General features: G+C 35.9%; 3 protein-coding genes and 1 non-coding gene across 5 annotated transcripts in view; 3 read left to right on the forward strand and 1 right to left on the reverse strand.

Moving 5' to 3' along the window:
* The first annotated feature begins 339 nt into the window (after window positions 1-339).
* Window positions 340-102,301, forward strand: LOC123552947 (protein unc-80 homolog). Its single transcript, XM_053541548.1, is given in 61 exon segments — window positions 340-562; window positions 2,723-2,771; window positions 4,917-5,012; window positions 8,605-10,500; window positions 11,806-12,026; window positions 12,314-12,555; window positions 13,893-13,949; window positions 17,623-17,804; window positions 18,600-18,763; window positions 20,410-20,545; window positions 20,868-21,024; window positions 21,348-21,572; window positions 22,905-23,089; window positions 25,226-25,441; window positions 26,273-26,408; window positions 26,821-27,066; window positions 27,425-27,565; window positions 28,054-28,173; window positions 28,942-29,144; window positions 29,872-30,084; window positions 30,466-30,639; window positions 31,052-31,190; window positions 31,839-31,947; window positions 32,453-32,525; window positions 32,916-33,050; window positions 34,372-34,555; window positions 38,980-39,111; window positions 41,571-41,705; window positions 48,212-48,312; window positions 49,150-49,236; window positions 49,691-49,774; window positions 50,559-50,627; window positions 51,048-51,146; window positions 51,522-51,618; window positions 52,056-52,255; window positions 54,708-54,815; window positions 55,972-56,016; window positions 57,891-58,075; window positions 58,567-58,696; window positions 60,438-60,506; window positions 63,507-63,614; window positions 64,920-65,030; window positions 65,888-66,045; window positions 66,565-66,687; window positions 67,337-67,556; window positions 73,280-73,359; window positions 74,097-74,223; window positions 74,492-74,531; window positions 75,570-75,625; window positions 76,738-76,832; window positions 76,834-76,905; window positions 84,653-84,777; window positions 84,987-85,211; window positions 85,978-86,070; window positions 86,286-86,374; window positions 87,919-88,084; window positions 88,581-88,742; window positions 89,630-89,818; window positions 90,111-90,236; window positions 91,350-91,702; window positions 98,222-102,301. Coding segments are annotated over 61 exon segments (11,139 nt in total). The 5' UTR covers window positions 340-470; the 3' UTR covers window positions 99,311-102,301.
* LOC128556789 (U1 spliceosomal RNA) lies at window positions 19,927-20,089 on the forward strand. Its single transcript, XR_008370839.1, has one exon. It is a non-coding gene; the product is annotated as a U1 spliceosomal RNA (small nuclear RNA).
* Window positions 44,536-47,833, forward strand: LOC123558578 (uncharacterized). Its single transcript, XM_053541547.1, has 2 exons — window positions 44,536-44,814; window positions 46,802-47,833. Exons 1-2 carry the CDS (start codon window positions 44,657-44,659, stop codon window positions 47,259-47,261), a joined length of 618 nt encoding a protein of 205 aa, XP_053397522.1. The 5' UTR covers window positions 44,536-44,656; the 3' UTR covers window positions 47,262-47,833.
* Window positions 102,302-129,829: 27,528 nt separating the features above from the next.
* The window catches only part of LOC123552036 (sialate O-acetylesterase-like), a 16,814-nt gene continuing 2,464 nt past the window's right edge, over window positions 129,830-144,179 (reverse strand). Inside the window, exons 1-9 of one of the 2 annotated variants that reach the window (XM_045341419.2) lie at window positions 137,554-137,686; window positions 135,954-136,285; window positions 134,632-134,770; window positions 134,017-134,185; window positions 133,666-133,751; window positions 132,719-132,849; window positions 131,824-131,978; window positions 131,232-131,427; window positions 129,830-130,151 (exon numbers count right to left, since the gene is read on the reverse strand). In XM_045341419.2, the coding sequence (XP_045197354.2) occupies window positions 129,900-130,151; window positions 131,232-131,427; window positions 131,824-131,978; window positions 132,719-132,849; window positions 133,666-133,751; window positions 134,017-134,185; window positions 134,632-134,770; window positions 135,954-136,285; window positions 137,554-137,611 (1,518 nt within the window). In that variant the 5' untranslated portion in view covers window positions 137,612-137,686 and the 3' untranslated portion in view covers window positions 129,830-129,899. Of the gene's footprint in view, window positions 130,152-131,231; window positions 131,428-131,823; window positions 131,979-132,718; window positions 132,850-133,665; window positions 133,752-134,016; window positions 134,186-134,631; window positions 134,771-135,953; window positions 136,286-137,553; window positions 137,687-144,179 lie in introns of those variants that run through there. The other variant, XM_053541549.1, reaches the window with a different exon arrangement.

Below are 144,179 nucleotides of genomic sequence, written 5' to 3' on the forward strand. Positions count from 1 at the left end.
TTAACTATTACCTATTGTAAACATGGGCTGCATACACACAAACAGTGTACTTGCAAAAACAGCACGTGAAAAAGTCGCACGAAAGTGCTAACACTTCATGATAAACACGAGTGCGATATCCCATCACACTATGTATTCGATCAAGCAATTTTATTTGGTTCTTTTAACCAAATGTGTATACATGTAATATGTTAATATTGTTTTCTTTGTTTTAATCATTATCCGTCAATATTTTTTTCTTTCGCCCGTGTACTGTGTATAAATAAAACGCCAATTATCGGAAATGAACTATAGAATTTGTATGAATGAATGTCACGTGGTTTTGCAGTGTCCAATCAGAACTGCTGTTGCAGATACAGATGCTGAGAAAAAATGGCCGCCGCTGAATGTACAAACATATCATTAACCGTATTTTGATGAGATTCAGGAGTTGGTTTAACCTGTGTGATGTGAATTATTAATTGAAAATCATGCCAAAGAGGAAGTCGCAATCCAGCGACGACTTGGACAATGATTTGTCTGTACCACTGCCTATGCAGACATTTTTCTGGAGACAGACCAGGTGGGTTCAGGTTGAAAAATTATCCTGGATGTACCAATTACCGGTGTATTAATGATTGATATTCCACAATACATGACATTTGATAAGATACAAGTTCATTATACAAGTTCTAAATTGATAGAATTATATAGGGATATTTATAATTTTAACAGTGTATGGCACAGCCAGCCTCCAGATTCAGCCTTTGATGCTTTGATATTCAGGCCTTTTTTTCATCAATTTGGGAATGCCACCGACACCGGTGGAATTGGGAAATGCTCTCGGAAATTGTCTTAATTGGGACAATCTGCAAATTACCAAAATCTACATAAATGTGTTTTGTTTTTGTGTGAAATATTAATGAATTGCATTTCAGTACAGAAAATGAATTGCATTTCAGATAACTCGCCAATAGCGGGTCATTATCTAAACTTTTAGCATATAGTGAAGAATGTTTAGACTTTCATGATATCTAAACCTACTTACACTTGAAACAATTGCTCACATTTATATCAATGTTTGATTTATTTGAATCATTCTTTTACGTCTGAAGTTATGATGAAATATTTATGCCTGTCTGATTCACCAATAGGGGGTCACTTTTGCCAATAGGGGGTCACCTAGTTAATCATATTTTTTATCCATCTAAAATAGCCTTTTTCTGACAAAACATGACTGTGGTATTAGAAATGAACATTTCAAGACAGAATATAATGAGAGACAGTATGTTTACATTTCAAACAGGAGATATTAAGTCAAAGAATATAGCACTAGTTTTCACAGTTGTATTTCTATGCATAATTAGCACCACCTATATCTAAAACTAAAATCAAAATATTGATTCAGAGAACCTTATTCATTTATTTAGATTTGCCAGTTCAAACCAGTACAACATCAAATCAACCTTTTATTTGTATTTTTAAGCAAAATAAACAACCTTTTGATTATCCCTGAAATGGGTGATTCTCTATTGGCTGAATGGCCGCCTCTGTTTGATGGCACTTTTTTTTCGAAGTCAATCTAAAATTAAAAATCATATTATTCCCATGAAAGTGTGAGTTTCACTCTTCAAAATGGTACCAAATTTGTGTGGTTTTATCTAAGAAATTGTGAGGTATGCTCAAAAATATTCTACTTTGAAGAATTCAAGAGTGCTAAAATCCAAGTCAGGAAGCATGGTTGCAAGAGTTATCTACTCATGGAACTCAAACTCATTAGATTAGATCCATCATCTTTTGTCTATTAATTGCAAAATGATAAGTTTATATTACTGGAAACTTAAACAGTGTATACTCTAATATGTTTAAGAGAGATTCACATTTTATTTTCAAGTGACCCGCTATTGGCAGTGATTCTCTATTGGCGAGTTGACTGTAATTGTTCAACAGTATTATAATTTACCTGAATATACATACAAATTAGCAAAACAATCTAAAAACAGCAAAAACCCTAGAAGGTATAATCGTTTGGGAATTTTAAATTCAACTTTGGGAAAAAACATACTTTTCTGCATTTTTTCCTTTCACCGGAGGTAGATTTATAGGGGAAAAAAGCCCTGGATATTAATGATAAACTTATAACAAACAAAGTAAAAATTACAGATACTTTGCTATCAGGATTTGCCTATCCTATTGCTACTTTACGCAGTCCACATCTCTTACAGTGGAAATCAGGCAGATTGATGTCACCAAGGTTTATTTTGATTGACTTCCGGTGCAGAAATTTTGATAGCAGTAATGATGCTTGACGGAAGATTTATGGATATATATCAACTTTTAAACAATGTTAAAAGTTACAATAAGATTTTCTAGCTTATTTACTTAATTTGAAATCAGACTAAAACTGTCCTGCTTTGATTCGAGGTAAATTGTTTATTTTTTACATTTTTAAAACAGCAGACACAATGTTTACACTCGTGTGTATTTATACTTGTTAGGATTATGTTGCATGCAAAAATTTACAGGTCATTTCCAAAAAATAGCACGAGAATACAATGTATGTCGAGAACACATGACGTCGGGATATGTAATCATTTTCAATGTGTTTCGCATTAAAGTAAATGAAATGGTAAGTAAGCAGTATGCTGTTTTTTTTTGCCCATCAGTATCACATTTTTATGTAAAGATTTATGCACTTCATTATGAAAAGTTTTAATTATAATGAAATGTATATATTTTTCAGTCCATTCATTCGTCCTAAACTGGGAAAGCTATGTGATGCTTCATGTATAGTAAGTATGTTTGAAAATTCCACTGGTGTGGTACAAGTGTTTTAATTTGTCTGAATTTGGCCCCATTTTCCAACCAAAACTGTTTGTACATATTTATACCACACCATTAAAGCTTTTATGTCATTTTTCCTCTGGAAGGTAACTTATGACAAAAATTATTTCCATAACAGCATGATTTGACTAGTTATTGACTAACTTGCCGACTTTTGGGACTATTTGTACCGAAAATATAATGTGATATAATAATAATTAATATTTCTTTTAATAGAGACTAAATGAGGTAATAAAAAAGGTTCGTCATAAGATGCAAATTTTAGTAGATAGATTGAATGTATCTGTGTGTATACATATATTCAGCAATTGTAATTTATATTATATAAATATTAAGAAAATATTATTACTGAAAATTTGCTTCCAAAAAAGCAACAAAATTAGTTTTTAATCAGGTAGTCTTTTGATGGCTGACGTTATACCTAGTAGATTTACTTTACACTTTTTTTACAGCTAGTCAAAAGTTTGCTATGTTATGCCCATACCTTGTAGCGGGTTATTTCTGTGTAAAAAAAAATCTGCATTTTGGTGCCAAAAATTGTGGAATAAACAGTCAGGGGTGTAACTGTTTTAAGTTAAGTAACCTATTTCAGTTACATTTTCAACATAATTCAAGCATTTTATAACCTGTATTAGTTATAAAATATAGTTAACTCTGGAAAGTTATTCAAAAAAAGTCTTTTTGCTGTTCTCACAAAGTAACCTTTAAAGTGAAATTAGTAGCAAACTGTGGTTAATGCAGTTCTCTTTTAGTCTGATCATGACCTGATAAGCATAATGAGATGTTAAGAGTTTTATAGCTTTAAAACATTTCTGTAAAACTTTATCAGCCTTGCGTAAAAAAATTTACTGCATAGCTGGAAACATAAAAGTTCAGTGATTCAGGAAATAATTGCATTAGTCTCATTCAAAATGAGGAATTGGCGCAGGAGGGCTTTGTAATATTTTAAAATAACTGAAACAAGTTACGAAAGTATAAGCAATAACTCAAATGGGTTATAAACTGTGATAACTTGAAACAGTTACACCCCTGACTGATAAATTTCTGCGTGTTTTATTTCTGTGTTTTAACATAAAAGGAAGATAAATTTCTGCGTTTTCACATGAAACGAAGAGAGATTTCAGCATTTTCGATGCCAAGGAGGGGGTAATTCCCCGCATGATGCACGGCCGTGAGAATGACTAGCGCGTGAAAAACAATAAACTAAATTACCGTTTACTACTGTAAAGTAAATCTGCATTTAAAGCAGCATGCCTCCAGATTTGGCTAAAAAATAATCTTTCTTTCAAATTGAAGTTTGGTCATATTATGAACATTAGAATATGAATTTTTGTTTGTAAGATATTTTAAAAGTTCCAAATCAAGAAAAAAATATGACCGCGTCAGGAATCGAACCCCGGACCGCCGAGGCAATAAAGTCATTTTCCCATCGTAATCAGTAGTGCTATAGCTGAAGTAGTGAAAAATGACTTCAAAATATAGATATTTATAATGGAGACAGTTTACCTGGAGTAAAAGCGTGACAAACGCTTTTCGATTTTCATCGCAAAAAGTAGTAAAAACAGCAAATTCTCATGTGTTTCCGTAACATAAAGTTTGTCAGTATAATTGAGTTTTAAAGCCTTCTTAAGAAATATAGCATTTATTTCAAGATATCTAAAAAAAATAATTTTTTTTTTGTTATCGAACGATCTGGAGGCATGCTGCTTTAATCAATTAATACAGTGTTAGCTATTATAACATGTGAATTGAAAACAATATATGTGTAAACAAACTGCTATAACATGAAAAAAAAAAACATTTTCTGTTGGATTAACAGTTAGGACTTTGATTGACCATCACACTCAGTTATACCATTATCGGTAATTGATAGATGACGGCGGTATTGTCAAATAATTAGACCACCCCATTGTGAGCTTCGGATTGCCTCAGATAACAAAGCGTGAAACACGTTGGTGAAGAAATGCAGTTTTTTTCGGTTTAAATTTTTGGTAGTAAATATTCTGCTGGAAATATTTTTGCAGAAACGCAGAATTTTCCCACCCACAGAAATAACCCGCTATACGGTATCTAAATTTGAGCATTTGTTTCAGTCATTTGAAAGAGTTGTGGTTCAGAATATTCTTCATGGACAACCACCAAACTTGTGTGAAGCTATACAGAGTGTGTCACGCTGGAAAGTTATACAGGTAATCTGCAAAATAATAAGAGATTGAGATCTAAATATGTTTATGTAATATATATACATGCCAATGTGCAGCTGTACAATTGTTGACGTGCATATGTCCATGCCAACATGTATATGTACATGTCAAAGTGTATTTATATATGCAGTGGTGTTGAACACCTAGTAATAAGCATAGATCTGCTCAAGGTGTCTGAAACATTTGATACTTTGCTGGCTGCACTTACATCTACATGATGGTATAAAACTTCAAAATTGAACATGTTATTTAAAGCGCTTACAAGAGTTAGACTTTGTACATTTTGATTGTTTACGTCGAGATTGTGTTGCAGTTATACTGTTCTAAAATGAAACACAAAATCCTACACATACTCATAAAAGTATGACATTTTAATCTATATTTTTGTATTTGCATATATATATTGCAATGTTGTACAAATAGGTGGAAAGAAATAGGTTTGGTTAAATTTAAACAATAGATATTCCAGCATAAAACTGTTGTTTTTGCCATGTTAAGGGGATGTTTTCATTGGAGAGTAATGTGTGTTAACAGAGTGGTTTTTGTCTCATGCTCTGTTAACACACCTTTTTACATTATGCGCATTCAGCAATGGGTAAACATATAACAGCCTCATAATGGATAATTCAAAAGGAAATTACGTCATCTTGATCAAACAATGCTCTCATTTCTGCGCATTTCATGGACATCTAATGACACTGATAAACAGTTACAATATTATCATTTTTTAGCTTTTTACACATTTCATGCCAGAAGAGCTTTAGAGTATGTTCATTTCATTGTATAAATCTGCAGAATCCATCGAGATATGTTAGTACTCTCGGCCTACCGGAATCTGGCACCAACCAATCCCACAGCATTATGCAAATGTTATAAAATAAAAATAACATGCATTTTCCCTGCATTAAGACTTACTAAAACATTTTTGAAGCATATTGTAATGAAACAGTTATCCAGCAGTTATACAGTATTTTCATTTTCTCATTTTTGTCAAGTCCGGTTACGGTGAGCTCGATTTGGTTGTCACTTTTCCCTTACAGAAGCAAGCCTCTGTGGCGTACATGCTGCGTATTTGCTGTGTATATGCCGCGAACACAGTAGTACGCCAGAGGAGTACATTTTACATACACTGCATGCCGCATACATGCCGCATACTATTTCGACGAGTACACAGCATGTACGCAGGAGGTCACTAGTACACTTCAAGTACGCAGCACAGACTCTGAAAATTTAAGGAGTACACTGCATGTACGCAGGAGGGACTTGTACAAGAAAACAGTACACTGCATGTACACCGCAGATACTTTGAAATTTGTGCAGTACACTTCATATACGCGGGAAAGACTTGTATAATTTCTTTTGGCATTTATACTTAGTTTTTTTTTTTATAAGTTAAAGTCTGAAGTAAACTTCATATATGCGGGAGGGACTTGTTCATTTTCTTTTGGTGTTTATACTTTGAATTTTTTTAGGTAAAAGTCTGAAGTACACTTCATGCAGGAAGGATTTGTACATTTTTTTTTTTTTTTTGGAAGCAAGAACTTGATTTCCGAGTAACTTTTATCTTAATAGCATAGAATAGTTCAGATTACCGATATTCTGAACAATGAAAATTTGCCAAACTATTTGCAATGTTCATTTGTGAAGCTTACATCTTAGTGATTTCTGAGCTGCACCTTGCATGCAGTGTAAAAATATATTCTTTTTCATTTTGAATTAATCCTGAAGCTTTCTAACTTGGATAATTGAAAAGCCTTATTTGAACTTCGTTGCATTACATTTTGTAATACATGAAATAATTACCAAGATAATGCCTCAACAGCGCCCGAATGAGAAGAATTAATAGCTCTCACTGTTATTTGAATACTCTTAAGCAAAGCACCATTCTATCATGTTTTATAAAGGCTTTAATGCTCATTATGTTAACTCATTAAGGCCTCACCAAATTAAAAAGTTGTTCATCGGATTTGCTGCTCGTATATTTTCAGAACGTTTTTGGCTAATTGCGTTCACCCCATTGGAAAAAATCAATCCAACATTTTTTGGTGCGCTACTTTTTACGGACGTAAAAGTGTATAAATGCTTATATAATTCCAGTCCTAGATTGTTCTCAAATGGATTTTAATCAAAATAAATACATACTACGCACACATCGTCTATAATAAATCATAACACTTATATTTAGTTGCATTAAAGTTGTTTCCCCTTGATGCAGTTACGCCATTTTCTTCAAATGTTTACCAAATTACATGCTACAAAATTTGATTTATTTCATTGAAAAGTGGATGAAGAAAGGCATACTAATTTATTTGATAACATCAATCTACATTATTTTGGTAAGGGTAAATATTTATTGAAGCATGTCACTTATCTTTTTTCTGTTTTTTTCTGTCCAAATGATCAGCATTTGCATACGAAAGTTGGTGGGGTAAGGAATTTACATTATCGCAGCAGTTTCGCCACAAGAGTACACAGCATGTATGCAGCAGGAGTACACAGCATGTACGCCGCAGGACTTGGGCCAGGAGTACACAGCATGTACGTTGCAGGAGTACACAGCATGTACGCCGCAGGAGTACACAGCATGTACGCCGCAGGGGTAGTACACTGCAGGCTCATTTGCATGTGAAAAGTGTATGTGCCGCGTACATGCTGCGTACTATTTCCCGCATACTAAATTCCTCCAGCGTACATCCTGTGTACTATGTAGTCCACAGCATGTACGCAGCAAGTAGTACGCGGCAGAGCTCATTTGCATGTCAAAAGTGTACTACAAACGTTCTATCGGTGTATGTGCGGTATATCCTGCGTACTATTTAAAGCCCTTGATTTCAGTACACATCATGTACGCATCATATACGCTGTATGTACACAGCAAGAGTACGCAGCAGGCCTTTTTCTTCTGTAAGGGTTGGTGAGTTGGTGTATGAGCGTGTGTGCGTCCAAGCATCTAAAAAGAAAGAAAGGGCCATCTAACTGTAAAGAGAACAAAAGAGAACAATAGCTTTAATCCGTTAACAGTAAGTTATAGGGCCACGGCCCCCTATACAACAAAAGGAAATAACAAAAGAAATGGCCCCCTCCATTTCGGTGGCATGTCCGATTTTGTCCGGACCATAACTTTGACATGCATGGATCAATCTTGATCATATTTGGCATGAATGTTTACCTCAATGAGAAGGAGTGTCTTTCGCAAACCTCATGTTCCTATCTCAAAGGTCAAGGTCACAGTTGAAGGTCAAATGTCAGATTAAAGTTTGGAGCATTTCTTCTTCATGCATGGTGGGATTTTGATGTAACTTTGCATGAATGTTCACCATTATGAGACGTATTGTCATGCACAAGAACCAGGTCCCTAGGTCTGAGGTCAAGGTCACACTTAGATAGCTGACCTACTCAACATTCTGCCCGTGGGCATACTTGTGTTATCTTTCAGGTGTATGCAGATTCAAATAGTAAGTATTTAAAAAAAATTTTTTTTGCAAAAAGTGTGAAACTGCTTATGACAACTTGTATGATAAACTATTCATCTGGTGCTTTTTAACATAATATATTCAGGATTGTCCATAATTTTCAGGTTGCTTTCCCACATGTGATGCATGCTTGTGCAGCCTTACTCGAGAATCGTAAACAGATGCATCCTGGGGCCAAATTCTCCAACAGTGAAACCAAATTACTATACACGCTTCACTGGATTATACTAGATGCTGCATCGGAATGTGAAGACAATGCGACTATGTCTGACACTAAAGCTATCATCCCACCAGTGTTACTTCACCCTTTAAAGACAGTCCAGCTGTTTGTGTATCTGTTTGCGCCATTGGTAAACACACTAGAAGATTCAGATTTTCAGTCACTGAAGTTGGAAAATGGATTACGGCTGTGGCAGCCTTTATGGGATTACCAGCAGCCAGATGTTCCGTGTTTCTCAACACTGGTGAAACCACAGAGAAACGTACTAAAGGCACAGAGAAATTTGTTGAAAGTCAACACCAACGCTGCAAACATTTACGTAGGAAAGGGCACATCAACAGAGAATCTACGATTTGTTTCACCATTCGATACAGACAGTGTACAGTCTACAGAAAGTGAAGCATCGCCAACTAGACTGGCACCACTTGCGAGAATGAGTGATAGTGATTTCTGCTTTATGTCTCAGTCTCAGTCTGAGTGCCAGTCTGTTTTCTCAGTCTGTGAGTTCTGTAATAACATAAAGACGAGTCGAGCCAACGAGGGCCCAGTAGTTTGCAGATGTGGTAGAAAGAATAGCTATGTTGATGTCGGACCAGAAAATCGTCACACTGTTTTGGAAAAACTAGGATCTTTAGACAGAGACTTTCAAAAGCACAGGTTGGCTAGTGCAGCTATGAGTGGCGTTAAGGGTGGTACTTACGTGGACATCCTTAGTGCTAGCTATTTTGATGTCTCTGTTTTACAGTGTTTGTTTTGTCTGCAGTGGTCTGTTGATGGTGTTCACTGGGCCTTGAAGTACATGCATCAGCGTTTGTTAGAAATCTCAGATGAGCTTTTACACAGAGATATTCAGGATCGGGAAAGAAGTAGGTCACTGCCTTTTGCTGAGCCAGTATTGCTTCGCTGTAATAGCATCCCATTACAACCTTCTAAGTCAAAAGAACCAGTTGTAATGGGAATACCTAAGTCTGCAAGCAGTACTTCACAGAAATTTGCTTCAATGTCACCTGACTTATCTACTATACCTTCTGACTCCGAACCAGCCTCACCAGCAACAAAACCATTCTTGACTGAACTTCGGCGGGAACCACCGTTCAAGAAAGTGTGTATGGTAGAACTGAGACAGTACTCAGACAGCACCAAAGCTTATGTAACCCGTAAACAGTCTCCATCTAGATCAGAAACCTCACCAACTAGAATCACATTCAGAACCAAACTTGATCAGTACCCTCTCCCTAGAACTCACAGAGAGTATTCGAGCATCTATAACTGGAATACAAACAGGGGTAGGGCTTCAGTTGATATTTCATCAAAACCATCAACTAGTAAGGAAAAATCTGTGAAAACCAGTCAAAGTTGGGATACTGACTTAGGGGCCTCTGGCAACAAGTTTGCTACAACACCTTCGCCTGATCAGGACTCAGAAGCCAGTAGCCAGCATAGTAGCAATGATTCATCAAGTCTGTCACACACTGGAGAGGCCTTTGTGGGCGGAGCATCAAGTTTGAGGTTAGGTGCAGCAGGAAAACCAATCATTACTATAACTGCTGACACGCCACAGAGAACAAAACCAACCTGGCCTCAGGTGTTTGATTTCTCAAAACCAGAGGTAGCCGAGGTGGAGGGAGCTGAAGGCGGAGAGGAACAGGGGGCGGGACTGTCACGTAGTATGACAGACTCCAACATTTGTTACCAACAAGAGGAGGAGGTCCATGAGGTACCAGGATCAGTTCACTATATACAGAAAAATGGCCATCTCAACTACAAAGTTATTCTACAGGTAAGTAAATGATCTAGCCAAACTTAACAGATACTGTATGCATGAATATGTCCTCGTTGTGGTAATCTTTTATATTTTAGCTTATAGCCACAACTCAGAATACCCTGTTTTAAACTACGGAAATATCTCGTGACCTGGTGAATAACATTTGGCAATCTAGTAATATTTGGCATTCCTCCTATTACTGCTATGTTGAAGTGGCTCAGACATCAATTATTTGGCTTATACAGTAAAGCAAGTTTCTGACTGTTAATTTTATATAGCTTGCATGGTTAAATTTATTTATAGTATTTCATTAAATCAGTGCTAGTGTATTGTAAGGGTGCGTACCGGTTCTTGATATGTATCGATTACCGGTATTCAGGGTTCGATCGATACATCGGATCAAACGTTCCTGTATCGATCAAAATATCATCAAAAACAAACTAACTACATGGTAAATGGCCTCAGTAATAATTCTTCTCTAGTTAGCATAATTCGTTTACTCTAGACATGCTTTTTTACGTCACACCTGACAGCTAATCAGGGTTCAACAGCATCAGAAAAATGTAAGAATACGGTACCCGGAACAGAACGGTAATTTTTGCGGTGATAATTTTAAGGTCAGCAAATTCTAAGCATACTAAACAAATTAAGAATAAATCTCTATCATAAGCATGCTGCCACCAGAAAGTAAAGTCTGGTCGTACTTTGAAAAAAATATTGGAAGTGCAGACTGCAGAGCGAGTTTTCTCCACCTCTGGAGATATACTGTCTGCAGAAAGGTCGATGTTGGATGCAAATGCATTAAAAATTAGACTGCATGATTTTCCTAAAAAAATGCATCCAAGTCATGTGATTTTGTCACAGAATAAACCCACCTTAAAAGTTATTAATCAATGCTAGTAATTATTTAAAAGTTCATATATTGCACTACTATATGGTCTTCTACTCTGTTATTATTCCGTTAGAAAATATCATATGATATATCGAATATCGATCATTTTGTATCGATACAAATATTGTATCAATCATTTTGACCGATACGCATCCCTTGTGTATTGCAGTGTACTTAAAGTTGAGCAATTTTGAAAATATGAAGTATTCAAAGGAGATGGCATCTGTTGCAGATTCTAGAATTCTTAAACATTGAATGATCTCTTTGTCTCTAGATTTTGTTTATCAAGTGCCATAATTGTTAGATGAATTTAGGTTACTTACTGATTGTTTTCTTTGATGTGCAGTTAAGGGATCAATTTTGGCATATGCTATGAAATGCTGCAAACACTTCCATCAAATATACATTTGTTCAATTCTGTGTTTCAGGCAGTTCATTTTGTCTCCAAAAACCAGACTGGAGAAAGAATATGTGAAGTTTCCTTGAACATACTGAGTTGCCTACTTGACCTAGATATAATAGAAAGGAAACGTGACATGGACAAACTGTCAGAACTAGAGAAGAAATCAGAGGATGAACAGTCAATGACAACAGATAGTGGGAAACCAGAGATCACAGCTTTTGATCTAGCTATGGACAGTGTCATCAGGTTGGTGTATATACCCTACCACTAATGATCTAGAGAAAGTGACAACATAGTCAAAACTTGTGTCAAAGAAAAAACTGTCATATGACTGGATTATTACCATTTAGTAAATTAAAGAAAAACAACATTTAATTTCATTTTCAATTAATATAGTTTTAGTGTATTACAACCAGCTAAAGTGCAAAAAAGAAATTGATGAAATATCTATGTTTTGCTTTTTGGAGGTGGCGCTTACATGCGGAAAACATAGCAGGGGGAATTGAATATTTATGTTAGCTATTCTGTTTTAGTATATATAAATCCCTGGGATGTCCACATGGCTGTGGTGATGGATTAAGGGGTCGTCATGGAGATCTTCTCAGACAGAAAGGGCACAACTGCCTACAGCGGCTCCAGAAGCTGAACGGTCCATTGTTCAGTAGTTACATGAAGGACACAGTGAAGGCCCGCCCACTACAGGAAGTGGTCGACTTCTTTCATGCTTTTCTTGGATTTTGTGTAGATCCAGCATATCTTTTACAACCTCAGCAATGTAAGTATAAGTATAAGGTCCTTTATTGTTAAGTTTATATGAGCCACATAACAATTACGGCCTTATGTTATTAGGAAATAATGTCCTGGTCTATGTTATTTAAAAGGCAGAAATTTTTTTCCAAAGTTACGATTAATTAGAGCAATATTCATACTGGTAGAAAGACAACTTGCCTTAATTTAGTGTTCATTATAAAACAACAAAAAATGTGATGCTAAAGAAATCATTCTACAATTTATCCATCAATGGTAATTTCTTTGGTAGCTACACATTCGTAATCTCTTTTAGGTTACATATTGCCTGGTTGCAAAATGAATGCCTGTGAAAGCAGGCCATGTTTAAATTTTGAGGTATTGTAATTGGAAAAAAGTTTTTTTTTTTGATAGTTCTGAGAAAAATCTTTTACTGTAACAGTCTTGTATCTTTCTCGGTTAGTCGTTTTCTTGCATATTCTAAAGAGGTGTGGTTTTACTTTAAGAAAAGTCAGCTTGCATTTTGCAGGTACTAACTGTAATTGTCATAAAGTTCTCACAGGAAATGTAATTTTTCCAAATGATTTTATGAACAGAGGTTGCAAAATAAGACTTTCGAGTGACTGTGTATACAAATATTTAACTTAATGATTAGCAAGCTGCTGGAAGGCTTTTACAGCTGTCTGCAGTCTGTATATATAGCTTTGCTGTGATTTCTTGAAAATGTAAATTGGAGAAACTCTAGTTAATGAAATTCCTGTCACAGGCTGTCAAGGCAGGAAAGATATATAAATCAATATAAAGATTTTCCAATATTTAGTGACTTTATACACAAGATGTCTCAGCATTTAGGTCAGCAGCTGTGTGTTATACATATATTGAAACAGGCAATTTTCTCAGTAGAAAAAAATATGGTTTGTAAATAAGATTTCTAGTGTTGATGGTAAAGTACACTGAACATTACCTGATCAAATAGTGAACAGTGCAGACCATGATCAGCCTACACATCCTTGTAGGCTGATCTTGGTCTGCACTGGTCGCAAAGGCAAAATCTCTTGCTACAAGCAGGCTAAACTTTAAATGATACATGTATTTAAGAGTTAGAATGTTAAGCAGATAATGCCTAATGTTTTGGCCATTAAAAAATCTCAGGCAAGTTATAGACAGATTACCTATTACATGTATTTACATCACTGAAATGCAAGTTTATTAGGTTATTGTCAAGTACTGGCCTGATATTTGCTGATGTTTTATTTTGCTAAAAGGAAAACTAACAAAGAAGAGGTGTTGAAATGAAACTTTAAGGATGTTGTTACTTGTACTTGCATTTTAAAAAATATTAAGATATGAAGATGCTTCTTTCAGCTTCAAAGAAAACTAGCACTGTGTCGGCAACAGCTAGTCCAACTTCACAAGCTTCAGGTTACACAGATTATCAGCTTTTCTATAACATTTAGCCATTTTCATTTTATTCTTGTTTTAGCATGAATGCTGTTTTATCATTGGCTTTTATGTGATGGATTTGGTTTCATTTTAAATAAATGTTACCCAGTTTATTAACCCTAAAAAGGAAACTGAAAAATGTTACCCAATTTACTGACCCAGAAAAGAGATTGAAAATGTTACCCAATTTATTTTCCAGGGAAAGATAACCCCAGTTTATGGATATTTGTAGACTGAGAAGAAATTGAAAAATGATACAAGGTTTATTAACCCTGAGAAGAAGCTGAAAAATGTTACCCACATTATTGGCACTTTGAAAAAACTGAAAAAAATGTTACCCAGTTTATTGGCCCTTGGGAGAAACTGAAAATATGTTACCCACTTTATTGGCTATATGAAAAATCTGAAAAATGTTACTCAGTTTTTTAACCTTTAGAAGAAACCCATTTTATTAATCCACCCATTTTATTTACCCAGGAAAGAAGTGTTGTGAAATGTTAACCAGTTTTAATATGGTTGACCATGTGAAGAAACTGAAAGATGTTACCCACTTTTTATATGCCCTTCTGAAAGATGGGATGTATTATGGGAACACCCTTGTCAGGCAGGTGGATCGGCGTGCTGCACAAACTTTGTCCGCAGCATTTCTTCTTCATGCATGGATTTTGATGTAACTTTTCACAAATATTCACCAACGTGAGACGTTAGTGTCATTTACAATATGACTTCTTCTCGGCGATATATGATCATTTTGTGTCGAATCGCCGTAAAACCCAACTCACTCACTCATGCGCAAGAACCAGGTCCTTAGGTCTAAGATCAAGGTCACACTTAAGAAGTCAAAGGTCAAGTTCAAGAATGACTTTGTCTGGAGAATTTCTTCTTCATACCTGGAGGGATTTTGATGTAACTTGGCACAAATGTTCACCCTCATGAAAGGGAGTGTTATGCGCAAGAACTAGGTCCCTAGGTCTAAGGTCAAGGTCACATATGTCAAAGTTCAAATTCGAGAATGACAACTTTGTCCGGAGCATTTCTTCTTCATGCATGTTGGAATTTTGATTTAACTTGGCACAAAGGTTCACCAGCTCTCGACAGCCCGCCCGCTTAGCTCAGTAGGTAAGAGCGTTGGTCTACAGATCTCGGGGTTGCGAGTTCGATCCTCGGGTGGGGCGTATGTTCTCCGTGACTATTTGATTAACGACATTGTGTCTGAAATCATTAGTCCTCCACCTCTGATTCATGTGTGGAAGTTGGCAGTTACTTGCGGAGAACAGGTTTGTACTGGTACAGAATCCAGGAATACTGGTTAGGTTAACTGCCCGCCGTTACATGACTGAAATACTGTTGAAAAACGGCATTAAACCCAGAACAAACAAACAAACACCACTTCTTGACAGCGTATTTTAAGACTATGGCACTCTTGTTTCTGAGTTTATTAATCCTGAGAAGAAACTAAAAATGTTACCCAGTTTTTGACCCTGAGAAGAAACCCAAAAATGTTTAAACCCAGTTTATTGACTCTGGAAAGAAGTTTTGTAAAATGTAGGGATGGGAACGAATATTCGGATATTCGAATATTCGGAAATCGACCGAATATTCGAATATGAAAATCAAATAAGAATATTCGTAAATTAGTGTATGTTAAGCATAGTTTATTTGGAATATTTCAGAATAAAACCGTTTGTTCTGTCCTGTTTGTTTATCTTATATCAAAAGATGTCCAATTAACAAGAAAAAGGCTATGCATAATTGGCCGGGGCTACCGTTACGGATTAACAGTTTGCAACAGGTGTAAATGTGATACATGTCAAAAAATGGTTCAATTAACAAAAAAATTGTAATGCATAATTGACAGCGAGGGGTCATCGTTACAGATTAACAGTTTGCACCAGGTGTAAATATGATATCTTTTTATCTTTTGTTCCTTTTATATTGGCGCCTGTTTTATGTAACAAATTTTAGAATTTTTTTTCAAAAACAATACCAAACTTGTAGATATTGCCGATCTTTTTGCAAAATTTTGTTTAACATTTCTTACCGTCCACTGAAACGGTTTTCATCCACAGCACCTGGGCAATTGGCCGTATTTGAAATAAATTTTGAAGTAGTTTATAATAAAATCAGGAAATAATATATGATCATGTTGAAGGAGGTTTAGTCTGCCTTCGTTAAGTTTGTTGGCTTTTTACTTGCCGATTGAAAATTTTCAGAATGGCGGCAGTAATACAACAGTGCGACGCGTGCTTGAATTGGACGACTTGCTATTTTTAGATAACATTGCGGCGGTATAAATTTTAATCGATTTGAATGTTTCTTCTAAAAATCTGAATTAGTTAAATATGTTCATGATTATACTCACAGAGTCATGAAATAAAACACTAGGATCGGCGGGTCTAACTAGGTATGGTTGGGCTACCCGAAACAAACATTTTTAGGCCTTAATTATTACATACGACGATTCACGTTTTAAACAGCGGAATATATTGTGTATATGCCAATCAATTAATAAAGATTTAAAAAGTCCATTAAAACATGCCGAATATTCGAATATATTTGATTATGGCAAACCGAATATTAGAATATTGATTTCAGTATTCGTTCCCATCTCTAGTAAAATGTTAACTGATTTATTGACTATTTGAAGAAGCTGTTTATGTACGTACTTGATCAACTCTGCAAAGAAATGAAAATTGTTAATACCTAGTTTATTGAAAGAAAAGTTTTTTTTAAAAGTTACCTAATTTATCAGCTTTTCAAAGAAACTAAGAAATATATTCCTTTTTTTTTACCTTGTGAAGGAAGAAAGAAATGTTACCCAGTTCTTTAAGAAACTGAAAAATATTATCCAAGTTATTGCCCTAGGAAGAAACTGAAAACTGATGCAGTTTATTACCCTGGAAAAAACACTTTAAAATGATACAGAATTTATTGACCCTGGATAGGAACTGAAAAATGTAGCACTATTTTATTAAATCCAGAGTGTGTAAAACCTAAAAAAGAAGAAACATAAAACGACATTTTGAACAAATATGAAAACAAAATAGGGTTTCATTTGTATAATAAAGAAATTATCAAATACTTCTTTAAAAAAATGTAAATGAAGTACAGTTTATTATCTTTATTACTTTCTTACATAAATCAACTGTTTGTTTTCTTGTTTTCGTACTACAATTAGCATGAAGATAATCGATTCATTCATAAAATGTAGCATTTCAGTTTTTCACAGTTGGAATGGCTATTATTGTATACATGTGAAACTAACTAAATGTTAGTGGTACTGCATGTTACAAGCTATCTCTGTGTTCTTCAGAATATATTTAATATATTTTTAATATTTAAACTGTTGTCATTTTTCTTCGAAATCTTTTTGAAAACTTTTGGAAATGTTGGTATACTACAAGGGTATTTCCTTTGTTTCTATGAAGTTGTGTTTTAACGTGTGAGTTGATTCTGATAACACAATTATTTTTGTTAAGCTGATAATGGGGAATGTTACTTTATATTGAAGCATAATGTCTTTGAGCGCATAGTTTTATTTCTTTTTCTCCATTTAGATAAACAGCTTATACTACAGAAACATTTTATAGAGATTTTAATACTTTTAAAAATCTTGTATTTAATCATACAAATGTATTGGCATGTATTTTAGGCCACAGAAAGTCAGCATCACAGGAGGCTCTTGTGAACAATGGTTTTGCCAACAATTTTGGCCACAGTATTGGAGGGGTGGGGTACAGGGGCGTAGAGGGCGTGCTCATGTCCAACAGTATGAAGACATTTATATCTAGATGTGTGGAGAGTACCAAAGAGTTGTACAATAGTGATAACATTGTAAGTGTCGAATATCTGAAAGGAATGGGTTTGGTTTATGTCCACTGAACAGATGTTCTAATATGGAAAGTTTTTCTGTTTATACTGTGTTATCTTTGTTTATACTGTGTTATCTCTGTTGATACTGCAATTTTCAGCAGCATTATTGTTTTATTAAGTTAAGGACCTCGTACCTAAGTCAGAAATTTGAATGCAATTACAGTGGTTTAGTATGAGAGATAGGTGTTTGGTCCTTGGCTCAGTCAGATTTTAGGTATAAAAATGGATGTTTTCTTGATTAGGGTTAAGCATTAAGACTGGTCAGCCCACTGTCAGTATAATGTGACGGTTCTGAACCATGTCATGTGTATGTTGCGTGATATTCAAGTGAGACAGGACTATACATTTAGACATTTTGCTCACAGCAAATATATAGACAGTCTCAACATGTGACTGAAAAATATGCTTACTTCAAACACACAAGATTAAGTACTGATTAATTTGACTTTTTCTTAAAGATTTGCTGAAGACTGGACTTGTTTAAATATGAAAGTTAAAAAATATATAGACCTCAGTTCAGGTTTTAGCATGATAAAATGTTGAAATCTTGAAACGATATATCTTAAGCAGAATTCACTTTAATGAGCAATTTTACCTGAATTATAAGTAAATTACAGCTCAAGGTTACTCCTTGTTAAACTTGTCTTTAATGTTGGAAAGCAAAAAGGAATTATTTATAACTTGCAAAGAATTGGTTATGTAAACTTATTCCTTTGAAGTTTTTTTTTTTTTTTACTGATATTTAATGTTTTGCAGAGTTTGTTTTGTGACATTCGACAGCTGATCACGTATTTTAAGGAAATACACGGCGGAACTTTCCGTAGAGTTGCTCTCAGTGGCCTGTTGGACTCGTACTTCGATGTGAAAAACAAGGCTGAACAGGTCAAAGAGGTGGCCACACCAGTATCTCACCCTATAAGGTAGGTTAACATAATGATACCCTCACAGTTACAGTGAAATATTTAATATTCGTGGGTGGCAAATTTTTGTGGATTTTGTTTGTTAAAATATCCTAATGATTACAGTAAAATATTTATTTTTCGGTGACTTATTTCATGGATTTTGTCTTTTAAATCCACGAAAATATATCTAAACAAAGAAATAAAATATTCTGTTCCTTTTAACTTTCAACAACTTTACAAGTATACATACAGAAAAGAATATTTTGGGCGAAAAAACCCTCAAAATTTCATATCCACTAAATTAAATATTCACAGTAATTTAGATTACTGTTTTAAAATTCAGAAATCTTTGTTGATACTTTTATAGATTTGAATAGGTGTTAAATTAATGGCCTGATTGACTGAATTTGTGATGAAAGTTACTTTGAATTATATATTTTTTTGGTCAAAACGGTTATTGTAAAATTTAGCTGTTAACCTGGTTATTAAGTTGAATGAACTAAGTTAAGACTTTTTTATTTTGCATTTTTCTTTTTCAGTAATTTATTCATACATTATACATACTTTATTTGTTTATAAAATAAAATATATGTCAGAAGCGTTATTTGTCAGTTTAACTAATATATTCGAGTAGTAACTTTTTATTTCTTGTTTACTTTTAAGCATTCATTTATAGCATAACACCAAGAATTTAAGATGTTAGTTTAAACTATTGATAATTTTTGAATGAATGCATTCTTGTAGAAAAAAATATCTGTTTTATAAACAGCTTCTAAGATTTAAGATTTAGTAAAGAAAATTACTATTTGTTAAATATACTGCTGTTATCGCGGTACAGTGCCCTTGTGGTTTGTACAGATGTTTAAGTTAGAGTAGCTGGCCTTTGTGGATCTATTTTTAGACCTTTATCAATGAATACCACTATATTTTCTCTGCATAATTGGTTTAATGATAGCTTTCTGTGCAGATTTTAAGAGAAAGGTTATAATTTCGCTTTCCTATTATTTCATTTTAAGCCTGCATAAAATTTGTTTTATATGTTAAATTGAAAATTAAGAAAACTGTTCTTAATAGTTAATTACTGTTCATGAAAAAAGAAATAATTTTGAATATTGTAATATTTGAGCTGATGGTGGTTTATTATGAGACAGTATAAAAGCTTGAAATTTTTGTGGTGTAGCATACTTACCTGGTACAGGGAACACCGTGATCAGCAAGGCGGTTTCCCCAGAAAGAGGCCCTTCCATTGCACTTCGGTTGGGCTGACGTCTGCGATAGCCCCAAATGTGGGTTACTCGGGTACGCAATTTATTGGTGTGGGGACTGCGTTCGCGCTATCCCTAAATAATTAAGTGTGATAAATGATTGCATAAAATGCATTTAGTCTGAAAAATCAAAATTGTTGGTTACTATTCTGAAGTGCGGTTTTTATAAAACTACCTTGATCTGCAATGTTGTACATGGCTGAAGTGGATTTTGACAGACCTTGGTCCTACGAGGGGCTTGGGTACAGTGTGATCAGAAAATTGAATACAGGGTTTTATATCAATTAGTGAAATGCAGGCCCTTTTTTAGACAGATAATGAGATAGTTTGTAGGGATATGATGAAAGAAGATATTTGTTTAGCAGTGTCTAAAATGTTGATTGTTTTTACATGTTACAGTCGGACAACCTCAGTTACATCAGAAAGTGGGGATGAGAGAGATCCACAGAAGGCCTCAACTTTCAGCAGTATTGCAACAGAACTGAAGGATCATGGGAAATCTAGAAAATCTATATTCAGAAAGAAACTGAAAAAGGTATGGTGGATTTAAAGAAGTATAGATAAATGAAACATGCACTGTCACTAAAATATTTAAATTTAAGTCCTGTATTAAGTGTTTTTTGATTGAAATTCATTTCTGTTTTAAATGTAATGGTTTTTGATTTGGTTTTCAGAAACGATCCATTTAAAAAGTCACATGTTAATAAAATGATAATTAATTTAGGTCATGTGATCTTTCATTTTTATTTTGAATCCGTTATATATGGCTTTACCTTACAAATATTTATGCAATGGTTTGGAATATTGTATGCTTCTGAAGTGCCTTCACTAAATGCAGTTTTAACAATTTTTTTCAGCAACTTTTACAGCAGCAACAGTATGCAGCCAGTGATTCTGAAATTATTGATGACCTTGTATTCAAAGGTAGTCCCAGGGCCAGTCTGTCTGCCACGGAGGATGAAACACCCTCGGGAACTGTCACACCACGCAGGAAGTTCAGCAAATTTCATATTGGTTTGTAGTCCACTATTTGTTGATGTATGCCAGCATTTGACTGTATGTGCTTCCCTTATATTCTTTTGAAACCTGTTTAGCACAATATGAATTTTTATAATGAATAGTAAATTCTTCAGAAAGTTTCTTTTTCTCCTTTTTTTCACATATTCTTACATTAAAAATCATAGGTACCTTACTGCATGACTAGTTGTTAATTATGCATTTTGTCACCTTCAACAAAAATGTATTGGAATTTCCTAGAGCATATAAGTCATCAATATTACAAAACTATTTTGAAAAGGGTTTAGAAATACATAAACAGTAAATATTCTCACTAACAGGTTGGAGGAAACCCAAGTCAGACCACGAAGAAGACAGTCCTAGTGACCAGAGCCCTTTAGACATGAGTAAAAGTGACAGCAGTTTCCAGCGGCATGCTCGACGTGGTAAGATGTCGTTTAAAACAGCCAGCCAGGCCACACTGACATTTCTCAGTGCTAGGAGAAGGATTGAGGGTGGACTCAAAAGTCTAGGAAAGAAAGCGCACAAAGCTGACCAAAGTAAAGGTAATGGCTTTACGTACAGTAATCATTAAAATTTCTGCATTTATACATGTAGGTCACAGTTTTGTAATGTGTGTGATTTTTTTATTGTAATTTTACCAGAGGTAAGAAGTTAATTTCTTGACTTTTAAAAGGAACAGTTGTTATCTAACTGACTTCTGCTCATAAGGACCCATAATGACACTTGACAGTTTCCTTGAGAGTACATTTGTAGCTTATATAAGTACATGACGTTCTGTACTGGCCTGAAAAATGTTGACATTGCATACAGAGTGTATGTAATCAAACAGTTTATTGTCAGTTGCCATTACTAGTCCACTACCTTTAACACACAGCCATGATTGACCTTAAATAGCTGATTGGCTGTATAAAGTTAAACTTTAGGTATATTATGATTTATGAAGTATTTCTCTTGTGTGCTGGTTTTCCAAAAAGGTAAATGCTGTTTTGGCTTTGCAGTAAAACTCATAACTAACAACCTATTTACCAACCTGTTTACCAGTATTTAATGGTCTTAGCATATACTTGTTTGATTAGAAAGATACATTCTGGAGAAAGGTGTTGAAGATAGGGGTCAAATACAAGAAAGGGGTCAAAATTTGACCAACAATAAGCAGCAGAAAGGGGCCAACATTTGAGCTACAACTAAGTAGTAGAAATGGGCCAAAATTTGACCTGAAAGGGGCTAAATTTGAACTGAAGAGGCTGAATTTTCTCAACAACTTGAGTAGCCGAAAGGGCTGAAATTGGACCAAAAAAGGCTAAATTTGTCTATCAACTAGTATCGCAAACAGAGGTTGAAATTTGACCAGAAAGAGGCTAAGTTTATATTAAAACTTGAGTAGCAGAAAGAGATTGAAGTTTGAGCAGAAAGGAGAAATCTGACAAGAATGAGGCAAAATTTGCCCAATAACTTTAGTAGTAGAAAGAGGTTAAAACTTGAACAGAAAGAGAGTAAATTCATCCTACAACTTTAGTATTAGAAGGGGGTGATAAGTTGACCAGAAAGATGCTAAACTTGTCCTACAACTTGAGTAGCAAAAACAGGCCAGAATTTGACAGAAGGGGGCTTAATTTACTGTACTATGTGACTAAGAGAACTTGGTTGATACTTGATAAGCAAAGAGCTATGTAGTAGAAAGAGGTCAAAATTTAACCTGACATTGCTTTGCAAGGTTAAGACAGAAAGGGGTTGATGTTTGACTAGAAAGAAGCAAAATTTGCCCTACAAGTGAGGGGCAGATTTTGACTGAAATTTACCCTTGACATGTGTAAAGGAACGTCTTGTATTGTTACTCTAACTCACTGTGAAATGAATTTGAATTGTTATTTCAGATATAAGACAGAGCCATGCTGATCTTACTGAGGATGCAGACGATGTTGGTCTGGTGATGAGAGAGAAGCGATTGGTAGATAAGTTTATCATTAAATCTGGAATGTTACGCTTCAGTTTTCTGCTGGAATGTTGTCATCCAGGCACCGTGCCAGATCCGCAGCTGGTAGCTGCTATGATACAACTGGTAAGTGAATGATATTTATACATGCAACGATATACATAATTTGTTGAGTCTTAAATTTAGGAATTTTCTGACTAAGTTTGGGAGTGTTTGTTAACTTTTTCTTGTTAAGACCTTAAAAAACGTGTTTAGTCTAGGAAGAAATATTTAATATTTTAAAATTCTGTTTTCTTTTTTTGTGCTAAGCTGTTAGTGCATTGTCTGAAAATTAAGAAAATGATCATAATGAAAATATTTCTACTGGCTGCTGAAATTCAGCAACATTGAAGTTGTAGTTTTTAGCTCACCTGAGCACAAAGTGCTCAGGGTGAGGTATTGTGATCGCTCACCGTCCGGCGTCCGTCCGTCCGTCCGTCCGTCCGTCCGTCCGTCGTCCGTCCACACTTTCCTTTAAACAACATCTCCTCCTAAACCAACAGGCCAATTTTGATGAAACTTCACAGGGATGTTCCTTGGATGGTCTTCTTTAAAAATTGTTCAAAGAATTGAATTCCATACAGAATTCTGGTTGCCATGGCAACCAAAAGGAAAAACTTTAAAAATCTTCTTCTCAAAAACCAGAAGCCCTAGAGCTTAGATATTTGGTGTGAAGCATTGCCTAGTGGACCTCTACCAGTTTTGTTCAAATCATGACCCTGGGTCAAAATTGACCCCGCCCCAGGGGTCACTTGATTTTATATAGGAAAATCTTAAAAAATCTTCTTCTCATAAACAAGAAGTCCTAGAGCTTAGATATTTGACATGTAGCATTGCATAGTGGACCTCTACTAAAGTTGTTCAAATCATGACCCCGGGGTCAAAATTGACCCCACCCCAGGGGTCACTTGATTTTACATATGAAAATCTTCAAAAAATTTCTAAAAATAAACTAGAAGGCCTAGAGCTTAGATATTTGACATGTAGCATTGCCTATTGGACCTCTACAAAATTTGTTTAAATCATGTCCCCCAGGTCAAATTTGACCCCGCCCCAGGGGTCACTTGATTTTACATAGGAAAATCTTAAAAAATCTTCTTCTCAAAAACCAAAAGCCCTAGAGCTTAGATATATGGTGTGAAGTATTGCCTAATGGACTTCTACCAAGTTTGTTCAAATCATGACCCCGGGGTCAAAATTGACCCCGCCCCAGGGTTTACTTGATTCTACATAGGAAAATCTTAAAAAATCTTCTTCTCAAAAAGCATAAGCCCTGGAGCTTTGATATTTGACAAGTGGCATTGCCTAGTGGACATCTACTACAGTTATTTCAAATCATGACCCAGGGGTCAAAATTGACCCCGCCCCAGGGATCACTTGATTTTACATAGGAAAATCTTCAAAAAAAAAAAATCTAAAATAAACCAGAAGGCCTAGAGCTTAGATATTTGACGTGTAGCATTGCCTAGTGGACCTCTACTAAATTTGTTCAAATCATGACCCCGGGGTCAAAATTGACCCCGCCCTAGGGGTCACTTGATTTTACATATGAAAATTTCTAAAAATAAACCAGAAGGCCTAGAGCTTAGATATTTGACATGACATTGTAGCATGGCCTAGTAGACTTCTACAAAAAAATTTCAAATCATGACCCCTGGGGTTAAATTGGCTCCACCCTATGGGGTTACTTGATTGTACATAGAAAAATCTTTAAAATTTTCTAAAAAAAACAACAGAAGGCCTAGAGCTTAGATATTTGACATGTAGCATTGCCTAGTGGACCTCTACAAAAATTGTTCAAATCTTGACTCCCCCTCCCCCAACGCAGGGTCAAATTTACCCAGCCCCAGGGTTACTTGATTGTACATAGGGAAATCTTCATAAATTTGCTAAAAATAAACCAGAAGGCCTAGATCTTGTTCAAGTAAGCAACTCTACTCAGGTGAGCGATATAGGGCCATCATGGCCCTCTTGTATTTTTATTCCTCCCTTGAAACATAAGGAGTATGGGGTATGTTGTTATATTCATGTTTGTTGGTCAGTTGGTCAATAAGTTAATATTAAATTTGGTTTCCAATCAGTAACTAGAGAAATCACTAGCCTACAGAAGCCAGACTTCATAGGATGATAGATGACATCTATTACTTTGGGGTCAGTAAGTCAAAGGTATAGGTCATGGTAAAGTAGTTTGGTATTACTTAAATATTTTCTTTTTCTCTGTAGGATGCTCCTGTGTCTGCTAGAGCTACGCTGTTGTTGGAATGTGCCCACTTTGTTCACCGATGTAACCATGGTGACTGGCCTAACTGGATGCGTCTCAACTTACCAAGTTTTCGGCATTCTTCATCTGCCCTTCATTCACGAGGTCAACCATCTGGTTATAGGAGGACACTGAATCTACAGAAAGCTGCTGGGAGACTCTTTTATGGTTGGGCGGAGGTACATTGTATTTAAGATCTTTGCTACATTCATATACAGTATAACACTTGATTACTTGATGTTGAAAAGGGATTAGTGAAATGCTCAAGCTATCCAGGATTCCGAGAGAGGAAATTTAAACAGAAAATATAAGGAAAATGGTTGGGAACCAAACAAAGTGCGCAGGGAGCCTGGATGCTCCAGCTGTTGATACTTCAGGGAGCAGTGTTTAGATTAAAATCCTATTACCCATCTTTTCATAAAATGAGCCGTGCCATGAGAAAACCAACATAGTGGGTATGCGACCAGCATGGATCCAGACCAGCCTGCGCATCCACGCAGTCTGGTCAGGCTCCATGCTGTTCGCTAACAGTTTCTCCAATTCCAATAGGCTTTAAAAGCGAATAGCATGGAGCCTGACCAGACTGCGCGGATGCGCAGGCTGGTCTGGATTCATGCTGGTCGCAAACCCACTATGTTGATTTTCTCATGGCACGGCTCAAATGATTATTATCCTTTTGAAAAGCTGATTGTATTATTATTATTACAATGTAATTCATAACAACTTTAGGACAAATCATTCCCAGATGAATTTCCATTAGTGTATCATGCAAAACAAAACAAAACCAAACCTGTTTTCTCCTTTAAAGCCTGATATATTTGCATTTTAGCAAGCATTATTAGAGGATTCAGATTTCAAATTTAGCTCCTTTCTGGCTATTTTTTTTTTCAGAAAATTTTTGAAGTTTACAAAGATATTTATGTTGTATCCCATATATTGAAAACGACATTACTGCTGACTTGGGTTAAAAAACAAAGGGTATTTTGAAATCTTTACCTTGACTATTTCAGAACTTGGGATACCAGTTGGAATATATGATGGCAAAGGAACAGCAGTCACAGCTCAGTCATGTAGAGGTGATCTATGATGAGAAAAAGAGAAGACAACTCCGTATAGAAGATGATTTTGAAGACTTTCTGGATGAAAGTAAGTTTGTTGTTGTACTTGGTTAATTTCGTCTGTTCTGTCCGAAACAATTCATTTCTATTAAGAGATTTTTCAGAATTGACTATTTAGAAATTATTTAAAGAATTCGATATGGAAAGGCTGTGATTAGTGTGAAAATGTGTCTCCTTTGACAGTGGTTTTGACAATGAAATACATGTAACAGTCTTAAAATGATTTATATTTATGGATATGTGAGCTCTTTATGACAGGTAACTAGCATGCAACAGGTGTTTCCTTTACATATCTATTTTTTGAAGGCTAAGGGAAACAGTTGTCATGATTTGATCAGATTTCAGGCTTCTTGGTAGGTCTTCCGAGCTTTTACAGTTAAATGAGCTCTGGTGTGAGTTTGAGTAGAACATATTTGATATTTGATAATTTTTGATTACAGATACAGTGAATCCCAATGGTAACAACTGTCCCTATGCTTTGAAGATGTTAGCTTGTCTAGTGCTGGAAGAGATCACCACATTCTTGCGAGAGACGTTCCAGTATCTGCCACGCAAGAAGCACAAGCTTGAGCCAGGCTGGGACAAACATTTGACCTCCCGTAGATACAGCAGTATTATATCCAGTCCAGGCCACTCAGATAAAAGTTCCGAGTCTAATGTTGGAGAACCTCCACAAAGTTCACCAGGTTTGTGCATTTTAGTTTACATTTGATGATTTTATAAGCAAAGTATTGTCAAGCAAAATAAAACTTGATAGGAACCTCTATTTTTATACAGTGTCAATATTAATTTGGCTCATCTAAATAATTAGTTATCGAAAATGAACATGACATTAATTTGGGACAGTTTTTTGGGATAGCCATTGAATTTGTATTCTTTGATAGATTTGCTGATCCTTTCAGTTAATTCCAAGAAGTCAATTCTAATGTGACCAATCTTTGGTAGTTGTTTATTCTGAGAACAAACTGTCCTGTTTCACATCCTCATTGACTTTATGTAGATGGAAGTTAACATGTACTAAGTATGAAATAACTTCATTTTTAGGTGGAGCAATGGGTAGTCCAGGGGACAGAAAGATAAGTTTTGCTGTACAGATGGAGAGGTCCGATTCTCTTAACAGCAGTCAGACTTCACTGTCCATAGACCCAATGGCTTCTCCACATACACCAGTGGAGGAGAGGAAAGGTATGTAACATTTTTTGTCAAACTTATAACCCAATACTACTTTAAGATGTATATTGTAGAGTTTGTACAACAGAGAAAGAATTTCCATGTTATAAGATGTAATTGGGTTTCAAAATGTGCCAGGTAAACCGTGGCATAATGAAATGTGAAAGAAATCATGTGTATTCCTACAAATAAATTCTATTATACCCATCTTGAGACAACTTCTGTAACAGTCTTTTGAGTGAGTAAAAGAGGAAAGTTGCAGAAAGTTGCATATCACTAATTTCTTGGCTAGTTACCAAAAAGATGTAATTTCAGTCTACGCCAAGTCTATACATGAAGATGATAAAATAGCGTTCTCTTTAAAAAAAGTACCATGTTCACTAAGTCTTGCTTTAGTTTACCTAAAGTTGTTTCTTCATATTATTACCTTCTGCTTTAGATAAGCATTTTTCTGGTGTTGAAATTCATTTGAATTTAACTTACTTGGCGTTGCTGTATTATAGGACGTAGACTTGCCCAAGGTCGCCAAAAGTTGTTGAAGCATTTACGTCGTGGGTCAACACACAATACCAGTTTCAGTAACAAAAACCGAAGCTTCCGACTTAGGAGACAGGAAGGAGGGAGTAAGTTTTTGCAACTAAGAAAGTTTTCTACTGACAACTCAACGATCAGTTTCTAAACTCAGATGCATTGATATTGTTAACAGTAGTAAAGCGTTTGAATTAAGTGGTTCATTTTCAGGGTCGTGTTTTGCATTTAAGTAACAGTAAAGTTTATTGCTATAAGATTCTGTATGTATGTACAGTCAATCCTCTATTACACAGTCTGGCTCGTAAAGTTGAAATTAACATAACATTAGTTTGATAAGTTAGCTGAATGGCTGCTGGAAACAATTGGTTGCTTAATGTAGGTGACTGATCAGGTAGGTTTAACTGATTAGTTAATTATGAAAAAGGCAGGGGAAATTTTGCTTTCTTTGGAGTACCTTATTTTGTTACAGCAAATGATAAATGCTCCATTAAAACAAAATACTTTAGAAACTTTGTGGGGGAAACAATCATGACAGTTGATGAACTGATAAAAAGTTAATGTGATCTCATGATGGTTAATTTGTTTGAACTTAAAAGAATTGGCTAGAGATATGATCAGATATCTTGACTTATAAAACTTTGAATACAACCAAGCCTGTATTACAGTCAGTCATACCTGTGTTAAGCAGTCAGTCCAAATCAAATTAGAAAGTGGGCTGATTGGCTGCTTAATGCAAGTTCCTGCTTTACAAATGTGGTCCCTGAGGCAATTCACCTGGATGTACTCTTGATTTATGTTACAGGCATATAAAAACTGACTTAGTGAATATGTTGTAAAAACTGTCTAATTCAATATTACAGGTATTAAATTGTATGGTAGTATAAAATCACGCAAAGTAAGCAGTCAGTCGATACACTCTGACAGTAAGTTTATGGATGGGGAGCCAAGTTCAGAGGATATAGAGTCAATGACAATCTTCACTGAGGAGGCCCAGGAGGTGGCCACTGAGGACCAGCAAGAGATAGAGGATGAACGCATGTATCAAAATATGCCATGGATCAAGGTGAGAATCTAATTTGTTTAGTTTCTGTCTCATTGATGGTTCTTTTAGGTGTAAAATTTGATTGTTGTTGTATTAAAATGGATATTGTGGATTTGAATCTTAAAAGCTGATAAATTTATTGCCATTTCCTTTTGAGGAACAAGCATTATCAAAAACACAAGATAAAGAATGTGATGAGGTACATCCAGTTGATTACTACTGAAAAAACTTGTGTATGTTGCACATATTTTTGACCTCGGGACCACCTGTAAGTCAGCATTGCATTTTGTGCACTGGTTTAGATGGTTTTCCAATTTAGATAAAGTTTGTTTATGATTGTTTGCCATTTAAGTAAACTAAAGGGAAACTACTCTTGCAAAAACTGTCTGGGCTGTGTTGCATTCAGTAATATATGAGAGGTTTATTTTTTAAACAAAATTAATTTTTTGTAAATTAAGTTGCATTTTGAAGAAAAGAAAAGCATTAAAAATCATTTGGACTAAGATTATAACAACTTGGATTGGAGAAAATAGCTTGAAAAAGTAAAAACAATTTTAGTATTTAGAAAGTACTTGAATTTTGTGGCAGATGTTTTGTATGCATCATGCAATATATTAAGCTATATTTCACTCAGCTTCTCTTTTTTATATGAAAAACCAAAATTTCTTAATTTGAAGTTTATTTTGAATGCTGTCATTTGGATGATCTTTAAATATAAGGTGATATGAAGTGTGTATTTTTACTATAGGTTGTGATTCAGCTATCAAACATGTCCAACTTTATCTGTCCCCACCAAGGATACTGTCATCCAGACTGCTATGAGAGGCAGAGGAGAAGTTGTTCCCGGCTTGTTACTGCTGTGAAGAAAATCTACGAGGCTACAGAAGAGGAACCAGTGAAGGAATCAGAGAAAAGACTGGATCAGAGAAGAGATGTGCTAAAGGAAAAATACAAAAGAAGGGTAAGGAATGTGATTAATGTCATAGTAAAACCACATGTTTTTTGTGAACAGCAACTTGATACGATGTAAAATGCATTCACTTGTCAAAATTTAGGTTTCTTGACATTTTGTCAGGATAATGTCTATTTCAGTCAGTTTTTATAGATGTTATTAAGGTAATTTATGATTGACAGTCCCAGGTTCTTATAGGGAAGTAGAATGGCTGGCATAAGAATGATCCTACTTTTTTTCCACATTGATTTACTATAATTATTCATTTTCTTAAAAAATGTTTGATTAAAGAAAAAAACAGTAGAATCCATTCATTCAGCATGCTAGGTTAGTGTAAAAGGTAGAGAACAATACTGTGAATCATTATGTTGAATTGCTTTGGTTTTTCAGGAATCTATTTTTCAGCAAGCATCTCCTATCAAGAGAAGGGAGAGCACTCCTCTATTGGAGAAGATAAAAACAGATGTGTCAATTGTAAAACAGAAACTGACAAACTGGAAGAAACCAGAGAAACCCAAAGAGAAGAAAGAAGACTCGCCCATGGTCAAATACATTATATCACAGGTAGGGGACTTTCTAGGTGTAAAAGTCAGGATGTATTACTTTCACAATGATTTGAGCTTTCAAATTGATAATGTTTTAAAGTGACAAAGGATTGTTTTAGTCTTGACATCTTTTTTTTTAATGATAACTGATAAAGGATTGAAGTCTTCAAAAGATAAATTCTGTTGGACTTTTGATTGTTGCTTTACAAGGATATACTCTCTTCCTTTAACTCTTAGGAATATCAAACTTTATAGCTTCTGTAATCTGGCTAATTTCATTACTTCAGTTTTCTAAACATGTGCCTGTTGTGTTTCTGTATGCAGGATACTGACTTTATTCTATGTTATCCTGATAAATTACCTTACACCATGACATCAGGCTTATCAGACACAATATATTTTACAACATTGATACATTAACATCTATTTAGGCCCAGAAACTCACCCAGTGTCCATTGAGTATTCTGACAAAGGCTGCCCCTGTGTTGGCTGAGGATAATTTCTCGGATATCATGCCTGTTGCCTGGGAACTGATGATGGAGACGGACCAGGAAGTGTCAGCAGCTGCAGGTTTAATACATTTTCATTATAAACTTACTGTTCTGCCGTTACTAAAACAGTATAAAGGATCGGATTGTAAGATGCTAGATGATGGATTATAGTTTGGCCTTCTTTTGCCATATTTGATGGTTTGACATCATTGTCAATCTGTACTAAAAGGTCATGTGAATTACTATTGGAGATAGATTGTCACAACTTTTAGAATATGATCAGCAATACTGAAATTTACTACTATGTTACTGAAGTGCAAATAAGTCATGAACAGTACCAGTAATTCTAAATACAGTCAATTTTGAACGATAATGAAAATGTAAAAGTACTATCTTATGGATGTTTATATATAACTTGGCTCCTTCAAGTATCTAGCATTTCTAGGGGTTAAGGGAAGTCACAATATCAGGTTTATAAATGTTCCAATTTGAATTAAATATAATGGCAGCTGTGTCACTGGCATATAATTTAATACCATCAAAATCAAACCATTTCACAGTATATTCCAACTATGTTCACCAACAGACCATATGACAAATATAAAGCTGAGTTCTAATAAATATTTTTTAAGACAAACCTGTAATATCTTGTTTTTATATTATCATAACGGGTAAAGCTTGAACATGCTGAACATACAATTATATTTTAATAATTTTTCATTTTTAGCGACCATGTTTCTGATAGCATCAGTAAAGGCATCAGAGAAAGCACAGACCATGGTGTTTAAAGAACTTCAACATGAAGATCCGGTAGTAAGAACTAATGCAGTGCTGAGGTAAGTTAGTCTGTCCTAAGTTCTGTACAAACTTCATTGTTGTTAATAGAGTGAACAAGAGCACCTAGTTTCCTTCTAGATGGAAGGTGGCCTTATTCCGAGGGGTCAGGATCACACACCTGTAATCACTCGCCTCTCCTCTGTTGGTTCAAGCTGGCTTTTTAGATGGTTGGTGGTTCTACCCAGGTGCCTATCTTTCCATACCTTGAATTAAATATTAGGAGGGGCAGCTGGGATCTTTCTCCACCATTTTAGCTGGAAAGTCACAATGTGACCAGAACTGTTTCCGTGGGACTTAAAATATCCAAGAAAAGAAACACATACATGAAGTGGAAAAAAATTGTCATCTCTTTTCCAAACATGCTTAGCTTTACAATTCTCAAGTATGAAATCTGTTACAGAATCAGATGTTTTAAATACAATCCCAATGCAGTGTAATACTGAAATTTCAACAACTTGTGAAGAAGTTTATATCATAAATAATTTTATGATAATCTATATGTAGATTTGGTATCCTGTGGAAGTTCAGGCATCAAGTATGGCCCAGAATGGAAGAGGGAGCACAGCTTCATTTCAAGGTAAATACTTAAATACTTGTCAATACAGTAAAACCTTGTTAGAGGATGAGGAAAAAGTTTGAGGCAGTCATGAGTTTCAAGAGATCAAAATATGGAAAATATAAGAAAAACAACTTTGGATCACTTGGAGCAAGCTCGAATGCTTGAGCCATCAGTGCTCAGCAAGCAGTGTTTAACTGTAATCCTTACCATTGCTTGATTTATTGTCTGATATGCCAAAGTTCAGAGCTCATTTGCATAAGAATTTAGTTGAGTGTCTGACAAACATTGGAATTCCTCTTGAACTGTTTCATTGTGATGACATAATGAAAAAGACTGAAAAGCGCAGTGATGGCATGAATGATGTGTTCTAATCAAGTATTCGGAAGATTATTTTTCACATTGTTTCAGGTTCTTCCTCCTGGCATAGATTTTACCCTGCCATCACCTACCATAGGACTGCCCGTTCAGCAACCAGTAGACCCACCATGGATACCCCACTTCAAGGCAAAGATTGAGGAAGTCACAGTTAATCAAGACCAGACTGTAAGTACAAATATTGATGCATTACATTGTGTAACACTGTAAGATCACTAGGGTGACTACATCTTATGGTTGCCTTCATCTTGATGTTTTCTGAGTAGACAGTTTTACTGTTAGTTTTATATCATGAAGATATATTGTAGTTTTACCAGCAAACTCTAACGGTATTCTTGTTTTATAATTATATACAATGTGGGATAAAATCATTATGAGTACGTCAGAAAGTCTCCCCTTTCATTTTGTGAAACATCAATTGGAATACCATTATTTAAAGTGCCAATTACCAATACAATGTATTTAATTTGAATAAATTGAATACTGATAGAAGGATATGTTTAAAAAATAATAGGGATACTTTGGCTGTTGAACAGAGAAATTTTGTCTGCTTTGATCAAGTAGAGTATAGGGGTTGTAGGGTAAGGGATGTTGACAGAGGATATTTGATCTGTATGCCAAAGCGGTAGACTGTCTAAAGCCATCCCTAAGCAACTGTCTGTTTCTTGTTATGATATGATGCTGTAACTATAGAGTTTCAAATATGTCTGTTCAAGATTTAAAAATTATTGGTAGGTTAACAGTCTTCTTGAAAAGTTGCTTACATTTAGCAAGCATAAAAGTTACTTACATTTGGTAAGGTTAACATTCTTCATGAAAAGTTGCTTACATTTGGCAAGCATGGAAAGTTGGTTTCATTTGGTAAGGTTAACATTCTTCATGAAACGTTGCTTACATTTGGCAAGCATGGAAAGTTGGTTACATTTGGTAAGGTTAACATTCTTCATGAAACGTTGCTTACATTTGGCAAGCATGGAAAGTTGCTTACATTGAGCAAGGTTAACATTCTTCATGAAAAGTTGCTTACATTTGGCAAGCATGGAAAGTTGCTTACATTTGGCAAGCATGGAAAGTTACTTACATTTGGTAAGGTTAACATTCTTCATGAAAGGTTGCTTACATTTGGCAAGCATGGAAAGTTGGTTACATTTGGTAAGGTTAACATTCTTCATGAAACGTTGCTTACATTTGGCAAGCATGGAAAGTTGCTTACATTGAGCAAGGTTAACATTCTTCATGAAAAGTTGCTTACATTGAGCAAGGTTAACATTCTTCATGAAAAGTTGCTTTCATTTGGCAATGTTAACATTCCTCATGAAAGGTTGCTTTCATTTGGCAATGTTAACATTTTTCGTGAAAAATTGATTACATTTGGCTTGGTTAACATTCTTCATTAAAAATTGATTACATAATTATTGCAAGGTTATAATTCTTCATGAAAAGTTGCTGAATATTTGGCATAGTTTAAGTGCTTTATAAATGATTATAGAAATCTGTGGTTACTGCCACAACCACAAGGCGTAAACAGCAACAGGAAATGATCAGAAGAGCTCTTCAGCGTGAGGAGGAGAGAAAGAGGATTGGACGAGAGACCTTTCCCATGACAACAGTGTCTGTCACACAGCTGGCGTCAGAACCATCCTTGCAACATGCTGGAGAGGATCATGAGGAAGGTAGGAATTTATTTAGGAAACACAAAATATCTTGTATAAGACAATACAAAGGATAGGTATTTGAAAATTATTATAAGAAAAAAATGTCCTAGAATTTGAAATGATATATGTTGTAATTAAAGAGTGAATAGTTTTTATAGATACAATTTTGGCCTTTTTGATGTGCTAAAGTACTAAATTCAAAGAAGTATCAAAATTTTTTGTACATTAATTAAATTTTGAGTATTATTGTAACTATAAGTATTCAAGTAAATGCATGTGAATAGGGCTGTCCTCAATGTGAAATTTACCTAAGTACTGGAAGAAAAACAACCAAGATTTATTCACAGTGTAGCATTCAATTTCTGAAACTGTATGTTTCTGTTTATAAAAGTCAATCTGATAGTTTATGGACAGCTCCAAATTGTATTTTTGTTCAAATCTGTTAATTTGGCGTTGGTAATATGTTATTCTTTCTACATGTAGCATTGTGGTGACCTGTTGCCTATATATAGCATTTTGATGACCTTGACATTGTCATGACCTTTGACCTGTATTTTAGCTGCATGACTAGAAGCCGAGTGCTTGCATGGAACCCTGTGATCAAATGGTATTGCTTAGTTTATAGTATTATAATAGTATTTTAAAATATCACAACCTATTAGCTTGCCTTAGAATTTAATAGATTTTCCAGTTTGAGCTATTGCAATTTATTAGCATAGAAAAAATGTTTGTTACAGTCCAGACTGGAAAATTTTTAAACCAGAGAACTGTTGATTTCAGAAAATTACAATGTAGTTGATGTGCTCTAAAAGTTTATTCTTGATATTTACTTTTAATCAAAGAACTTTAGGTAATTCATTAACATACCAGCATTTTAATGTCAAATCTGTGATGTTGAAGTAAGTTTTTCCTGTTACACTGGACCAAGCTTGATTTAAGCATATTTCCTGTGCTCATTGAAACATTTTTGGGGGGTATAAAAGTAATGATGGACTGAAAGAATTTTGATTTAATGAAAATATTAATCATTGGAAAAGATTGAATAATCAGTTGAAAATTGAACAACAGTGAATGTACAAATATACATGAATATGTTAAGTTACAGCACACATAATTATGTTTCTCTTGCTCCTTTACTTTGTTAATGCATTTTTATAGTTTTGTTTTTATGCTTCTAAATGCAAATATTTAGATTTTTGCCACTTGCAGGTTTTATATTATTAAGTTGCACTTAATATATATGGCATTTGGTATTTTTGTTTTTCGGTTATTTTTTTTTTTTTTCTAAATGCAGAATTTAGAATTTTATGTGCTTTCTGTGTGTTTTTTGTCTTGTGTGAAAAATTTGTTATACATGTTTTTGGTGATATATTTTATAAGATGTAAGGCCTTATTTCATATCATTATAGATTTCTAGAATTAAAGCAGTATATGATTTTTATACGCCCGTTTGAAAAACGGGACGTATTATGGGAAAGCCCCTGGCAGCGGGCGGGCGGGAGGCGTCCACAGACTTTGTCCGGAGCATATCTTCTTCTTGTATGGAGGGATTTTGATGAAACTTGGCACAGTTGTTCACCATCATGAGGCGGATTGTCCTGCGCAAGAACCAGTCCCTAGGTCTAAGGTCAAGGTCACACTTAGAGGTCAAAGGTCAAATTCAAGAATGACTTTGTCCGGAGCATATCTTCTTCATGCATCGAGGGATTTTGATGAAACTTGGCACAATTGTTCACCATCATGAGACCGAGTGTCATGCGCAAGAACCATGTCCCTAGGTCTAAGGTCAAGGTCACACTTAAGAGGCCAAAGGTCAGATACAAGAATGACTTTGTCCGAAGCATTTCTTCTTCATACATGGAGGGATTTTGATGTAACTTGGCACAATTGTACACCATCATGAGACGAAGTGTCAGTGCAGGTCCCTTCTTTAGAATTACTTCCCTTTGTTGTTACTATAAACAGCTTATATTGTAACTTTTTCATTACTAGTCATAGGGAAAAACCGAGACCACTTTTCTGTAGTACAACATGCATGTTATATCTAATTTTGAGGTGTTTTTTGACCTATCTCTACCTGGTAAAGATTTTTGTGTGGACTTACAATTTTTTTTTTTTTTTTTATGGAAGATTAACTTCCCTTAGTTGTTACTATAAATAACTTATATTGTAACTTTTTTATAATTGACCGTAGGGAAAAACCAAGACCACTTTTCTGTGGTACAACATTGATGTTACTTTCAAATTTTAGGTGTATTTTAAGGTATCTCTACCTGGTAAGGAGTTTTTATGTGAATTTAGAAAAACAAAAGAATTACAATAATTAATAAACAACCACAAAATTAAATTCCATTTGCAAATACAGGTGCTAGTGTAAAGAAATTCGCTGTGACGGGTGTATATTGTGACATTCTGGCACTTTTGTTTAGTACAGTAATAGCTTGGAGAGACCTCGCAGATTATCTAAGAATTTATCTTGTAATAATACCTTTGAGTTACTTTGACTGTGTGGGTTATATGAAGGGTTGAATGATTTGGTTGGTTGATTTTGTAGTTTTTATGTGGCATTAAATCTGACAAGATGCTGACTTGACTATTCATTACTTGTGAGATTTAAGTAACCCAGCAGTTTTCCTAAATGCATGTAAGTGACTTTTAAGCTTTTAAAAGTTATCAGTAAAGACGATTAGGCGTACACTAGGCATGTTAGTGTCATCATCTGGTACTCTGACATATTGGTAGGGGGAGCCGGCAATGTTACCTATATGCAAGATCTATTATTGTTTGTCTTAGATATGGAATGGTGTGAGTTTTGTATCTGCAGAAAAGTATGTTACATTTCATACTATGACTTCTTTGTATCAGAGGGATTGGAGACATAGGTTTGCTGAAATTCTGTCCAGTGCATTTATGTATATGGTGGTGGAACTATATAGTTGCTCCAAAAACATACGTACTTACTGATTGATAATGAAAATTGTCTGTGTAAAGCTATATATGCTGCACACACTACAGTTGCTGCCAGCATATTTGTAGTTTTTGCTTGATAATGAATGCAGCTGCTGATAAACATTGTACACAGAAACTGCAGCTCGCTGGTCACTGGTATAACTTGGGACAGTCGAAGCAACTTATGTTATGGTGTCGTGGATAAACCAAGTTTATGCAGATTTTTTCACTCCTCAATTTTCTGGTGAAATATTAAGCCTTTTGGAATACCCTGGTTGTACTGAAAGCTCTCTGCATCTATATACTTTCACAGATAATCTTTATAGGCTGAATTAATCAGGCAAGTACTATTGGAATTATGAATAGAAATGTTACTTTGATCAATTGAAATTATAGTTCTGTAATTACTAATTTATATTTCAAAAATTTGGACCGGTTGTTTACATTGCTGAATTCATTGAGAATGTTATAATGAACAAAAAAGCCCACTCTTCACAATTTCAATGTAAGCACTTTCAAATCGGTTTTGCACTCATAACTTGTTTAGTTCAGTTTTTTATCAGTCTGTTTTAGTTTCATAATATTTTTTATACAAATAACATTTATTGACTTGACACAGTTTATTTTAGCTTTACTTAGCCATAGAATGCTTTAACAGAATTATTTTTTAGAGCACTACTAATGATTTGATTACTGGTACATTTAAGGATATTGAGAAAAAATACTAGTTTGTATAATTGATGCTAGACACTGGAATACATAAAAGCAGTGGTTCCATCACTCTGAGATTTGAATCATTCTGAAATTAATTTACTGTAATTTTATATGGAAATCTTGGTGGATAGGGATGAATGTAAGAAAAGCTTTGTTATATTTTATCATAATTTATGTATCAGAAAGGTCACTTCCATTTAACCCTTAGCATGCTACATAAATTGTCGTCTGCTGGCAATGTCATTTACTAAAATTGTAAAGTTCATTCAATTTGCTCCAAAATTGGAAGAAATATTGTCAGAGTAGCAAACAGCTTGGAACCTGATCAGACGCCGATTTAATCGGCGTCTGATCTGGTTCCAAGCTGTTTGCAAAGGCTGTTAAATTCGCCTGCAGCAGGCTAAGGGTTAAATCTTGCTGAAAATGAAAGAGTAAGGCATGTTGAAGCCAGTTATAGATGTAACAGTTTCATCCAATTTTTACTTTAACATGACTTGACGTCAGCCTTACATTATCACTCTGTATACTAGAAGCTAGAGTTTTTCAAATAGCCGAGCATTAAAACTTCTGTCATTGCCCATGTTTTGTAATTTACCTAAAGTTTGCTAGATGTTTTTAGCTGTAGAGATTGGACTTTTTCATTAAACTTTTAGATGTGGCATAAGAAAAGTGCTTAGTTGATGATAAATAACATTGTAGAAAAAAGTGATCTGCATGATATTGTCATTTAATTGATATATCTGTATAGAAAAACAAGTATGCATGTACTTCTACTCTAGCTTTGCAAGAGGAGATAAATTTGGCAGCACGTCGCGTGTCTTTTGCTCCAATGAATCGTAACAATGTGACTAGCCGAAGCATGTCGTGGAGGACCAGCAGTATGCATTGGGCACGACTAACAACCTTCGAAGGTACACCAGTGTATCAATAAATTCATCACATTTCAGATAATGTTTTTTAATGCCACAGTTCCAGCAAAGAATTTCAGTATATTGTTGAATGGGTTCAACAAAGAATGGATTTTCGTTTGATATTTGAGCTGACCATGAGAAAACCAACATAGTGCATTTGCAAACAGCATGGAACCTGACCAGACAAGCCACTATGCTGGTTTTCTCATGGCGTGGCTCATTTATACTTGTGTATTATGAATTTGACTTTGAAGGATATAGCAGGGTGCTAACCTTGCAATGATGTTGTGAAGGTAGAGATTAACTCTTAGCCTGCTAATTTTATAAAATGGACTGGTCCATCATTCAATTTGGGCAATATCATTTATTATTCAAAGGGGTGTTCACTGAAAATTTACTAACTGAATAGCGAACTGTGCAGACCATGATCAGCCTGCACGGATGTGCAGGCTGATCTTGGTATGCACTGGTTCGCAAAAGCAGAATCACTTGCTGCCAGCAGGCTAAAGTTTAATTAGAAATGCTAGTTTCCTGCATCTGGCTAGAAAATGGTCATAATTTTCACCAATTATAACTTACACGTTGTGTTTGAAAAATAGCAATAAATATATAAAGCTAGCATTTCTGATTTCTATTAAAGTCTTTACAAAACTGAAACATTCAGGCTTCATTTGATGTTGATTTGAGAAATTTAAGCATGTAGAATGTGCATTTTCTCTCCTATATACTTGACGAACAATAGTGACAGTGGTATACCAGGAAATTTCAATGTGATTTGTTCATCGTGTTTGTCCATGTTTTATTACTTGTCTGATTGAATGTCCTGTCCAGTTATTCATTGAACTTTTGTCATTGCAGTGTATATTTTAGGTGGTATTGTGAACTTATCAATATTTTTTTGCAGCTCGTACAAGTACTGCTTGAGATTTTCGTGCAATTTACCTCCTTCCTACCTCCATCCTGTTCTGACCTTTAACCTTTACCATGTGTACTTGCATTATTTAGCACCCTGCTATATTGAGCTAACCTCTACATTGTATCAGCGTCTGTAAAAATCCATTTTTAACCGTATCCATTTCTCTATATCTAAATTGTCATTATATATTTGATAGATGTATATGTATTTCCAAACCTTGTGTTCATGTTAATCTTGTTTAACAAACTTTCTTCATTTAAAAAAATATTGTATAAGGATTTGTATTCACATTGCTTTAACTCGTACACTGAAATGTGCTAAAATTCATTGTTTCTAGCAGAAAAAAATGAAATTCATTGATAGTTTCCAATGATTTATTTCACAAAAAACAGACACTTTCTTAAAAACTTTTACAGCAGTAAAAAAAGTGGAAAATGACCCGAGGATGTGGAATTCCAGTTATGTGCTTTTCAGCCGCAGAACATTGTGAATACATTTCCTTACATTTTTCTGTGGCTATATAATCAAGTGTGTGACCACTATGATTTCAAGGTATAGAATGCATAAATTCCATTAGTAGTGAAGTATGACTATGTAACTCAGTGACTATATAACAAGTGTGTTTCACTGTATGTAATTAACTCACTCACTCTGAAGTCTGGATATTGTCATAGTGGGACAACCAGTCAAATATTGTTTTTAAGTTTCAGTGCATCTAATGCTGTTGGGTTTGAGATTTATTGTGTTTAATGTGCAACACATGCAGTATCTCTCCCCACCCTTTTAAATTACTTTATCTTATCCAAAGGCCAGACTACTGGTGTAATTACACATGATAATGCATTGTGAACAGTAGTCCAACCCAGGGTTCAAGCTAGCCCAGAAAAATTCAGAGAAGTAACTTCTCCCTCCAATCCAGCGAAAATAGGGAGAAGATTTCTCATAAAAGGGAGAAGTGAGGTTTTGGGTCAAAATAGTCATTAATTACACCATATATTACCATTTTGATGGTACAACACAAAGAACCTGTGTAACAAGTCCGTTTCTTTTTCACAAATGACTTTGTAAGACTTACTTTTCTAATTGTACAAATTTACAGTGACCTGTTTCTGTCATCGTTTGTTTCTTAAGATTTTGATGAAAGATCGCTGGCATGGCTTCTCTTCAAAGCTGGTGTCTGTCTGCTGCATTATTTGTAATTTTTTTCGTTTTCTTCCATGTTCTTCAGAAGTACTGGATCTTTAGTGTAACAAGAAAATAATGTCAGATATCAAATTAATTGAGCTGCGCCATGAGAAAACCAACATAGTGCATTTGCGATGCGCCTGCTGGTCTGGATCCATGCTGTTCGCTTTCAAAGCCTATTGCAATTAGAGAAACTGTTAGAGAACAGGGTGGATCCTGACCAGATTACGGGGATGTGCAGGCTGGTCTGGATCCATGCTGGATGCAAATGCACTATGGTGGTTTTCTCATTGTGCGGCTCAAATATACTATCCTCCGGTTAATATGAAATGTTTAAGTTTTATGGTACTGCGTATAGGTGACGAGGAGCGCCAGGAACACGGACATCATGTGCAGCTAGCTCAGACTTTCTTCCCATCATCCATCTGTGCTATTGTATTACCCATAATACATCTGCTCGAGGATGGAGAGGTTAGCGACGATGGTGTAGCAGGTATGTGTTTGTCTCACGAACACACTTTTTAAGTGCTGTGTTGTGGCTTTAAAAAACACCCCGTACAAGTTATGAAAAAAAACAAAAAAGGTACACAATATGTTGTAATGATGCCTGAACAGAATATATATAAATCAAAAGAGCTATATTGGAGAAAGATGTTTATTATTTATACACTGTCAGTTTTTATTTCATGCTTTTCAGTGGTTTACTGAAATATAATGGTAGATTATATCCTGGTAAACCCACAGTGAAATTTATCAAAATATAATTTTCACTGTGCCGGACTACTTTCTTCCCCCAATTGGACACCTCTCTATGTACATGTATATACATGAGGTGACAGGTTGGTTGTAGTAGCTTCCCTTTGTTTACATGTTTGTAACAACAACAACAACACCTGTCAAATCTGACGTCTGCTTTAGTATACAATCAAGATGTCTGTAGAAGAACTGGATCCAGAGGTCTTGAATGACATTTTCACAAATTTCTTTGACCAGGAGGAATATGGAGACTTTCAGGTTGCAGACAGGAACTTTAGACAAGTAGATGCTGACCAGTTTCTTAAAGAAAATGAAAATAAAAATACCCAAAAGAAGACAGAGAGTGACATGAAGTTATTCTTCTCTTTTCTGATGTCAAAAAATGAAATGAGAAAACCAGAATACATTCCCCCATATCAGCTTAATTCATTACTGTGTGAATTTATCTTGGGTGTTACCAAGAAAGATGGCAGGGAATATGAGCCTACAACTTTGCGGGGCTTTATAAGCTCTGTTGACAGATATCTAAAAGCAAGTGACAGCAATGTTGCCATATTCAAGGACAGAGAATTTTCCAAAACACGAGCTGTCCTTTCAAGAAAACAGCAACAGCTGAAAGGCCAGGGACTTGGCAATAAGCCGAGAGCTGCAGAAACCATGACAGAGTCTATCATTGACCAGATGCATGAAGCCAGGACACTAGGTGACTACACTCCAAGGTCTTTGTTACACTCCATGTGGTTTGTATGCACAAACCATTTTGGAATGCGGACAGGCAAAGAATGCCGTGATCTCTGCTGGGGAGATATTCATCTTAGAATGGACGAAACTTCTGGTGAGGAGTATCTTATATATGACCAAGAGAGACAAACCAAAACCAGATCTGGTTCAAATCCTCCGGACATTAGGTACGTTTCAATTGCATTTTTATTTAATGGCTTTATTACACTCCCGCAACGTCGAACATGTGATAAATAGCGGATATTACATGAGTGTCTTTTCATATTGAATTTATTAAACTCGTTGAATAAAATGATAAAATGCGAGGCTCTGCCGAGCATTTTATCAATTTTATTCAACGAGTTTAATAAATTAAATGTCGAAAGACACAAATGTAATATTCTTTTCATCACATGTTAGCTATTCATGTCGAAACATCAAAAATTCAACTTTCTTTTACTATACAAATAAGTCAATTTGTCCAGCGTCTCCTATACTGTAAACGACGTCGACGTCAAAGCGTTATTACACTAGTGTATTATCATTTTTATTTAATGGCTTTATTACACTCCCGCAAAGTCGAACATGTGATAAAGTAATTTAATTCATATACAGTAGATCTACCATAATTTTTGTGTTGTTTTTTTTCAGTGTCACTGAATGAGCACTAAAATTAGTAATTTCAAAATTTGTGTCACAAATTGAAATATCTCATTCTTCCACTGATATTTCTTTTCGGTTTATTTCATGCACAAAATGCTTTAAATATTTTGTATTTTTGATACCATCTTAAAATATCTTTAAAATTGCACAAGCTTTCCTTGTGAAAATGTGAAATCTGTGAAATAAAAAAAAAAATATATGTGAAATCTGATATTACAGGAGTGTCTTTTCATATTGAATTTATTAAACAAGTTGAATAAAATAATAAAATGCGAGGCTCTGCAGAGCATTTTATCAATTTTACTCATCGAGTTTAAAGGCACTGACCTCCAGATTTGGATAAATAATATTTTTTCTTTCAAATTGAACTTTGGTCATATTACGAACATTAGAATATGAGTTTTTGTTTCTAAAATAATTTAAAAATCCTATTCAAGAAAAAAAGATGACCGTCTCGGCAATCGAACCCCGGACAACCACGGCAATAAAGACATTTTCCCGTCTTCGTAACCATAAAGCTATTGAGGAATTAGTGAGTTATGATTTCAAAATACAGATTTTTATAATTGAGACAGTTTACCTGGAGTAATGCGTTACAAACGCATTTCGATTTTCATCGTAAAAAGTAGAAAAAACAGCAAATTCTAATGTGTTTCCGTAACATGATATAGTTTGTCAGTAATTAAGTTTTAACCCTTCTTAAGAAATATAGCATTTATTTCCAGATATCTAAAAAATCTTTTAGTAGACTAGTAGAATGATCTGGAGGCCAGTCCCTTTAATAAACTCAATGTGGAAAGTCACAAATGTCATATTCTTTTTTCCCCACATGATAACCTTCCTGGCGAAACATCAAAAATTCTACTTTCTTTTACTAGATTATATGAATAAGTCAATTTGACTAACGTCTCCTATACTATAAACAACGTCCACGCGTTTACTGAAATATAATGGTAGATTATTTGTAATGATAACGATAAAACACAAAACAGCTATCCAAACTGGGATTCGAACCCAGGCCTACTGCTACTTAGTAACAGCCGTCCTTCCGCTAGATATTTGGATGCACAACTGTTGTATGTTGCTACAATCACCATTACGATTTAGAGTTTTAGACTTGCATTTTTTCTGTAAAATGTCTGTCAAAAGGTTAAAGACTGTAATAAAGATAAATGTTTTAATGATGTATAACAGTGTAAATTTCATTACTTCAGAGGTACAAAACCCAAAGCCTATGCCACTGCTGACGCCCAGAGAGATCCTGTACATCTGTACAAGCTGTACAGCCAGAAACGACCGGACGAAATGTGCAAACCTGACAGCCCATTCTTCCTTACACCAAATGATAAACCACAGAGATGCTGGTTCAAAAAAACCCCACTTGGAATAAATAAACTTTACAACATTATGAGAGACATGAAGGCTGAAGCAGGAATTGAAAATCCCAGAATAACGCCTTACAGGTGTGCATATTATACATCTATATTCTTATTTTATGCTTTTCCATGGTTTATCTAGATATAATAAATGAACAGCTGAAAATATCCTGATATAGCAACGTTTTATAAGCCTGATTTTATAGCCGATATTGTTCTGAGTTCCAAACTGAAAAATTTGCCCCCCATTTTTCTGCAAACATTTTCAATTCAGAGCTTTAAAACGACAGTTTTACTGGAATGTCAAGTACGTAAATTATAAGCCGTCATATGGATACTAAAACTTTTTCCGACAATCAAAAAAATTCAAATCTGACATCTATTGATCTTTTCTTTCCTTTTCAAATTCATTTCTGAAAAAAAGAAACACCCTAAAACTGTAAAATATCTACTTTTGAAATACCCTTACCAAAGTCATACCTGCATAAATTCAGTATATTTAAAGTAGTTTGATAACAAGAATCTTCAAGTACTTATCAGACTGTAAGCCCAGGCCTCCAGATAATTTTTCATGCAATTAGTGTTTCAATTCTTTGTTTTTTCACAACCAAATTCAATCAGTATTAGTTTTGCATCGCAAACATTTAATCTTTCTTAGTTAGTTTTTTTTTTTTTTTTGCTGGAGGGAGTGCATCTATCATTTTTTGTCCGTTTTCAATGACTTTAGTAATTTTTCTGTTACGTTTTAGTATTTCGCTATTCATCATGGGCTATTTCCAACCAGAATCAATGACATTTGTTATGATGTCCGGTACAATTCCACCTGCGATTTCTTCATTAAGATTTTTTCCGTTCTTGTCATAAAATTAACCATAGAAGGACATGCACTGTCAGTTTGATGCTTTGCTCATCCTCGCTTTCTTACTGCCGACGTCATATTCGCAATTTCTTAGAAGGTGATATCATTCTAGCAAGCTAATAAATGGCACGATTAAGATTTTATCGCTGACTTGAATTAGCCGTGAAATTAAGAAAATTTTAGTAATAAGTTCCCAAACATGGTTTATCGTAGAATAACCCGTGTTTTCTGTGTTCTTATGCGTACATGTAAGAATGTATCAAGAAGGCCGTATTATTTTAAATACTGTTTCGCATAAGAACGAAAAACTCGTGTTATTCTACGATAAATCACACTTGGGAACTTGTTATTTCGATTCTAACACTACATACTAGTATCAACAGTGTAAGAAAAAAACTACTTTTTACAACCGTGCTATGCACCTGGATCGGTAACGTCACTGCACGCGAGTGGTTTATTTAAGAAATAATATATCTCATCGGTGATTTGTCGCTGAATAAATCACTGTTTGGAGTTCAGATGCGAAGGAATTATATCACGAGGGCGGAGCCCGAGTTGTATAATACTACGCAGCTGAACGACAAACACTGATTTATTCAAGAGCAAATCACTAAATGAGATGTATTATTTTGATTCTAACACGTTACCAAGGACGGGACACCTGCACTTTACCAGTACGCACATTAAATAAACACTCCCCATTTATTCTTATGGGGGCTACTGCCCCCACACCCCCGTTTTTCTGTTTTCTTTAATGAATAGATTATTGTTACAATTTATTTAAATGATTGTAACGAGCACATCCTACCTTTTACAATCCTAGCAAAAAGTGCGTACCAGTAAAGCGCATTCTAGCCCCAAGGACTTTAAAGTACATCTTTGCCGGCATTCATTAATTATTTGCCCGTTTTCAATCGGTTTCTTTCTAGCGCGCTGCTACGCCGTTTGACGCGATAATTGTGACGTCAGAACAGTGAATTGTTGTTTGATAATTCACTGATTCCAGCCTTCTTTGTTTAATAGTAAAATGAATCGGATCGTGTTAGAATGCAGAATGAGAATAACCCGAGAGCCCTCCCATGTCAGCCAACTTAGAAAAACGAACTTATGCCTGCATACTTATTCTAAAGAAAATGCACTTGTACAAAATAATTTATGCCTTCAAATAATTTCATAGGTCAATGATATGAAAATTCCATTCATTTTTTTTTTCAGCTCCAGAAAACATCTGGTTCAAACTCTAAACGATGCTGGGGTCCCTGCCAACCAAATCATGCAAATTTCTGGTCACAAGAATGTGAATTCTATAAACAACTACAGTAAAATCAACAACGACCAGTCGAGAAATATTTCTAAAATACTGTCGAATCAGAGAAATGAAACCAACCTTCAAACTCAAGGAAGTGGTGCTGCCAGTGCTCCGGAGCCATGGACTGGGCCTTTCGGATCCAATCGCTCTCGCAGTCTTTTTGCAAGCAGCACTTTCCACGGACCTGTGACTTTCAATTTCCACAGTACATCTGTATCGGAAACACTGTCACAAATGTCCACAGTTAACGTAGGCCGAAGTAATGCAACTGCTGAAGAGTCCGTTTCCAACATGCTCGATTCGCCAGTTGCCACTGCCAGACCATTCAAACGAATAAGAATGATTCCAGAAAGTGACAGTGACTAACTGTAACACTCACGACACGAGAGTTTACATATAAGTCCATTTAAAATCCCACTGTTACACTGTTCGTATTGTTTCTCCAGTTATTTGTTCTAACTGTTTACCGATTGACTGAAGTAAAACAAAATGGCGGACTCGAATTTTGACAAGCGCAAGTGCGCGTATCTGCGCGTATGAATTTCACACATTGTTTGTTTAAATATATCTGAAGTTACATGAATAAAATTTTTGAAGTACCAAATATATTATTTATATCCCTTACAAATAAATTAATCTCCTTTCTTCTGTTAGACAAAACACAACCTGGACCAAATTTGTAGAACTATTTGGGACGCATAACACAGCGCTGACAGTCGTAAACAGTGGGGCTCCCTGCGGGGGAATTTTTAAAAAGTAAAACGATTTTATAAAAGAAACCACTGAATAAGCATGAAATAAACAGAAAATTTGTTTGTTTCGGTGAAAGATCGAAATTTATTTCATCTCGTGAACATCACATGTTAATATTTTCACTCGTGGCTTCGCCACTCGTGAAAATATTCATGTGATGTTCACTCGATGAAATAAATTTTCGATCTTACACCGAAACAAACAAATATCCTCTATGTAATTAACTGCAGACATATAGGTGCTGATATGCAAGGTTTTCCACTTGAAAAAAGGTTGTAAAATGTTGCTAGTAAAGGCAGAACAGCAAATTCTTTCTACATTGATATAAACTTTGTGTGATAGGGATGTGGTATTAATAAGAGTAATTCCACCAATCCCAATCCCCACCCTTCAACTCACAGGTTAATGGAATACATTAAATATTAAGCACAGTTTTTTTCTGCAATACTCATAGGTGCTGCACAAAGTCCTCTAAGAAATATGCTATCAAGAAATCAGTAGATCATATTGCATTAAGAATTTTTTAACAGATGAATAACAATGTGGAATCTCTTTTCATTTAGTATGTGAAGTAGCAGAGAAGATTATCTGGAACTGTCTAGTAGAAGATCCAGTGCTGTTTATGAGACATTTCTTGGAGAAACTCACACACAAGGATAAACATGTAAGATTTCCAATGTTACATTTCTTCAAACACAAAACAAACCCCAAATACAATATTTTTTTTTAACTCGAAACTAGCAGTACAGAATTAATTAAACCATGTAGGTACCTGAATGACACAGATTATTTAGTGCTTTTAAAAAGTAAATCCAAATTTTTGTTTAACTCAAAAACTAGCAGTACAGAATTAATTAAACCATGTAGGTACCTGAATGACACAGATTATTTAGTGCTTTTAAAAAGTAAATCCAAATTTTTGTTTAACTCAAAAACTAGCAGTACAGAATTAATTAAACCATGTAGGTACCTGAATGACACAGATTATTTAGTGCTTTTAAAAAGTAAATCCAAATTTTTGTTTAATTCAAAAACTAGCAGTACAGAATTAATTAAACCATGTAGGTACCTGAATGACACAGATTATTTAGTGCTTTTAAAAAGTAAATCCAAATTTCTGTTTAATTCAAAAACTAGCAGTACAGAATTAATTAAACCATGTAGGTACCTGAATGACACAGATTATTTAGTGCTTTTAAAAAGTAAATCCAAAATTATTTTTTTTACTCAAAAACTAGCAGTACAGAATTAAACCATATAGGTACCTGAATGACACAGATTATTTAGTGCTTTTAAAAAGTAAATCCAAAATTTTTTTTTTTACTCAAAAACTAGCAGTACAGAATTAATTAAACCATGCAGGTACCTCAATGACACAGATTATTTAGTGCTTTTAAAAAGTAAATCCAAAATTTTTTTCAAGTACGTTTTTAAAAAAACATATTGACATTAAGTGGAACTACACTTTTTGTAATTGTTTCATGTTCAACATGTATTACAGGAAGAGTTACTGTTCCTGTTGCGAAAACTTGTCATGTACTACAGAGAGTTACCTTCCCAAATGGCTCACTCCCTGTTCAACTATCTGGTAAGTATAAGTGTAATACCAACTATAAATGTACTAGGCTAGTTATATAGCAGTTTCAGGTAGTACAATCAAACTGGATGAAACCTGCAGAATTTCTTAGAGTTAATGATATCAGTACTTCAAGCCATTGAACTGTACATTATACAGGGACTTTGCCGGGGTCTGACTGATAATACCAGTTACAGTCAACAAAGTTTGACTGTAGTAGAGAAATATGCAAATAAAAATGCTGTATCCATATTTTAAACATTTAAAAACTTATTGCTACTTACCTATGATACAACTGGAACAAATGGAATCAAAATGGATAAATATTTGGGTAAACTAGTATTACGCAGTTTCAAAATAACTTGTTCAAACTTTTCTAAGAAATTTATTGAACTTTCTTGAAAATTTTACTGTTCTGTAATTAAGATTATGTATACACAACAGTCAGATTGATATGTTCTTACAGATTGGGTACGTGATGTTTTATGTTAGAACACCGCAGACATATGGACAGGAAGCCATAGCTGGTGCCCTTGCATTACTTTGGCAGGTAATACACACTTGATTTTAGGCTTATCACTGTCAGCAATCTTCTGCAGTTCAAATGATGGCGCATGACCTTTTAAGGGGCTGCCAGAGATTGAAATAGAAAAAATTTAATATCTTCTCATAAACCACTTAATGGATTTTCACCGAACTTAGTCTGATATGTCCTTACAAGGGAAACCCTTAAATTCAATTAGACTGTTCTACTTGGCCTCTTATGTGAGCTAAAAATAGATAAATCTTTTAAACGACTTATTCTCATGAACTTCTGGGATCGCTAGAGCTAAGAATACAGAAACATCTTTACACATCTTTTTCTGATGAACCTCTGGTTAGAACATCTCCAAACTTTGTCTGTAGCATCTTGGTATGGTCCTCTTTCAAAGAGTGTTTTCTTGTTCACTAATATAAGAAGCATGATTAATGCAAAGCACTGAACTGAAGAATAGAGATCTAAAGTAACACAATATCTGTATCTTCACTTCTAATGGATGCTGTAGCATCTGCATTGATGTACAGCAAATGACAACGTTCTGCCAGTTTGGAAATGTTGACTTATGAGGGCCTGTCTTTTTCTTTGATATTAGTTATGTCAAATGATTTATAAGGAGATGAAGATCATACTGAAGTAGGAAATAAGTGTACACAGTTACCCATTGGTAATACAGCAGAAGATAAACGAAACATTCCTTTCAACTCTACTGCTTTCTTTTAATGCAAGACTTGGGGAAAATTATTAAAAATGAGTTGGTCACAGATATTTGAATGTGATTTATTTGTTGATACAGATAGTGCCTAGTGTTGAGGGAATTTACTTCAAAGATCTGAAACAGACTCTGAAAAAGGAACAATGTGATGTAAGTCCGTTTGATACTTTCTTTTATTTCCTCTTGAGGGCTGTGATAGTTTCAGATTTTGAGAATTCATATGATTGTAACTGAAAGTTCAAGATATAAGATAGCTTTGCCATGAAAAAAGTTTTTTTTGTATTCATTTAGCTGATAACTGTCACACACAAAATCAGAATTGCATTTTGAGTTTATACAGTGAAATTTTCACATATTTAAAAGCTGTTGCTTTTAATTATTCATTTAAGCGCCGGTACAGATTTCATGGGAGACTTTGGTATAAGAATGATAAATGATTTAATAAGACTTATTGGCAATGGTTTGAGAATAAATAAGAAAAAAATTCCTCCAGCTCTGCTCTGATGAAATAGTTTACCTGGTAATTTTAATATTTTTACTGGAATGTAATGTACATTTATTGATTTACAGCCAAACATTATGATATCTGCCAATGTTCCTAGTGCTAAGAAGATAATTGTACATGGACCAGACCTGACAAGTATACCATCACAGTTTCCTGTGCATGAGGTAAGCTATACTTTATATACAGTCAATATATTACATACAATCTCTCCAATCTTGTACACGATCTTCATTCACTTGAACACGACAGGACCAACAAAATTTGAGTGTTATTGGTAATATATAAGTTTTTTTTTGTCCTCAATCTTTAATAATTGTGTGGGAAAGTTACCTGTTACAAACAGAATACCGGTTAAGGCTGGAAAACAAACTAGGAACATTGATTAGTTTAACACTGACATTAACTGACCACCATACTGAAAAAATGTTTTAAAAAAACAGCTTCAGACCCAGTGAAACAAACTAATAAACAAAAAAAATCTGTTTTTTATTTACCATGTGTCTTTATACAGCTTAATCTCTATATAAACTTCAATTCAGGACACCCAGTTCAATGTGATCCACCAAGATAGTTTGGATTTTTTCAACATACCTGAGGATGAACAGAATTCTTACTTCCTGGTTGATACCAAATCGAGTAAGAACAATATTATATAGTTTAACATCTCTTATTGACACCTCCAGGGAGTTACAATCAGACAGAATTCATTGTAAAGACTAAACTCACTAGATACCTTTCATACCAAGATCTTTATGATTATTGTTTTGAACTTCCGAAACATTTATGAAATCTACTTCAAGAGAAAAACATTTTTCACCAGTAATAATGTACTTCATTTCATAGCAGCGACTCAGTTTAAGCTGAGAATTCTGAAAGTCAGCCTTTTTAATTGCATAGCTGTGAATGATTGTTTACATTCCTATTTAATTCTTATTTAAAAGTAATAAATTTTTTCTTGCTGAAATTTTTAACTTGGTGTTTGGAAATTTATGTTCTTAATATTTCTTGTTGTGAAAGTGAAATTTGTAGTTTATCACAAAGAACTCAGTAAGCATCAAATCATTACATTTCAGACCAGATCCACAACATGAACTCGTATGTGAGAGACTTCTACTTCTTCCGACGTAACTTTTACCCTCAGTTGAGTCTCGTACACATGGATCCTGAAGAGGCACAGGAAAACCTACAGAAACAAGCATTCTTACTGAAGTTTGGAGAGATAGGGAAAGTTCTGTTTACAGTGTCAGTGCTACAGAGTACAAGTTCTCATCAGGTAAGTTTATCAATTTTACAAATGGAAAAATTCAGTATTCAGTTCATAAAAAGTTTAGGAATCTGATGTAATGGATAAGAAACTGAATTAACTTGGAGGTAGTGAGTTTAAAACCTGCCAGGATCATTATCTTGCCTCTCTGTGTAATCATGATCTAGGTTTATCACAAGAACAGGATTTAATAAACAAGCTTTCTTCAGTATTAAGCTAAAATAGTTTAATAAAGAAAAAATTGAGATTTTTCGAAGTGCCAAATGATAATACTGCTTTAGACACAAGTAGACTTTGTTTCGAGCATAGAATTCTTTCGTGTCAAAAAGCCATCCAGCTGGCTACAGGTCACTGGTTTACTCATGTACCTTCCCATGGCTGAAATAATGACTGAAGTGGGATCTTGGGTTTTCCTCTACTTCCAAACAGCTGGAAAACCACCATATGAGAAATTGTGATGGTTAGCTTAAAACCAACAGTATTTCTATGTCTGATTGATTTGTGTATTTTGTATCATGCTGACTGCTAAATAGTTATAATCTTCTGTCTAAAAACAGAAGAATTCATGCAACTTATCTGTTATTGAAGAGGGAAGGTTTGGAGAACATATAGGATTCTGTAGCAGGTAGAGTTAGTGTGACAATTGCTTATTAAAGAGTACACTTTCACCCCTTATTTCTTGCTTTCACCGTATTTCAGTTGGCTGAAACACAGACAGGATTGTGCCCTTGATGTTTAATGCATACTTCTGTATGTGAACATACTTGAACTGACAGATGCATACATTTTTTGTAGTGTGTTACCCATTTGATGCTAACAGGATTTACCTCTTGCTGATAAGATAGATCAAATAGTTCAGATCAGTGAAGCATTATATTTCACTAACAGCCAATGATGTGCAATTTATTGTACCCCCCGACAACAAAGTTGTAAGGGGGCGTATACTAGTTTCAGGTTGTCTGTCTGTCCGTCCGTCTGTCTGTCCGTAGACACAATCTTGTGCGCACCATCTCTTCGCATTCCCTTGACACAATTTAATGAAACTTCACACAAGTGATCAGTAACAACAGTAGTTGTGCATGGGGCATGTTAGGTTCTTTCAGAAAAAACTTGCAGAGTAATGGGACTTTGTTTTTTGTTACTATACTATATCATAGACACAATCTTGTGCGCACCATCTCTCCTCATCCACTTGACACAATTTAATGAAACTTCACACAAGTGATCAGTAACAACAGTAGTTGCGCATGGGGCATGTTAGGTTCTTTCAGAAAAAAAAATTGCAGAGTTATGGGACTTTGTTTTTTGTCACTAAACTATATACATAGACACAATCTTGTGCGCACCATCTCTCCTCATCCCCTTGACACAATTTAATGAAACTTCACACAAGTGATCAGTAACAACAGTAGTTGTGCATGGGGCATGTTAGGTTTTTTCAGAAAAATTTTCTGCAGAGTTACTGGACTTTGTTTTTTGTCACTAAACTATATACATAGACACAATCTTGTGCGCACCATCTCTCCTCATCCCCTTGACACAATTTAATGAAACTTCACACAAGTGATCAGTAACAACAGTAGTTGTGCATGGGGCATGTTAGGTTCTTTCAACGACAAAAATTGCAGAGTTATGGGACTTTGTTTCTCGTTATCATACTATGTACATACAGTCTTCATATGCAGTCTTGTGCGCGCTTATCTTCCGAACCCTTGCACACAATTTAATGAAACTTTACACAAGTGATCAGTACCAACCCTTGTTGTGCATGGTGCATGTTACGTTCTTTTAGATAAATATTCTGCATAGTTATGGGACTTTGTTTTTTGTTACTATACTGTATACATACAGTCTATATACATACAGTCCACATAATTATGCAATCTTGTGTTCGTCAAATTGCAATGTACTGTGTCAGTGCATGCGGGGGTACATTCATCACCTTTAGTGATAGCTCTAGTTGTCTATGTGTAATGAAGAATTGTTCTGTTAAGAAAGTCAAAGCTTTAGACCTCTCCAATCTTGCACTTTCATCACCCAAGTCATCAGCCAGGTTACTGTTACTCCTTAGTCCTTCCTCACTTTACAAACACCTTATACATCCCTGTTCACACTCCAGTATCCATCATTGTCTACCATGTCATCATTATCATCTTCATCATCACTTGAATCATTGTCATCATTAGGATTTAGCATTATCATTTTCAAAGTATCGAAGGGTTGTTTTGCAGCTGAAAATCTTAATGAGAAAACACTTTTTATCAGAAAATACTTTGAGTTATTGGTCTTTTTTAACTGAACATTGTGAGTCTTTAAAGTTCAAAGAAATTTTAAATTTGATATAGAACTTCATTTAAATTTTTCCCGGATTCTTCTGAAGGTTTTCTTTTGTCAAACAAAATTGCATATTGCTAAACATGTGTATTAATATATTTATCATGTTTCTTGTTTGTTTATACAGCTACAGAATCACATCAGTTTCCTACATGAAGAATTGGTAAAGCTCCCCTCATTCCCGAGGAAAGCTCTAGATGCTGAGTTTAGTTTGTATGATGGAAGTCTTGGAAAGGTTAGGTTCTTTGTAATTATTATGTACCAGTGTGCAAACTGTTTTAAGATTTATACATTAACAAATTCTGTCAGACATAATGAAGATCACATTTGACCAGAGGGGCCTTTGTGGTCGAGTGATTATGGTTGCTGACTTCAAATCATTTACCCCTCAATGATGTTGGTTCAAGCCTCACTCGGAGTGTTGAATTCTTCATGTGAGGAAGCCATAATGCTGGCTTACGGAAAGTTGGTGGTTCTACCTAGGTGCCCACTCGTGGTGAAATACTGCACAGAGTAGTTCCTACAGTCTTCCTCCACCATCAAAGCTGGAAAGTTGCCATATGACTAATAAAAAAAAGAAACAACAAAAAAACAACCTTTGACCAAACATAATCTGACTGTAAGGTCATCATTTTCATTTAGAACTTGAGTAATTGTGATATATTTTTACCTTTGAATAAAGAACCCCGGCAAATAATGACAGCTTTTTGTCTCTTCATTGATTTTGCAGAGTTTTTACTGCAAATGTATTTGAAATATTTCTGGACTGAAATTCACTTTGCAGTTGTTTACAGGGTTTTTTCTAGCTCATTTGGGAGCATAGCCTATACCCCCAGAATTGGGAATTTTGACGCATAAATGTTCCAAATTGGGAAATATTTAGTCCCATAGGATATAGTAAGGATGTGTGTAAGCACTTTCTCATACACTTATTTCACATTGTAGAACATCTTTAACATACTTCATTACGAAATTGGTCAATTTTTGTGCAGTTTTGATGACATTTTTTCAGAATGTAGATTGGGAATTTTTGCATTAATTTTGGGAAAAATACATACTTTTTGGCATTGGGAATATAGCCCAATAACGGCTATAAAAACAGCCAAAAAAAAACCCTGGTTTAGATTCAAACATTTTATTTAAACAGACTGTTATAGTCCATGTAGAAAAATTAGTTTCAAGTAATGAACATTTTAGCATACAACTCTTACATTTGAATGAGGGTTGAGCACAGATTTCCTGACATGGCTAACATACCATATCATTTTGACAGTACTCAGCTTACTTATTGTTTCTACTCAAGTAACATTTAGTTCTGTATGCTTGTGTTATGGTTTTAGGCCAAGCAGATAGTTTAGCTTTAAAAAGTTACACTCTATATTTTGTTGCAGGAATTGTTTGGTCTGGACACATTACATAAATTCTCCTGGGTAAAGGTAAGTAATTTTTACATTGTTTTTCTATCATACCAACATGTCTATACAGATAGCTACACAGTGTATACCCAGCCTGGACCAAGACACTCAATTTTTCTCTGAAGACTTTATTTATTTTACTTATGAAAAGGCGTAAGTTGAAAAAAATACTGAATGTTTATTCTGTTTTATTTGCTCACCTGTCACATAGTGACTCACCTGTCACATAGTGACAAGGTGAGCTTTTGTGATCACCCTTCATCCGTCGTCAGTCCGTGCGTGCGTCCGTCAACAATTTCTTGTCTGCACGATAGTGGTTTCATTTATGATTTTATTTTAACCAAACTTGCATACAACTTGTATCTCCATAAGATCACGGTTCCTTTCTTGAACTGGCCAGATCCCACTATGGGTCCCAGAGTTATGGCCCCTGAAAGGGCCAAAATTAGCTATTTTGACCTTGTCTGCACAATAGCAGCTTTATTTATGATTTGATTTTTACCAAACTGGCACACAACTTGTATCTCCATAAGATCTTGGTTCCTTTCTTGAACTAGCCAGATTTCATCATGGGTTCCAGAGTTATGGCCCCTGAAAGGGCCAGAATTAGCTATTTTGACCTTGTCTGCACAAGAGCAGCTTCATTTATGATTTTATTTTAACCAAACTTGCACACAACTTGTATCACCATAAGATCTCGGTTCCTTTCTTGAACTGGCGAGATTCCTTTATGGGTTTCAGAGTGATGGCCCCTGAAAGGGCCAGAATTAGCTATTTTGACCTTGTCTGCACAATAGCAGCTTCATTTATGATTTCAATTTAATCAAACTTGCACAAAACTTGTGTCACCATAAGATCTCGGTTCCTTTCTTGAACCGGCCAGATCCCTTAATGGGTTCCAGAGTTATGGTCCCTGAAAGGGCCAAAATTAGCTATTTTGACCTTGTCTGCACAATAGCAGCTTCATTTATGGTTTGATTTTAACCAAACTTGCACATAACTTGTATCACCACAAGATCTTGCTTCCTTTCTTCAACTGGCCAGATTCCTTCATGGGTTCCAGAGGTATGGCCCCTTAAAGGTCCAAAATTGGCTATTTTGACTTTTGCAGCCATATAGAGACTTCATTTATGGTTTTATCTAATACAAACTTCCAAAATATCTTCAACAACAATAAATCTTGGATTCCATGACAAATCAGATCCAATCATAGGTTCCAGAGTTATTTTATATCTGATTACCTCCCCCAGTAAGTACTTACAGGACTTATTTGAAATTTATTATTGTTATTAGTTGAACTGAGACAATCAGGGTAGATAACTATGGACTGATTTTATTTCAAATTACCTCCCTTTATTTCAAATTAAAATTGTTATATCTCCATAACTACTGAAGATACTGAACTGAAATTTCATTTATGTCAACAGATTTATTTGGCAGATCCTTCTTTTGTCCACTTACAATATTTTTTTTTTAATTGCTTCCTTTTTACGTTACTATAAATAGCTTATTTTTGGTAACTTTTTTATTATTGGCCGTAGGGAAAACAAGAGACCAGTTTTCTGTGGTACAACATGGATGGTACCTCCAATTTTTAGGTGTACTTTAACATATCTATACCTTGTAAGATTTTTTTTTCTTTTTGGTTAAATTTCTTCCCGTAGTTGTTCCTGTCTTTTGGACTTAGATATTTTTTCTGAGGACCTTCTTGTCCTCAAGTGCAATGATAACAGGTGAGCGATAAAGGGCCATCATGGCCCTCTTGTTGTCCTTTGTTTTCAATGTTAACAGCAGTATCAGAAGTCTGGATAGAGAATTTATATTTGTGTGCTTTCCTTATAAGTTAACATATATATTAATGATAAAAAGTGAAGGTGTACAATTGTGTTTTACAGTTAATGGATAAAATGTTCTCCCTGATGACGAGCTCGTTCAACTGGACCCAGGATCTATGTTTGTTCCTGAATGTGATCAATGGTTGTATCATACTACATTGTGAAGATTCTGCTCTGCTTAGATACAGTCTAGCTACAATCCTCAACACCTGTATACACTTCAAACAAATATTCTCTATGAATGGGTATGTATTTTTTAATCAATGTATGAAGAACTGTGTTCACCAGTCAAAAGATGGAAAATTTCAAAAATTTATCAGTGACAGTGCTTGATTGCCCTCCAGAAAACTTTGATTTTTATGTCCCTGAATGAAGGTGTATAGAAATAGCATTGTCATGTTTGTGAGAACACATACTGAAAATTTTATTACATCACTTTAAAATGTTTTGAATTAAATACATGTCAGTAAATATCATTTAGATTGGAATAGTACATGGCGTTTACATTTCGGCTGACATTTGTGGTATTGTGGCTCTGTAGAAATTACATATTGTGAGATGTAAAAAGCTATACTTGAACAGACATTATGAGTAAAGTGCTAGGGATTTCTGTAAAGCCCTGTCAGTACAGTGCTATGAAATTATGCTGGTATAATAATGCATGTGCTGGAATGTCCATTTTAAAAGCCTAGTCATTATTATGTAATAAGACTTGATAATTGTTTTTAATTTTCAGATTCCTGAATGTGATACCAACATTACTTAGAACTTACAGCAACCATCAGCCTAACCCTGTTATATGTAAGGCTATACAGTTTGTGTGTAAACAGCTCTACATACTTCACAGGAAACCATTCATGTTACAGGTTCGTATGATAAACTTCCATTGAAAGAATACTACCGGGTTATTATGTCCCACCACTGTTTGGGAGACATACTGATTTACTCCTGTCTGTGTGTCTGTGTGTGTGTGTGTGTGTGTGTGTGTGTGTGTGTGTGTGTGTGTGTGTCTGTCTGTCTGTCTGTCTGTCTGTCTGTCTGTCACAAATCTTGTCTGCAGTCTTAGTTGAACATTTCTCTTCCGATCTTTACCAAAATTGAACAAAATGTGTTTGGCAATAAGTCCTTGGCCAAGTTCGATAACTAGCCAAATCGGCCTTGGCACCTCCGAATTATGACCCTTGAAACTTGTTTTTTTTTTGATAATCAAAGCACTGAAAGTCTGATAAGGCAGTTGAGGTATTTGTGCATGGTTGACTCGTATACTATTATTCAGGTGATTAGGCAGTTGTGGGAGGCATGTGCTTTTCTCAGAAGCAGCTCTAGTTATTAAAGGACAAATTTTCATGGATTTCATGGTTGAATCAAAAATGAAACTCCAATTAATAAATAAGAATCCCATTACTGGGAAATCCACAAATTCATGTCTTTGAAATAGCTTCTTTTTTTTTTACAAAACCATGAACTTCCATGCCCATGAAATTAACCTTTACCCTGCTAAATTTCTAAAATGGACTGTCCTATCATTCTATTTGGGCAGTAAAATTTATTATTGGAAGGGGTGCTCACTGAAAAGTTACTGACTGAACAGCAAACAGTGCAGACTATATCTGTGCAGGCTGATCTTGGTCTGCTCTGGTTGCAAAGGCAAAATCACTTGCCTCCAGCAGACTAAAGGTTAAATGATTTAACAGTTGCTGTTCAATTTCATAAATATTTCCAGGAATTATGTACTTTTACCTCTGTGTAAGGCTTAAACTCTCTTGAATAATTATATTACATACTGTAATATTAGATTTTTTGTCTGCTTAGCTCAGTAGGGAGAGCGTTGGTCTACGGATCGCGGGGTTGCGAGTTCGATCCCTGGGCAGGGCATATGTTCTCCGTGACGATATGATAGAAGACATTGTGTCTCAAATCATTCATACTCCACCTCTGATAATTCATGTGGGGAAGTTGGCAGTTACTTGCGGAGAACATGTTTGTACTGGTAAAGAATCCAGGAACACTGGTTAGGTTAACTGCCCGCCGTTACATGACTGAAATACTGTTGAAAAACAGCGTTAAACCCAAAACAAGCAAACAACAAACAAATCATCATAAAGCGAGAATATTTTAAGATCCCCATGTTAAGAATATGTTAAGAAACTTATCCCAGAAATTATATATTAATTTATGTGTACTTACCTTTTCTGACAACAAGAAGCCCTCTTAGCTAGATAGGGGAGAGTGCAGATCTATGGGTCGTGAGTTCGATCCCCAGGTGAGGCATATGTTCTCTGTGACGATTTGATAAAAGACATTGTGGCTGAAATCATTTGTCCTCCACCTCTGATTCATACGGGGAAGTTGGCAGTTACTTGCAGAGAACAGGTTTTTACTGGTACAGAATCCAGGAACACTGAGTATGTTAACTGCTCACCGTTACATAACTGAAATACAATTGAAAAGTGGCACTATACCAAAAACAAACAAACAAATGTGCTGACATCAGCCGTGCACCAGGTATTTTTACAATGTACTATTATTTCCTTGGCTCATTTTAGAATGATATGTTAAAGATTTATTTCAGATTACTAGCCTTACTTAAAAAATGTTTTTTTGCAGTTGTTTGGAAGCACATCACCTATATTGGATTTTAAGTCTGCCACCACTGGCCTTAAAGATACGAGTAAGGTAGGTTAGCTTTGGTTTGTGTTACTGTCATTGATGTATGTGACATAAATTTTGACAATAATTATCACAGACTGAGATGTTACATCATCCTGCTACAGCTTCAAACCTGGTTTGTTTGCTGTTGATACAAGTCTGTTGCTGCTACCTTTTTGTCAGATTTTTGTATGTTTGAAATAGGAAGAGCTACTGCATGGGTATTATATTGGAAACATTTGAGCCGTGCCATGGGAAAACCAACATAGTGGGTTTGCGACCAGCATGGATCCAGACCAGCCTGCGCATCCGCGCAGTCTGGTCAGGATCCATGCTGTTCGCTTGTAAAGCCGATTGGAATTGGAGAAACTGTTAGCGAACAGCATGGATCCTGACCAGACTGCGCAGATGCGCAGGCTGGTCTGGATCCATGCTGGTTGCAAACCCACTATGTTGGTTTTCACATGGCACGGCTCATTTAATGTTTTTAGCTCACCTGTCACAAAGTGACAAGGTGAGCTTTTGTGATCGTGCGGTGTCCGTCGTCCGTCCGTGCGTGTGTGCGTCCGTCCGTAAACTTTTGCTTGTGACCACTCTAGAGGTCACATTTTTCATGGGATATTTATGAAAGTTGATCAGAATGTTCATCTTGATGATATCTAGGTCAAGTTCGAAATTGGGTCACGTGCCTTCAAAAATAAGGTCAGTAGATCTAAAAATAGAAAAACCTTGTGACCTCTCTAGAGGCCATATATTTCAGAAGATCTTCATGAAAATTGGTCAGAATGTTCACCTTGATGATATCTAGGTCAAGTTCGAAACTGGGTCACATGCCGTCAAAAACTAGGTCAGCGGGTCTTAAAATAGAAAAACCTTGTGACCTCTCTAGAGGCCATATATTTCACAAGATCTTCATGAAAATTGGTCAGAACGTTCATCTTGATGATATCTAGGTCAAGTTCGAAACTGGGTCATGTGCCATCAAAAACTAGGTCAGTAGGTCAAATAATAGAAAAACCTTGTGACCTCTCTAAAGGCCACATTTTTCATGGGATCTGTATGAAAGTTGGTCTGAATGTTTATCTTGATGATATCTAGGTCAAGTTCAAAACTGGGTCACGTGCCTTCAAAAACTAGGTCAGTAGGTCTAAAAATATAAAAACCTTGTGACCTCTCTAGAGGCCATACATTTCATGAGATCTTCATGAAAATTGGTCAGAATGTTCACCTTGATGATATCTAGGTCAAGTTCGAAAGTGGGTCACATGCCATCAAAAACTAGGTCAGTAGGTCAAATAATAGAAAAACCTTGTGACCTCTCTAGAGGCCACATTTTTCATGGGATCTGTATGAAAGTTGGTCTGAATGTTTATCTTGATGATATCTAGGTCAAGTTCGAAACTGGGTCACGTGCGGTCAAAAACTAGGTCAGTAGGTCTAAAAATATAAAAACCTTGTGACCTCTCTAGAGGCCATACATTTCATGAGATCTTCATGAAAATTGGTCAGAATGTTCACCTTGATGATATCTAGGTCAAGTTCGAAAGTGGGTCACGTGCCTTCAAAAACTAGGTCAGTAGGTTAAATAATAGAAAAACCTTGTGACCTCTCTAGAGGCCATATTTTTCATGGGATCTGTATGAAAGTTGGTCTGAATGTTCATCTTGATGATATCTAGGTCAGTTTCGAAAGTGGGTCACGTGCCTTCAAAAACTAGGTCAGTAGGTCAAATAATAGAAAAACCTTTTGACCTCTCTAAAGGCCATATTTTTCATGGGATCTGTATGAAAGTTGGTCTGAATGTTCATCTTGATGATATCTAGGTCAAGTTCGAAACAGGGTCAAGTGCCATCAAAAACTAGGTCAGTAGGTCTAAAAATAGGAAAACCTTGTGACCTCTCTAGAGGCCATACTTGTGAATGGATCTCCATAAAAATTGGTCAGAATGTTCACCTTGATAATATCTAGGTCAAATTTGAAACTGGGTCACGTACCTTTAACAACTAGGTCAGTAGGTCAAATAATAAAAAAACCTTGTGACCTCTCTAGAGGCCCTACTTTTCATGGGATCTGTATGAAAGTTGGTCTGAATGTTCATCTTGATGATATCTAGGTCAAGTTTGAAACTGGGTCAACTGCGGTCAAAAACAAGGTCAGTACGTCTAAAATTATTAAAATTTTTGATCTCTCTAGAGGCCATATTTTTCAGTGGATCTTCATGAAAATTGATATGAATGTTCACCTTGATGATATCTAGGTCAGTTTCGAAACTGGGTCACATGCGGTCAAAAACTAGGCCAGTAGGTATAAAAATAGAAAAACCTTGTGACCTCTCTAGAGGCCATATTTTTCATGACATCTTCATGAAAATAAGTGAGAATGTTCACCTTGATGATATCTAGGTTAAATTCAAAACAGGGTCACGTACCTTCGAAAACTAGGTCAATAGATCAAATAATAGAAAAACCTTGTGACCTCTCTAGAGACCATATTTTCAATGGATCTTCTTGCAAATTGGTCAGAGTTTTTATCTTGATAATATCTAGGTCAAGTTCAAAACTGGGTCACATGAGCTCAAAAACTAGGTCACTATGTCAAATAATAGAAAAAACGACGTCATACTCAAAACTTGGTCATGTGGGAGAGGTGAGCGATTCAGGACCATCATTGTCCTCTTGTTTAATGCATCTTCTGGAAAGCACAGCAGTCAGGTAATAGTCCTTGAATTATAACGGGATTATGATAATACTTGACTTCCATGCCTGGCAGGATTGGGTAAATATCTGTCTTACACAGGCAGACATCAAACTTAAAGATCATTTTTATTTCAGAGTTAATACCATTGCAACATTTTCAAAGATATATGTATGAATACTGTATATCATTTATTATATCAAACATCCCATTGCACATGTGTAGCTTGCCTTTTTCCTATGGAAAAGACAAGATGATCTACTGTCTGGATAACCTTGTCCTCCCCTATTGAGACAAGCAAGTAGCTGTTATCTATATGAAATTCTATTATAGGTACAGCCAGATTGCCTGTTTGACTTGCTACTGTCTCTGGAGAAAGATGTCCCTGATACATTGTGTATACTCGACATTGTGAATGGAGAAAAACCTTTCAAAGCTTTGGTAAGATTGTCTAAGTTGAGAACTCCCTACCCCCAGCCTTCTTGAATATCTATGATGGACAGGTTATAGTGAAACTTTTGTTAATGACATCTGAGGAGTAAATATCTTCCGAAGGACAAATCTTTATATAAATTAGTCTCACAAGAGGAACAACCTCTAAACAACAAATATATTTCAGTCTTTCCTGTGGTGTTACCTCAAGACTTCACTGTAGATTCAGTAACTACTGAAAACTATATTCATAATTGTACCCCCCGACAACAAAGTTGTAAGAGGGGGTATACTGGTTTCAGGTTGTCTGTCTGTCCGTAGACGCAATCTTGTGCGCACCATCTCTCCTTATCCCCGTGACAGAATTTAATGAAACTTCACACAAGTGATCAGTACCAACAGTAGTTGTGCATGGGGCATGTTAGGTTCTTTTAGAAAAAAAATTTGCAGAGTTATGGGACTTTGTTTTTTTGTTAATATACTATATACATAGACACAATCTTGTGCGCACCATCTCTTCTCGTCCCCTTGACACAATTTAATGAAACTTCACACAAGTGATCAGTACCAACAGTAGTTATGCATGGGGCATGTTGGGTTCTTTTAGAAAAAAAATTTGCAGAGTTATGGGACTTTGTTTTTTTGTTACTATACTATATACATAGACACAATCTTGTGCGCACCATCTCTCCTCATCCCCTTGACACAATTTAATGAAACTTCACACAAGTGATCAGTAACAACAGTAGTTGTGTATGGGGCATGTTAGGTTCTTTCAACGACAAAAATTGCAGAGTTATGGGACTTTGTTTCTTGTTAACATACTATGTACATACAGTCTGCATATGCAATCTTGTGCGTGCCTAATCTACCAAACCCTTACACAATTTAATGAAACTTCACACAAGTGATCAGTCCCAAAACCCTAGTTGTGCATGGTGCATGTTACATTCTTTTAGATAAATATTCTGCATAGTTATGGGACTTTGTTTTTTGTTACTATACTGTATACATACAGTCTATATACATACAGTCCACATAATTATGCAATCTTGTGTGCGTCAGATTGCAATGTACTGTGTCAGTGCATGCGGGGGTACATTCATCACCTTTAGTGATAGCTCTAGTTTTATAAGATTAAATCTCATTGAAGAAAATAACAAATATATGGTGTTTTTAGACTGTTTTTAGGATAAAGATATGTTAGACCTGAATTTTTTAGATTGAGGATATTTTTAATAAAATTCTTAGAATGAAGCTAAAGTAAAGTTACAAATTTTTTACCTTGACCAATTTTCTGTTTGAATATTTCAGGATTTTTGTTATGAGAATGAGCCTGACACATTTAACCTGATAGATGTAATAGACATGTGTGTAACAGTGGTTGTGTACTCACCCGACTCATTTAGAAGTGTACAGATGCTTGTATGTATACATACTGTTCAGATTGTGAACTAAAATTAGAAGACTTCTAATCATTTTTCCTTTTACTTTTAGGCAAAAAATTGTCAGTCAGGACTTTTATAGAATGTCTAAGGTTGAACAATTCCACTGCCTCTTATGATCTTCATTGACCTGACTGGCGTTATGTGCTGGTGTGATGTAGTCTGGTCATGTGACAACAGGGAAGCTCCATACTAGCAGTAGCTGCAGGCTTTTGTCCTTAATGGCTGATGTTTATTAGTATCAGTGGCCTCGACCCTCCTATTGATATATAATGTGTTGACGCTCTACTTCTTTGATGAGACAAGATTATATCACAGGATCACCAGCAATAAAACAACTTGGCTGATGAAAACCATGAGATATGGTAGAAATATTTGATTATCAAAGTTCATTGTTTGGAAGCCTTGTCTGGAATAAATTGAAAGGCTTTTATGTTAATAAATGAACAAGTGAAAAATTGTCACTTTTCTGCTGTATGGATGGCATTAGTTTACTGAAATATTTTGGTAAGGCATAGGTTTTACGTAACTGATGAGAATATGCTACAGAAATCGGTGTGAAGCTTTCTGGTCTCTTTTGATACACATGCACTTTGAAATCTTGTTAAATTTTATATACAATGGACATAAAATGCTGAAGTTTGGGCCAAAATGACCTTTGATGGGACTTAAATGCATGAATTGTGAGTTTTTAAAATGAAACAAGTGGAAAATATCTTCCTTTTTTTTTCATGATTTATTTTTGTGGACTGACATGATCATGAAATTCACTAAAAACTACTCCCACCCATAAATAACATTGATTTCATAGTATTTATAAAGTGTTATGTTTTATAGACAACCCTTGAAATTGTACTACCCCGCTATCTGGAACATATGAAAACTGAGACAAACAAGAAGGATAACCCTCCAGCAGCAAGGGCAGAAATCAACATGATCAGTAACATTGGTTGTTCTATAAGGGCTCTCATCACTTCATGTGATTTCTTCTCAAGGTAATTGATATACAAGCTGAAATGATGGAACAAATGTATTATCTATTCCTTCTGTGTTTGTTTAAAGGCAGCATGTTAGCAGTTTCAGTATATATATTGCTTCTTTTAGTACCACAAGACATGTTTTATTGATGCTCTGTATATAAGTTACTTCATTAGTATCTCTATTGGAATCAGTTTGTGTCTTAGCTATTACTTTTATACAATAAAGGAATTTCAGTGAAACTACACAACAGTGAGGTATGTCAGGCACAATTGTCAGTTCTGTTCTATCAAGGTCACTAACTCTTACCCAGAGTCAGGTGTGCCATTTAAGGGGCATATGTGTGCAAACAAATTTTATGTTTATAATCTTGTGCGTAAATTTGATAGAGGCAAGTTATGCGTGTTGTTAATTTTGTTAAGGCCCTTAATGCATGGTAATAAAACAGCAGTTTAAATCTTGCATATTTCTCTCTTCAAATAATAAAGGATTTTTTGCAAGAAATTAGAAATAGCATGATTACTGTTCTACTGTAGGAGTATGAGTTTACCCCTCCGTCAACTAGAAGCAGAGAAAAGCAGTATGAAGGACAAGGGTCGAGGTGGCTCTCCTGTAGAGACAAGTGTCTTCTATGATGAGAGGGAGGATTCTACTTGCGGGTAAGTAACACAAATATCTGTTGTTGCAGTGAGTCATTTGTTTACAGAATGTGTTCCTTTATCACAGTAATGTTGTATACTGTCAAAAGTTGAAAAATGGCTGGAGGAAATTTAAACAACACTTTCTTCTTGTATCTTCTTGTACAATATTTCTTATGAAGTGTATTAAGAAGTGACATTCTGTGGAATCATAAATATTCACGTGGAACTAAACATTTTCATTGAAATCTACATTGTTGAACTTTTTTATAGCAAAAATGTCCTCAGAAGTGTAAATTTCCCAAAAGAAACTCATTGCAAAATTTACCAGTGGACCAAATTTTTTCAGATCAGTTTAAGAAAAAAATCAAGCACACGACCCTGTCTTTCTTACTGGCTGAATTTCCTGTGTATGGAATTGTGCTATGAAAAATAATATGGTTTCACAAAACTCTGCATTGCAGAATCAGTATTTGTTTCAAACCTTCAGACCTTCACTAACAGAGATTGTGACATAATTAGTAACTCTTCATATGGTGATTTACCTGATTACTTATTTACACACAGTTATATGTAAAGGTGACTGATGAGGCAAGTTTGAGATACTGCAATACTATAATATAGTATATGTAGCACTGGAAGGACTATTGTGTTATCATCACTATTACAGCAGACATATGGAGGAAGGAAGAAGTAGAAAAGGTACACACTACGACCAGGATGACGAAGATCTGCAGATGAGGAATGATTTCCGAAAACCTCGTGACTGTCTGTTGAATGTGATTGCTGAATTTTACTCTACCTGTCAGCCAAGACTTCGAGAACTGAGAAAAATACTAGCAGATCCTTCATTCCGACCACCAGAGCTTCTCGACCATAAGTCACATAATGTAAGTAATGTAAATGACTTCTGCAGAATGAATTAATGTTTAAAGGTATTGCAAATTTTAAGAATTGAGTTGTTAAAGGTAGATTAGTATTGTTTGAATTAACTTGATCCTTAATTACTTCAGGTCTCTTTAAAGATAAGTCTTCAGTTGTAGTATGCTCATATATTGTTTTACCCAGTTAAATGCCATGTTGCAAGATTTACTTCCACCACAGTGTTGATAACTTATTAGTCCCCTACTGGTTGAAAACCAGTTTCGGGGACTATAGGAATGCGCTTTTCCGTCATTCCGTCCGTCCGTCTGTCCGTCCGTCCGCCTGTCCGTCCATCCGTCTGTCCGTCCGCCTGTCCGTCCATCCGTCTGTCCGTCCGTCCGTCCGTCCGTCCGTCCGTCCGTCCGCAATTTCGTGTCCGGTCCATAACTCTGTCATCCATGAAGGGATTTTAATATTACTTGGCACAAATGTTCCCCATGATGAGACGACGTGTCATGCGCAAAACCCGGACCCCTAGCTCAAAGGTCAAGGTCACAATTGGAGGTCAAAGGTCAACAGGGCTTTTTTCCTGTCCGGTCCATAACTCTCCCATCCATGAAGGGATTTTAATATTACTTGGCATAAATGTTCCCCATGATGAGACGACGTGTCATGCGCAAAACCCGGACCCCTAGCTCAAAGGTCAAGGTCACAGTTGGAGGTCAAAGGTCAACAGGGCTTTTTTCCTGTCCGGTCCATAACTCTCCCCTCCATGAAGGGATTTTAATATTACTTGGCACAAATGTTCCCCATGATGAGACGACGTGTCATGCGCAAAACCTAGACACCTAGCTTAAAGGTCAAGGTCACAATTTGAGGTCAAAGGTCAACAAGGCTTTTTTCCTGTCCCGGTCCATAACTCTCCCATCTATGAAGGGATTTTAATATTACTTGGCACAAATGTACCCCATAATAAGACGATGTGTCGTGCACAACTTTCAAACCCCTAGCTCAAAGGTCAAGGTCACACTTAGCAGTCAAATGTTAACATAGCATGAACAGGGTCTGTTTCGTGTCGGTCCATAACTCTGACATTCATTAAGGAATTTTAATATCACTTAGCACAAGTGTTCCCATGATGAGACGACGTGTCGTGCGCAAATCCCAGACCCCCAGCTCAAAGGTCAAGGTCACAATTGGGGGTCAAAGGTCAATAAGGTTTTTTCCCTGTCCGATCCAGAACTCTGTCATCCATCAAGGGATTACAATATTACTTGGCATAAATGTTTCCCATGATGAGACGACGTGTCATGCGCAACACCCAGTACCCTAGCTTAAAGGTCAAGGTCACACTTTGAGATCAAAGGTCAAGAGGATTTTTTTTCCTGTCCGGTCTATAACTTTGTCATGCAAAGCAGGATTTAGATATCAGTTGGCACAAATATTCCCTGGATGAGACAACATGTCATGCGCAAGAACCAGGTCCCTAGGTCTAAGGTCAAGGTCATATTTAGAGGTCAAAGGTCAAATTCAAGAATGACTTTGTACGGAACATTTCTTCTTCATGCATGGAGGGATTTTGATGTAACTTGGACCAAATGTTCACCACCATGAGGCACCCTTGTGTTTAGAATTACGTCCCTTTGTTGTTACTATAAATAGATTTTATTGTAACTTTTTTATTACTGGCGGTAGAGAAAAATCGTGACCACTTTTCTGTGGTACAACATGCATGTTACATCCAATTTTTAGGTGTATTTTGACCTATCTCTACCTGGTAAAGAGTTTCTTGTGGACTTATATTATATAGATTTTTTTTTTTTTTTTTTTTTTTTTTTAAAAGATTAATTTCCCTTTGTCACGGTGGGGAAACCACGTGACTAACTTGGGTAACGTGCACGCAAAAGTGCTAAAAATAGGCCCGCTTCAGGTATGTTTTTTCACTTTAACTTTTTTGATCCGCAATTGTTTTAAACGAGATAACGTGCATAAACCCCGCAATAAAAAGCTCTTTCATCGGATATATGTAACTTGATGAAACTCTCTCCCATTTTTACGTAATCCTTGCCCAACCGATTCGAAAGATGCAAAATATTTTGGTAACGAACACGTCTGTTCACAAGTTACGCACCTAGCACAGATTCTGCAGAGAATTTCCGCTGGAATTTAAGTTTAAAATAAAGCTTGTCATTGTCCAAAGTCCTGTACCATATAATTGACATGACTATTCAGGAATATTAAAGATATCGTAAGACAAAGGGTGCGGTAACGTACACGTTGCGGTTTTTCAGGAGGTAACGTACACGTCATTTTCCCCCAGAGGGTAACGTACACGTCAAAGACTATTTATCATGCATGTAGACCATCTTTGTCTTTAAATGACTGAATTGTTAACATTTTGACATTGTTAAAAAAGATGCAAATGCTGGGAACAGGCTGTTTTTCTTTCGGTATGTTAGTATATACAGAAATGCTACAGTGAAAATGTGTAGCGTCGGTCCTCATCCTAGCTTGGAAATAATTACACGTTTACAGCTCTTGTATATCTATACATAAATAGGTAAGATGATAAAATTTTGAAATTATTTTGCTCTAAATCCATCATATGCGCAACTGACCATGTATCTTTGAGTGAAAAAGTTGACAGTTGCTTACGGGTGATGGAAGCCTAGTACTTGTTCTTTCCAGTAACGATAGTTAGTTTAGTTGTCCACACCATATGATTCTGACTTTTGAAAGAGACAAACAAAAAGAAGTATTAAATACGCATATAGGTATAATTGTTGCACCGAGAGTAACAGCAGTAAAACTATATTCTATTTATAGCACGGAGAATGAATATATTTGCCAGGAGTGCGAAATGTCTTTTCGGAGAAAAAGTAATTTAAAGGCGCACGAGAAGAGACATAGTGGAGCGTGAACCTACCACTGTTGTGGGAAAAACTTTTTTTGGACGACCCATTTTCTTAAAATAACAACAGAAAAAAACTTGTTACTTTTCTTTTTGACATGTTTATATTAATAAATTGTATATCATTGATTTTACTTGGATTCCATACAAGTTTCTTATACATACAGAGAGGTAATTAAAAATGGAGTCAGTAAGAGTTATGATTCCTTATCACTGCACTATCTTTCACTGACCTGTATTAATGTACAAAGTATCAAATCAACCCTTCATAGTTTTTGGCTTGGGCTTCAGTCAAGCTCCTTGCTTTTCCTTTTCATACATAAAGGGAGGTGATTCAAAAATGGGGTCAGCTAAAGTAATGGTCCTTTGACATTCACTTTGCTTCACTGACCTCTATCAATGTATCAAGTATCAAGACAATCCTTTATATGGTTTTGACATTGGCCCCAGACAAGTTTTTTCCATAGATAAAGGGAGGTTATTCAAAAATAAGATCAGTTAGAGTTATGGTTCTTTGACACTGTACTTCCTTTCATTGGACCTCTATTTATGTGCAAAGTTTCAAGTCAATCCTTTATATAATTTCGACTTGGGCTTCAGACAAGCTTTCTATATAATGATAAGGGGAGGTAATTTAAAAATGTGACCATTACACTGCGCTTCCTCTGTCAATGTGTAAAGTATCTTCAAATTCTTCAAATAGTTTTTGACTTGGGCTCTGGACAAGTCTTTTTTATAAGGATAAGGGGAGATAATTGAAAAATGGGACCATCTAGAGTTATGGTTCTTTGATACAGCACATCCTCTCACTGTGTTCGATCATTGTATGAAGTAACAAATTAGCACCTTTATTATTTCTTGAGTTATGCTCCGGACAAGAAGCGTGACGGACGCCAGCCGGTCCCCAACGGACAGAAAGACGGACGCCGGAAAAGTGATCCCTATATGTCGCAGCTACTTTGTAGTAGGCGACACAAAATCTGTCTAAGTCAACTGTACTTGGTTAAAAAAAATCAACTTTTTTGCGACATTTTCTAACTTTTTTTGCGATCAAATATAGCTTAGTTTAGTAAAATAGTTAATTGTAATCTCGTTAATGCTTATATAAGGTATTTGATTTTGTGAATGAACAGCCTAAACATAACCGAGGCTGTTACTTTAAAGCTTTGGATGTAACTGATGCATTTATAGATCTATATTATCAGAATATGTCAGCATTTATAATTTAATCAACCATGGAATGACTATGTCCTTAGATATGCAAAATTTAGGTCAATACTGATATGTTGTTTCAGTAAGGAGGTCTAAATGAATAACTAGCTGACCAACAAACTGTCACTAACCCACAGAAAGAATAACATTACTCCCGCACGATAATTTAAACGACAACGTGTTTATATTATTGGCTGATTGTTATGGTCCCATGCATGATAGAACTCAAACAGTTTGTCAATGATTCAAATAAGGTGCATGCTGTCATATTAAACAAAAAGATTTTCTGTATTGTAACGTTTTAATAAAGAAAAATCATGGTTATCAAGCATGCTATCGTTCCAGTTATCGTTCAGAATTTATACTAATTTCAGCATCTTTTTAACAATATAAAAAATGTTTACAGTTCAACGGGTCATCAAGAAGATTCGAACATATGGATTTGATTAAACCCTGCGGACAGACGGACATGGTTTATTCCCAGAAACCTAATTAACTTTTGATAGTTGGAAAAAAAAAAGTTGACATTTAAAATGGCAACTGCTAACAATGTTTACTTGTCAAAATAACATACACGATTAGACCATAAAATTCCAAATGCTATTCATTTTCACTTTAGCATTTCTGTATATACTAACATACCGAAAGAAAAACAGCCTGTTCCCAGCATCTGCATCTTTTTTTTAACAATATCAAAATGTTTACAGTTCAGTCATTTAAAGACAAAGATGTTCTACATGCATGATAAATAGTTTTTGACGTGTACGTTACCCTCTGGGGAAAAATGACGTGTACGTTACCTCCTGAAAAACCGCAACGTGTACGTTACCGCACCCTTTGTCTTACGATATCTTTTAATATTCCTGAATAATCATGTTAAATATTTGGTACAGGACTTTGGACAATGACAAGCTTTATTTTAAACCTAATTCCAGCAAAAATTCTCTGCAGAATCTGTGCTAGGTGCGTAACTTGTGAACAGACGTGTTCGTTACCAAAATATTTTGCATCTTTCGAATCGGTTGGGCAAGGATTACGTAAAAACGGGAGAGAGTTTCATCAAGTTACATATATCCGATGAAAGAGCTTTTTATTGCGGGGTTTATGCACGTTATCTCGTTTAAAACAATGGCGGATCAAAAAAGTTATAGTGAAAAAACATACCTGAAGCGGGCCTATTTTTAGCACTTTTGCGTGCACGTTATCCGATTTAGTCACGTGGTTTCCCCACCGTGTTTGTTGTTACTATAAATAACTTACATGATAACATTTTTATAATCAGCCAAAAAAATTCAATATGAAAACAACTATAGGTTTTTATATATATAAATTTTAATCCAAGTGTTTTGTTATTACATATTGTATATATAGTACAACATTGTTTATACATCATTGACAGATATCAGTTCATTATGTTATACTGCAGTAGAGAAAATTAGGTGCCTTCCAGTAGGGGACTTTGTATTGCATGGCAATACTTCATTCACTTGTTTGTATTTGTCTTTTGTCTATCTTATCAAGATTGAAAATACTTGTGTAATATATGTTTTGATACTGGGCCATGATTTTTAAATGTATGAAAAGTCTGTTTTCTTGTGAATAATTATTATAGTGCTATTTTTACAGAGACTGGCAGAGATTGCTCACACCCTGTTGAAGTTGGCACCCTATGATTCAGAAACAATGAGCTGTGCTGGCATGCAGAGGTAGGCATATATGATGAAGTTTTATGGTTTATAATAACTTCTTAATTTGCCAAAGGTTTCTTTCTGCAGGACATTTTTCACCACATGACAATGGAATTTTTAAGGAAGACTTGCCTTGTTTTTTAAAAGCAGCAGTCATATTAATGCATGTAGGTTAGTTGGCTCCTGTAAATTAATTATGCCCCCCATGAAGAAGGAGGGGTATATTGTTTTGCATATGTCTGTCAGTCGGTCGGTATGTAGACCAATCAGTTTCCGGATAATAACTCAAGAACGTTTGGACCTAGGATCATGACAGTTGATAGGGATGTTGTTCATGACCAGCAGATGACCCTTATCGATTTTGAGATGAGTAGGTCAAAGGTCAAGGTCAGAGTGACCCAGAGCAGTTAAACCGTTTCCAGACAGTAACTCGTGAATGCCTGGGCCTAGGATCTCGTCATGTCATTACTCATGTCTGTATTTAGATCGGTGGCAAGGACTGTAATTACAGATTTAGTATTAAAGTTAAAGATGGACATGTTGCTGTTATAAACTGAGAACATCATACAACGAAATTTCATGATATATTTGAATTAGATATATGTAGTTTGACATTGACTGATTGCAGAAATACATCTGAGAATCACAGACAGTCAGATTTCATGATATATTTGAACAAAATATAATTAGAAATGGACTGGTTTCAGCATTATATCCAAGAACAGGAACCAGTGAGATTATATGATATTTTTCAGGTATATGACAGAGATTCTGCCAATCACAGACTGGTCCCAGGAAGCTGTGAGGCCAGCACTAAACCTGATACTGAGACGTCTAGACAGACTCTTTAGTAAACTGTCCAAAAACAAGAACAATCTGAAGGTTTGTAGTACAGTCAATTACAGAATATAGTTCACAAAGTTAAGAGATTTTTAAGTAGATGGCTGTTATATTTTGCTGTTCCATGGAATTAAAGTTGAAAAATTTGAACTGTGTACAAGTGCTCTCTGTTCTTACAGAGTTTTTCAGGAGAAATGCTATTTGTTATATTTTTGAGAATGGTATTGAATGCTTCCTAATATTTCAGTAAACTAATTGTATGTGTGAACAAATTCAGAGCTTTGGGTTTTTGATTGTTCTAATATTTCAGAGAAAGTGTGACTGGGAGGCTGCTGCTAATTTGCTGAAAGGTGAGTTCCTTAAATTATAACTTAGTTTGTAAGTTGCACAGAATACTTAATTTTAACTGGATACAAAGACTACTTTTCGTAGAAATTAGTTTGCCTAAAATTTTAACTGTGTCATTGGTCCTTGAAATGGGATGTATTGGGTCAATGGTAAACTTGAGAGGGGACATATTGGGTCAGTAGTAGTACTGTCTGACTTGAAAATCAAGCGTTGTGACTTCGAGCTTTGGCTCCTTGAAACAAAATTACAGACATTGGGATATGAGTCCCATGTATGGATGCATTACATCTAGCATGCCTTAGAACTAGAGAAGCTTCTGGAATTGTTGCATTATCTGAATCTTGCACTGCCCACCAAACCTCCTTGGTAGCCTAGTGATAGAGCGCCCCCTTCCAGTGCGGGAAGTTGTGGGTTCACTCCTTAGCCATGTTTTACCAGAAATGTTAAAAATGGTACTGCTAGCTTCCTCGATTGGCGCTCATCTTTAACAGGACAGTTCTAGGACTTGTCAGCCCAATGTCGGTATAATGTGACTGATCGGGAAATCATGTCATGTGTCTACAATATGATATTTTAGTAAGGCAACACTACGAAGTTGAGCACTGTGCTCACAGCTACAAGTAGACTTCATCATTTATATGATTTAAAAGATGCTAAGCCGGAACACATATACTGCACTAAGTTACTTATAGTCTTCAGGAGAAAGAGGAAATATGTGTTACTGATGGTGACTAAAAATAACCTTATGCGTACTCGCATGAAATGTTCGCCCAGAAATTAGCTTTTCACAAGACTGTCAGTATGCTGAAACATTTGAGATATCTTTAAGCAATGTTTTCCTTCCATCTGAAACTGTCCTGTTTGCTAATAGAGAGAAAATACTGCAAGATTTTAAGTTAGTGATGCTAGAAATAGAAATTGTATTTTTTTTTTTTTAGGCAGCTTTATTTACAAATTCTTTGTATACTTGTAGTTATATCTGTATGTGATTGTTTTAAACATTTGTTGTTCAATATTTATGTAATTGTATCTTATTTTAGGTGTGTTCATGACGTTGAAAAAGTTCCCGTACATTGCACATTTGCCACATTTAAAGGTGAGTTAAATTTTTAAACTTCCTTGACAATAACTCAGAAAGATGTTTCTTTGCACATACTTCCATGCTGTAGACATTGTAACCTGTGCAAGCTGGCTGTCAAATAAAAGTTTTATAGAAAGTGTTTAAATTGATTGCTATTAGGTAATTGAAATCATATGAAAAAAATAGAAAATTTTGTTTATTGTGAATCTTGATAGCCCTGGTAATTGCCTTTGAGAATTGTTAGCTTGCTTGTCAATGAAAGGTTTTGTAGCTCAAGTAAATTGTTGAATAAAATATTATATGACATGAAATAAAGCTTACCTTTACGTTTGACCTTTTATCTGTTATGAAAGAAAATGAGGCAAGGGCAAAAAATTGCAAGTTGTCACTTGTTCTGCTTGTGCATTGCGCACAAGATGTAAAAATTCCATATGTTTAATATACAGCCACAGTAGGTCAGTGGTAGAGTTCCCACTTTGAGTGTGGGTGGTCAATGGTTTAATCCCTGGCCACGTCACATCAAAGATGCGAAATATTGTACTTGCTTGGCTTAAAGTATTTAAAGGGTTATATCGGGAGGTAAAATCTGTTACTGGATACCTAGTTGGTAGTACAAGGGCATCGTAGGCATAGTCTTTTGATCATAGTCAAACTTTGTTAACTCAAACTTGGCGGAACCAGCAAAATTTGTTCGAGTGATCGGTTGTTTGAGTTATAGAACAAAATTCATTATATAGGGATTTTTCTTGGACCTGACGACGAGTTTGAGAGAAAGGTGGTGTACGTATTATCTGAGTTCAAGTGAACGAAGTTTGACTGTATATGGAATGTTAAATGAGCCGCGCCATGAGAAAACCAACATAGTGGCTTTGCGACCAGCATGGATCCAGACCAGCCTGCGCATCCGCGCAGTCTGGTCAGAATCCATGCTGTTCACGAACAGTTTCTCCAATTCCAATAGGCTTTAAAAGCGAACAGCATGGATCCTGACTAGACTGCGCGGATGCGCAGGCTGGTCTGGATTCATGCTGGTTGCAAAGCCACTATGTTGGTTTTCCCATGGCACGGCTCAAATTATGCTTTACCTTTATCTTAAAAAGCACAATCCATTTTTAATTTTTTATCAGACGCTGATCAATGTGCTCATCACCATAGTTCTATCAAGTGGTTTCTCAGACAGTAAGGAGAGCCTGCCGGGCATGGGTGTGTTCCGGGCGGAGCACAGTACTCCATTATACCACCAATTTCTGTTCTGAGGTTGTCAAACTTGTTGCCATGCAGATGCAGGCTTTGGGGGAAAGGGACATTTTGTATTTACTTACAAATTGTTTTGATCCCTTTTTAAAAAGTGGAAATAGTTTACTGATTATTGTTATGTTGCTTTTGTTATTTATTCGACACAAGTTTCTTTATTTCAACATTTTCATGCTTTTTTATCTTTTGTCGTATTTTACTGTTTTGGTAATGTAAATATAAAACAGTATATGATTTTGTTAGAAAAAAGTTGGATAAATTTCTAAAATTATCTGATGTTTTAGTATTTAAATTTATACAGTAATATAGGCTGTATTTTTTGTCTATAGAACACTTAAATACTAATTTAAGTTTATTCAGTAAATCATAATTTAGATATTTAAAACCTTTCTTAAACGTGTTTGCTACAGTTGTGTGTGTCTGTCTGTTTTAGCATGTGTGTCTGTAGTTTATAAAGTACAAATAAGTTTTGCCAATCTGCTTTAGTAAAGTCTTGAAGAGATATCTGGTTTTAGTGCAGAAACTGCCATAAAAATAGTAACGTTCTTTTCTGATACAAGTGTATGCCTGATAGTGAAGTTACCATATACCTAAATATTCTAGAATATATAAATAAACACTATGTTCTATGATACTTTAACCACTTCCATGAGCAGATCTATCTGTGATGCTTCACCTTTTCAACCAGAAGACCTGTCCTGTGTTAATGTACCTTTTCCACCAGCAGATCTTTTTTATGATCCATTCATTTGTAAACAATCAAACCAAACTTTGACAGTCCCTCAAATTAGAATTTTCCAGTAGGTGGCTGCTTTACAGATTCAATTTATGTAGAACATTTTGCAATTGGAATTTGGAAATGTGAATGCTAGCTAAGGAGCTGCTAAACTAAAGTGGCTGCTTTCACAGATTGCGAGATATTCACAAAGTAACATCTAGGAAATTTCACTGTTTATGAAATGCTACAAAGTAATTGCTCTGTCTTATTTCAGCTTTTGTGTTAAGAGTTTTTGTGTGGCTGAAAATTGTTTCATGTTTTGTGTTAGAATTGTTTCCAAATGTTTGTTCCCACATGTTTACATATTAGATCAGAAACGTTTTAGCTTTAGGCAATAGAATATTTACCTGCCAATAGTCAAGCTTTCAGTATGTGAATGGAATGCAGTTTGAATTTAATCCAGACGGATTTTAGACTTTCTATTATTTGCAGTAGATGAAGGCTACAGAGCCAGTCAGTTTGAGCATAGATTAGTAATGCACACGTATGCTTATTTATATTGATAGTGTTAGGCACCGATATGCTTTAGTCCCAAAACCTTGTGGGTCATATTAGGTGGCACTGGTTTTTGCTTGAAACAATATTTAGCCATGATGTTTAGTTTGAAGAAAGGAAATTTAAAGGGAATATAACTCTAATAATTCTAAGAGTTATGGTTCTGTGTCAATTCATATCAGCCCTGTCTATAGAAATATTGTTGTTATTATTAGACATTTCTAGGGGACGCATTTCAAACTTCAGGACTTTGAAAACAGTACCTTAATTTTCACTTTCCTAATATCAGTACAGCACAGACACACACAGTTTCAACAAGTTGCATCATCTGGCTAGGCTAGTTCTATGTGATCAATTTACAGAAGAAACATGAAGTTTTCTTTATCTCAGCATGCAAACATGCATCCACAGTTAAGAAGCTGTCAGTAATCTTAAAAAAAACATTTCTGACCAGATCAGTAATCAAGTTATGCTGTCAGTTCCGTGAAATGAATGTCTTAGATCGACAAATGTGACACTGCTTGTGGACATGAACCCTTAACCCGTATCATGCTGGACACAATTGATTCTGCTTTTGCGACCTATTTAGACCATGATCAGCCTGCACATTCATGCAGTCTGATCATGATCTGCACTGTTCGCCATTCAGTCAGTATTTTTTGAACCCCTTTTAACAGTTAGTTGTACTGTCCAGATTGACAGACAGACACGTTCATTATAGAAATTTAGCAGGGTAAGAGTTAAGTATGATTTCAAAAGAAATGGGGTATTATGTAGTCCTAATTCCTGAGCTTTTTTGTCAGTCTCTTTGTTTCGTCTGTGTTTTGTCCTTTGTACCATAGTGTGTACTATTGTTTGGATGTCATTCTTAGAATAAAACATTTTGTTCTTGTGTTGTGTCAGTATACAGGGTACTACGGATGGATTCGGGCAGAACTCATGCTGCAGACAAACAATGTAAGAGCACGCACATGTATATGCTGCAATATATAGCCCATGGAATGCTTATGTTGTATAATTATTGTAATTTGACTTCTGCCTTCTTATACATATTCAACTGTGTAAATATAACCAGCTCTTCTGAGAATACTTCCTATAGTGAATGCATTTGTTATATAAGTGCAGTGAAAACTGTGTATATATATATTAACCTTCCCCACTCTCTTACCACAAACCAAATATGTGCCTGCAAATGGCATGTTTTATTATAACTAAGAGAGATACTGTTAGTCGTTTTTTTGTTTTTTTTAAAAAAAAAAATAGGTTTGGTTGGAGCAATATTACCTTGTAAGTTAATGATTTTGTTTTCATACAATGCTGAAGCATGTCACAGTAAATTCTGTGATTACCAGTTGAAGTAAATCCTGTTTGAGGTAGAATTGTGTTTTAGTTGATCTTACTTAAGGTGGCATGGCAACCATATATCTGGGCTCCAACCAGCTGATCTAATTTTGTTTAAAAGTTAAGTAAAGACAAAATTTAGTTGAAAGCTGCTAGGCTTTGAAGCCTAGCTCATTCTTGTAAAAGATAATGTTTGAGCTGCGCCATGAGAAAACCACCATAGTGCCTAGCGACCAGCATGGATCCAGACTAGCCTGCGCATCAGCGCAGTCTGGTCAGGATTCACGCTGTTCGCTAATGGTTTCTCTAATTGCAATAGGCTTTGAAAGCGAACAGCATGGATCCTGACCAGACTGCGCGGATGCGCAGGCTGGTTTGGATCCATGCTGGTCGCAAAGGAACTATGTTGGTTTTCTCATGGCGTGGCTCGTTTTATGCTTTGGCCTAAGTTTCATGCAATAGAAAATGCTTTGATCTTTAAAGTTATTTCATTTTTGTATTTCATTGATATGTTTTTTATTAAGTTTTCTGTTTTCCTGTTTGCAGCTACATAAACACTGTGTTGTATTCTATGTGCAATTCTGCACTTTTCTGTTGATTTGATATCCAACAGAAATAGATGAACCATAATTATTCCCTTTACCACAGCTTCAGTGACATTCAGAAAAAACATGTTTTGTTTATGATCAAGAAAGTTTTCCATAGGTGTAAAAATGATTCCAATTACCTTACTAACCTCAGATAGCATCAGTAACCATAGAAGTTTTATCCTTTTTTTAATCCCCCGCCATGGCGGAGGGATTATAGGAATGGTCTGCGTCCGTCCTTCCGTCCGTCCGTCTTTCCGTCCGTCCTTCCGTCTTTCCGTCCGTAACAAAATCGTGTCCGGTCCATATCTCCTAAACCCCTTGAAGGATTTTCATGAAACTTGGGTCAAATGATCACCTCATCAAGACGATGTGCAAACCCATGAGTCAGCCTTGTCGGTTCAAGGTCAAGGTCACACTCAAGGTCAAATGTTTGGGGCCTGCCATTTTGTGTCCGCTCTATATCTCCTAAACCCCTTGAAGGAATTTTAAAACTTGGGTCAAATGCCCACCTCATCAAGACGATGTGCAGAACCCATGAGTCAGCCATGCTGGCTCAAGGTCAAGGTCACAACTCAAGGTCAAAGGTTTGAGCCTTCCATTTTGTGTCCGCGCTAATCTCTTAAACCCCTTAAAAGGGAATTTTATAAAACTTGGGTAAAATGATCACCTCATCAAGTTTGATGTGCAGAACCCATGAGCCCGTCATGCTGGCTCAAGGCCCAAGGTCACAACTTAGGGTCAAAGTTTGAACCTTCCATTTTGTGTTCGCTCTATATCTCCTAAACCCCTTAAAGGATTTTTATCAAACTTGGTCAAACGATCCCCTCATCAAGGCGATGTGCAGAACTTATGAGTCAGCCATGTCGGCCTCAAGGTCAAGGTCAAAACCCTGAAGGTCAAAGGTTTGAGCCTGCCTTTTCCCGTGTCCGCTCTATATCTCCTAAACCCCTTGAAGGAATTTTATAAAACTTGGTAAAATTTGATTACCTCATCAGAACGATGTGCAGAAATTAGAGTCAACCATGCCAGCTCAAGGTCAAGGTCACAACAAAGGGGTCGAAGGTTTGAGCCTTCCATTTGGTGTCCACTCTGTATCTCCTTAACCCCTTGAAGGATTTCATCAAACTTGGGTCAAATGATCACCTCATCAAGAACTCATGAGTCAGCCATGTCAACTCGAGGTCAAGGTCACAACTGAAGGTCAAAGGTTTCAGCTCTGTATCTCCTAAACCCCTTGAAGGATTTTCATGAAACTTTGGTCAAATGATCACCTCATCAAGATGTTGTGCAGAATTCATGAGTCAGCCATGTCAGTTCAAGGTCAAGGTCACAGCTAAAATCAAAGGTTTTACCCTTTCACTATCAATAGCAGGGGCGGGGGATTTAGCTGTCTCTCAGACTGCCTTGTCCTTACTAAAATCAATGGTCAGATACATCTCTAAAAACTGTGAGGCAATTGATGACATTAGTTTTGCAAAATATTAAGATATAGTGTAATTGTAATACATGCAGTTTTGGTAAAATTAATGTTTTGTTCATGTAATCAGAACAATTATTATTTGGCCTTATTTCTTTACACAAGGACCTGTGATTATTCTTAATGAAGGAAGTATTGACATGCACCAGCATAGTTTTAACAAACGTATGAAAATGTAGCCTTAAAAATGGATTGAGCTACTATTTCTGACTATATTTAACAATTTCAGTTATGGTACATGCTTTGCTTCTAAATTTACATCATTTTGCAGTTAAAAGGGCTTAAAAATATATCTAAAATCATTATTATAGATAATACTGTAATACTAAAAACTTTCTTTATATATAAATTGATATAATTTTTCTTTATATATAAATTGATATAATTTTGAAATAATTAAATCTATATATATATATAGTCCTTGTCATTGGTCTAAATGCAGCCATGTGTTTAATGATTAAGTCATATAGACTCATAAATTGAGTCAAATCACATATTGACCCCAGGAATCAATGTTAATGAAATGTGACATTGTACACAATTCTAGATCATAACACAAGAAAGAATAGCAGCTGCCAAGAACATTTACAACCTTATCCAGGGCTTGACAAATCCACTCATCTGCTCGTAGATACAAGAAGAATTTGGCTTAAGGCAAGCGGAAATGGCTGTAGTACTCGTCCTGCAGGACAAGTGCGATTTTCAACCAAAAATAAAATAAATCTGATTAAAACAGAGCCGTGCAGAAGCTAGATATCGAAAGATCTAATTTAGAAATGGTTGATTTGTTGTTTCGTTACATTGAGTCTAAAATCCATCCTGGTACTTTGGGTACCACATTATGATCACATTAGCTAGATGCACAATAGTTTAGAACAAGACTATGGTATGTAAGGTTTTTAACTGACTTTAAAAAGGCGCTGTCTGTAAAAATAGTTTTTGCTTAGCGACTTGCTGGACAAGTAAGAATTTTAGCGGGACGAGTTGTTTTCAAAGAATTTGTCAAGCCCTGTAATCTTCAAGTACCAGTAACTTTCAGGTTGTATGTTTTAATAAGCAGATAAGTTATTGCCTTTATGGTTTTGCCAGTATTCATACTTAGGTTATTAATTTTCTATCCAGCAATATGTACAAGGTCTGCATGTGCACTAATGATTATATATAGCTGTAAGCATTAATGAGAAAATGTAGCTATGGCACTTGAAAATGAAAAAAAAAATGGTACCCATGGTATTTCAGTTTACTGTCATGCCTTTTGACTTACTAATACTTTCCTAGTGTGTGTCTTTGACTAATATTGCAACCTTAAATTAATTTGCCATATCCGTGTCTAATAAAGTGGTATATTATCTGTAAAGTTACAGATAATCTATAAATTTAGATATTTTGTTTGAAAAAGAATGCTTTCATTTGAGTTTCTGTATATTTATTTTAATGAGGATATTTGTTTGTTTCAGTGCAAAATTGAAATTAATTTGTTACTAAGTGAATACCAGAATAATAATGCAATGTGTTCAATAGTGTAAATTCAGATGTGATGTTCATTAGTGAAAAATGTATTTTGATCTTGCATAAAAAAAAAAAAAATGCCCTTTTTTATTCCATGCAAACTTTTACATATTTTATAGTTTCTTGCGAATAAAAAATTGATATTTGATATTTTTCATTTTGAAAACAAAAGACATATTTCATATCTAAAATCCCAATGATTCACTGGAAATGTGTCATAAATGCGCATATAAATAGATATGTGAAAAATAATCAAGGTTGTGATATTTTTCTGGCCATACAATATTTTTACCCTTTAATAGCATTGTATGATGGCATAAAGGGGACATAGGACATATTTTATTTATCACGTTATAACTATCACGTTCGCATGTGTTAGCTGTCACGTTCGCACGTGTAAGCCAATAAGTGCACATGTGATAAATAAAATATTTCCTATGCGAACATGATAGCTATCGCGTGCGAACGTGATAAATAAAATATTTCCTATGCGAACTTGATAGCTATCACGTGCGAACGTGTTAGGTACCACATCCGAATGTGGTTCGCACGTGGAAGCTTACACGTGCGAACGTGATAAATAAAATATTTCCTATGTCCCCTCTTTGCCACCGTACTTTGAAGGTTGGACCTAGTTAAACCTTTAGGCTTAATGCATGGCAGTTCCTAATTCATCATCTGCCTATACGCCAATATGTTGCTCCATTTGTGAATGAAGTTTATTTTTAATTAATGAAAATAAATTTATTATTGAAGATGAAAATTGTTTTCCCACCCAACATCTCATGAAAATTAAGTTGATAATAAATTAAGCGAAAATTAATTAATGCTCTCCTTAAACACTAGCTAACCTTTAGCCTGCTAAATGCGGCAAGTGATTTTGCCTTGTAACCAGTGAAGACCAAGATCAGCTTGCACGTCTGTGCAGGCTGATCATGGTCTGCACTGTACAATATTCAGTCAGTAAATTTTCACTGAATACCCCTTTGAATAATAGATGGTATTGCCCAGATTGAATGATGGACCAGTCTATTTTAGAAATTTAGCAGGCTAAAGGTTAATAATTCATCATTACTAAAACATTGACATTTAAAGTTTAGTTGCATTCCACACTAACAGTTGTAATCTTTACTTCAGCCAAGAAAAATGTTTTAATTATTTTATAATTTGACTCTGTTAATTTGATTTGGTTTTTAACAAAGCCTGAAATTTGCATTTCCCTTTCATTTTATAGTTTGCAAAATATAATTGAGCCGTGCCATGAGAAAACCAACATAGTGGGTTTGCGACCAGCATGGATCCAGACCAGCCAGCGCATCTGCCCAGTCTGGTCAGGATCCATGCTGTTCGCTTATAAAGCATGCTGCAATTAGAGAAATCGTTAGCGAACAGCATGGATCTTGACCAGACTGCACGGATGCCAGGCTGGTCTGGATCCATGCTGGTCGCAAACCCACTATGTTGGTTTTCCCATGGCACGGCTCATAATGTCTTTAGCTTTAGTTTGTTCTCAAATTTTTATTAATTTTTTAAGTTCTGTGATAAAATGTTACAGCAGATTTATAGGTTTATAGTGTTTTCACCTTTTCTGTATTTCAGGAACAGTTTTCCTTGGAGCAAATATGTGGGGGAACAGCTGTTTTTCCAACAAGTGAAAGATGTATTAACATGCTTGTTAACTTTATACTCCCTCTCTGTGTGAGAGTCGGCTGTGGGAGAAGGGGTTAGTGTTCAGTTTAATATATCAACAATAAAAGCTATAGTTTATACTCCTGTTTTGGCAGATGTTGGTTTTACACTTCCTTTGTATGTTTCATCTTAGCTTTTTTGAGATGAATCTTCTCTTGAATTAATTATAAAATGGAAATGGCTATGAGTAAATATGCCAAAAGTACTGTTTTTTGATAAATGATGAAAAAAAACTTCTTTCAGATACTCCAAAATTACGACAAGTGGACATAAACTTTGCTCTACAAGTTGTTCTAAATGTGTTAAGTCCTCCCACAAAAGCATCGGGCAGTCAGAATAGCACAAAGTCAGCGATGCACCATCTGTCTATCTCGGAACATGGTCGCTGTGGCAGTATGAGTCACAATAGTCATAAACATTATGTCAAATACCAGGGCAATGAACTTCTCATTCATACAGCTTACCTAGGTAAGTGAAACTTCAGAATAAAAAAAAAATGGATCTTTTTTATTATACTGTGAAATCGTTTATTTTGTCGGCATGGAATTTCATGGTTTGAGCAAAAACCAGCTTTTTCATTGGGATAAAAATTTGTGGATTTCAAGTTTTGAAGATATAAAAAAAATGAAGTATTTGTTTTGGGGGTTTTACTTCACGGATCAACTAATCCATGAAATCTAGGAAAGTTAGTCCCCAACAGATATAATGATTTCTCAGTAAACTTAACTCCCACTTTGATATCTGTAAGTGTTTAGGTGATATGCAGCCTGAATGGAGGTTGACCTTGGGTGCCCCTCCCAGCATGGCATTGTTTAAGGCACTGATAGCTTTTGGGGTTGAAATATTGACCTGCCTGTTTGATGGATTGTTTCGACTCCAGCAACAAAAATGGTTCATTGAATCAAACATGCAGCTTTGATGTGCTAGTGATTCATAATACTTGACAATAACCCCTTGGCTATTGAGGCCCCATCTAGATTATAAATTGGCATGAACATATTAAAGGTTAATGAGACATTTTGGTAGAGTAAGGCAGTAGGGAGTGTATATATTTGATGAAGTTGACTATTTTAAGCTTCCACTAGGTGTATAGCAATGTTTGAAATATTTCAGCCATTTAAATATACCTGTTATGATAGTAGACTATTAAAAACGATCATTGGTATATTACATGTATACATGAAGTCTTAATAATCTTACGTATGTCATATGATATTTAATGTATTCCTTTCAGGTCTGGAAATACTGATGGCATGTTTTGATAAACCATTATCTCCTGAATGGCACAGAGTAGCAAAGTGTATCATACAGAATTCACAACTGAGAGGTAGGTGGAAGTATTGACCTCCAGCTCGAGAGTAGCTTTAATATACATCTTAGTACACTGAAATTGATCAAGTAAAAGTCACATACTTAAACCATGACAAGATAAAAAAGGTTTATATATCAAAATAATTTTTTTCAAGAACTGTTACCTTACCATGATAAGAAACTGTTCATATAATGCACTTTATAGTACTAACTGACTGTTGATTATTTTAGTATGTCTACCACTATGGAAGTTCCTCGACTTTGTTGTGACTCACAGACCATCAGTCTTCTTGATGTTACAGCCCTTCATACAATTCAAGGTATGTTTTACATATATATACTTCAATCACTGTTTGGTTTCAGTGGCTTGGGCTTTACTTCATTTGCCCTCAAGTCTGTTTAAGCTGCAAGAGAGTCTGATTCTTTCATGTGAATATCTTACATTGCTGGCTGGAGGATTGTTGGCAGTTTTACAGAGATATGGCAGAAATAGGAAGTGTACCAGAGATCTATCTCTAGCTGTAAAGCCTTATACTCAGAGCTGTCAATGCAACTGAACAGGAGAAAAATTTATTGCAATTATTTAAGCAGTACGATGTCATATAGTGTTATAATATTGTGGATTATGGAGATATTCAGAGTCGCTGATTTCACAAGGGGCAGTTCATACTAGTTACAATAAATGGTTTGAAGACTAGTCCAGTATCGGTCTGATGTCAATAAATATCTCTTGTTTTATATGTTTTGTGATGTTTGGAATGAAGGTTAGGCTTTCCTCAGCACAGAACATGATTTATTTTGATGATCTATGTTTAATTTTCCTTATGTCCGATACATATGATCTTTTTATCATGTTAAGGTTTTCAAAACTCAACTTTAGTTGTGCAGAAATGGTCTTGTGATATTGAAAGTCCAAATTACAGTACCTTTAGATTGTAAAGTAAAATATTTAAATAGGGTCACTTTGAAGTATCAGTACACCAGTGTAACTTATCTGAAGTGCACCAAGAGTGTAAGTTAAGGGCACAATGAGGCAATTTGCAAGACGAAAATCCACTCACTCTGTCTGTTCTTGTTGAATTTCAGAGAAAAGCAGAGAGTCTCACATTTGAGTAGTCATCACACATTTAAATAGAATAGCATAGCAACTGAATCAGATATGTATTGAACAAACAAAAAACAAAACATCTTATCCAGTTCTATACTAAAAGTCTTGCAAAATATATAAAAATAATTTTTATTGATCATCTGAACATGTGTTTCTTCAGGAATGTTTTGGTCACTGATATTCTTGTTTTCATCAGTACCATCATCTAAAACTTTTGAGTTCTCAGTCTGAAACTGGTATATAAAACTATGACAAGAAAAGCATGATCATCTGCTTAAGAAAGACGACAAAACTCATTCATAAACAAAAGGATATTTCATATAGAAAATCAAATTCACCTATGTGCTCATGTAAAGGTTAAGGTTTTTTATAAGGTCATATATTATTTAAGAAATAATAAGTTCCCAAACGTGGTTTATCATAGAATAACCCGAGTTTTGAGTTCTTATGCGTAAGAATATATCACAAAGGCCGTAGGCCTGAGAGTGATATATTGTTTCGCATAAGAACGAAAAACTCGGGTTATTCTACGATAAATCACACTTGGGAACTTATTATTTCGATTCTAACAAGGCATACTAGTATCAACAGTGTTAGAAAAAATGGTAACTAATTTTTACGACCGTGCTACGCACCTGGATCGGATGACGTCATTGCACGCGAGTGATTTATTGCAGAATAACCCGAGATAGCTTTTGCTCTACATGTATGTAGGTTATTTGCTGGTTGTGTTAGAATAAATATTCTATGATATAGATGATGCGAGTGAACTGTGATACAGCCCAGGAATACTACATACAGCAGACAATCAAAGATAAACTACAAGGCTACAGCTTTACTCATCCAAAATGTACTGGCTCTGTGCTAGTGGAGCTAGCCCTTGAGTTAAAGAGCATTAAAGAGGAGTTTGTATCAACTGGAGGTTAGTGTTACTGTGTTTTGCTATACATCCAAAATGTACTGACGCTATACTTGTAGAGCTAGCCCTCAAATTGAAGAGCAGTAGTTTAAAATTGTACTGGCTGTAATTGTAGAGCCATTTCTTGATTAAAGATTATCAAACAGGAGTAACAACAGGTGTCACAGTATCTTACTGTATATCCAAAAATTATGTACTGACATTTTGCTTGTAGAGTTACCCTCAAATTAGAGCTATGGTCCTCAGTTTGTAGCATTTTACAATTTCTGCATGGTAAATGGTGGGAGACATCTGTTACTTGTGAAGAACAGTCTCTAGTTTCTTTTATGTCTTACGTAAAATAAAAGATTGAATTCTTGGTCCCAGTTTATAGGTTGACATCATGTCACTGTCACTGTGTGAGATTCAAAATTAACACAATTTGCCATTAGACTTGTCAGTGATATTAGAAGCCAAAGCCAAAGGTAAAAAAACAACCTATATTGAAATTTCATTGTAGGGGAATACCGATCTAGGTCAGCCACCATGGTAACAGATAGGTCAGACTTTTCTCAGACCCAGACAGGTCACAGGGCTAGAGTTGAAGTGTCGGAAATCACCACTGAAATTATAGGACCTCCTAAACCTACACTGGCTACAATAGGGAAAAGGGCAAGCAAAGGTAATTTAAACACCGAGGAAGATAGTTAATAACAGTAGTAAATTTCACTGAAAAGTCATGCTACAGCCAAACTTCATTTGCTCGAACTCGGAAAATATGAACAACACCCTTCACTTGAACTTGTCATAAGGTCCCGGCAAAATCCCTATATAACGTATATTGTTCGTTTGGTAGTAGTGCCGATAACTCAAACAAAGTTTGATTGTCCTGTCGAGTTCAAGTGAACAAAGTTCAACTGAACTTAAGATAAATTTTTGACTGAAAATCAGTGTCCTTCCCTATTTAATGATAGTAGCAACACTTTACTGTTTGATTCACATGTTCTGTTACCATGTTTTTCCTTAAAATTTCTTTTAAAGTACAAGACAATACCATTCAAAAAGTCACCAGAACTCAAGGGGTGGTAATAGGTTTTTTCTTAATTGTCAATTGTTTAATATTTTTGTATGTTTTAACAGTTTTGAATTAATCATCAAAAACAGTTTTGTTTGTAAATGTAGACATCTTTGATAGCAGTATTAGTACAAATTGAATTTTGACTTTATGAATAAATTTTTTATAAAATTTGTGAATACATGTAGATTGTTATAAAACAAAGAATATCAGTTAGCACTAAAAGTTTAGAATCACGGAGGAGGCATATGTTCTGCATGATGTTTGACAGAAAGATAAAGTAATTCAGTAGTGGGTTGATACTGGTAACAAATCTAGGGATTCTGTTATGGACATGTGGCTGATATAACTATCTTATATGTTGTTGAACAGTAGCATTAAACACACAAATCAAACAATAATATTACATTAAGTCTTGTTTATGCAGGCTTGAAGTTGATAACGTTCACTTATAGTTTTTACCAATTATGATGCCTATGTAATTTTATCTGCAGCCACAATCTTGTCTCAAGGTAGTTCCAATACAAGTGCACCATTTAAGGCTACAGCAATAACCTCCAGTTTTGATAGTGGCAGTCCAACCGGTAGGAGATTGTCCAGTGGACAAAGGATATCTGCTAAAGATGGTACAAGGATTCTAGAGAAGTTTAAGAAAGCAACTCAAGATGATCTGTCTCCGACAGGTAAATAATCCACTGTTTTCTTGCATTTAAAAATATGTTTTCTGTTGTTGGTTAAAAAGTTCAATCCATTCCAGGTGGTGTGGACTTCAGTCAATTAATCTTGTTTAAAAGAAAACTTAAGAACTTTTAGGTAAAATAAGTGTTAGGTTATTTTTTTTTAGCTCACTTTCGTTTTGGCAGATACAATTAGACTGGAGTGATTGACATGGTCTATTGTGTACTATTTAAATATTTAAAAAAGAAATGATATATGAACTGTACGGAGATTAATGTTGCCGTGTATATATTACAGACCAGATAGTTCCAGAGTTACCGTGCAAGCTTGGACGTCAACCAACTATTGTATTTAGGCCTCCTATGTCAAACCAGAACAGCATTGATGATCAGCACCATGCTGAAATACAGTACGAAAATGAAGGTAATTTTCTACTTTGTTCTTCTTTTTAAATGCCCCCTTGTGTAAGGCCCATGAGGCAAATATTGTTTGCATTGTCCATTGTTCTTTTTGGTCCATCAGACCATTGCACTTTGTTGTTTACTCAGCTCCTACAGTTTCAGTTCAGTTGAAATTTAGGATGTACCAGTCTCATTGCCTTGTAGTATATTTATGTATGCCCCTGTTTTTGATCTTTATTAAATTATTAAATCAAGCATTGTCGTGGGTCATATTTCTGCAATGTTGACATCACTCTTGTTCATGATTTTTTTCCGAGATTTTCCTTACTTGAAAAAAGCATACTGATCTTCAGATTGTTTGCTTAAAAAATGTAGTTGAGTATTACAGATTGCAGATTTATCATGTTTGGCTTGTTAATTTGTAACAGAATATAAGTTTGTTTATCCATTTCATAATTCAATTTCATATATTCTGTCCAATTAGACAAAATAATTAAGAAATACAACATATACTCATCAAACACATTTTAGTGTATCGAGCCAAGTTCCCCTTTGAGATGTTGCATCGTATTTCTAATGAGAAACTGACTCAGTTTTAGATCCATTCAAAATAGACCTGAAATACTTTTTGTAGATACATGTATTTTAGCATATTTTATTAATGATTAAAAGGTTTTAGATGTATCTGAAATACAGCTGAAACTTTGTATCTTGAATTCCAAAGGATACAGCATTTACTTCTTGATAACAGAAATTTCATTTAAAATGATATTCTGTGCACGTGTTTTCGGGACGGGACTTGAAAATGTCTTAAAGATAGCCAAAGTTTGAGATAAGCGAGTTCAGGACATGGAGTCTCAACTGTATGTTATTGATGATATTGTAGGAATTATACTTAAGTTGATATTATATTTAACATGGAGTTTATTGATTATTTACTCAGTTACTCCTGAACTAATGATATTCTGTGCACGTGTTTGTGGGACGGGACTTGAAAATGTCTTAAAGATAGCCAAATTTTGAGATAAGCGAGTCCAAGACATGGAGTCTCAACTGTATGTTATTGATGATATTGTAGGAATTATACTTAAGTTGATATTGTATTTAACATGGAGTTTACTGATTATTTACTCAGTTACTCCTGAACTTCCTGAAGGCCAGGACTTAAACCCAAGGGAACATCGACTCCAAAGACAGGACGCCAAGAGTAGAAAAACATTTAAGATGAAAAGAACAAAAACCAAACCAACAAGTGTAAGACGGTTTATAACACGCCAAGGTATGAATGATACCAGCGACACTGAGAGTAACAGCACGGAAGGTTCTCCGACCAGGAGCAACACTCTTAGAGCTAAAGGTATGAAAGAGAAAGAAAATCTCCGTCTGCATCGGACAGGAACTGGTACCCAAACACCCAGATCGGGCTCTCCGTCCCACATGGCTAAATCTTCTGAAACAGTTTATGAGTCAAAAGAAGATACAAAAAAGGTATTTTTGACATTGCCAAAGTTTGACTTTGAACTGCACATTTGATGGTTGTAGAAATATTGTTGCTGGTTTTTGTTTTGTGAGTAGAACATAGAAAATAAACTGTGCGTCATTGAAATATATGCTGAATTTTTCTCTACTGAATCCTTAGTGATTCTCATAAAATATCAATTAATACGAAATTGTAGAAAATACTGACTTATGTAAAATACTTTCTTACATGCACTTTAAGAAAAAACAACAACAGAATTTGGCTTATTGCTCCAAACGGAACAGTTTATTACAGGGGTTGTATATTGTTAAGTTTTGGTGGATGCGGTTATACATTGTTGGATGATGGTGCATATTGTGATTGTGTTTTAAAAAGGAATGTGTTATGTTGTATAATATTTTATGTCTCCCTAGAACTAAATTATTGGTGGTCAGTTGACAGGGCTTTTCATCAGGAAATTGGGAAGAGGCCTTGGCCTCTCGAATTGGGAAATTCATATGCGATGATTGCTCCTTTTTGGAAAAGAGCATTTTATTGAAACAAGGCCATTTTTCCTTCTGCAATTTTTTCTTTCTTTTTTTTTTTTACATTTTAGGAAGTTCCTCTGCCACAGGAAAAAATGACCTTATTTTCAATTTGGAAGTGGCCTTATTTCGGCCTTTGTTGTATAAGGATGAAAAGCCCTGCTTGGATTTAGACAAGTCTTAAATTTTTCACTTATAGGACTGAAAAATTACTTTGGCCATTTGACAAAACCCGTATAAGTGACAAAAATCAAAATTGAGATGACAATATATTCATGAAGAAAGTTCTATAACCTGTCAAATCTGAAGAAATTATCTCCGCTATTTAAGAACGTCGTGAAAGCAGTACGACATTGTCATGCATGGCATGTATTTTCATGTTATTTTGATAATTTATGTGACAAATTATGTGTATCACAAACTAAACGTCAATGTTTTAACAGTTTAAAATAATTTTACTGGAAAGTTAACTTTGTATTTTTGGTTTCATCAGGGGCCTTTTACTCTATACAACTCTGTATTCTCATGGTGCATGGATGCTTTGGAATTTCAGTTACCATGACAAGACAAATAACATTAATTTGTTAAATATGGTAGAATTTGGTATTGACCATAGGTACTTCTTGATGTTGCCCCACCAGGGTAGAATTTTTAACAACAAATTTATTGGTCACTAGATCTTTGAAATTAAAGACTTGTCTTACATTTGTGATTTAGTCATTTGAAAGATCCTGTTCAATGTATTACAAAAATTTAAATGATGCTGAAAGAAAAGTGTTAAAAAACTATTAGTGGCTGTGATATGGAACTTTTCTTGAAATCAAAGTAGTTAGTCAGAGTCATAATTATTTTCAGAAATGCTTTATCACCATTGACCGTATTTAATGCAGCCATTTAAGTATTTTTTCTATATTTTTATGACAGTAGTGCTGTAAGGAAGGTAAAAGAAAGCTGGGAGAATTCATTGGTCATAGTAAAGTAGTATTTTTCAGTTTCTTTCAGTATTTAATTTTCGAGGGATTTGAACATAAAAGGGGCTTGGGCATGTTATAGGTCAGAGCTTTTCAGTATTCCTAAAAGTTGGGCATTTTACCTGTAACTAGGCTAGTAACAGAAAGCATAAGTTGTAAGATAAAAGTGGTTGCTGCTTTCAAGCTCATTTTATACACTGTGATAATGGTTAAATATTTATTTCATTATGAAATGTATGTGATCAAAATAATTGCTTTTTGTTTAGAAATACTGCCATCATGGTAAAAATTGTTGCTTTTACTAACTTTGACATAGATTTTGATGTTTTTATATTTTATTGTGTGTGTTCTATTTCAATAATTAGCATTGTTGCATGGTGTTTTTTACTAATAACAGTGCTTACAAGTTCTAGACAATGCCATTATACCTCTGTGTACAAAGTTGGGACTACATTAAAGCCATTTAAGTTTATCTGCTGCTCAGTTGATCCAAAGATATTTCTCCAGATTAATGGATTTTGAAATAAATACACATAAATGGTAACCAGCCACTAGGACATAGGCAAAGGTCACACTTTGAAGGTCAAGTAGTTTTATTTCTTGTCTACTCTGTATTGTCTAAACAGATGGAAGGATTTTGAAATTCATAAAACTATCATCACTTCTCAACTTCATCAAGACAACATGCATATTGCATGGTTTGGGCAACTAGGTCCAAGGTTACAACACTTGTAGACAGAATGTCCAATAGCTGTATTTTGGATCTACACAATATATTCTAAACACCTGAAAAGATTTTCCTAAATCTTTTTTCACGGTGTACGTCATCAAGTTGATGGACAGAGTACATGACCTAGGTCTAGGTCCAAGGTCAAGGTCTCACTTGGAGGCTGAAGGTCAAATAGCTTTATTTCATAATTACATGTGTGGTTGTTGTACATTGTAAATATAGGTTATAAAATAAGTGCCAGACTGTAATATTACGTATATACATTGGACAGAAAACACAAGCTTAGGAATGGTTTTGTAAAGATTTTATCTACAGGCAGATAGATAAATAAATTGATATGAAATTAAAGAAAATTTACTTCCTCATCACTTTTTAGCTCACCTGAGCCAAAGGCTCATGGTGAGCTTTTGTGACCGCTCAATGTCCGTCGTCCGTCGTCAGTCATCCGTCCGTCAACATTTCCTAAAAATATCTTCTTCTTGAAAACCACTGGGCAGAATTACACCAAACTTCACAGGAATGATCCTTGGGTAGCCCCCTTTCAAAATTTTTCAAAGCATTGAATTCCATGCAGAACTCTGGTTGCCATGTCAACCGAAAGGAATAACTTTAAAAATCTTCTTGTCCAAAACCACAGGACCTAGGACTTTGATATCTGGTGTGTAGCATCATCTAGTTGTCCTCTACCAAAACTTTTCAAATTATCCCCCTAGGGTCAAATATGGCCCCGCCCCGGGGTCACAAGGTTTATATAGACTTATATAGGGAAAACTTTGAAAATCTTCTTGTACAAAACCACATGACCTAAGGCTTTGATAATTGGTATGAAGCATCATCTAGTGGTCCTCTACCAAGATTGTTCAAATTATCCCCCTAGGGTCAAATATGGCCCCGCCCCGAGGGTCACAAGTTTTACATAGACTTACCAGGAAAAAAAGTTTAAAAATCTTCTTGTCTGAAACCACAACACTTAGACCTTTGATATTTGGTTTGTAGCATTGTCTTATGGTCCTCAACCAAAATGGTTCAAATTGTTCCCCTTGGGTGAAAAGAGGCCCTGCCCTGGGGTCCCAAGTTTTATATAGACTTATATAGGAAAAGGCTTTAAAAATCTTGTCAGAAACCATATGACCTAGGCTTTTGATATTTGGTATGATGCATTGCCTAGTAGTCCTCTACCAAAACTGTTCACATTATGCCCCTGGGGTTAAAAGAGGCCCCGCCCTGGGGTCACATGGTTATTATGTGAGTTATATAGGAAAAATACTCAAAAAATCATCTGATCCTATTTCCAAGACTATTTAATTATAATTACCTGATGACCCCAAGTAATATGATGTCACTTGACTGTGACCTTAACCTACTGACCTGCTTTCTTGTTTTTTAAGATACAGCCTGGAAATTTTGATGACATACACAGTTTTGCACAGAAATCGTAAAACTGAATTTCATTGACCATGAACGTGACCTACTGACTTTCTTAATATTTTATCATCAGTTTGACATTTGAAACATGTAGCTCATATTACTCAGGTGAGCGATCCAGGGTCATCATGACCCTCTTGTTTAGATTGTAAGATATGAATTTTCAGCAAAAACAGATAACCTGGCAGTGGATTCAGTGGTGGTTTTTGATTATGCCCCCTTTCGAAGAAGGAGGGGTATATTGTTTTGCAGATGTCGGTCGGTATGTCGGTCGGTTGGAATGTAGACCAATCTGTTTCCGGATGATAACTCAAGAACCCTTGGGCCTAGGATCATGAAAATTGATAGAGAGGTTGGTCATCACAAGCAGATGACCCCTATCGATTTTGAGGTCTGTATGTCAAAGGTCAAGGTCACAGTGACCCTGATTAGTAAAATGGTTTCCGGATGATAACTCAAGAACCCTTGGGCCTAGGATCATGAAAGTTGATAGGAAGGTTGGTCATCACCAGCAGATGACCCCTATTGATTTTGAGGTCAGTATATAAACGGTCAAGGTCACAGTGACCCTGAACAGTTGAACGGTTTCCGGATGATAACTCAAGAATGCTTAGGCCTAGGGTCATGAAAGTTGATAGGAAGGTTGGTCATGCCAGCTGATGACCCCTATTGATTTTGAGGTCAGTATGTCAAAGGTCAAGGTCACAGTGACCAGGAACAGTAAAATGGTTTCCGAGCAATAACTCAAGAACGCTTGGGCCTAGTATCAGGAAAATTGATAATGAGGTTGGTCATGACCAGCAGATGACCTCTATTGATTTTGAGGTCATTAGGTCAAAGGTCACATTGGCCAGGAACAGTTTAAAATGGTTTCTGATCTTCTTTTCCAAAACCACAGGGCCTAGGGCTTTGATATTTGGTATGTAGCAAAATCTAGTGGTATTCTACCAAGATTGTTCAGATTATTTCCCTGGGGTCAAATATGGCCCCACCCTGGGGGTCACATGGTTTATGTAGACTTATAAAGGAAAAAACTTTGAAAAGCCTCTTGTCCAAAACCACAGGTCAAAGGGCTTTGATATTTGGTATATGACATCATCTAGTGGTCCTCTACTAAGATTGTCCAATATTATTCCCCTAGGATCAAATATGGCCCCGCCCTGGGGGTCACACGGTTTACATAGACTTATATAGGGAAAAGCTTTGAAAATCTTCTTGTCCAAACCACAAAGCCTAGGGCTTTGATATTTGTAATGTAGCATCATCTAGTGGTTCTCTACCAAGTTTGTTCAAATTATCCCTCTAGGCTCAAATGTGGCCTCACCCCAGGGTCACATGGTTAATATAGGTTTATATAGGAAAAAACTTAGAATCTTCATGTCCGTAACCTGTATCATTCAATTTGGACCACATGTATTGTTTTGAGTGGCAAGCTGAACCTTGACATGGGTTGACCTTGATTTTGACCTAGTGACCTACTTTCACATTTCTCAAGCTACAGCCTTCAAATTTGGACCACATGCATAGTTTTATGTACCGAAATAAACTTTGACCTTGAAATTGATCTAGTGACCTACTTTCACATTTCTGAAGCCCCAGCTTTCAAATTTGGACCACATGCACAGTGTTTTGTACTGAATGAAATTTGACCTTGATTTTGACCTTGAGCTAGTCTTGAAATTCGAAACGTTCAAAAATGGCTTAGTGGTGGGTGCCAAGATCACTCTGTGATCTCTTGTTAGGTTAAAAGTCAAGGTGAAATTGAACCAGAACTGTAGAACTTTTGTTTACAGTCAGCATACAATTTCTGTTTCTTGTGCAATTACTGAATGCATCAAGGGGGGCATTTGTGTTCAACGAGCCCTTGTTTTGTTGGGTTTAGAGTTGCGCCAACATAATTTATATCATATAGCAACTTTTCCAGCTTTTTATGGTAGAAGAAGACCACCAGATGCACCTCTAAGCATTGTATAAGGCATGGGCAGCCTCCAGGGTATAAAGCTGTATGGCTTCCAGACATGAAGAATGCTACACGCTAAGCGAGGTTTTGAATCCACATTGGTGAGGAGCAAGTGAGTCGAAGTTGGCGACCTTAATCACTCAGCCATGGAAGTCCATACAATAACAATTATAAAAAAATATACAGTAGGAGCAGCCATGTATGGAGAAACCAGCCACTTCTAATTGAAACCCTATAGCAGTGTACACTGTAATATAAACAAGATACATAAAGTTAATTATACAGTCAATGTAGACAATAAGACAAAGAAATACAGTATTTGAGACTTAGTGGTAATTAGTTTTCCTAGCATTGCTTAGATATGGTATGTACATTGTAGTCACTTGTTTTCTGGTTGTGTTACCTATTGGTGCTTGTGGTATGTGCTTTTAATTTATTGTTATGTGTTGTCGTATATTAATAATTATGTATAGTACTTTTTAATGGATGTAAAAAGTATATCATGGCTGTGTAGTGTTCCTAGATTTTTTATTGTTGGATGTAACTGTATTACAGTGCTTGTGTTTGATGGTGATTGTGTTATGAACCAACATATATCTCAATGATATGTTTTACTTTTAAGCACCATATAATATATATACATGAGATCTATGTCCATTTCATTATGTTACACAATTCATTATTTTTATGAAAAAAGTTCAACACATAGATTTTATTTGTTCTTTGTATGTAGGAAATATTGAAGCAAAACTACATGCAGGCTAATAAGCATTAGGAGGTTTCGTGTTTGTTATGTATGATTCTGTGAACTCACTTGATATCAGACTTCTTCTATACGTTTTCTATTTATGGTCCTGTTTTTCATGAGTGTATAAGCTTTATGTTACATATTGTTTATGTGCTTCTTTTCTCTGTAGCCAAGCCGACCACGCTATATACAGCGGTCTAAATCACATGATGACCCACATGCTGATATTCATGCCCCATCAGGTACTGCCAGGGGGCGTATAGCCAGACAAGGTGCTCGAATAGTCAAAGATCGATCCCCGTCTTCAAGTCCGGTACGTCAGCTAAGAGGAGACCATGGTCCGCTGTCACCTCCACCAAGAGGACGGTCATTTGACAGTCCAGTTGAAGGTCTGGATGGCACTGGTTACGGATCTATCTTTGGAGCAGAAAGTCCTCCACAAAGTGCACAGTCAGTGCACGAGGAACCATCTCACTTCAGATACAGTATCAGAAAAAGAAAACCCGCACACATACCATCCCAGATTGATCAGTCATCAGTGGGTTCTATTGGAAGTCCTGTTCAAAGCCCTTTTAGTTACATTAGCCCAACCAACCCACTTAGTCCACCAGCATACGATAAGCCAAAACCTCTTGTAACATCTCCTGACAAGAAGGACCATAGTCCTCAAAGTTTAGTCCAATCACGCATACACATGTTTACAATGCCAGAGGAAACAAAATCAGTCGGTAAGAAAACTCCAAAACCGAAGCCTGAAGAAACAATCCCATCTTTAGCTCCGCCTCCTGTTCCTTCAAGACATCATCGTTTTGTTAAATCTTACACAATTGATACAGACACCGTAAGCCCCACAAGTCCAACTAGTCCAACATACTCAAAACCATTCACCTCTCGAGAGCGACTGAGGCCATTTAGTCCGACGGACAAGCAAAGAGCCATATCAAAACTATTACACGATCTTCCTGTTAGTGAGCAATCAGCCTTTCACGCACCAGCACCAAAATTCACATCGTCCAATGTTAAAAATACCAATCCTTTCCTTAGTTCTCCTGATACCCCACCCATAGAAACAAAAATGCCTGCAAAGACTAACAGACAGTCGGATATAAACAAACAAACTTATTTGTCGTCCCGTTGTTCTTCGAATGAATCTTTAACAGAGTTCAGTTCATTATTAAAGGATGATGAGAAGTCCGACTCTAGATCATCAGTGTGTATTTACTTTGACGGGAAAGACATTCCTGACACACTAGTTTAATCAATATAAACATACAGTAATTTGTTGTCAGAGGCTTTTGTTGCACTTGTCTGTTTGCATAAGTGTACATTTTTTAGTTATTTTTCATAGAAAACATTTGTTATTTATGATCTGTGTTTAACATAAAAAATTAAAGTGAAACTGTTGTCTTTAAATTGTTTTGATGTTTGATCTTTTCGAAGTTTATGAGATTACATTTTTAAATTGTTTTTGCTGTAAAACTTTGGTTAGGCTGAAGGCAGGGTAACAAAGCAACAGAAACTGATTTTAAAAAAATGCAACAAAAGTGATAAATGTTAGAAGTTTCCTAAGAAGCATCATTGCTAAACATTCATATTGTTGGGGTTTCTTTGTTTGTAGAATGCGGGTGAGGTTGCAGTGATTGCAGTTAATTATACATGTATATAGTATTGTGGGGGACATCTGTGAATAATATTTCCATGGTAATGCACTTTGGACTATTCTAATGTCCCCTGAGAAGAAGAGTGGGTATTATGTTTTTCTGGATGTTGGTTTGTCAGTCTATCAGTCAGTACACCATTTAGTTTCCAATCAATAACTTAAGAATGCGAGGTCTCACAATGCTCAGACTTGGTAGGATGATTGAATTTGGTCAGTAGGTTAACCATATTGGACTTGATGACTTTGAGACTGAAAACTGTTTCTGCTCAATACTAAAGAATGCATTGGCCTACACTTGACAAACTTATAGGATGATTGATTGCAGTCAGTAGATGATGAAATTTTTTACTGGTCAGTATTTCAAAGGTCAAGGTCACAGTGACCTAGACAGAAAATGGTTTCTGCTCAATAACTAAAGAATGCTTTGGCTGACAGTTTTGTTAAGATTGTTGCCTGTAGATGATCCCTGATGTTTATTATATCATTTTGTCAAAACTCAAGGTCACAGCATACAGAATTACTTAGCCACCTGCATCAGACAGGTCATCATCTGGGGCATATATGTTTTCCAAGCAACTCCTGTTATTATTTATTGTGTTTATTTTTTAGCTGACATCAAACTATGTTAGTAATGAATTAGGTGTTTAGAGGGCAGACTATGCTGGAACATAGTAAATAAATGTTGTATTGATTTGACATTGTATTTTTAATTGTAATATGTTTAGTTATTCAGTGAATTTACTTTGTTTGTGTGAATATTATGACTTGTCTGTGATGTTGGGTTCATATTACATAGAAAGCAGCGTTTAATCTACTTCTTACCCAAATTTATGACTTTGTTCAAAGAGGAGGTTTAATGTTGCTGGGTCGATCTGCCATTTGGTTTTCAATTAAGAACTGGAGACTATCTGTGCCTACAGACCTCTAACATCATAGAATGATTCTGTGTAGTTAGTTAAAATCAAGTGCACAGTAACCTTGACAATGAAAACAGTTTCAGATAAATGGTAGGAGAACGTTTGATGGTACAACCATTAAACTTAATTGGATAATTGCATATGATCAGTAGACGGACTACATAGTTTTAGTGGTCAGTAGGGCAGAATTTAACATTCGATTGAATTCAAGAATAAAAATGGTTTCTGATAAATTACTGGAGAAGCTTTGACTAACGGTCAACAAACTTTTACATGAAGATTACATCTATTGTTCCAGGATCAGTCAAGGTTACGATGTCCTCAATATTGAAAATTATTCCGGCTGATAACCTGGGAGCTTTTTTTTCTGACTGCATGTAGTCAACGGTCAGTAGGTCTAAGGTCAGAGTTACAGTGACCTTAAGGCTCAGTTGTTTCTGATCAATAACTGGAGAACTTAAATACAAAAATATACATCATACGATGATATTGCTAGTAATCCATTTATGAGCCCGCCTTCCCATTTTCCCCATCTCGGTGCTATAAATAACAAAGTTTTAAGTTAAGGTTATTATTCCAACTGTATCATTTCCTTTCGACCAGAAATGTCAATGACAGTATTATCAAAACACTGTCACACTGACGTCATGTCGACCTACTATTTAGCGCTGCACATGCGCCAAGAAATATTGCTGCCCAATTTCATCCATTTTTTACATAGATAAATATAAGCATGAAAATCAATATACAGCAGAACCATGTTTTGCGATATTTAAACACTCCTGGTCAATTTTATGTACATAGAATAATTTAGTTGGGGAAATTATTACACAAGCATGTAACATCTCCATTGTGTTTAAAGTTATTAAAACATGGTTTTGCTGTTTATTATTTCTTAATTAAAACATCGGATTCTTGCACTGTGCAGTCTGTCGAAATGAGAAATCTGTACCGTCCCTCTCTGAATATTTATACTTTCTTGTATATGACCATATCGTCTGTTTTAAAAAGTCCAAAACAGTGAATATTTACAAAGAACCGATACTTAAGAACCGTGACCTTGTCAAAACATTTTCTGTCTTCCTGTTTACATTATACAATCAAAAATACGTGTCTATTCAGTTTACTTGTTGAAATGCTGTGACATTTGTGATATGTATCTATATGTTTGTTTAATATATAGCGATATTTTGTTTGTTAAGACTGCTATAATTATTTTATGTATACGTTACTTTTTCTTTGAAGATTTACTTGTTGAAATAAGTTCAAGACATGACAGTAACTAAACTGTGAAATGAGCTATGCCATGAGAAAGCCAACATAGTAGCTTTGCGACCGGCATGGATCCAGACCAGCCTGCACATCCATGCAGTCTGGTCAGGATCCATGCTGTTAACTTTCAAAACCTATTGCAATTAGAGAAACTGTTAGCGAACAGCATGGATCCTGACCAGACTGCGCGGATGCTCAGGCTGGTCTGGATCAATGCAGGTCGTAAACGCACTATGCTGGTTTTCTCATGGCATGTCTCAAATACTTCTTTGGGTACGAGAAAATGTATGTGTTCAATTTCATCTTCGTTTACTTATAGAATTGTGATAATTTTATCTGTTTACAAGTATTTGTAGCTTACAAGTATTTTTATTTGTGAATAAAATAGATAAAAAAAGTATTTGTACATTCTGCTTTATTAGGTGTCCTGTTCAGGAAGTGTAACGTGTTTAAGAGGTCTTCATGCAGTGTGAGTAGGAAGTTTACTTAAATGTATTTAAATGCTCAAAGTGTCGTTGACAACTATATTTCGCTGTAGACAATTAGTAGTGTAAGACAACTTCTGGAACGACTTAGAGTTCTTTCTTTACAGCAGGTACAAAACAGTGTATCAACTTTTGACACATATAGTGGCTGACATTGGGTACATGTCATATAGGCAATCAGACACACAGTGAAACCGCCTCGATAGCCTAGTAGTAAAGTAGGGTGAGTGTAGGTGGTATGGACTGGTAGATTCTTTTGGTTGCTGTCCAGCATTAAAGACTCATAATGCCTTTATTTGAAATTTGGCTGCCACATTTTCCGCCATGAATACAAAATCGATTAATATGTTTTTCAATCCTATTTTGGATAACTGTTTTTAGCTTTTGTGATCTTTTGTGATCGCCCGTTGTCGGTCGTCCGTCTTCTTGTGAACACGATAGAGACCACATTTTGCAATCAACTTTAGTCAAACTTGCACACAACTTGTATTGGCATAATATCTCGGTTCCTTTAGAAAACTGGCCAGACCCCATCATGGGTTCCAGAGTTATGGCCCCTTAAAAGGCCAAAATTTGCTAATTTGACTTTTGCAGCCATTATAGAGACTTCATTTATGGTTTGATTTGATACAAACGTGCAAAATATCTTCAACAACAATATATCTTGGATTCTGTGATGAATCTGTCAGATCCAATTGTACGTTCCAGAGTTACGGCCCCTGATTGACCCCTGAAAGAGCCAAAATTTGTTAATTTTTACCGTGTGAAGACGATAGAAGTGTCATTTTACATTTGATTTTAACCACACTTACACACAACTTAATAAGATCTCAGTTTCTTTTGAAAGCCGGCTAGATTCCATCATGGGTTCTAGAGTTACTGCCCCTGAATCAAAGAAAAAGCTTGTTAACAACCTAGAGGCCACATTTATGACCCTATCTTCATGAAACTTGGTCAGAATGTTTATCTTGGTGATTTCTAGGCTAAGGTCAAATTGGGTCATATGGGGTCAAAATCTAGATCACGTACCCGTTCAAATCAAAGGAAAAGCTTGTTAACACTCTTGATGCCACATTTATGACCCTATCTTCATGAAACTTGGTCAGAATGTTTATCTTGATGATTCCTAGGCCACAAGTTTGAAACTGGGTCTATTAGGGTCAAAAACTAGGTCAGCCAGTAAAATCAAAGGAAAAGCTTGTTAACACTTTTGTTCATTTGATGTGCATGAAGCTTGGTCAGAATGTTTGTCTGCATGAAATATCGCATGATTTTTTATCCGGGTCATGTGGGGTCAAAAACTAGGTCACTAGGTCAAATAAAAAAATAAGCTTGTTTACACCCTAGGGGGTACATTTTTATACGCCCGTTTGAAAAACGGGACGTATTATGGGAACGCCCCTGGCGGGCGGGCGGGCAGCGTCCACAGACTTTGTCCGGAGCATATTTTCTACATGCATGGAGAGATTTTGATGAAACTTGGCACAGTTGTTCACCATCATGAGGCGGAGTGTCCTGTGCAAAAACCAGGTCATTAGGTCTAAGGTCAAGGTCACAGTTAGAGGTCAAAGGTCAAATTCAAGAATTACTTTGTCCGGAGCATATCTTCTTCATGCATGGAGGGATTTTGATGAAAGTTGGCACAATTGTTCATCATCATGAGACGGAGTGTCATGTGCAAGAACCAGGTCCCTAGGTCTAAGGTCAAGGTCACACTTAGAGGTCAAAGGATACAAGAATGAAAACTTTGTCCGGAGTATTTCTTCTTCATGCATAGAGGGATTTTGATATAACTTGGCACAAATGTTCACCACCACGAGGCGGAGTGTCCTGCGCAAGAACCAGGTCCCTAGGTCTAAGGTCAATGTCACACTTAGAGGTCAAAGGATACAAGAATGAAAACCTTGTCCGGAGCATTTCTTCTTCATGCATAGAGGGATTTTGATATAACTTGGCACAAATGTTCAACACCATAAGACGGAGTGTCATGTGCAAGAACCAGGTCCCTAGGTCTAAGGTCAAGGTCACAGAGGCCAAAGGTCAGATACAAGAATGACTTTGTCCGAAGCATTTCTTCTTCATGCATGGAGGGATTTTGATGTAATTTGACACAATGATACACTATCATGAGACGAAGTGTCATGCGCAGTTCCCTTCTTTAGAATTAACTTCTCTTTGTTGTTACTATAAATAGCTTATATTGTAACTTTTTCATTACTAGTCGTAGGGAAAAATCGAGACCACTTTTCTGTAGTACAACATGCATGCTACATCCAATTTTGAGGCGTATTTTGACCAATCTCTACCTGGTAAAGATTTTTGTGTGGACTTACAAATTTTTTTGGGTTTTTTTTTTTTTTTTTTAAGATTAACTTCCCTTAGTTGTTACTATAAATAACTTATATTGTAACATTTTTATAATTGACCGTAGGGAAAAACCAAGACCACTTTTCTGTGGTACAACATAGATGTTATTTTCCAATTTTAGGTGTATATTAAGGTATCTCTACCTGGTAAGGAGTTTTTATGGTGGACTTAGAAAAACAAAAGACTTACAATGATTACTAAACAACCACAAAATTAAAATTCCATTTGCAAATATAGGTGCTAGAGTAAAGAAATTTGCTATGACGGGCGTATATTTTGACATTCTGGCATTCTTGTTTATTCTGTCTTCATAAAACTTGTTCAGAATGTTTGTTATTATAATGTCTTGGATGTCATATGTGGTCAAAAACTAGGTCACAAGGTCATATCAAAGGAAAAGCTTATATACACTCTAGAGGCCACTTTTTAGCTCACCTGTCACATAGTGACAAGGTGAGCTTTTGTGATCACCCTTCGTCCGTCGTGTGTCCGTGCGTCCGTCCGTCTGTCAACAATTTCTTGTCTGCACGATAGTGGTTTCATTTATGATTTTATTTTAACCAAACTTGCACACAACTTGTATCACCATAAGATCTCGGTTCCTTTCTTGAACTGGCCAGATCCCATTATGGGTTCCAGAGTTATGGCCCCTGAAAGGGCCAAAATCAGCTATTTTGACCTTGTCTGCACAATAGTAGCTTTATTTATGATTTGATTTTTACCAAACTGGCACACAACTTGTATCACCATAAGATCTTGGTTCCTTTCTTGAACTGGCCAGATTCCTTTGTGGGTTCCAGAGTTATCGCCCCTGAAAGGGCCAGAATTAGCTATTTTGACCTTGTCTGTACAATAGCAGCTTCATTTATGATTTTATTTTAACCAAACTTGCACACAACTTGTATCACTATAACATCTTGGATCCTTTCTTGAACTGGCTAGATTCCTTTATGGGTTCCAGAGTTATGGCCCCTGAAAGGGCCAGAATTAGCTATTTTGACCTTGTCTGCACAATAGCAGCTTCATTTATGATTTGAATTTAATCAAACTTGCACAAAACTTGTGTTGCCATAAGATCTCAGTTCCTTTGTTGAATCGGCCAGATCCCTTATTGGGTTCCAGAGTTATGGCCCCTGAAAGGGCCAAAATTAGCTATTTTGACCTTGTCTGCACAATAGCAACTTCATTTATGATTTGATTTTAACCAAACTTGCACACAACTTGTATCACCACAAGATCTTGGTTCTTTTCTTCAACTGGCCAGATTCCATCATGGGTTCCAGAGTTACGGCCCCTTAAAGGTCCAAAATTGGCTATTTTGGCTTTTGCAGCCATATAGAGACTTCATTTATGGTTTTATTTGATACAAACTTCCAAAATATCTTCAACAACAATAAATCTTGGATTTCATGACAAATCAGATCCAATCGTAGGTTCCAGTGTTATTTTATATCTGATTACCTCCCTTGATTGTAGTCAAAATGGATTAATATCAGTAAGTACTTATAGGACTTATTTGAAATTTCATTATTGTCATTAGTTGGACTGAGCCAATCAGGGTAGATAACTATGGACTGATTTTATGTCAGATTACCTCCCTTTATTTCAAATTAAAATGGGAATATATCCGTAACTAATGAAGATACTGATCTGAAATTTCATTTATGTCAACAGATTTATTTGGCAGATCCTTCTTTTGTTCACTTACAATAATTTTCTTTTTAATTTCTTCCCTTTTACGTTACTATAAATAGCTTATTTTTAGTAACGTTTTTTATTATTGGCCATAGGGAAAAACTGAGACCACTTTTCTGTGGTACAACATGGATGGTACCTCCAATATTTAGGTGTATTTTGACATATCTATACCTTGTAAAAAAATTTTTTTTTCTTTTTGGTTAAATTTCTTTCCTTTGTTGTTCCTGTCCTTTGGACTTAGATATTTTTTCTGAGGACCTTCTTGTCCTCAAGTGCAATGATAACAGGTGAGCGATATAGGGCCATCATGGCCCTCTTGTTTGCTCCAATCTTCCCGAAACTTTGTCAGAATGTTTGTTTTCATGAAATGTTGTACAAGTTCGAATCTGGGTCATATTGATTAAAAAACTAGGTCACTAGGTCAAGTCAAAGAAAATGCTTCTTTACACTTAAGAGGCCACATTTTTAGCTCACCTGTCACATAGTGACAAGGTGAGCTTTTGTGATCACCCTTCGTCCATCCGTGCGTACGTCCGTCTGTCAACAATTTCTTGTCTGCACGATAGTGGTTTCATTTATGATTTTATTTTAACCAAACTTGCACACAATTTGTATCACCATAAGATCTCGGTTCCTTTCTTGAACTAGCCAGATCCAGTTATGGGTTCCAGAGTAATGGCCCCTGAAAGGGCCAAAATTAGGTATTTTGAGCTTGTCTGCACAATAGCAGCTTTATTTATGATTTGATTTTTACCAAACTTGCACACAACTTGTATCACTATAAGATCTTGGTTCCTTTCTGGAAGTGGCCAGATTCCTTTGTGGGTTCCAGAGTTATGGTCCCTGAAAGGCCCAAAATTAGCTATTTTGACCTTGTCTGCACAATAGCAGCTTCATTTATGATTTGATTTTAACCAAACTTGCACAAAACTTGTGTCACCATAAGATCTTGGTTCCTTTCTTGAACCGGCCAGATCCCTTAATGGGTTCCAGAGTTATGGCCCCTGATACGGCCGGAATTAGCTATTTTGACCTTGTCTGCACAATAGCAGCTTTATTTATGATTTGATTTTTACCAAACTTGCACACAACTTGTATCACGATAAGATCTTGGTTCCTTTGTGGAACTGGCAAGATTCCATTATGGGTTCCAGAGTTATGGCTCCTGAAGGGGTCAAAATGAGCTATATTGACCTTGTCTGCACAATAGCAGCTTTGTTTATGATTTGATTTTAACCAAACTTGCACAAAACTTGTGTCACCAAAAGATCTTGATTCCTTTTTTGAACCGGCCGTGGTCCCTGAAAGGGCCAAAATTGGCTATTTTGACCTTGTCTACACAATAGCAGCTTAATTTATGATTTGATTTTAACAAAACTTGCACACAACTTGTATCACCTAAGATCTTGATTCTTTTTCACTCATTGAAAGGATGTGCAGAGCGCATGTTTTGGATGGCTAAATTCAATGTCAAGGTCACACGTAGGGGTCAAAGGTCATATGACTTTTTTTATGTGAATATTGCTCTGTATTTGCATTGCATTGCAGTGCTCTTGTTTTTTGTTTGGCAGATCCTTCTTTTGTTCGCTTACAATATTTTTAGCTCACCTGTCACAAAGTGACAAGGTGAGCTTTTGTGATCGCGCGGTGTCCGTCGTCCGTGCGTGCGTGCGTCCGTAAACTTTTGCTTGTGACCACTCTAGAGGTCACATTTTTCATGGGATCTTTATGAAAGTTGATCAGAATGTTCATCTTGATGATATCTAGGTCAGGTTCGAAACTGGGTCACGTGCGGTCAAAAACTAGGTCAGTAGGTCTAAAAATAGAAAAACCTTGTGACCTCTCTAGAGGCCATATATTTCACAAGATCTTCATGAAAATTGGTCAGAGTGTTCATCTTGATGATATCTAGATCACGTTTGAAACTGGGTCACGTGCCATCAAAAACTAGGTCAGTAGATCAAAAAATAGAAAAACCTTGTGACCTCTCTAGAGGCCATGTATTTCACAAAATCTTCATGGAAATTGGTCAGAATGTTCACCTTGATGATATCTAGGTCAAGTTCGAAACTGGAACACGTGCTGTCAAAAACTAGGTCAGTAGGTCAAATAATAGAAAAACTTTGTGACCTCTCTAGAGGCCATATTTTTCATGGGATCTGTATGAAAGCTGGTCTGAATGTTTATCTTGATGATATCTAGGTCAAGTTTGAAACTGGGTCACGTGCGGTCAAAAACTAGGTCAGTAGGTCTAAAAATAGAAAAACCTTGTGACCTCTCTAGAGGCCATATATTTCATGAGATCTTCATGAAAATTGGTCAGAATGTTCACCTTGATGATATCTAGGTCATGTTCGAAAGTGGGTCACGTGCCGTAAAAAACTAGGTCAGTAGGTCAAATAATAGAAAAACCTTGTGACCTCTCTAGAGGCCATATTTTTCATGGGATCTGTATGAAAGTTGGTCTGAATGTTCATCTTGATGATATCTAGGTCAAGTTCATAAGTGGGTCACATGCCTTCAAAAACTAGATCAGTAGGTCAAATAATAAATAAAACCTTGTGACCTCTCTAAAGGCCATATTTTTCATGGGATCTGTATGAAAATTGGTCTGAATGTTCATCTTGATGATATCTAGATGAAGTTTGAAACTGGGTCAACTGCGGTCAAAAACTAGGTCAGTAGATCTAAAAATAGAAAAACCTTGTGACCTCTCTAGAGGCCAGACTTGTGAATGGATCTCCATAAAAATTGGTCAGAATGTTCAACTTGATGATATCTAGGTCAAGTTCAAAACTGGGTCACTTGCCTTAAAAAACTAGGTCAGTAGGTCAAATAATAAAAAAACCTTGTGACCTCTCTAGAGGCCATACTTTTCATGGGATCTGTATGAAAGTTGGTCTGAACGTTCATCTTGATGATATCTAGATGAAGTTTGAAACTGGGTCAACTGCGGTCAAAAACTAGGTCAGTAGGTCTAAAATTATTAAAATCTTTTGACCTCTCTAGAGGCCATATTTTTCAATGGATCTTCATGAAAATTGATCTGAATGTTCACCTTGATGATATCTAGGTCAGTTTCGAAACTGGGTCACGTTCGGTCAAAAACTAGGCCAGTAGGTATAAAAATAGAAAAACCTTGTGACCTCTCTAGAGGCCATATTTTTCATGAGATCTTCATGAAAATTAGTGAGAATGTTCACCTTGATGATATCTAGGTAAAGTTCAAAACAGGGTAACGTACCTTCGAAAACTAGGTCAATAGGTCAAATAATAGAAAAACCTTGTGACCTCTCTAGAGACCATATTTTTCAATGGATCTTCATGAAAATTGGTCAGAATTTTTATCTTGATAATATCTAGGTCAAGTTCAAAACTGGATCACATGAGCTCAAAAACTAGGTCACTATGTCAAATAATAGAAAAAACGACGTCATACTCAAAACTGGGTCATGTGGGAAGAGGTGAGCGATTCAGGACCATCATGGTCCTCTTGTTTTATTACTTCCCTTTTATGTTACTATAAATAGCTTATTTAGTAACTTTTTTATTATTGGCCATAGGGAAAAACTGAGACCACTTTTCTGTGGTACAACATGGATGGTACCTCCAATTTTTATGTGATTTTTGACATATCTGTACCTTGTAAGATTTTTTTCTTTTTGTTTTTGGTTAAAGCAATGATACTCAGGTGAGCGATATAGGGCCATCATGGCCCTCTTGTTTGGTCCAATATTAAAGAAAATTGGTCAGAATATTTGTCTCCATGAAATCACTAGGTAAAACATGTTATGGTGTGTTACTCAGGTGAGCGAACTAGGGCCATCTTGGCCCTCTTGTTTTTAATAAAATGTTCAGTTTTAAGGTTTAAATGTTAATTTTATGCATTTTGACGGGTGAAAAACACAATTGGACTTGCAACCCATCCAACAAACTGTAGCTCGGTCATTGTATTTGCAAGCAGTCGCAGTAATGTACAGTAACATTGAATCCTTAAATAGTTATACCTTAAGCGCGGTAACAGTCCATACATTAACCGGACTGCTGTACTGGTACCATGACGGCATACTGGCTATGGGTGTACATGGTTTCATTGTTGAGATTGGAAATTAAGCACAAGTCTTCAGTAACGAGAACTAAATTGACCAGTTCAATATACAATGGTCCTTTGTGACAGCGCTTTAACAGATCTGAAAGATTTACACTTAATCAGACCGGAATTCGCAATTATTCCACTTTGCTTAATTGACTGATAAATGAATAGATAGATGACGGTGCATAAATTAACCAACAGCTTCTATTTCGTGCTTGACCACTTACAATAATAGTAATTACAGCTGATGAAATGGTAAAATATTCAGTCAGATACTGAGATATCGTTGTTTTAACAGAGGGATGACTTCCAATCTTAATGTGATCTTAATGACCCGGTAAGATTTCAATAAATCTCTGGTGTGTCTGACATTATCTCGGAAAATATCGGATACCAATGGTCATGTTACATTTTGAAACTTATGACACATTCGGATATCATCATATTCAAAACAGCGCAACGTGAATTCAGTATAAAACTCTTATAACGATGCCGTACAAGTTACATAACGTGCAGCTGATCCCTCTATTTTTAATGTACTTCATTAGTTTTATTTTACAGAATACAGGTACTTCCGTAGTGTTCTGAAAATTGCCTATTTTAAGTTTCAATTTTAGTGAACTTTTGATAAGAAAAAAAAAGAGAAGAGAGCATTGAATCTAGAGGCGTCTTCCGAACTGTAAAGAACCCAAAAAAGATTATACCGGTATTGTTACAAAAATTGGCATTTTGGTTATTTCGTACTTGTCGAAAGCTTGGTCACTGACAAAATGATGTCAGACTAGAATAAATAAAACTTTAAATCAGTTCAAAAACTTTAAGTTAACTACAGGTAGTAATGTTATCAAAGATAAGCGATACCAGGACGGTTCCAATGTCTCCTTTGCGTAACACATTCTAAGGAAAAGATGGATTGTCAACTGGAATATATTGTTTGTTTTCAGTTTGTTTTTGTTTTTGGGTTTAACGCCGTTTTCAACAGTATTTCAGTTATGTACCTGCCGTTAATCTAACCGGTGTTCCTGGATTCTGTACCAGTACAAACCTGTTCTCCGCAAGTAACTGCCAACTTCCCCACATGAATCAGAGATGGAGGACGAATGATTTCTGACACAAGGTATTTTTATCAACCGTCACGGAGAACATACGCACCACCCAGGGATCGAACTCACGACCTCGCGATCCATAGACATATACTCCCCCCTACTGAGCTAAACGGACGGGCTGAGTGCGGAATGTATGGTCGAACCTATGGCAAGTGTCATATTTACCTTGACATCACCCAATTTTGGCTGATACCGCTTGATTAAGTAAGCACACAGCACTGAACCAGCCGCGACCAGGAATCGAACCGGCTGGTTTGTAGTTATTTCTGCTGACCACTGCACCGCAGACGTAATGATATTGTTCATTAACGCAACCAAGCAAGGTATGATAACGGCACACTTTCAATAATTATCAGTTCAATCTGAGAGAAAGACGACAAACCTGACTTTCGTGAGGAGCGTTGATTTAGTGGTTACGGTGTCGGCCACTCAACCCAGGGGTCGTGTGTTCGAGCCCTACTGGGGTTACGATCACGTCTTCTCACAAGACACCAGTACTGGGTTTTCCAGGAAGCGGACTCGAGGGTGGTTCAAATAAGTTTGAAGTTTTCATCACAATCGAGCTTAACAAATTTGTATAAACTAAATATGACTTAAAATAGTTTATTTAAGGACACTGCACAAAGAACAGAGCCTGACATATACAAATCATGTACAATAACGAATATCTTCACTGTATTATTATGTTTGAACTCTCGACTTTAATATCGTGTATCTTGTGGCGACTTCCTTTATTCTGGATAGTTCTTTTTATCTATTTTTAACCCTTACCCTGCTAAATTTCTATAATGGACTTGGTCATCTTTCAATTTGGACAGTACCTTTAACTGTTAAAAGGGGTGCTTACCAAAACGATACTGACTGAATGGTGAACAGTGCAGATCATGACCGACCCAGCTGACTGTGTCCCTTTTGAGTTTTATTTCAACTTAACTTCACAAATGCTCCTGACGCCATACCTAGCTTTTTTTATGCTCCCGAAGGGAGGCATATAGTTTTTGAACTGTCTGTCTGTCGGTCTGTCCGCAATTTTCGTGTCCGGTCCATATCTTTGTCATCCATGGATGGATTTTCAAATAACTTGGCATGAATGTGAACCACAGTAAGACGACGTGTCGCGAGCAAGACCCAGGTCCATAGCTCAAAGGTCAAGGTCACACTTAGACGTTAAAGGTCATTTTTCATGATAGTGCATTGATGGGCGTGTCCGGTCCATATCTTTGTCATCCATGGATGGATTTTCAAGTAACTACGCATAAATGTGTGGCACAGTAAGACGACGTGTCGCGCGCAATACCCAGGTCTGTAGCTCAAAGGTAAAGGTCACACTTAGACGTTAAAGGTCATATTTCATGATAGTGCATTGATGGGCGTGTCCGGTCCATATCTTTGTCATTCATGCATGGATTTTAAAATTATTGGGCATGAATGTGTACCACAGTAAGACGACGTGTCGCGCGCAAGACCCAGGTCCGTAGCTCAAAGGTCAAGGTCACACTTAGACGTTAAAGGTCATATTTCATGATAGTGCATTGATGGGCGTGTCCGGTCCATATCTTTGTCATTCATGCATGGATTTTAAAATAACTATGCATGAATGTGTGGCACAGTAAGACGACGTGTCGCGCGCAAGACCCAGGTCCGTAGGTCAAAGGTCCTAAACTCTAACATCGGCCATAACTATTCATTCAAAGTGCCATCGGGGGCATGTGTCATCCTATGAAGACAGCTCTTGTTTCTTAATATCTTTAGTACTAAGAGGTTGTCAGACCATTAGACAACTACAATGTAAATGTTCTACAGAAATCCAAATAAAATAAATTTAATCCGTCTTGCAATGTTACTCAATAAATACGACCAAGTCCCATTTTAAAAAGTTAACACAAACGTATTTTATCTGTTAAACAACAACTTTCAATTTAACAAGAACAATTACATTATATAATAACACCATTATTTCGACACTGAAATATTTAAGCATAACTTTGAGAAAAGTAACTATCTTCAACTTTGTGTTTTATTTAATACAGATTTACAAGCTCGGTTACAGTTGTGAAAATCTTTATATATACGTAATCTGATGTAGAAGGTATCACTGGCGTTTGAAAAAAAAAGAAATTTCGCAATAAATTTTATCAAACATACACAAAAGCTCATTTATTTGAGCCTCGCCATGGGAAAACCAACATAGTGGCTTTGCGACCAGCATGGATCCAGACCAGCCTGCGCATCCGCGCAATCTGGTCAGGTTCCATGCTGTTCGCTAACGATTTCTCTACTTGCAATAGGCATTGATAGCGAACAGCATGGATCCTGATCAGACTGCGCGGATGCGCAGGCTCGTCTGGATCCACGCTGGTCGCAAACCCACTATGTTGGTTTTCTCATGGCACGCCTTATTTGTCTTTTCAAAACTATTTTGGGATATGGTACCCAGCTTTCTAAATATTTTAACCTTAGAAGGGTCATTGCTTAACAAATTTTAAAAAAAAACTTTTTTATTGCTGAATGAACACTTACGAAAATATATACCCAATTAGATTAATATATTGTAAATAAAATGTCAAAATTACAACACAATCAAATAATGCAGTCATATAATTTTATCTATTTTTAATACGTCAACCCATTTTTTGTTATGTTGACAGATACAAATGCATAAGTAATTTGCTCGTATTTTTATGGTTATTTGGAGTTATACAAGCATTTGTTTCAAACAGCATTTTTGAAGGCGACATGCGAAATGATTATTCGGACAGCTGCAATGACCCTGCTAAGCTCAAAATATGCAGTTCAAGTCTCATAGTGGATCTATAATGTTTTGTACCTGACTGTTGTTAAGTAAGTTTGTTAGGTTGACACTTGGGTCTCTCCACCATCCTTCCACAGTCAGGTACAAAACATTATAGATCCACTATGAGACTTGAACTGTCTAACATCATAGAAAATATTTTGTCGAAGCTAGTCATTAAAACTTCTCGGCCTTTGAGGCCCGTCAGACATTCCTTAACATAGAGTTCTTAACAATGGAACGATGTTGTACATGAAAATATGTCAATATGATTTCCTTATAGATGTGAGAACAGTCGACGATGTTATACTTAATTTCTTTGAAAATTTGTCTCGAATCAATTTAGACACCCTTCTTGTACACAAGAAGCACAAGGCAATAAAAACGCCTTGCGAAGTATTGAAAACGACATATATATACCACATGACCATGCTGTTTGTGAACATTGCAAGAAAAGCAAACACCCATGTCAGCCCCATCAAAACAGACAACTTGATATACAAGAAGAAGGAATACAACTTGTTATTTTTCCTTGCCTTCGACCCTTGTTGTCGAGATCTTGCAATAAAGCAAGATGTACAAACAAATCCTACTATGTCTATCAACTTGAAAAGGGCTAGCGGTCCGATGAAAAACAGTATCAAAGCATTTCGGGAAGTTATCCAACATATATCCTGTCCGTACCCTGGTTTGAATCCACCTGGAATATTTATATCTAACTCGTCGAGTGCAACCGCTATGGAAACTATAATGAACGGAACTATCCAACCGTAAACATTGTAAAAGTAGATCTTTTTGGATTTTGTATCCGATCTGGATGCAACAAAGGACCTAGAAAAGGTCAATAGCAAATCAAAAGCAAAAACATTCATCCAAGAAAACGATGCCATGTAAAAGTAATGAACAAGTATAGCTAAAGTTTTGCATGCTGCGGCATTACTCGCTGCATGACTTGTAAAAAGAAATAGTACCTGTGCTAATAACAGTGACGTCATTAAACATGTCAAAATCTTACCGGGAATGTTTAGAAGTTCTTGAAACATGCAGTAGACTAGAAGTGTAAAAATCAAAGCAGAAATTGACAAAATTAATCCACATAATGATACATAACTCTCCGCTGAACTGTAATAGAAAAGCTCTCTCGAAGCAGGTTGGTCCGTAAATGCGCCCGAACATAAGAAAAGGTCGGTACCATTCATATAAAACATGGACGAATTAAATCTTTTATTTAACGCCGGAACGTAAATAAGTGTACCGTTTACAGATACCCATTCATTTGGTTTCAATTTGATAAATGCACAGTCAGTTGTTTTATTGTGTTCATTTTCATTCATTTCATTCATCGACGCAAACACCTCTGTTACGCATCTACCCTGAAATCCCACGGTCTTTTTCGGACAAAATATTTGTCTACATATCTGCGTAATTGGATCATATATTTGATCATTTTTGCAGTTAATTGTATCAGTATGTTCATTTCCAATTAATGCATTGAAATCTACCAGAATGCGAAAACTGTAAATTGGCGGCTTAGAAGTACTGTCTTCTCCGGACTCATAAATACCCGTGTGACACAGTAGAAGGTCTTCGTCTGCGTGACTGCATAGAGCACAGTATTCATTCTTATACTTTGTGAACAGATATCCTTCATCATCAGGGTTATCTCGAAATGTGTAGACATAATTGGTTGGTTCTAATTCACACATTATGCTCATGTCGGAGCTATTATCCGCAGCATGGTACTCACTCGAACAATTTGAAACGAAATCATTTTTCCTGCATTTTTCAATGACAGAATGATTCAATGGGGGTTCGTGAAATAAGCCACATGTAGATGTTTCATTTGGATTAACGCATCTTTTTTCAACAGTCCAGAAATTAAATTCATATATGAAATTACAATAAGCACAGTACATGTTTCCGTAAACAATACTGGAGTCATCAGAAACGAGAACTTTGAGAACTATATCAGAATCTGCATTTTTATTTTCACAGAGGTGTTTTGTAACACTGTCGTCCCACTCGGGTGAACATTTCGTCACCACTTGGGTTTCAATAGCATTATTTCGGGTTTGTAATTTCAATAGAACACATTCAACCTGTGGCTTTGTTAGAAATCTCCCCGATATTTCATATTTGTCTGCAATATTTTCGCAGCAGTCATTAAATACAGAACATAAAGAGTCACATTCACAGGTCCTTCCAATCATTTCTAGAGGGCCATCACAAACACTTCGCCGTTTACAGTAATCCGTATTTATTCCGAATCTATTGACTATGGGTGGTGTAAAAATTGGTATATCAAACTCGTAGTATAACATTTCCAGTAAGCCATTAGCAAAGTCTTCTTCAACTTTATCTTCATCGTAAAAGGAATCGTTGCCAAGTCCAGAACTAACGTTTTGCTTACTTTCCATAGGTCTTGACAATAATTCTTCAGTTAGTGAATTACACACACGTAAAAGTGTTATAAAACATAAAGCATGAAATATTTTAGAACCTTTGCAGCGATCCATGTTTAGCAGCTAATGTCTCAGTATGTCGATACTGCCGATGTGTCGTTAAACTTTATTTTTTAGCCATATTTACGCAGTATCTATCAATCTGTGAACCTCAAACGTCGACACATCCGTTGTCAGCTGGTTAAACAAACAGTTACCCTCATATCGGGTTGTTTGCAGTTCGTAGAACAATTTCAGAAATGTGTTAAACAGTTTATCCTCTTTCTGTCTTTACTATGACTGTAAAATATATACGAAAACGTTAAGAACTATTTTTTTAGCCTACAGACTGCACTGTTTCAAATTTATGATTAGAAATTACATTGTGAAGGGTTTGGCAAAACCTATGCTTTAAAGTAAATATTTTTTCTGATGACAACAGGACAATAAATGACTGGAGGACAAATATTTCATGTTAGCTAGGATATGAGAAAGCAGTTAATATTGGTTAGCCTATAGACATATGATCTTAATTACCGATTAGTGAATATCAAATGAGATATCTGTTGTTGCTCAAATAATTCGATCTTATCACATCTATACAATTGCTTACCTATACAATGCTAGTCAGGTTATATATGCATATTTAAAAGGAATTTTAACTGAGTTCTCAGATTTTACTAGAGATTAACTAAAAGTTTAATGTCGTTTTCAACTTTTAAAAGTCCAAACAAACAAAAACTCGCGGCATGGAAGCAAACTGGTACATGATTTGCCATGATAATTTTATAGACTGCAATTGACTGTTTAAACATTCTTTTGCGACCTAAATATGGCTAAATGCTAATTTAAAAAAAAAGTTATTTCAGAAATATTCAATGGCATGTTTTGAACAGAATGATAAATTTAATTCTGACAATCGAAGAGAAACATTCTGGTAGCTAACAATGTATGTTTTTCCAATTATAATCAATCTGAAAATTTTACAATTAGTCTAGGCCGTATAAGGCTCACGTGAACCTTGTTCTTTGATGTAAAATTTTTTGTAACTTTAGAAAATGCAACAATTTACAACTGAAACTACGGTGGTATATCTTATTTCGAGCGCTCGACATCTTATCTCGTGTGCGTGACAGCTTATCTTGTGCGCTCGACATGTTATCTCTTGCTCACGTCATAAGATTATGTGCGCACGACATCTATCTTGAGCACACGAGATCTTATCTCGAGCGCACGGCATATCTTCTCAATATATCATATTTCGTGAGCACAACATTTTAGCATTTTGAAATTAGCATGGCACGACGGCCTTTCATGGGCATATGAAAATGAAGTTTTTTTTTTTTTTTTTTTTTTTTTTTATTAACAGAAAACCCGCTCCCCAAAAGATAAGAATAAAAGCAATTGTAAAAGAAATAGAAATATATAGCTAATTGCTATTGCTATGTCCTAAACATACCGCCATACTGATTTGTGCCATTTCGTCTTTATGGCGCATCGCGGAACGTCGTCCCATCGAATGTCACCCCGTCGAATGTCGTTTTGGTGCCAGCTAAATGTCGCCTAGCCGAATTTCGCCGTGCTAAATGTCGCCCCGCTGAACGTCGCCCAAACATACGTCGCCCCGCCAAACGTCACCCCGCAAAACGCCACCCCACCAAACGTTGTCTTTTCACCTTCCGAAAGGACATGATTGTATTAACTCGATTGGCGATAAATGGAAAACCGAGCGTTAGTGCACGCTATTTTAGACAAGGTTTTTCCTTAGGGAAAGACAGGAATATCTATCCCCGGCGCGTTCTCGGATTAATGTATACTTTCCCCGCTAGGTAGGCAAGAAATATTTGTGACGTCATAAACTTTATAAATAATGTCAGGAAATACCCAATCCTATTTGTCTCCACGATTTACCCTCGGGACAGCATGGATAAAAAACCTCGCTAACGCTCGGTTTTCCATTCCACACTGTCCCTCGGGTAGGGAAAACCCCGTCTTACACAGGCAGGCATGTAAGATCTTTATATTCTTGTCTACCTAGCGGGGAAAGTATACATTTATCCGAGCACGCGCCGGGGATAGATATTCCTTTCTTTTCCTAGGGAAAATCCTTGTCTAAAATAGCGTGCACTAAGGTGACGTCATATAGTACTGGTACCATTGTGACGTCATAACCTTTATAAATAATGTCAGGAAATACCCAAACCTATTTGTCTCCACGATCTATTTTGAACATGATAGGCAAGAAAATTGATCTAACATGTCTGCCTGTGTAAGACAGCTATTTTCCCTACCCTCGGGACAGCATGGATAAAAAACGCTCGGTTTTCCATTCCACACTGTCCCTCGGGTAGGGAAAACCCCGTCTTTCACAGGCAGGCATGTAAGATCTTTATAGTCAGTCCTCAACGAAGTGTTACTATACGAAATTGCACACACACGCACACATCTGCCAACATAGCCTTCAGCTAAATATTTCTATATTTTAACAATTACTCTCATTTTTAAATTTCTGTTTATAGAAAAATATAAAACTATAGTTTTTTAATGAACCCATGGGAGGGCGATGTACCATGCTAATGTTTAAATGCTTAAATGTCTTTAGCATGAGATAAGACGTCGTGAGCACGAGATAAGATGTCGTGCGCTCGACATACGGTGTCGCACGCACGACATAAGATATCGTGTGCATGATATAAGATGTCGAGCGTACGAGATAAAACGTCGAGCACACGTGAAAAATATCGTGCGCTCGAGATATGATAAATGCATGTCCTAAACATACCGCCATACGTAACTGGTTTGTTTACATTACATGATTTTAAATAACTCTTATTAAGTTTTTTTTGTATGGTTTTTGGTAAGTTTAAAATAAAAAGCATATGATTCTCTTTCACACAGAACTATTTTAATATATTTTATATATGTATAAAATGTTTTATGTACTTGTTTCTTATTCTGTTCTGCATATATGTTTTAACCATGACTCATGGTTCAACGAAGGGGCTTATGTTAAGTGTATTGTAAAAAGGAGCCAATGAGATCCATTCTTTTATGTCACATGGTTATATGAACCAATCGCTTGCTGAGTAGTCAGTCTTTATTTAGTTGCGGAATCTGTTAGAGGTGATTCATTTTCGTTTAGAAAAAGTGTTTTTAAATTGGGTTAAAGGCAGTTTTATGCAGATAATTTAATAGTGATGAAGCTTTCATGTATTGACTTAACTTTTAAATACAATTTACGCCTGTTTTAAGTCGCGACCACCGGAGCTTGGATAACTTTCTTTGTGTACGCTAATCGGATCACAAGGTTGATCAGGGAGAGCGAAATAAAGCTGAACAGTCAACATAATCGTCATGCGGTGGACATTCCTTGGTTCAACGATAGAGTTTACGAAACAAATGCGCTTCTTGAATCAAAGATTAAGAATTGTGCCCACCAGCACCCAAAGGTTTCTGGTCGGACGAGGCTTTAGCAGAGGTTATAAGTAGCGACGGGGTCCATCTTTCATACAGAGGTCAACAAAGGCTATACAACAACATCCGAGCTGCGGTGGTTGCGGAGTTGAAGGCTGGCCAGCTAGGCGGTTAAGATACGTATATTTTCATCATTCATGGCACATATATTTATCCTTCTACAATGTACAGTAGAGACTACACATTTAATCGTACCTACACAAAGTGGTATACATACCATGAATTATTAGTGTAACTTTCACAGATAATACCAATTAACTTTCATGGCTGTCTATATGGCTATATTTAGTGGGGCACTGCTTGAGAGTATTTACTATTCGGCAGTTTCCATTTATGGTGTTGGCGGTTGAGTTGTCTTATTTAATTCATTATACAAGTTTATAAACCCATGAGTATATGTGCTTGAGAGTGTAGTTACACTATTCGACATGCATATACGCTGTATAAAGGTTATGTCTGTTAGCTTTTCTCATAGGGTTCTAGTGCAATTGTTCACACAAATTTCATGCTTGAGAGTGTTACCACACTATTCGGCATTGCCTGTTGGCTTTTCTTACTCGGTAGTGCAATTGTTCACGTAATTTCACAATTTACTGTTTGAGAGTTTTGAAGTTTTCCAAAACTATTCGACAGTATTTCTGATGGTGCTGCCTGTCCGGGTATATAGATATTATGGTAGCAGTTGAGCTCATACTGAATATGTCTGAGAGAAACGTTCCACTTTCGGCTGTCTGTGGGGACAGTTTCTATTCGACAGAACAGAGCGATATTATGTTACATTTAAAGAGTTACCTTAAGATATAGCCTTATGGCAACGTGCAGTTTACGGTACTAATTACAGTCTTAAATTATTACATGAATCCGCTGGTGTAAGTTTATTGGTGAAGTACATATACTTTAAACCACAGGTGCTGAGTATTTTATAATTGATTCAAATTTTCATACAATTATAAATAAGGAAATTCATTGTTTCAGATGAGGGCTAAACGAAAAGCAGTAGCCACCACATCATCGTGTCCATGCTGTCCACCAAAAGCCAAACAATCTAGACAGCAATCAGGGTTGGAAACAAAAACCACCAACTCCAATGTTACTAACGGTGTTACCACACATACAGTTAACACGCGCAGTGGACACAAAAATGCTCAAGCTAAACATAATAGGCATAAGAAAACGCAACATGATTCAATTGTTCCTCAGGTTACAATAGATCAGTCAAGAAAAAACAAACGGATCAAAAAGACTAAGAAAAACAGTGCTAGTACCACAAATAATCAGGAGACTGGCAAGTCAAATGACTCTGGTCCGATACATTTAGGTATGCCAGAGCATCAGAATGTTCAGCATCAACAGATAAACCTAGTGGAGGCTCAACAAAATGAATTTGATCCTTATGTACCTCCATACAGTGATGAGGGAACTGAGGATTCAGAATATTCCGACGGGTCAGAGGAGGAAGTTGGGCAGTCTGTAGGGGAAGCCATTAACCACCATGTCAGGGACATTGTTGCTGGAGGTAATAGGCCTCTATTGGTTGAACCGATTTCAACAACTATTCAGTCTCAGATTCCGCGTAAAATTCAGAAAAGTATTTGGGCAAATAAGTACATAGATCTGGCAGTCTTATTACCGTTACAAGATTCATATTCCAGTCAAAACAACAAATTTACCCTTCAGGTTGATCATTTTAATCATTTTAGTTTTGTTCCACAGCAAAAATCTAGAAAAATCACTTCGATCGAAATGTGGACCACAGCCTTTTTGCGGTTTTGCGCAATATATTCAATTAGGTATCCCGAGGAGACTCCTGCTTTAATGAAATATGCAGAGATTGTTAGGGATCTCGCACGCAGGCATTCGGGCTTGGCATGGCAGCAGTATGACATGCAGTTCCGATTGTTGAGGGAACAGGAGAGGTTTCCTTGGGATAGGTTACATACAGATTTCATTCTGGTTAATGGCCTCTTGCCAAGGTTCTCAGCCTTTTCGTTCCTTTCGGAATTACCAACAGGGGTGACCCTACAACTCACAACACAGAAATCAAGTTAGGCAACGGGTTTTCCCCAACAAATTTCTCGAAAAAACATGCTGGGTGTTCAATAGTAGAGGGGGCAACTGCAATTTCGCAGGATGCCGGCATCCTCACATCTGTGGGTACTGCAGGGTCAACACCATGCCGGCGCATGTTCTTTCAGTAGTAAAGAGCAGGCCGCAGCAGCAGGACCAACGGTCAATTCAAAGTCAGTCCCTTCCCCTTTTAGGCCAAACAAAAAATAAAGTGGTTACACCAGTTAAAATCGAGAAATTACAGTTTCACTTGCTTGGTCACCAGCACTATGAGTATTTGGTTAAAGGTTTTTCACAGGGATTTGATATTGGTTACATTGGTCCTAGACGTCCTGTGGAATGCAGAAATCTAAAATCTTGCTACGAATTCCCTTCAGTTATACAACAACATATTGAATCGGAGTTAGCATTGTCGCGCATACAAGGTCCTTTCAAAGTAAAACCTTTTCCCAATTTGCAGTTAAGTCCCATAGGTTTGGTCAAAAAGAAAACTCCTGGTCAATATCGATTTATTCAAAACCTAAGTCACCCAAGAGGTAATTCCTTTAATTACTTCATTCGACCGGAATTAGCTACAGTCAAGTACATGTATTTATTCTCTTCACTGGTCTTGGATTTTGGAAATCACTAAACGAAGAAGAAACAAAAAGAAAAAAAAACATTATAGGCTGATTCAAAGTGTTGAAAGCTTACGTTATACTCTACTGACTTTTTTACTTGTGGAGACTTTCGATATCGTCTATATATGATTAGTGAAACAACAGCATTGAAAAAGCGACCAATAAAGGAGTTGTCCCTTCTTGCTACAAATATTTTTAGATAGTTTTGATATAAAATATTTCTGTTTTTACATGTAGAGGAAGAAAAACATGAACATATTAAGTAAATCTGCATCATTTCGCGTTGAAAACATTAAAATTCGAATTAGAATTTTTTTAAGTATCATCTCTTCACTCACGTCAACAATTAGTTTGAAACTGGAGATTCATTTTAAAGGGACGGACTTTCAGATCGTATGACAGCAACAAAGCAAGAAAATGTTAAAAAACTTTATTTCTTAAAAAGCCGAAAACGTTTTGAGATACATGCGGCACAAATACTCTTTATACATAATTTGTCTAACGAAAGGCTTACTGGGTAAAATAAAATAAATAAATAAATAAAACAAGGTGGGCAACTTCAAATGATAAATATTATTCCTATGAAGATTCATGGCTCTAGTCAAATCTTTTATGAATTATGTGCGACAAAAATGTCAGACGGACGTATAAAGGTAAAATGCAAGTTTGTGTGCCTGCGTGGTTGATGGAAGTGGTGGGGGCACAATTTCACATTATGTTATACGCTGTATCTTTTATACACCGAGACCATATAATACCTCAGTATCATTTGAGATGCGATTACCAGCGACCGTGCTAGTCGTGCGCCAGAGCAGCCAGAGTTTAGCCAGAGTCAGCCAGAGTTTAGCCAGAGTAGCCAGAGTTCAGCCAGAGAAGTCATAACTCTGGTTACTCTGGCTAGCCAGAGTAGCCAGAGTTCTGACTTCTCTGGCTACTCTGGCTGAACTCTGGCTGCTCTGGCTAATTTCACGCACATTGCCAACTAGGGTATTCTTAATCATATCTTCAGTTTTTCTGTGATCTTAGATTAGCAGTCGAACAATAAGACTTGTCTCCGACTTCTTACAGACAGATAGCATAACCTTACGATCATCCAATACTACCTATGATTGTAAAGAAAACGTCGTACGACCTATCGATATTAGTATCGACACTAGACGACTGGTCGTGACCTGTTTATGATTGACCGTGCAACTGGTCGTGGCTGGTCAAGGCTGTTTATTCTTGAAGTAGCACATCGTTTTACGACTGTTGGACGACAGAGAGTCACACATTGACGTAGAACTAAATGTTTGACCTCATGAAGGTTTTTGAACATTATTAAGTTCTGTCAGGCGACCACCCACGGTCATTCTTGACTGTAAATAAGGACACGATTTCCAGGCTTAGCCGTAAGTTGTCGTATCTCTCAATGTGACTGGGGCATAAGATATTTTCTCTTTGACATATGGTGTATTTTAATGTCTTGAATCTGTTTTCAAGCAAACAATATACTCGTTACCTCAAATCCACCTTTTCGTGACTGATATTGCTCTATTTACCTGGTCAAACTCTAGGATAAGATTGTGGCCAGACTTTAAGATATATTTGAATGGCATTGGACCATAAAATCAATGTTCGATTCTGCATAATCTATTGTTTGACATGCAAAGGCTTGCGGATGTACACTGACAATAAGTCAGATAGCATAAATGGTCAACGCCATGTGCCTTTCCCTGCATATCTAAATCGATGTGTCATCTATGTCTGGAATCCAGGATACTATGCCCCTGTATGGTAGCATGGTGTGTATAATTATATTATGTCATACCATAATTGTATCATATAATATTGCTTAAATGTGATTGACTACCTTTAAAAATAAAGGAAATAAGGAAATCCAAATCAGTTTTCAATTTTCCTTTAATGCCGTTTCAAACATGATGTTTCACAATGTAGGTAAACGATACACAAATTAAACATAACAGTGGCCATTTGGAAAGTCCACTTTAAAGAGCGGTGGAGAACTACAAGTTTAAGCGTCGGTCCATTCACTGCAGGTTAATAACATTATGTTTCCTCTGCAACTGAAACAATTTAAAATGCGATCGACTGCATGAATCTGGGCCTTACCAAGAAAATAATCAAATATAATTATACATCAATGGCCCCGACACAACCTGCTTAAAACTTTTTTTTCGGAATTTATCGTGACTGATAGAAATTACTTACATATCAAAAGAGAGTTACTCAGACTGAAGATAAGGTTAAATAGTTTTATGTGATAGAAGTCAAAAATGAAATTCCATACAATATAATTGATCACAAGAATATAATTGCTGGAAAACTTTTCAATAAATTGAAAAAGAAAATTAAAAGCTCAATACATTACGGCATAAAACGTGTACATATATACAGAACAAAACCTGAAATGTAAACATCTACAATAATGAATATATCGGAGTCCGCTGTTTTACTTGTAAGTTTAAAAATCCAGATATCTCATCACGTAAAAGATCGTCTTGCAATTTCCTCACTTTTGACTAGTTTTTTTGGAGGAATAATTCAACTGACTGTGTCACTCCAAATAATTATCTAACTATTGGTGGACACTTAGGACTAACCATCGTCCTTTCATGAGCCAGCTACAAACATTCGATATCATTTACATCCACTGTGAGGCTCGAACCTATTTAGATTGACAAAAATGATATGGAATATAAGAACTGAACTACTGGGCCCTCGAGGACCGCCAGACTTACTCAGTCATGGAATTAGTTAGCCGCAATAAGACAATACTATACATGAAAATATGTCAATTTGACTTTCTTATAGATGTAAGAATAGTTGACGAAGTAGTACTTAATTTCCTTGTGAATTTGTTTCGAACCAATTTAGACACCTTTCTTGTACACAAGAAGCATAAGGCAATAAAAACGCCTTGCGATGTATTGAAAGCGACAAACATGTACCACACGACCATGCTGTTTGTGAACATTGCAAGAAAAGCAAACACCCATGTCAGCCCCATCAAAACAGACAACTTGATATACAAGAAGAAGGAACACAGCTTGTTATTCTTCCTTGCCTTCGACCCTTGTTGTCGAGATCTTGCAATAAAGCAAGATGTACAAACAAACCCTACTATGTCTATCAACTTGGAAAGGGCTAGGGGTCCGATGAAAAACAGTATCAAAGCATTTCTGGAGGTTATCCAACATATATCCTGTCCGTACCCTGGTTTGAATCCATCTGGGATATTAATATCTAACTCGTCGAGTGTAAGCGCTATGGAAACTATAATGAACGGAACTATCCAACCGTATACATTGTAAAAGTAGAACGTTTTGGACTTTGTATCCGATCTGGATGACACAAGTGACCTAGAAAATGTTATTAGCAAATCAAAAGCAAAAACATTCATCCAAGAAAACGATGCCATGTAAAAGTAATGAACAAGTACAGCTAAAGCTTTGCATGCTGCGGCATTACTCGCTGCATGACTTGTGAAGAGAAAAAGTACCTGTGCTAATAACAGTGATGTCATTAAACATGTCAAAATCTTGCCGGGAATGTTTAGAAGTTCTTGAAACATGCAGTAGACTAGAAGTGTAAAAATCAAAGCAGAAATTGACAAAATTAATCCACATAATGATAAATAACTCTCCGCTGAACTATAGAAAAGCTCTCTCGAAGCAGGTTTGTCCGTAAATGCGCCCGAACATAAGAAAAGGTCGGTACCGTTCTTATAAAACATGGACGAATTAAATCTTTTATTTAACGCCGGAACGTAAATAAGCGTACCGTTTACATATACCCATTCATTTGGTTTCAGTTTGATGAATGCACAGTCAGTTGTTTTATTGTGTTCATTTTCATTCATTTCATTCATCGACGCAAACACCTCGGGTATGCATCTACCCTTAAATCCTACTGTCGTTTTCGGACAAAATATTTGTCTACATATCTGCGAAATGGGATCATATATTTGATCATTTTTGCAGTTTATTGTATCAGTATGTTCACTTCCAATTAATGCATTGTAATCTACCAGAATGCGAAAACTGTAAATTGGTGGCTTAGAAGTACCCTCTTCTCCGGACCCATCCTCATCTGTGTGACACAGTAGAAGGTCTTCGTCTGCGTGATTACACAAAGCACAGTATTCATTCTTATATTTTGTAAACAAATATCCTTCATCATCAGGGTTATCTCGAAATGTGTAGACATAATTAGTTGGTTCTATCTCACACATTATGCTCATATCGGTGCTATTATCCACAACATGGTACTCTTTTGAACAGTTTGAAATAAAATCATTTTTCCTGCAATTAGTAGTGACAGAATGATTTAATGGGGGTTCGTAAAATAAATCACATGTAGACTTTTCATATGGATTGACGCATCTCTGTTCAACAGTCCAGAACTTAAATATATATACGAAATTGCAGTAAGCACAGTACATGTTTCTGTAAACAATACTTGAGTTATCAGAAACGAGAACTTCTAGAAATATATCAGAATCTGCATCTTTACTTTCACAGAGGTCTTTTGTAACACTGTCGTTCCACTCGTGTGAACATTTAGTTACCATATGGGTTTCAATATCCTTATCGCGGGTTTGTAATTTCAACGGAACACATTCAACTTGTGACTTTATTAGAGATTTTCCCGGACTTTCGTATTTGTCTGCAATATTTTCGCAACAGTCATTGAATACATAACATAGCGAATCACATTGACAGGTCCTTCCAATCATTTCTAGAGGGCCATCGCAAACACTTCTCTCTTTACAGTAGTCTGTGTTTATTCCGAATTTATTGACTATGGGTGGTGTAAAAATTAGTACTTCGAACTCGTAGTATAACGTTTCCAGGAAATCATTAGCAAAGTCTTCTGCAACTTTATCTTCCTTGTAAAAGGAATCGTTGCCAAGTCCAGAACTAACGTTCTGTTGACTTTCCATAGATCTCGACAATAATTCTTCAGTTAGCGAATTACACACACTTAAAAATGTTATAAAACATAAAGCATGAAATATCTTAGAGGCTTTGCAGGGATGCATGTTTAGTAGTTAATGTCTCAGTAAATAGATATTCAAAGATTTTCTTGGTGCCAATGTGCCGTTAAACTGTATATTTCAGCTATGCATGTAGACTGGTTAAACCAACAGTTACCATGACTCATGCCGCGTTGTTTGCAATTCGTAGAACAATTTCAAAAATTTGTAAAACACTTTTATCCTCTTCCAGTCTTAATTATGACTGTACGAAAACGCTAAGAACTAATTTTTAGCCTGCTAGACTGCACTGTTTCTAAAATTTTCCGTCTAAAATTCTCATGCTGATTCAAGTCACTCAGAAAATTCTGCGACTTCTTTTTTTTATATTTATAAATCATTCTGTTTCCTGCCCGAAAGAAAATTGGTGTCACGATAAAGTAAGACGTTCCTGATGGCAACAGGACAGTAAATGATCGACGGAAAATTATTTTATGTAAGATATGAGAAAGCAGTTAATATTAATGATGATCATAATCACTAATTAGTGAATATCAAATGAGATGTCCATTGTTGATTAATGAGCTCCAATAATTCGATCTTATCACATCTGTACCATTGTTTACTCAGACAATGCTAGTCAGGTTATATATACATATTTAAAAGGAATTTTAACTGAGTTCTCAGATTTCGCTACGGATAAATTTAAAGTTCAATGATGTCTTTGTATGTGAAAGATATCTGACATTTACATGACTTTTCAACTTTGAAAGTCCAAACAAATAAAACTCCTGACTTGGGAAGTACATTTTGTATATGAGACGCACTAGTTAAAGTTTGGATTTCATATCGACCAAGATGATTTATTAGAATTAATAAAACTGCATTCAACATAAAGAAACAGTAATCAAAAGAGATAGACCCCAACAATGGATCAGGCAGACAATATATAAATTTGTTGAAAACTCTTTTTTATCAATATAGAACATATTTACTACAGTTAAAGGTTAGTTTTAAATAATAATTTGTACTGAGGTCCTGTTAGTCGTTTAGTAGCATACCAAAAAATAATAAAAAAAAATAATCAATTTAAAAACTCCTTTTAAATTACGACTTTCAGAATAGATACCGCAAATATCTATTTAAGGTTTGGCTATTAGCTAAAGGTACTGTCTTAGTGAGAATAAATGAGTTAATTCAATTTTATTTTTGTAAAATGTGAAAAGGAACGTCCGACAATTATAAATTGCCGGTTGTCCGGTGTGGTATGGTTTTAGTAATATCCGGCAGAATCAAAATTGTTTTGTAGTAAATCTTTCATCTCAGAATTTAAACAAAGAATAATAAAGTTAAGATGCAGATACGAAACTAGTTCTGTTTTAAATTTGTATACCAATAGAAAGAATACTTTCGTTTATGAAACTTGTCTAGATAAAAATGTTTTTGTATTGGTATGTGTTGATAAGATCTTAGTTGATCTTAGACTAGCTTATCACATTCAAGCAGCAATGTCGCATAGAACTTCTATGACTCATCGTTAATTTTTATCTCCTATGATGCTCAGTAATACAAGTCCTAATGGTAAGGTATTTTGCTCCTGCGATAATCAGTAGTCCAAGTTTAGACGTATTTACCTGATATTATGATCAGTAATGAAGCATCTGACGGGAAGGTATTGTCTTCTTTTGATAATCACTAATCGAGGTTAAGACGGGAAGGTATTTATCTACGATGATAAAAATGATACAAGTGTACTACAAGCTTTTTAAGGAGTATAACATTTAAAAAAAACAACTTAAAATTGTATATATTATTTTTCTGTTACTTTACGTTTTATTTCACTATTATTCTTTATAACACTGGTATTCAGAAAACATATCAAACTGCGTGTCGAGGTAACGAGGCCTTGAACCCTGACACAGGTAAGTCGTTGTCCCGCCCGTAGATGGCACACATCTTAAACTCACAGGGACTCATTTCCCATGCGTATTTAACTGACGTCACAAGGCTTTTGTACCCATGGCAAACAGATGTATCTATGGTAACGCTAGTTTGATCATGATGTGTAATATTTGTGTAGCTGTACTGCCAAAACTTGCAAGTTTCATTCGAAAGGTGCGAGCAACATACCTATAAGAATAAAATCAGTCAATAGTAACACTAAAATCTGTTCTATTTCAAAGATTAACCACAGCTTTGATGTGATGTTACAAAACTACAGCATTTATTGTCAAACTATAGATAGTTTGGGGAACAAAAATATTTCCCCTTGAGAATGTTGCGGACTTCTTTGTCTGCTAAGGCAAATATCCAAAATGATATAACTTCAAATTTATAACAACTATCAGAGAGATGTTTTGTTCTCATGTACTGAACCTTGATAAGACAGATTTGTTGGAAATATAACACAGAAATATAGACAGATTTTCAGAAGAAGATGCATTGACCACGCCTATTAACAAAAGAGTATCAAAAGGAAATGAATTCCATCATTGACTTCCGCAACTACACGTTACACCTATCTGCGCTCTGAACATTTTAACAAATTTTTAGATGAAGTCCGAACAAGATTCTGTCAGTAGACGATATGTATAAAATTCCACCAGTCGTATATATATGGATGAGTCCAGACAAATTTTATAAAAAAAATGAACTTCAATAGACTCTGCATATCAGAATTCAAGCGGGACATACCGACGATGCAGGACAGAATTTATCCCAATAAGATCTACTTTAAAATAAAAGAAAAATTGCAAAGTTTCTTTGAAATCCAAACAGAAAGTGCAGACAAGCCGTAAATGGATTGACGGGTTGAAGAACTGGTTGACAGACAAATATCGAAGCCAAAACATATATCTCTTATACAATAAGGAAACACAATTTTAGTAATTTTCCTTGAGAATTAGATAGCAATGAGTTTTGACACTGTATGTCAAGGTGAAAATCTGTCTAAATACTTAGTTAAAATCTTTTGAAATACACGAATTTTCGTGGGTTGCGCCTAAACGGCTATTTTGTGGGAAAATAATATCATAGATTTCAACTTTTGAACATAAAATGAATCGGAGTTTTACATATTCTTGGGCTTTGTTTAGATGGATTGACTCACATCCACGAAATCCATGAAAATTAATCCCCCTGACATGAGTAATATATTTACACGTCCACAAATGGACTTTTATAAAATAATAGCGCAATTCTAGGCGTTACCTCAAATCCATTATTTTTTCGGACCTCAATAGGGTTGTTGCCGTGGTCGAACTCTATGGTAAGAGTGTGGTCAGAATTCAAAGTAAATTTAGATGGTATAGGACCCTGGAAATCAATGTTCGATTCTCCATATGCTACAGCTCGACCGGCTAAGGCTAGACGTTCAGCAACATCCATCTTGTCCCGAGGATGTACACTGGAAGTTGGATAGATAATATCAGTATTTCACTACTTGTGCCTTTCCCTGCCTATCTTGACCGGCTTGCCAGTCAAGTCTGGATTCAATGGTACTATTGTTCATGCATATTAACATGGTTTGTCTGATCCTACTGATACAGACATACGCTAATATTTGTTCAAGTTTTGTCTAAAGTCACGGGTGTTTGGACAAAATGTGCCATGCTATTTCGAAAGGAATACAAGCACGTTTAATGGTGTCATACAGCGCTTTATGAACTTTTATGCGCTAAGTCAGATATAACTACCTTTATAAATTCAGATTCTTAACTATTTTACAATTCATTAAATTTATAAGAGAAACAACTTTTAACTGTCCATTCGTTGAGGATTTTTTATAATTCAACGAACCTACCTTCCATACGGCGAAGCATAGTCTGGAAGATCCATAGCTACTGCCATGAATACATTCTGAAGTACTGGATTAGGAACATACCCATAGCCAGCTGTTTGTGCCCATCGTAGATCTGGCATTGCTACCCTTATTGTCTGGTTTTTAACCGCTGCGAGCTGAATGAAGTAGAAATGTTTTTGTATAACCTATGACAAGAAATAAAATAAAACTGCGCAAGCTCACGGCGTCACAGTATAGTTACCATTACATTATCATGATTGTAGGATCCCGACCCGCTATCCCTACATGTACTCCGATTATGCAAAATTCGAGTGTGTACTTACATAGAGCTTTGTCTGAAAGGTCTTTAAAATGCAGTAGTTTGTTAAAGGAAATTTCAAAACTTATCTGGACGAAAGCCCGAATTTATTCAATGTGTCAGTTCGATACTTCCATTATAAACGTTACCTGTTATGGTGATACTTACTACCATCGGGAATTTATAGTTAAACATTATCACTAAAGTAAAATACATTTAGAATCTATATAAATTTGGAAAGATATTAACCTTACTTACGACATTGCGCTGAAAAGGTCTAGATTTATTGATGGCAATGGCGTTGACTAGCTAATATAAAACATAGTGGAGGATACGCTCTGACTTTAAATCCAAGTCAAACTATATAAACTTTTACTGCATCAAAAGGGTATCCCCTATACTGAGAGAGTATGCATCGCATTATAATAGCATGAGAAGGATACAGTAAATAGTACCCCATCGTGCTACCTAACATATGTAACATGACCACATTTAACTGCTTTCGAGAAGTCTTGAAAAATATATGTATTTGTTTTGTATTTTGTCCCTCTTTACTGAGTACTTCACTGTTTGTGATGCATGGACAAAAGAATATACCTGCACAAATCCAAATGGAAATGTCTTGCTGCTTTGTTGATGAGAGGCCGCGTGAAACTTTTCCCGCCAATCATCAATCATGGCGGGAAATTGGCACATATAGTCCTGGTAATACCCGGAATTGGATTCCCCTGCATATATAGGACAGAGCAAGTGTGAATAAATCAGTTATATAAAAGCACATTCGGGTATATCTATGTTTTCAACGAACAACTCGACCTTTATTTCTGAGATTCATGGAAAGCTAAAACCCCATCATTCACATTGATTTTAGATCATCTTAAAATATGCATACGGGTACATGAGAAACATTTAGCAGAAAAAGCTATAATAGTTTTTTTGCCTCGATATGAATACAAAACAGTGAATACTACACAAAACAAAAATTCTGAATTTAAAAAAAAACAACAACCCCCGCCCCCCCCCCCACCCCCCAAAAAAAAAAAAAAAAAAAAAAAAAAAACAACAACAACAACAAAAAAAACAACAACATAAAAACTGATGAATTAAAAGAAACAAAACATAATAAAATCTTTTATAGAGACGTTTTTATTTCGTTTTCCGGTCGGTGAACAACTGTATTAAACATGAAATAATACTTTTAATTTCATTACGGAAATATCAAACATTATATTTCACTGGTATGGAACTACCACATGGGTAAATTTCGCTAAAATACTAAACAGAATTAAATAAGATTCAATCTATTTTCTAGGCAAGATCAAAATATGTTTCACTCATAGATATCAGATCTCAAGTTTTCAGTCTTGTTTGTGAAAACATAAAATCTGATGTTCAACCAGAGAGTGACATTTCGATATTTTCTTTATCTTCACCAGCATATGTAAAAATTTGCATCTTTTATAAGGTTCTTTTTTTCTTATTTAAAGACGTTTCCAAATGTATGCATTTTGTGTAGATAGTTTATTTATATAAGGAAAAAGTACCTTGATACCACAAAACTCCATAGATTGTCATTTTTAATAATGGAAAGAGCATTGCATTCCAAAGCTCCAAAGGCCCAACGACAGCTCTGTCAAATATATATCATCTCGTATATTATTTATGAAATCCTCCTCACAGACAACGTATTAAAAATGAATTTATATATATTGTCAGAAAGAACAATAACATTAAACGAACATTTACATATAACATTCGATTGTTGTTACTCGCTATTTGTCTAACATATCAATAAGATATAACTTCTAAACATTTTAATAGTTATTTAGTCGAAATGAATAATGAACAAAGATATCAATGGTCAATATATTTTAGAAACATTTGAAAGCAGTTACCCTTTTCTGTCATGAAGACCACATGTTGCTATAGCATCTGGGGATGACCATGCTTCAATCATGGTTCCACCGTATGCAGTCTGTACAAGACCAATGGGGCGGTTGATATGTGGGGCTATGTTCATTGCGTACAGGAGACATACTGCGGAGAAGTGCTGGGTACCAACGTCTATATATAAAATCACAATTAATGTATAGAGCTCAGCAAAAACAATCAACCTGGGCTCTAGCGTAGACAGCCTACCAGAACAAGACACACCACGGAGAAGTGCTGTATTCCACTGGCTACATAAAGAGAACGCACCACGAGAATTTGCTTGGTGTCAGTGTCGTGATTTCAATGAATATAAATGATTAAAACACAAACATGCAGTATATTATAATATTTTTATGAATTGCAGCATAGTCAGACACAAAATATATTCGAACTTCGGCGTTTGGATGTGTACTTCAGTCATTGTCACCTTATATCACCAGATTTATGGCTGAAAGTCAAACTAAAACCTGAAAACTCTTGAACAATAAATAGATATATAAAATAGTCAAGTATCCATTTACACAAACGCTGGTGTATTACATTGCTCGTTAACTGTATATAAAACATCAGTTATTTACCATTTACCGTCGGCATCTGCCACCTGGTTGAGATTGCCGGCTCAGCCAGTGTACTGTTTGACCTTGACGTTTTCACTGCCATAAAACGTATGTTGTGGAAGTGTGATGAGAGTTCAAGCTCATAGCTTTGATTTAAAACCTGTAGTTCATAGAAAAAATTAACTGGAAAAAAAGTTTTGATATGTTTTCTGCGACAAAGAATTATCTAGAGCAATGCGTCTCCCCACTTTACGGTGTTGTGCCCGACTACTTACTGTTATCGCTAACTGAGGCGTATGTGTAGAGTAACTATAACATATATCGTTAATGTGAATTGCAAAAGCTATATAACTGACATGTTTTTCAGAAATTTCTGTTTTTCTTACTAATTAGTTCAAATCATGTACGTATGTACTATACGTCTTATAACATTATCCTGGTCACTTTATTATTGATGATGTTGTAAAGGTGTACATTTATCTCAGTGTTTTGTCCAAAAGCATTTATATTATTTCTTTACTAAAATGTCTAGTAATTTACAAAAGTCTTGCGAAAATATTAATGCAAAAGGAGGATAACTTTGTCATATCAAAACAATGATTTTGTCTTGAATGAACATTTTTATGTACTCTTTATATATTTATCATAATACATGTGTATATGAGAAATTGTTGCAGTTTGATAGCTGAGAATCTTAATTTTTATTGAACACAAAGAAATATATTCCCCTGCCGCATCAGAAAGCACATTGTTTACGCCGCACCGTTTTTTTTCCTTCTAAAAGAAAATTTTCGTAACATGAAATATCATTCTGAAAAGTAAAATTTAATTACTAAAATGTTTCCTTGCCATGAACGAATGCAACTTTTGGAATTGCAACTCTATTTTCTCTACCCTCTTTCTCAGATAATGGGAAATACAGTAAAACACCGCTCGCTCGAGGTCGGGTAAATTAATACACAGGGACCAGGTGTCATGCTCGAGCGATCGAGTTATCGATGCTCGACCCAGCCATGGTAATATCACATAGAAAAAAGAAGGAAATCGGCCAGGACCAAATGAATTGCTCGAGCGAGCCCGGGTACTCGAGTCATCGATGCTCGAGCGAGCGGTGTTTCACTGTATTAAATTTACCAAGCTCATAACGGAAACATTTCATACCATGACGAACTCTGTAAGACTTCTTACGTCATTGATTCATTAAGCCCTACAAAACACTTTGACGTAATTGAAAGTCTTCTTTCCTGTTTTTCAACATACAAATCGTTGTTTTTTTATAAAAAGTAAAATTAACTTACTATCAGGCATTCCTTGCCCTTTTATAACGTGAAAAATTATCTTACATGGTACATGGGGAAAACCATGTTGCTCTGTCCAGAACATACCCACACGTCACCAAACATCACATTCGTAAGTTTGACGTGACCGTCGTGTGATTTAATTTCCAACGTTGCATGACCTCCTGCATTCTGTGGCGGAAGCAGTGCTGACCAAACACCCATTGATCCCGACCCATGTTTGACTGTGGCGTTTGCTACATTTGCTCCGTTAAGAGTTACGAAAACGGTGTCCCCAACTGTCGATGCATAACCCCAAACTTGGGCCTGTTTTGGAGACATCTGTAGCACCATGTGGTTGTCATAGTAATTTGCAAAACGCAGTGTTTGAGCTGCATCTGCATAATGAAGATAACAAGACAGAAATTAGATTAAGGCTTTATATAATTGTCATGCTTTGAAATTTTGATTATAGTCCAAGAACGGTCGAGTAGAATACAACAGATACACTTATATCACTGAATTGTGAACGTTCTGTTAGAGCTACGTAAGTGACCGAGCTGGTGATAGTGTTTGCGACAATATCGAACGCTGAGACCAGACATTTTTGTAGAGTCCATAAAATGATTAAACAAATTGTACTTCATAAATTAAAAAAAAAAACCTACAAAATGTTAGTTTTCAAAATCTGTATTTAAACATTATAAAATATTGACATTTGTCTTATGGTCATTATAATAATCATTTTCTAGGACTTATCAGGCCCGATTAATTTGCAAAACCTAACAAAAGGTTCATGAAGGCATAGGTCGTTAACATGACACGTAATGGCTCCGTTCTGACCAGGTAGGGTGACCATCCTGCAAGCGCTTCACGGGAAAAGGTCAACCATCTCAACAAAATATAGAAAGGTCAATGCAAAGATTTGATAAACGTTTATTAACTGGTATTAAAAGGATTTTCTATTTTCAGATATTGCAGCCTCTAAGTAGATTTATGCAGAACCGTTTGAACAAAACTGAAACTGTTCAAACCACTAATAGTTATTGCGGCCCTTTAACCTTTAGCCTGCTGGTGGCAAGTGATTCTGCCTTTGCGACCAGTGCAGACCAAGATGAGTTGATACAAGAATGCCGCTGACCAAGTCATGTGAAAATTCACCACTTCTAGTGGTCTCTGAAACAATCAACTTAAGAGTAGTCTTTAAGAGATTTGAAAAAAAAATTAAGAAAGATTAATCAACCGTTTCAAAGACGTTTTAGTATGTTCTATTTCAGACTCTCATCTTAAATGTAGTCGAGAGAATCTATCGAATAATCTTGGAAAATGTCCATGCAAGTATGCCAAACCTGTCTTGATATGATAAAGTGGAACCATTTTAACAAATTTAAGGGACGTCTAATACTGTCCTAGGGCGATGTTTAGTTGACGACGGACGATGGAAGCCTGACCACCTGCTATGCAACAAGCAAGCTGAAAATTTCACATACAAATTCATTCCAGTTGAACGCGCGAGGGACGAATTGATAATGGCAGACAAAATATGTCATATATAAAGCAACAGCAGATATTATACAATGTAAACAATAGCTAGAGACAATTGTTAAAGAAAGTTTGTTTTCGAGATTACCTTTTCTGTTACTTCTAAAAATTTAATAATACTTACTTAACTTGTAAATACAAGCAGTTAAGAAAATAGCCGATGCTAATAAAAGTCTTGTCATGCTGTCACCACGCACACAATGAACAATAAGAAATGTCCTTAATGATATACTGGTTTTACCTTCTTATCAGTCGACGGAATAGGTCGCCGTTACTACTTATTGTCCTGCCAAAAATACTTAAATGAACTTCTATATCATATATGAAATAAGAAAGTTCGTATGGTTTTTCTGCTTTAAATACCACTTACCAACAAAATTTAAAAGGTGACTAACGATTTTATTCAAAGTATATTGCCAGTGAGAATGGGGAATTTCTTGAATTTCTATAACAAGGGGTCCAACTTAGTTATGGACCGATGATAACTAAGGTGAACTGATGTGACCGGTACAAGCGATATTTAATTAAGAAACTTTATATCTCATTTTGTGATTTGTCGCTGAATAAAATCATATGCGAAGGAATAATATCACGAGGACGCATCTAAACGACAAACAATGCTTTTATTCAAGAGCAAATCACTAAATGACATATATTATTTAAATTCTAACACGTTACCAAGGATTTTAAAGTATATCTTGGCGAGATCCATGATCAGATTGTCTCCAGTTTCCTTCTATCATGATGTCTGTTTTCTTGCGATCCATCTCTACCATTATTACTTTCTAATCCCATGTTAGTCTTAACTTGGCATACATCACATGACCGGCAAAACCTTGTTACTTTATTTGATATACCAGGCCAGTGAAAACTTGTTCGTATTTCATCAACTGTCTCTTTAGCTGAAAAATGTCCTCTGATTTTAGACTCATGAGCTAGTTCCATACAACTTCTGAACTGAGTTGGGACTATTATCAGTGTAATTACTCTGCCCTTCTTGTCCTCAAAGGATCTACATTGTATATAATATGTTTTCCTCACTTCATACTGAAACTTGAAACCTCTTTTCGTTTTTAGTTTCGTTCTATCTGAAGCACAAGTCTAAGGTTTCATTCACGTCTCATCATCTTTCTGAGCATTTTTCATTTGCTCAACATTAAATGTTTTCTCTTTGGCTATGCAAACCTCAGATGGTTTCGTAGTTTCTATAATTATTGCATGCTGGGGTTTTCGTCATCTTCGCCAGATGAAACTGTCTTTCATCTTGGGTTTTCCAGTTTATGAATAGCCTATCTGAAACTCCTTTTATATTTTCGATTATCAAATCGCATATCATATTTGACACAACCATTGCCTAAATTTCTCGTGTAAAATATGGTGTATCAACTTGTATCTTTGCTGCATGAACTGTCCTTGTTCGTCAACTAATGAAACAGCTATGCACGAGGCTGACACATTCCTGTAATCAGACTGTCTGTCATTATGCTCCTGGTCATTCTTTCTCCAGTCTTTGGGTGTAGAATATTGCATTCCATGCCTGTCTCTCTGTCCCTCCTGTCAGGGTCTCCTGCTGGCTAAAGCAGTCTCGTTTCACTTCCTCTTACTTTGGTCAAGGTATTCACGTGCTATATGACCTTCCTTATTATATAAAAACAAACAGGCTTTTAAAATACTGGCCTTTCTCTTTGTGTAGAATAAAACGCTAGCTGAACCTTGGTCTAACCTTTTGGCGCTTTGCTGCTTGACATTTTTTTTTCTAATTATCCGGTTTAAGGTGATATTGCCATCATGAGCTATAATATATTTAAGAAATAATTTATAGCAAAAGAGTGTTTTATCACTATTTATGTACGATGGGCGGTTATACGTCGGGTGTAATAATATCACGAGGGCGCAGCCCGAGTGGAATTATTTGTACGACGTATTACCGCCCGAGTGTATAAACAGTGTTAAAACATGGTTTTGCTATAAATTATTTCGATTCTAATATGCCCTTAATCTAAAACAGTAGATAAAATATAGAATCGCTCTTTCTTTGTCACAACAAAAACTTTGACGTCACCGCACGTTAACGTGACGTCATTCTAGCGTATGAGTTTTTTAACAGAGGCAGGCATATTAGAATGTTTACCAACTATGTTGAAAAATAGTTTCACATCGGTATGGCTTGCATTCCCTGAATTTCAATCTGAAACCTTCCTTTGTTAGCTGGTAACACTTTAGAATTGCTTTCTATAATGCAGAATAGTCACTGGCTTGGTCTGGAGAACTGCTTATATATACGCCCAGGCCTTTCCCGTAAATAATGATCTAAGGCTCACAGCCAAAGTCTCTTCTTTCCACCCCTGACTTTCTGCAAACCGCTCATATCGTTCGAACTTCCCAAAAGCTCCGGCTTCAGCCTTTATTTTAAGCATTTCCAACGCCTGTTCTTTCAAAGCTTGTTCTTCTTTCAAACGTTCCAGCTCGGATAATTTCAGTATTATTCCTTCTTTTCTATCCACATATTCACTAAGCGCATGACCCGAAAATCCCATTCGTTCTCCCATCTCCACCCATTTATTGTAGTCCATGTTGAAAGCTTACGCTTGAACTATCTCTTGAACTCAATTATTAGTATATGCAGCTCAAGCTCCTTTCAGACACATCGCCTTCTGGTACACCAACAGAACGTTAAAACCACTAGTCTCTGTAACTCCTTGGATATAGATCCCGGACGAGCCCCCAAATTGTCAGGATACAAGTATATGACCTAGGTGTGTGCCTACGCCTTAAGTACCTTGAACACTGAAATGGGTCAAAATGCTATGGTGACTATGTCTTAGACTAGCTGACAAACGATGTAGAATGTCCTTTGCATAAATGTAGAGCTGTTGAGACTATACTTCTCATATATAGATTTTTTCTTCGGCTACCTTGCCTATATCATTCGTATACCGATGACTCGTAAATGATTTCAATTATGAGTTAGATGATGTCAGGGACCAGGAAATCACTCAATGTTTCAAATAAACAACCTTCAACTAATGATAATCAGCTCAAACTCCTATAGGGTTGAGACACTATTCTTGACTGGTCCATTTGTTGAAGTTTCCCTCAGACAATGTCTTTGAATCAACAACATACGAATCCTATTGCATAGATGTTCAGCTTATTCTATTTTAATTGAAGCTGCAGCTCAGTATGATTGCCCTGACTCCTGACGCCTTTATACTATCACATATAGCATTCAACTATCGTATAGGTATAACTCCGATATCTTGGCTGTACGTCTATAAGCTGGAACTCTCCTACTGTCTCAGTATATTACCAATCACTGTCTCTGTCGCTGCTTTTCGATGCTCAGCCTATATTTGCTATCGTCTATAGAATTCAGCTACCGTTATCTTAAAGGTAAAACCGATATGTGCTGGCCGTTGTTACAATTCTGCAACTGTTCTTTAGTCCATGATCGTCTTCTTTTTTTTATATAATCTATCCGCCCTGATAGCGTTGTTGCAATAACTGTATGATCAAGGTACTGGGTTAAACTATTAATTTAATCCTCGTGAGCATTGATTGGTGCTATTTTAGTTTGGTTAACCATCTGTCTAATACAGTACCACCTTAGTTTAATATTTGATATGTAGACCATGCTTTAAATTGTTTTCTATGCTTATACAAAACAAATATTTCATGTGACTAAATATGAAAATACTGAATATTTGAAAGATGATGTGCTTTGTACAAGTCTATAATGAAATTTCTTGTCTGTTCTATTCTGTTCTCAAGCAAAATCTCTGATACCTATATAGTTTATTTGATCCTAAAATTTAAATTAGATTAGAAATTTTGTAAAATTTATTTGTAAATAAGTTTCTTATAAGCCCTTACCATCATCAATAAAGTGTAGCACACCACCTCTAGTTAAGAAAACGAAGGCGGTTACCTCTCAGTAATCCAATTTCTGACGAGAAGTTATTTATCTCCTATTATAATCATTGATCCAAATTCTGACGGTAGCATATCCATATCCTATGATAATCAGTAATCCAGGTTTTGACAGGAGGACATTTACCTTGTATGATAATCATTAATACAAGTTATGGCGAGAAGGTATCATTTTCTTAAGATAATCAGTAATCCAGGTTCTGACAGGAAGGTAATTTTTTATCTAGTAAGATTACCAGTAATGCAAGTTCTGGCGGGAAGGTATCTATCCATTATGATAATCAGTAATCCAAGTTTTAATAGGAATGTATTTAAATACTTTTATAATCTCTGATCCAAGTGCTGACGGGATGGTTTCTATTTCCTATGATAATCAATAAATCATGTTTTGACATAAGGGTATTTTCTGACGGGAAAGTATTGAAATCCTTCGATAATCAGTAATCCAAGTGTTGACGGGAAGGAATACATCTACTATGATGATAATAATACATAGAGAATAACAGGTTACTGTCTTTTGAGAAAGGATTTCTCAGACGAGGCAAGACAAGGTCCTGAAAGTAGCAAGGTTTGCCTAGCTCCTTCCGGACCATATCTAGTTCTGAAAAATCCTTTTCTCAAAAGACAGTTACCTGTTATTCTATTTATCATGTCATTATTAACGTTTATCCTACCTTCATGCAAAACAAAGGGCAAAACATAGGGGTAGAATAAATTTTGCTGTTTTGCCGGACTTCTTTTTTTCCCAAAACGACGCCATCTTATTTTTCAGAATAACTGCTAAAAGACATATTTACGCATTTTGTATAAACGCGCTCTTATTAGATACGTGAGACCATGTCACTTATGTATAACGTATGCCTACCGTATTTGCAATTACCTCACAAAGTTTTTATAACAGGTTCGTAGAAACAAAAAATGACTCATGTATAGCGTTTGTTCAGGATTTTAGCTTTCTGCACTTACATCAAAGATATTGCATCTGGAATGGAATGTTATTGATTCAAATCATCGGTAATGCCTATTTTTCTGCCAAGCGCCGTTATGGCGTGTGTATGTAAGTCACGTCTAACGTTTGCTTGGTGTGAATGGGTATCCGTCTTGCAAATGAACTTCGGAAAAAAACTTCACTTGGCAGCAAATTAAAATTATTCATTCATGTTCAGCAGAATACAGATGTTGGGTACAAAAGACAAGGTTAGCCTTTGTTTTTTCGCTTTTATTTTATTATATTTGAGAGTTGAAAGACCTATTTCAGTGCAGTATTAGGGCGTATTAATTTTTAAAATGCAAGGCAGACACAATATGATGCCCTTGGACTTTATCATAGGTTTGCACGGTGTAAAGTGTTCTCAAGTCACTGACCTGAGACAGGCTGCTTTTCTCAGAGAGGCTTTATCAGGCAGTTGTTATAGTAATGGCATGATAAAAGTCTACAGCAACCTTTTAAAGGAAGATATATATATTTCTTCTAAATTTCAAAAGTCATCTAAAAATTGTACACATACTTTTTTAATAACTTTTTTTTTTATTTCATTGGTTCTTTATAATACTGATATTCACAAAAATATCAAACTGTGTGTCCAGGTAACGCGGACTTGAACCCTGAAGCAGGCAAGTCGTTGTCTCGCCCGTAGATAGCACACATCTTAAACTCACTTGAACTCATTTCCAAGGCGTATTTAACTGAAGTCGCAAGGCTTTTTAACCCATGGCAAACTGATGTATCTATGGTAACGCTAGTTTGATCATGATGTGTAATATTTGTATAGCTGTACTGCCAAAAATATTTGCAAGTTTCATTCGAATAGTGAGAGCAACATGCCTGTAAGAATAAAAGCACTTAAATAAGTCGATAAAAGCGATGTGACCAAGCCACAACATGTTTCGTCAAATATACATAGTTTGTTGAATTAAAACGTTTCATTTTCGAGAATTTTATTAACTTTTTTTCTGCTTAGGCGTATATTTATGAAAGCATAATTTTTTGAAAATACTTCAGGTAGTTTAAAACCTTTAATAAACCAGCAATAATGACTTAATGTAAACATCCTGATGAAGCAGAATAAAGACACGGTATATTCATTTATTTATGTAAAGACGTTTCAAAATGTACCCGTTTTTCATAAGTAAGTTTTTTTTTATATAAAGAAAAAATACCTTGATACCACAAAACTCCATAAATCGTCATTTTCAGTAGCGGAAAAAGCATTGCATTCCAAAGTTCAAGTGGCCCCACGGCTGCCCTAAACAAATATAAAATGATCATTTCTTGTATTATATAAACATTTCTAGACATAGATAACGTATGGCATTTAGTTTATATACGACAGATAAAGACGGGCATCCATTTATATAATACATGTATCTATATTGTTAGGCCAAAACCTCTAAACAAAAACACTAATCATTTTATTGTTATTAAGTTGGAATGAATAATAAACTAGATAAACTTTATCAATATTTAGCGAATTCAGAAGCACTCTAAAACAGTTACACTCTGTCATGAATACCGCAGGTTGCTGTGCTTCAGTCATGGTTTCATCATATGCAGTCTGTACAAGACCAATAGGACGGTTGATATGTGGGACTATGTTCATTGCATACAAGAGATATACCGCGGAAAAGTACTTGGTACCAAAGTCTAAATATTAAACCATAATCAATGTACAATGTGCAGCGTAACAATATAGGATGGTGCTATAGCTTCTGCCGTAGACTATGAATTCATTGCCGACAGAAAACCGCGAAGAGTGTCATCTCACAGAGAATTCCTCGTGAGACTTTTCTTGATGTTGGTGACATGATTTGACTTGAAAT

The sequence above is a fragment of the Mercenaria mercenaria genome, chromosome 4, assembly GCF_021730395.1.
Source record: "Mercenaria mercenaria strain notata chromosome 4, MADL_Memer_1, whole genome shotgun sequence".
In the NCBI taxonomy this organism is placed as follows: domain Eukaryota; kingdom Metazoa; phylum Mollusca; class Bivalvia; order Venerida; family Veneridae; genus Mercenaria; species Mercenaria mercenaria.

Excerpts from the sequence above, each read along its gene's own strand:
- LOC123558578 (XM_053541547.1), top strand. The coding sequence starts at position 44,657 with ATGTGCAAACCTGACAGCCCATTCTTCCTTACACCAAATGATAAACCA. Across the intron at positions 44,815-46,801 it reads CCCAGAATAACGCCTTACAG|CTCCAGAAAACATCTGGTTC; the intron begins GTGTGCATATTA and ends TTTTTTTTTCAG.